Source organism: Pinus tabuliformis, chromosome X (assembly GCF_031772625.1).
Source record: "Pinus tabuliformis cultivar Carrire ecotype Pingquan chromosome X, CPIR1, whole genome shotgun sequence".
NCBI lineage: Eukaryota > Viridiplantae > Streptophyta > Pinopsida > Pinales > Pinaceae > Pinus > Pinus tabuliformis.
Window position 1 is genome coordinate 508595173 of NC_142308.1, and position 144179 is coordinate 508739351.

The following is a 144179-nucleotide window of genomic DNA, read 5'->3' on the forward strand; positions in this document are numbered from 1 at the left end:
TAGAGAGAGAGAAAAAGAAGAAGAACGAGTAGTTGTGTGAATGCCCCATTTCGTGTATGTTCGAGAATCCTTTTATCATACACACTCATACTTATGGTCGTGATGACAAGAAATGATGAGATGGGGTTACACCCATTACTCTTTGTTTTTTTCACTTTGTATTTATGTCCATTCAAATAAAATTGTTATTTAAAGTGTTTAAATTCTCAGTAGCGGCCGTCCACATATTCTTTTTGGGTGGCCAGCAGAATATTTCACTCGGAATATGCTTTGGGGGTGCAGGGACGTCCACGAAAATAAGAGAAACCAAACACAAATTATGGGGAACTTTTGCATATTAGAAATCGGAATCCATTTCTTGGGATCTCGGGAGCACTGAGAGGGACTGCGTCTCAAAAATGTGGTCTCTATTAGAGACCATGGGGAGGTGTCACAATATGGTCATTTCATGTACAACAATGAATCATGAAGTGCTCAACCCATGCGCTAAACCCTTTCATAATCACAATTGTCCCAAAACATATTATTATAATATATTTCATGTTCATTTAATATGAAACATTTGTGGTTGTGATGATAGGAAAAATAAGACTGAAATTACAGTGATAGATTTTTTTCTTTTGATTTTGAATGTGTATTTAAGATGATTAAAATATAAATTTATAATATTATTTAAAGTTTTTGGTTAAGTTGTTTTGATTATATAAAAATATTTTGTAATTTGGATGGGTGACTTACGAGGAGGGGTTGGAAGACAAGCTGTCATTATTACATTGAGAGGCGCTCTACAACCTAGTTTAGGGTGGATGTGAGAGCGTTAGATGTGTGAACGTTAGATGGGTGAGCATGAGCGTTACATGAGTGACTGTTAGATGTGAGAGAATTAGATGGGTGAGTGTTAGATGTGTGAGCGTTAGATGGGCGAGCGTTAGATGTGATATGCTATATGTGTAAGTGTTATATGAGTGAGTGTTAGATGGGTGAGTGTAGTGAAAATAGTAATATTGTAATATTACTATAGCTCATACGTATATGATATTTACCAAATTACCAAGAAAAAAATCCTAGTTTAACTCCACGAAATTTTCGGTAAATTGAAGTTTTGGTAAAAATAACTTCACCATGAAAATGATGGTTCTCCACTCTGAAACACATTAGGGTTTTGGTTAGCGTATGGTTTCTACTCAGCTGAGGTTGACCTTGCACTCACCCTCTAGCTGTAGTGAGGAACTATCACCGTGGCTTGCGGTCTATTACCTTACCTTATCGACGGTCATTCCCCTCGTCCCCGATTTTGTCTGCAGCTTGTCTGAATCAAGCTCAATGTTGTCAACTATTCCGCTAACCCAAATCCTTACCAACCTATTTGGTCTCTTCCTCGTGCAGCGTCAGAAGTTTCAGGCACTAGACCACCTTACACGCCTTCTCCACTGTGGAAAAGACCGTCGTCTGTCAGTGCGGCTCCCGGACCATCCATGTCTTATCAACCGCTTTCAGCCCTCTTTGCAACTTCTCTAGGGCTCGATTTCCCTCCTCTCTCACCTATAACCCTCAATCTCCTGGTTTCCTGCATAGCACCCTCCCCATCCTTCGATCCCCTATCACCTAATGCTAACCTACAACCCTCATCGCCCGCCCAACCCTCTTCATTACGGTTTACACAAGTTGGAAGCTTCCCTCTACAACATTCTAATCCGGACAGCATCCCTAACCCTACTTCCATCTCTGGGCGGTCTATTATCCCCTCTGCCAGTTTCAATATTTCGGTCGTCAACTCTTGGAACAGTTCTCTATCACCGCAAGCGGATTCTCAAGGTATTTGGGATCCCTTCCGGGACCATCCGACGACACCTTGGTCTGACAAGGCAAAAAAGAACAAGTGTGTCAAGGCATCATGCAAGGATCTCTCTCTCAGTTTTGGGGAAGGAGTCACTATGGGTGAAGTGGTGGACACCGCGAACAGGGTTCTGGTGGGTCGGGTTCGGGGCAGAATATATTTAGCAGAGTGCCTATGACTCTGGGCTTTAGAGATATGGGGCAATCTCCTCAAGGAACTTCCAACTATCACTACTATGGCGCGAGGTTTGTTTTCTCTAAGTTTTCATAGGGAAGAACACATCGAATGGATACTCTCCCGTTATTGGCATATCAAAATGGCCCATCTGCTTCTTAAGAGATGGAGCCCTCTCTTCGATCCAGAACGAGAGCAATTGGGTGCAAGATCGATTTGGGTCTGCATACCTGGGCTTCCACTGCATTTCTAGTCGGAGGATATATTTACCTGCATTGGAAATGCCCTAGGTACCTATTTGGATCACGATAATTCCTACTCCTCATCAGGAAATAAATAATTGGCTCACATCATGTTTCACCTCGATACTAGGGAGGGACTAGAAGAGAATATCATGCTGCATTGGAAGCACTTCACCCGTAAACAAATCTTAGACTACGAAGGGGTGCCCTTCAGATGTAGAAGATATCATAAGGTCGAGCATTTGTATAAAGAATGCCCTTTAGTATCTCCAGCGACATCATCTCCTGCTAAAGGCATTGTGCCATTACATCCTGAGGCAGCTCCAATGGGAGAACAAACTCCTCGTGCTACCAATCCGATAGCTATGGATGGGGTTACTACATAGCCAACCAGTTATGTCTCTCTGCGGACTCCATCTTCGCCCATAATGAGATCCCAGACTGTTGCGACAGCTGCTCTCTCCTCGGCTACTCTTTCTCCCCTCTGTACCTCTGTTTCTTTATCATGCACTGCATAACAATTACATGTTGCATTTGCATCCATTGCATTCATGTCCTCTACCCCTCTCACTTGCCCTCTGGACCTTCCTAGCTCTATTTTCTCCATTACCCCTCGCTCGATTACTAGTGTAGCCACCATCTCTTCCCTGGAGCCCTCCACTTCATCTCGTCTTTCTCACCCTTATTATCTCCACTACCAGGTATCTAACCCACCTGAGCCTTTTGGAATTGGCCTCATTCCCTCTCCTAAGGTGACCAAGACCTCTCAGGGGCGTCCATCAATTATTTCAAGGCTATTCTCCTCGTTGGGGCAACTGTGGCCCTGGGCAGACAATCTACCATTGATAGGGTTCTTAGAGCAGAGAACACCCTTCCCCAGGCTCATCCATGAAGTGGTTGTCCTTCAACTGCAGAGGGTTGGCTAGCCCAAAAAAAGCCCTTAAGGGACTCCTAGACTCCGAGCCAACCGATATCATCCTTTTACAAGAAACCCTAGGGAAGGCTAAGCAGGTCATCCAAATTCTACACTTGATGAAGCCTGGGTGGTGTTTTCATGCCCTGGATATCAATGGTCGATTTGGGGGTATTGCTCTTGGGATTAATTCACGCTCTATCAAACTCATCTCAGCCTTGGGGCGTGTAGGGTTTATTGGTATGGATATATACTCCTCAGAGATGGGCAGGAACTTCTGAATCATCAATGTCTATGCAGCCTATCTAAACAAGGTCGATTTTTGGATCCATTTATTGCATCTTTCCTTGATTAATTCCAATAATCTTATCATGGGTGGAGATCTCAACTTCATGATTGGTCATGCAGAATCTTGGGGACATAATTCTCAGCTAGATCCCCTATCTGACTATATGGAACAACTTCTAGAGCTTCATCATATGATTGATGTTCCCATGAACAAAAAGAAACCGACATGGCATAATAGAAGGATTGGCGATGCTGCACTTGGGCGAAGATTGGATCATTATCTCATCAAGGAGGATTTGCTTGGCTCCCTGAAAAATTATCGACAATGGGTTGGCTCTGGGGGTATCTCTGACCACTCCCCCATCTATCTGGAATTAGCTAGCCCCTTTCAAAAACCCAGAGCACCATTCAAATTCAACTCAACTTGGTTGTTGGACCCTGATTATCATAAATTGGTCACTAAATATTGGAGAGCGTACCCACCTTCCCAAGGGCAGACTTTGGCATAAGGTTTTTGTCAAAATCTCATTGAACTTAAAAGTCTCTCCATTCAATGGGAAAGAAACTAAATGTGCTCAGGATTATGTGACACTTTGTTCTATTGAAAACCAACTTGCTAACCTATTGGATGAGCAGGGTCGGGGATTCATCTCTGTTGAAGCTAAATCTACCCTCACCGAGTTTGAGGCACAGAGGTCCAAAATCCTTGAGGAACGAGAGGAGACATGGAGACTTAGAAGCAGAGCCATATGGCTGAAGGTAGGAGATGACAATACTAATTTCTTCCATAACTTTTCCAAAGGGAGAAGGGCTTGTAATACTATATGGAAGATTCCTACAGATCCTGGTCAGTTTGCACATACCTTCCACCAGTTGGCTCATTTGGGTAGCTCACACTTCCAACAACTTTTCAAGGCACCACCTGGGACCTCACTTGCAGAAATTATTCGCATTATTGGGCTCTTCCCTCGGTTTGTTGACCCTGATGCTACTGAAGACCTTACCAAGCTTGTATCTATGGGGGAACTAGAAAGTACACTTAAATGGTTCAAGAAGGATAAAATTCTGGGACCTGATGGATGGTCAGTTGAATTCTATCTTGCCTTTTTTGAGACTTTAAGCATGGACCTACTTAAGGTTGTGGAGGAATGCCGACTTTTGGGTCACATGTATGAGGCAATCAACTCCACTTTCATAACACTTATTCCTAAGGTTGATTCTCCTCAATCATTCAATGATTTCCGTCCCATATCCCTCTGCAATTGTTTATACAAAATTATTGCCAAAATCATTGCCAATCGTATCAAGCCTATCCTCTCAGCCAACATCTCATCTGAACAATTTTCCTTCCTCCACAACTGACAGATTCATGAGGCCATTAGTACTGCTTAGGAAGCACTCCACTCCATTAAATTGAAACATCTTAAAGGATCCATACTTAAAATATACCTTTCCAAGGCTTTTGATCGGGTCAGCTAGCTCTATCTACGAATGCTTCTCACTCATCTAGGTTTCCCTATCACATTCATACAATGGATCATGTGTTGTATCTCCTCTGTCTCTTTCAGTGCTCTTATCAATGGGCCTACCTCCAATTTCGTCCATGCTGAGAGGGGTCTCAGACAAGGATGCCCACTCTCTCCTTTACTCTTTTTGCTTGTTATGGAAGGCCTAAGTAGGATGATCTAGCACGAAAGAAGAGAAGGGTGTCTTCAGGGTCTTAAGATCAATGATCAGTGTACATCATCTCATCTTCTACTTGTAGATGATGTGCTTATCTTCCTCAGTGGTGGCATCTGGGATTTCTCTACTTTCTATGATATCATGCTACTTTTCAATACTGTTACTGGGATGGAAATAAACAAACCTAAGTCTACCATCACTTTCTCAGACTACTCTCCATAGGAAATCCAACTTGCTTATCAGAAGTTTCCTTTTCAAAGACACCAATTGGAAGACAATCTTAAATACTTAGTGTTCCGCATAAAATCCCATGCATACAAAATAAAAGACTGGATTTGGCTAGTGTCTAAGGTGGAAAAAATACTATTTAATTGGAACCACCATTTCTTATCCAGAGCGGGGAGGTTGGTGCTTATCAAATATGTATTGGAAGCCACTTCAGTTTACTGGATATCCTTAGCATGGATTCCTCAAGGTATCCTTTCGAGAATCCAAAAAATATGTTGTAAATTTCTCTGGAATGGGCACAAGGAGGGGAAGTCGTTCGCCTAGGTGCAATGGAGTCGTATTGCATTGCCCAAGAAATGGGGGGGATGGGGTCTCAAAGATATTCCTGCCTTCGCACATGCATTGGCTGCCAAATTAGGATGGCTTCTACTAAAATCCAGAAGCCTATGGAAGGAAGTGATAATAAATAAATATATTCAGCCGCTCCACCTGATGGAATGGATTCGACTCCCTACTTGGCACAATCATGGTATATCAGCAATCTGGAGGGTTGTTCTACAAACTCTACCTACCATCAAGAATGGCCTCACCTGGCGCATCAAAGCTCGTACATCAGTCCGCATAGGATAAGATCCATGGACTAGTTGTGGCAATATGTATCGCCTCCCACTGGACCTCATTGAATTCCTAAATGACAGGGGTATTATCTCGATAGCACAAATTGCGGATCTGGAGAATTCCACTATTTTCATGCAGGCTTGGAAATCAGCTGACACACTTGGTATCCCAGATCAGTGGACTCAAGAATGGAGGGGTTACATTAATGCATTGTCTGAATCACATGTCCGCATAACCAATGATGAAGATGAGCTCATATGGGCACTTGCAGCTCACGGTGTATACTCCCCTAAGGAAGGATACCCCATCATTCATGCTGCACACAAACCACCTGTTCTGGAAGGGTGGTGGAGATCCCTTTGGAAGCTTAAGGCGCCCCCACGAACCCATCTCTTTATGTGGAATGTCATTATGAATAAAACACCTACTGGCATAAACTTGATGAAGAGAGCCCATTTTGGTCCGACCTAGTGCGTCATTTGTCAACAGGCTGAGGAATCGAATGAGCATCTATTCCTGTTTTGCACAACCGTTTGACACATCTGGGATCAAGCTCTCTCCTCCCTGGAAATAACACAACAATGGGATGGGCGTAATATCATGGAGGCTTGGAACAATTGGGGGGTGACTTCCACTAATACAAAGAACCGTAATCTCCCTCTGGTTATATGTTGGAATATTTGGTTAAGCTGGAACCACATCATCTTCAATGACTTACATATTTAGTGGCCTTTAGTTATTGCTTGGATCATCAATAACTATAATGAGCTGCCTGATGATGACAACCCCCCACCTTTCCGCACTATAACACCTGAAGCCATCAACCATAATCAACCTTGGGCCTATTTTGATGGATCTGCACAAGACCAGGGATGTGGGGGGTGGGGGGGGGCATATTATTTCACCTATCAAACAACCATTCTTTCTGTATTCGCATGGGGTTGGGTGCTGGCACAAACAACTTCGCAGAACTCATCTCGCTCAGACACTTATTATATTTTTCCTTGGCACAAGACTGTAGACAACTTCAGATCTTTGGGGACTCCAAAATCATCATAAATTGGTTCAATTGCACATCTGCATGTCATGTGCATTCTCTCAGAAACATTTTGGATGATGCCTTGCAATTAAAATCACATTTTGAACATATTTCTTGTCTCCACATTTACAGGGAGCGCAACCAGATTGCAGATCAACTTTCCAAGGAGGCCATGAACCAACCCAGAGGTCAATGGTTGATACAAGAACAGAGGGAGGCAAAGTTTTTTCAGTATTATCACAGGCCCTACATCGATCAGCTACAGCAGAGGGCCGATAGGCCCTAATTTTACAGTTATTTTTTGAACAGTACATATCAGCTATCCATGCTATATAATATTTTGTATTTTTGTATAAACATTTACAGAACTAGACTGTATACCCTTAGTGGGTAATTATGTACAGACCTATATATTTTGAAGGCTATGGCCACTACATACAGCATATGCCACTAGAATTTACAACATGTAATTTTCCATATTAATAGAAATTTACGATTTTTCCACGCGGAAAAAAAATTCACCATAAATTGAATTTTCAAATGAATAGTTAGGGAGAAATTCAAATGGATATAATGAAATTTTTGGTAAAAATAACTCCATGGTAAATTGAATTTTCAATGAATAGTTGGGGAGAAATTCAAATGGATATAAATAATATTTACCATGGATATTATTAACTTCTAAATAGGCTTTTTTACAATACCATAGGCCAATACCAGAGAGAGGGAGGGAGAGAGGGAGAGGAAGAAAAAAAATCATAATACCATGGGCTAATACTAGGGCCATTTAGGCTTTTGATTATTATGTTATGGATCTAGGCTTTTAATTATTCTGTTACAATACCATGGCCATTGGCTTATCAATACCACATGCCCAAAAACCATAACTTATTTCAAAATCAAAATATTTTACAAATACTTTATTTTAATTTAATTTTATAACATTTTTTAATTAAATCTAAAAGAAAAAAGGTTATAATTACTTTTGAGGTATATCTAAACCCACCATCCTCGCGACTACTAAAAACATTCTCATAGAGATTAAATCGAGGTTTTAATAAATTAAAAATGAGAATGCTTTTATATATAGAAATATGAAATTTATATAACGTAAATAATATTATAAAGAACGAGGAATTTGCATTTTAATCGAAGATCCAAGCAAAGAGAGAAATAAAAGTGACTAAGAATGATAGAGAAATATAGTGCATGATTATTTTTAGTTTTTTTTTTTTTTTTTTGTATTTTCTTTGACATGATTGATCCAAAATATAGGTTTAATATTTTACGACCTATTTTTTTCTTTTTTTTTAGATACTTTCTTAAATAAAATACAATGGGATCATATTTAAGGGAGAGAGTGAGTGAGGTGGAGGGGGAATACAGTAGGGGAGAGAGACATAGAGGTGAGAGAGACAGGGAGAGAGGAAGGAAGAGAGAGACGACGAGGGGGAGAGGAGGAGAGAGGGAGGGAGAGAGAGATGGATTTGGAGGGGGAAAGAGAGGGAGGGAAGAACAAATACATTGAGAGATATAGGTGGAGAGAGAGAGAGAGGGAGTGATAAGGGATAGATGAATATGGAATGGGGGAGAGAAAAAGAGAGGATACAAATAGGGAAAGAAGGGGAAGAGAGAGACATGGAGACATAGATATGGGGAGGGAGAGATGGGGAGAGTGAGAAGGAAAGAGAGAGGGAGATAGTAACAGAGTTGGAGGCTGGAGAGAGAGAGTGTGTGTGATGGGGGGAAGAGACAGAGGGAGGTGGGAGCGAAAGGGAGAGAGAGTAAGGAAAAGAGAGGGGAGTTGAGAGAGAGGAGAGAGGGGGGGAGAGAGATGGAGTTGGAAGTGGGAAAGAGAGGGTGGGAAGAACAAAGACATTGAGAGATGGAGGTGGAGAGAGTGAGGGAGTGATAAGGGAGAGATGAAGATTGAATGAGAAAGAGAGGATACATGGGAAGTGAGAGAAAAGGAGAGGATAGAGATTGGGAAAGAAGGGGAAGAGAGATACAGGGAGACATAGATGTGGAGGGAGGGGAGAGGGGAGAGCAAGAAGGAGAGAGAGAGGGAGATAGTGACAGAGTTGGAGGGTGGAGAGAGAGAGTGTGTGTGATGGGGGGTAGAGACAAAGGGAGGTGGGAGAAAATGAAGAAAGAGGAAGGAAGAGAGAGATGACTTGAGAGAGAGGAGAGAGATAGGGGGAGAGAGAGATGGAGTTGGAAGGGGAAGAAAGACATAGAGAGAGAAAGGTGGAGAGGGAGAGGGAGTGAAAAGGGAGAGATAGAGAGACGGTGAGAGAGAGAGAGAGAGAGAGAGAGAGAGAGAGAGTATGTTTTGGGGGTGAGAAGGAGAGACAAGGGGAGATAGACATATAGATGGAGAGAGAGTGTGTGTGTGTGTGTGTATGTTTTGGGGGTGAGAAGGAGAGATAAGAGGAGATAGAGATATAGAATGAGAAATGATTAAATCTTGTGCACTAGATGCATTGATTTCAGTGTAGATGTCGATTTCTAATCCTATTTAATACCTTACACTAGATGCGTTAATTTCAGTGTAGATGTTGATTTCTACTCCTATTTGATTGCTTGCACAAGATGCATTGGTTTCATTGTAGATATTGATTTCTAATTGTATTTGATCTCTTGCACTAGATGCATTGATTTTAGTGTAGATGTCGATTTCTAATTTTATTTAATACCTTACACTGGATGCATTGATTTCAGTGTAGATGTTCATTTCTACTCCTATTTGATTTCTTGCACAAGATGGATTGGTTTCAGTGTAGATATTGATAGATGTATGATTTCAGTGTAGTTTTTTATTTATAATCCTTAATGATCACTTGCACTAGATGCATTGATTTCAGTGTAGATGTCGATCTATAATCCTATTTAATACCTTACAATAGATGCATTGATTCCAGTGTAGATGTTTATCTCTACTCCTATTTGATTGCTTGCACTTGATGCATTGATTTCAGTGTAGATGTTGATTTATACTCTTATTTGATTTCTTACACTAGATGCATTGGTTTTAATGTAGATATTGATTTCTAATCCTATTTTATTGATTGCATTAGATGCATTTATTTTAGTGTAGATGTTGGTTCCTAATCCTATTTGATTGTTTGCACTACATACATTGACTTTAGTGTAGATGTTGATTTCTAATCCTATTTGATTGTTTTCACTAGATGCATTGATTCCAGTGTAGACATTGATTTCTTATTTGATGCAACTAAATGTATGATGTACATTAATTTCAAAGTAATTAGATTAATAGTGTGCATTGATTTCAGTGTAAGAACATCTCTACCCCCTCCATCTATATCTCTATCTCTCATTGTCTCTCCTTCTTTATCTCTCTATCTCACCCCCCAAACATACACACACTCTCTCTTTATCTATCTCTCTCTCTCTCTCCCCATCCCTTTTCCACTCCCCCTCTCTCTTCCCCTTCTCTCTCTCTCTCTAACATTTCTCTCTCCATATCTATATCTCTTCCTCCCTCCCTATCATTGCCTCTCTCTTCTTCTTTATCTCCTCCCCTCCATCTAGATTTGTATTTCAGCCCCAAAACATACACACTCTCTCTTAATGTAAGCACATAAACATTATTCATGACATGAATTGACTTTTGTGTTATAGTAATTCAACCATATATACAATACTTGAATTTTCATCCTAAATAAAATGTTCACTTACCCGAAATGTATTCTTCCTAAAAGTGTAAACTATTTGTAATTGTCTACATTCTTATTATTCCCATTTTCCATCATTCAACATTTCCTAAAATTGTAAACTATTTGTAATTGGCTACATTCTTATTATTCCCATTTTCCATCATTCAACATTTTTAATCACTTTGGATTCAAACGACGTAATAGAAAATAACTAATAGGCATGACAATAAGAACAGTAGAAGAAAATAGTTTCAGAATGATTGCAATGAAGATTTTTTGTAATTGATTATATTCTTATTATTCAATTTTCTATCATTCAACATTGTTACATTGTCACTTTGCACATAAAAATATTATTTCATCATTTTTCGTCATTCAAGTTACTAAATAGTCTCTCTCATCTCAACAAATTGAGGTAACTAAGCAAAGTTAAAATTGAATTGACCAAATTCATCTTAGACATATTTAGCATATTTAAAATGATAAAAATAATTAGATGTTCAACAAATTTTGTATGTCCGCACATGACTGAAACTAACCTAGATCCATCTTAACTTCAGATCTATCAAGCACCGAGAGGGATCAAAACTCTCGAGGCGCAAACCCTTCCTCAAGTTTTGCACTCAAAAAAAGAGGTTTGCACCTCGAGAGATTTGATCCCCTCTCGGTGCTTGATAGATCTGGAGTTAAGATGGATCTATGATGGTTTTATATGGCCAATGGATTAGGGGACATGGAAGCACGCCCATGGGAATGTTTTAATGTTGAGGTTCATCGATAGGAGGGTGGTCATTATGACCTGAGACTTCACGATGACAATGTTAATGGTATTATGTTGTTCAACAATTGATATATGTGAGAATCAATCTCTCCCTCACGTGGAGGCACTAGGAGTTACAATATCTTCCATGGCGCCCAGTCTGAAACAATTCATAAGGGGTTTCATGTGAAGAGGGTGTCGCAGGTTTTGGCGAGTTCGGAGTACACAAAGCTTTTTGTGGTTTTGGGATGGCGAGACGCCCAACCAAACTCGTACATGGTTTTCACTAATAGAAATTTGTCGGCAACGACGACACCTCCACCTTCTGAGGAAGTTGTGTCCATCATTACTACGTTGCAAATTGGTAATGTTGTCCTGCATTCCAAAATTCGCTTAAGTTCTTTGTTTTATTCCCCTGCAGGTTGGTTAGTGCTTGGTTTGATAAAAGGCTTATGTTACCAACGTTTCTTCTCTCTTTCCTCATCCAGGCCTCTGCTAATGATCTTTCTCATCTTGTTTCCCTCTGGTTCCTGCTCTCCTTCCTGGCTTCCCTTTGTCTCTCCATTTTTGGGCCTCCCATCTCTCTATATTTGTCGCTTATCCCTTCTCCCATCGACGTTATTTTAATTTATGCCTAAGATTCCTCAAGCACTCTTCATAAGCCTCCTTTCTTGCATCACTTGGTCATTGGTATCTTGGGGCTTGCCTCTTTTCCTCCCCCTCCTTCTGATTTGATTCTATGGGATCTCTTTTTGGAAGGGACCTACAAAAATTACGTCTTTTTACTAGCTCTCAAACAATGTGGCACCTACTTGTTTCACTAGACTTAGTCTATTTGGACCTTTGCTTGGGTTTTTATGTTGCTTTGATTTCTCTAGCATGCCTCGTTAAAGCGTGAGTTCAAAGGGGTGTTGCCTATTACCAAGAGTGGGCCCAGAAGAGAAATACTTACATGCACCATCGCCTAGAGGATTTTTCATCACGCTATTGTGAACTCACGCCAATACATATTCAGGAAGAACTAACATGTGCTGGGGGGGAAGCTTCATCTCAGAGACATCCCCTCTCAAACATAGAGGTTTTCACTAAATGGGCATATTGGATACAAGACACTAGACAAATGAGAAGTCGCTTTAACCAATATATGAAAATTTTCGATCTCTACTAGTAGATGAAGTTTCTACTCGACAACACACTTTTGGACTGACACAAGCATCGAGGAAACATTCTCCACTCCCTTGAGCATCTTCATCGACATTTGAGGGATCTTGATCGAAGGATGGAGAGAATTGAACAACATCTTGGCATTCTGCCCTTGGCGGGAAAAACATCTGAAGACAATAAAGAGCCTATCTAGGTTGCAATCTTAGATTCATATCACTCTTCCTAGTTCTCTATACGTGTATGTGTCATGCTTACTATGATGCAGACATTTTTCTACATGTTGTTTTGGTTACTTTCTCAATTTTGTTTTGTTTACTATGGCCTCTCCTAATACTCAATTGGCTCTCTAATTTTATAGAGAATAAATTTTTGGATCTACTCAAATCTCCCTAGTTACAAATTGACTTAAATGTTTAAGATTTTCTTATTTTTAAAAATATTAAAATTTTCGCCCTAAAAAAATATAATAACATTTTATATTTATAAATTAATTTATTTCAATAAACATAACTATTTAATTTATTTTTAAAATGATATTGACTTTAATTTATTTTTAAAATGATATTGACTTTCACGGCTTTAAAGGTGGTGTTGAGATATAATTGGAGACATTCAAGGTACAATTTATCATAACAAATGCTATCTCATGTCATGGAGAAGTTTGGAGAATGAACTTTTAATTTCTCTCACTATCTTTAAAGTTTACTTTGTTTTTTTATTTTTATTTTGGGTAGAATTAGTTTAATTATTGCACTTTGACTTGATAAAACTCTAATGGTTATATTTCTATATTGATGTATTATGTTTAATTTGGTCTATTGAGATTAAATCATAATGGATAGTTAAATAATTCTAGTTAGTCGAGTGGATTAATAAAATAGTATGCTTTGTATAAATGATAATCGGAATATGGAATTTTCGAACGGAGCTGGAGCGCTGGAGCGATGGAGTCCCCCGCCGTTGGAAACCCTGAGCCCTGAGCGTTTGGCAGGCCCGCTGCCGGGCCGCAGCCTCTGCTGCGTGCCTCTCCATCCGTTGTCCGCCTCCCCAGCATCCTGGGCCTTCTGTCCGGCCCCATTCAGCTCGCGCTGCCCCTGCGGGCAGCCTTCCGCCTCCACCTTTTAGCTGGGCCTCCTGCTCATCCCTCCTTCCTTCCGTCTTCAGGGGAGCTGCTCTGGCACGATGGGCTCTCCCGGTTCTGGACAGGCTGACATGGAGAAAGCTTTTGCAACACTCATTCCAGAGAACAATTCTGAAAGGATCCGACCTACCGCCACAAAATTTATTAAGAAGCTTGACGAAATCCCGGAAATCCCACTCCCCCCAACCCTTCCAAGGAGATCCGCTGTTGCCTTGGCAGAACGTGGGCTGGTTGGACAGTTCACGGGGTTATGGCCCTCCCCCAGAACGGTTCAGCGCTGGGTGGAAAGAAACTGGAACGCCATGGTCCAGGGGAAAATAGCGATAAGGTTTTGTGGAAGAGGCTTTTTCACCTTCCTCTTCGAATCAGTGGAGGATCGAAATTTAATCTTTAGGAATGGACCATATTTCATGGACACCAGAGGTCTGTACCTCAATCGCTGGACCCCGGACTTCGACCCAGAAATGGATGTCCCCAACGCAGTCCCGGTATGGGTTCGCCTTCCGCATCTGCCGCTACACTGCTGGGCAGACGAATCAGTCAGAGCAATCGGAAACGCAATAGGAAAGTATGTGGACAGATCGGAACCAAAAGAAAACATGCATGCATGTGCGAGGATCTGTGTAGAAGTGGACTTGGGTAAAGGGCTACCAGAGGCAGTCAAGCTCAGAGTGGATCAGTGGACGCATATCCAGCAGGTGGACTACGAGCAACTCCCCTTTAAATGCAAGGTATGTCATGAATATGGTCATTTCGCAAATAGGTGCTCTAAAGCTAGATCAGAAACTAATGCCAACCCGGAATCCCAAGAGGAAGCATGGGAAGTGGTCAGGAAAAAAAAGAAATCAAACCCTCCCCCGGAACCAGAGGCACCCCATTCTGATACCCCTCCCCCCTCCTCTGTCCCCGCAAGCATAGACCAATCCATCCCCTCATCCTCCAATCCCTTTGAAACCCTAGCCCCAGAGGAACCCTCATCTCCCCCTCCATCCCCCAAGTGCATCAGAACCCCCCCCTCCTCCCCCCCTCAGGCCTCCCCTCCTCATACAGTGGAAAGGATCTTAACAAGAAACAAAACAAAGGAAAACATTGCAGCCACGGATCCTCCAAGGAAAGTTGGAAGAAAATCGAACAAGGAAATAAGAGATGAGAATGCAGCAAAAGAGATGACCACAGGAACTCAACAACCAATAGACACATACTTGGACAAGAATAGGGGAAGTGGCGAGAAGATGAAGGAGAAAAGTGGGAACCACAATAAAACAGGTAAATGATGATTTTGGTCTCTTGGAACTGTAGGGGGATGGGCTCCTCCCTTAAGACAAACGCAGTCCGAGACCTAATCAATTCAGAACAACCAGACTTCCTCCTACTCCAGGAGACCAAAATCAGCGACCAAGAATTTCAACACAGCATTTTAAAAAGCAGAAGGTATGAAGGAATAGCCACGAGCGCCTCAGGAGCTTCAGGAGGCATAGGAGTTTTATGGAAAAAAAACAAGTGGACTCTCATCAGTAACAATCAAAACAGATGGTGGATTAGAATTGACATGCAAAGTTCAGACCAGAAGGAGGAATTCACAATCTACAATGTGTATGCACCTCCCCACTTCAGAGACAAAGCCGCATGTTGGGATTCTCTGAAAGCAGACATCGAGACCTCACAAGGGGAGAAAATCTTTCTTGGAGGAGACTTGAATCTAATCAGGAACGCAGAGGAAAAACTAGGAGGGAAGTATTTCACTGATCCATTCAGAGACAAATTGGAGGAAATCATCCAAGCTCACAAACTCATAGATATCCCTCCACAAAATGGGCGATACACGTGGTCAAACAAAAGGACGGGAAGGAGTAATATCAAAGAGAGACTTGACAGAATTCTTGTTCAGGAGAGTGCAGCAATCAATTTTCAAAGGATCCACAGTTCAATCATACAGGGATACATTTCAGACCATAAGCCTGTGGCACTGCACTTAGAGAAAGAGGAGGACCTGGGGCCGCTTCCATTCAAATATAACAAGGTATGGGATGCCAACGAGGATTTTAAAACCCTGGTGAAAGAAACATGGAGGACAGAGATAATAGGATCTCCACATTTTGTTTGGGAATCAAAGATTAAACAACTAAGGATGGCCATAAAAAAATGGGCGAGAAACTACGCAAATGAGGAAAGGAGGGCAAAAAACGAGCTGCAAAGAAATTTGGAGAAATGGAACCAGGAAAAGGAGACAGTCCAAGAAACGGAGGAGGACCAAAGAATAGAAGGTGAGCTACACAAAGCTTTATACAACCAGCATCGAAATGAAGAGGAAGAGTTAAGGCAAAAGTCCAGATGCCTCTGGCTCAACTCGGGGGACAAAAACACATCGTTCTTTCATAACTGTCTCAAGGTACGAAGAGCTGGAAATAATATAGGCAAGATAACCTTCAACGAGAAAGAGATATCAGACAGAGAGGAAATTAAGGACGCTGCCTCAAATCATTTTCAATCGCTGCTCTCAGAAGACCCGCAGTATGAAGACAATCCAGATTTCATCAACATCATCGAAAAGAAGGTTACAGAAGCTCAGAACAGCGATTTGGACAAAGAAATATCCATAGAAGAGGTGGAATGGTCCATCAACAGCATGCCCCTTGACAAAGCTCCAGGGCCGGACGGTTTCACGGTAAGTTTCTATAAAACTCATTGGGAAATCATCAAAAAAGATTTTCTCAGAATGGTGAGAAACTTCCACCGGAAAAACAAATTGGGCAGCAGCGTTAAATCCTCTTTTCTAGCTCTCATCCCAAAAGAGCCAAGCCCTCAATCCTTTGATAGGTTCAGACCTATCTCTTTATGCAATGTCTCTTATAAAATAATCTCAAAGATTCTGGCAAACAGGCTGAAACAAATCCTACCCTCAATTATCTCGGACAACCAAGGTGGGTTCCTCCCCAAGAGACACATAACTGATAATGTAATTCTGATACAAGAGGCAATACATAGCAGTATAGCTAGAAAGGAGAAAGGCATGATAATAAAGCTGGACATGGCCAGCGCTTTTGACAGGGTAAACCACTCCTTTTTGGAGAATGTGCTTACAAAATTCGGGGTTTCAAGGCTCTTCATCAATAAGGTCATGGAATGTGTCTCTCAGAATTGGACAGCCCCGCTAATCAATGGGAGGCCTTGCAGGGCCTTCAAAAGCACTAGAGGATTGCGGCAAGGCTGCCCTCTCTCCCCCTTCCTCTACATTATCATGGCGGAAACCTTAAGTCTACATCTGGAAAACAAAAGAAGACTGAAGGAAATAACTGGAGTGGACATAATAAGAGGAGCTAAAGGGATCAACCATTCCCTATTTGCAGATGACACGCTGCTAATAGGTGGAGCCTCTAGTCTTATGGCAAGGAGATTCAAGGCCATCCTGGACCTCTTCCTTCAAGCCTCGGGGGGTAAATTAAACAACAACAAATGCAAGATTTATACATGGAACGTCCCAAGATATATAACTCAAAGAATCTCTTTGATTTTAGAAATCCCAGCCCAATCAAGCTGGTCACACTTCATGTACTTAGGACTTCCGCTTGCAAGAGAGTCAATCAAAAGCGAAGTATGGGTCAAACTAGTAGAGAAGATGAGAGGGAAGCTTCAAGGTTGGGGGATGCACTGGCTCAATCTGGCTGGTAGAACTATCCTAATCAAATCCATCCTTTCTGCCCTCCCTATCTACCAATTCGCCATAATGCTTGCCCCTTCAAGCATACACAAACATATGGAGTTGATTCTCAGAAGCTTCCTTTGGAAGGGAGGAAAGCAAGAAACGAAAAAATTCAGCCTTGTGAAATGGGAAAAGGTCATCCTCCCCATAGAAAAAGGAGGCTTGGGAATTAGAGTCCCTAGACTTGCAAACTTGGCAATGGGATTCAAGTTAATATGGAGAATTTTAACCGAGAAGGGCACCTGGTGGGCAGAGGTTCTCAAAAAGAAATACCTGAGTGGGAGCAATAGCAATATACTCTCAGACACAATCATAGAAAGGCAGTGCACCCCGGTCTGGAAGCTGATCAAGAAAACTCTGCCTCTCCTCAAGTCTCACATCTCCAAAGTCCCAGGCAACGGGAAACAAACCAGCATATGGAGGGATAGAATAATGGGCCAGGAAGCCAAGGAAAAGCTCCTCCACCTGAGGCCGCTGCAACAGTGGATGCTGGACACAAATCATATAAACCTCTTTGACATCTCAAATTGGGACCATGACAGATGGAAAGGATGGAATATTAGGCACCTACCGGATGGTCTAAAGGAACTTTGGAATAACCTCAAACTCTCATTGGCAGGGGCAGCTCCCTCAAGCAGAGGAAAAGAGGACAGCTACATATGGGATCCTAATGGAGGCAATTATTCGGTCAAGGAAGGGTATAAAGCGCTCCAAAACCAAGCAGTGTTAAACAATTGGCAATATCACAAGAAAGCCTGGAAAATCGAGAGCCTACCGAAGATCAAATTCTTCAATTGGACCTTGCTTCATGGCAAGCTCCTCACAGCAGAAAACCTGAGAAAAAAGGGGATCCAGGGGCCTTCAATCTGCTTTATGTGCAAGAAAGAGGAAGAAAGTCTTAACCATTTATTCATAGAGTGCCCAATTGCCTCATCCTGCTGGAAACTCATTACCAGTCCTCTTGAGATTGGGGATCTACCAAATCAAGTCCCTCTCCTTCAGAAAGGCTGGGGAAGACTCTTCCCTTTCGCAAACAAAAACATGTCCCTCGCCAAGAGACTCTGGTCCAGCATACCTTCCAACCTCTGCTGGCAGTTATGGCTAGCCAGAAACTCAAGCATTTTCAAAGATAAAAAGCCTAGTGTCCAAAGTATCTTGGCCAAAACTATTGCGCTTATAACTGAAACCATTGAAGCAAATGGGATCCAACATGCAGATCCGGACTACACAGTTGAGCAGGTGAAGGAATGGGTACAAAGATTCAATTACAGGATAATTCCAAAATGCAAGCTAATCAAAGGATCTGGACAGAAGGAATGGAAGATCAGAGGGTCAAAAGAGGAAGTAAACAATTGGATTCAAAGGCAAAAGATGCACACGCTCCACTTTGATGGGGCTTCTAAAAACAACCCAGGCATAGCTGGAGCAGGGGGAGTAATAAGGGACCCCCAAGGGAGAACGATGGCCACTTATGAATGGAGTTTGGGGAATTTGTCAAACAACAAAGCAGAGGCATATAGCCTCCTTCTGGGGGTCTCCATAGCATGGAAGATGGGCATTCACGACCTTCTCGCGTTGGGGGACTCAGCTATCCTTATAGCAGCCATGAACACAGGAAACAACTTCAAACAATGCGCACTGAACAGAATAAAGGACAGAATTTTGGAACAAGTCAGGGGTATGAGCAAGGTGACATATAAACACGTCCTCAGAATACACAACACGACGGCAGATGAGTTGGCCAACAAGGCCATAAGAAGACCCACGGGCCAGGTGAGGGAGAATGAGAAAACCTATGAGTACGATATTCCTTAGTCACCTCTTGATCCTCATGTTTCTGACTATGGGTCACCTCAGGCATCCAACTCGTGATAATAGATCAGGGCATCAGCGATCTTCTGCTTTCAAAATCTCTCTTGACTGCCACAACTGGGGAATCAGGACGGGGAATCGGCCTCAGGATCCGAGCAGGGAAGCAATCAAAAGGGGCTCTTCACGACATACACCAGGAATTGATAGAAGAAGTGATCGCACCCATGCCTGCGTCAGATTTCAAGGACTGAGACATATCACCTCAAATCCTTTCTTGACAGACAAGATCAGATCCATTACTCTCAAGCACGAGTGGGAGAAAGCCCGCTTCAGCCTTTTTAATCTCAGCAAGCACACCAAGGTTCTCACAATTCATCACAATCTCAGAGAGAGACAGAGAGCACTTTTGAATCGGTGGAAGGGCCAAGGAGGTCTCCTTCACTGCAGCGAGGCCAGCACTGAGGATCAAAGAAACTCTGAGACCCCCTCAGCGGACAACAATCGACGGAATTTCTCAGCACACTGTGGCAGCCGGTATCATCTGTGGCACTTCACTTCGAGCGGAGACACAACCGGCCTCTCTCAGCGCAGGGTAAACACTCCTCCTCTTATCTGTGGTTTTTATAAAACTAACTATTGGGCTTGTGTTCCAAGCAGTGTTCGCAACCAGCAACAGGGCCCTTATCTACACTCTGCTCTAGCCAATCAGTCCAGCCACATAAACGGCAAGCCGCCCAAATCATCAGCTTTCGACAAAGCAGACATCGCTTCTTGTAAGATGGCTGACCAGAATAACCAACAAGCCAACCAGCAGCAACCAAGGAACCCAATGGACAACATCTTCAATAATAGAGACTGTCATATGTGCAAGGCTCACGTAGTTATGATAAACGCCCTGAAGAAACAGGTGAATGAACTAACGGAGGACTTTCATGCGGACAGAAACTCCAAACGAAAGAAGTTGGAGAAGAGGAAAAAAGACATTGAAGACCTCAAGGACCGCTGCATTCACATGGAAGCAGTAATAGATCATCTCCGCACCTTAACAGAAAGTCAGCAAGGAGAAGCTTCAACAAGAGTGAGCAGGAGGGAACCCCTCCCTGATGACTCGGTCACCCAACACTCCCCTTAACGCTCATGCAGTGCAACTATAGCTGGATAGGAGGATCCTTTGTAAGGCAATATAGCCGTTTATGTTCAGTTTTAAGTATAGCTAAGAGGAGTCTAGAGAACTATGGGTCTGCGAACCCAATTTTGAATATCAACTCTCGGAACTCCCCCCTTATTGTAATAGAGATTTGAATTACAAGTTTTATAATATACAAGTAGACGATGTTGTTAAAAAAAAAAAAAAAAAAAATGATAATCGCATTGCGTTAGTTTGCATGGGGTAGCTCAAGTGACGATGGTTGTGGAATGAAGTCTCACCGAATCGGAGATCTTGGGTTCGATTCTTGTGCTACCCTCCCCCGTAGTGGGGTGAATAATGGACATGTAAAACTCAAAAAACGGAGAGTCCTACCAAGCTTAAAAAAAAGATAATTGTATTGCGTTAAAAAAATTCTCTAATAATTTTTAAAATCTTATCGTTTTCATGTTAAATAAAGATAGGAAAAGTTTTGTGAAATGCCTTTCTTTTTAATTATGGATGAAAATTTAATATAAATTTCAAGTTGTAAAAAATGTTTTAAAATAATTTCAAGAAAAATACATATTTAAAGAAGAAAAAAAAGTAAATAAGTAAGTAAGTTTGTTTATTCAAAGTTATAAAAAATTATGATGAAAATAGGAAATACCCCCTTCAATCTTATATTTTAAATTTTGAATATAGGTGGTATATAATTCTTAGTGATATTTTTATGTTTTATTGTTTTAAATACATTATAAATCCTAAAAAATTATAGAGTATTTAATTTATATTAAATTAATAATTTAAATTTCTCATTTTAATAATTTTTAACTAAATTTTAAATCAAATTAATAAAAAAATTCCTCTTTAAAAAATATTATTATATAATTGCTCCTTTAGTATCAGAGACTTATGGTTGTGATGATAATAAAAGATGAGATAAAATTATAGCCACTAATTTTGTTTTTTTAATTTGTTTTATTTAAAAATAAAATATAATTAAATTATAAATTTAATTTCAATATGTGATATTAAACGGAATTAAATAATATTTAAATATTTTATACGTTAAAATATGAGTGAGTGCATGTAAAGTTACTTTAAATTCAACCATCTATATTTTAAAATGCAAAATATTTAATACTTTTTTTTGGGGAAGGATATCCCTGTTGAAGAAGCAATATATTACATGGTATACAATCTCTATACAACTGAATATATTACATTGTATACAATCTCTGTACAACTGATCCGTACAATCTGTTGCGTCACACTTGACAGCAACCCAGCATGAGACATATACATATTTACAAAAGTGTGATAGACACATAAGCTGTGGAGCAGCGAAGCGAAATAGGTACGATATGCTGCGGAGCAGCTCATCATGCAGCCAGGGTTGAACCCGGGTGGGGAGGTTATAAGCCGGCCATCCCAACCACTTAGGGTATACGACCAAGTGCATAAATAATGCTTACCATTACCATTACAATGTATTTAAATTTAATATTTGAATATAAATAATTAAATTGTATTTGAATAATAATTTGATTTATTAAATTAAATTAAATATTAATTTTATTAAATATTATTAAAATAATTTCAATACTCATCATGTATTTGAATATAAATAATTGAATTGTATTTGAATAATAATTTATTTTATTAAACTAGATTAAATTTCAATTTTATTAAATATTACTCAAATAATTTCAATAGGATGATCACGATTCAGAAAGAATCCTACCGTTTAATCTTGAATCTTGTAACTCTGGTAAAGCCGCCTAACACAGATAAAATGGTAAAATATCTTGCCATAAAATTCTATCGTTCTTTAGGTTTTTTTTATTGTACTTAAGCCATACCTTCCACACATACAACAATTCAACACACTATCGTATTTAAAAAATTTAAATGCACGGAATAATAATTTAAAAGGTGATTTTATATGTTCAACAGTTTTAAATTCTATAATTTTTAACCTTATAATAACATATTTAATAATATAAATTCACTGAATAATAATTTAAACAGTGACTCTATATGTTCAATATTTTGAAAACTTATTATTTAAAAAAGAATTTAATAGTGTATACTAACCCTATAATATTATTTTATTGGAGGGTCTAAAGATGCATGTTCAAGTCGAGTTAATTGGACCGCGCGCGCCAGAGATGGAGCTCCGCCCCCGCCTCTGAAACCCTGATCGTTCCCGCTTGTGCCTTGGCAGCCCTGCTGCCGGGCTTGCAGGCCCTTTCGGGCCCTCCCTGCTGCGCTCTTTGCCCCCCTTCCTTGATCTAGGGGCGGCCCTCTGTCGCTGCTCGCCCTCCTGGGCCTCCTGCCCTCCCCCTCTTGCCTTCGATGGATTCTCACGCTCCCATTCAGCCCGACCTTGAGAAAGCCTTTGCCTCTCTCGTCCCTGGAAATAACTCGGAGAGGATCCGACCTTCTGCCTCCAAATTTATCAAAAAACTTGATGAAATTCCAGAAATTCCTCTTCCCCTTTCTCTTCCAAGGAGATCGGCTGTAGCATTAGCTGAGCGAGGATTGGTTGGCCAGTTCACGGGGCTATGGCCCTCCCCTCGAACTGTCCAACGTTGGGTAGAAAGAAATTGGAATGCCATGGTCCAAGGAAAAATTGCCATAAGGTTCTGTGGAAGAGGATATTATGCATTCCTTTTTGAAACAGTGGATGATCGCAACCTAATTTTCAGAAACGGACCATACTTTATGGACTCAAGAGGCCTTTATCTCAATCGCTGGACCCCGGACTTCGATCCTGAAATGGATGTACCCAATGCAGTTCCCGTTTGGGTACGCCTTCCGCATTTGCCGCTTCACTGCTGGGCTGATGAAACTGTTCGAGCAATTGGAAATGTTATAGGTAAATACGTGGACAGATCAGAACCAAAGGAAAACATGTATGCATGCGCAAGGATCTGTGTGGAGGTAGACTTGGGCAAAGGCCTTCCAGAGGCAGTAAAACTCAGAGTGGACCAGTGGACGCATATTCAACAGGTGGACTATGAACAGCTCCCCTTCAAATGTAAGGTATGTCATGAGTATGGTCATTTTGCAAATAGGTGCCCTAAGTCCAAACCAGAAGTCAATAACAATCTGTCTGAATCTCATGAGGAAGAGTGGGAATTAGTAAGAAAAAAGAAGAAGTCAAACCCTCCTCCTGAGCCTGAGGCACCTCATGCCGGATCCCCTCTCTCTTCCCCTGTTTTCCCCTCGTCCTCCAATCCCTTTGGATCTCTTGCTTCAGAGGATCCCCCTTCTCCCCCTCCTTCCCCCAAAGATCCCAGAATCTCTCCCTCTTCCCCCCTCCGAACTTCCCCTCCTCACTCAGTGGATAGGAGCTTATTCAAAAATAAATCGAAAGTATCCGATGATGGCCCCCAATCTGATCAACCAGTTCTGACCCGCATTGAGCCCCCTTTGATCTCTTCGACCCCAGCTCAGCCAGTTCTCGGTTCTCAGCCCATAAGAACCACCAGAAGTTCCTCCAAAGACCTTGGTGCACCCGGTGACAACCACAAGAAACCTGGACCAGGCAGAAAATCAGCCAAGCAACATCGGGAAGAAAGCTCGCAAAAGGACATAGCTCTAGGGATACAGACCCCTATGGATTCATTCATAACAGGTTCTCAAGAGAAAGATATAGTAGCCAAAGAATTCGAGAGGCGAGCACCTCATCGACCGAACGCCTTATGATGAAGCTTTTATCTTGGAATAGTAGGGGTTTGGGGCACCCCTCCAAAACAGCGGCCCTAAGAGACCTTCTTCATTCAGAAAGGCCTGAAATTGTTCTAATTCAGGAAACCAAGCAAAACCAGAATGATATGCAGTTAATCATAGATACACAAAAATCCTTCATAGGGATAAGTAGCAGTTCCAGAGGAGCCTCTGGAGGAATCACTACAATGTGGAATAAGCAGCAGTGGAATTGTGTTTCCTCCGTCATCAACTCAAATTGGATCAGGACCAATCTAGTCAATAAGGAAGAAAGCTGTGATATTATCATTTACAATGTATATATCCCCAATCATTTTAGGGAAAAGGATCAATGCTGGAAGGAATTGAAGCAGGAAATAGACAAGGAGCAGAATACAAATCTTATCATGGCGGGAGACCTCAATCTAATTCTCCACGCGAATGAGAAAAGGGGGGGAGTCTTCACCCCCGACCCTTTCAGAAGACAGTTAGAAACCATCATGGCTGAATGCGAATTGCTGGACATCATCCCAAAGAATAGAAAATACACCTGGAACAATAGGCGTATGGGGCCAGGTAACATTATGGAAAGGCTGGACAGAATCTTGGTTAATGTTTCTCTCCTTTCCTATTTTGCTGCAGGACACACCAAAATTCTAAGCGCTACAGCTTCAGATCATTTCCCCATCCTTCTATCGATGGACTCCCACGCCAATTTGGGACCAATCCCTTTCAGATACAATCCACTGTGGAGGAACAGCCCTGAAGCTGAGTCTATTATAGAAGAAACTTGGAAGAAGCACGTTGAAGGCTCCCCAAACTACATTTGGGAAACTAAAATTCGAAACACAAGGAAAGCTCTCAAGGATTGGGCAAAAGCTAGCTACAAGGAACCAGAAAAAATAAAGGAAAAATTACAGCAGAGATTGGAAGACATTCATAAGCAAATAGAAGAGCATGGATTCACTAATCAACTCAAAAGCAAGGAATGGGAACTGCAGGGACAGCTAACTCAAATTAAAAGGGCGGAAGAAACCAAATGGAGGCTCAAGTCGCGAGAAATATGGTTAAAGGAAGGTGATAAAAATACGGCATATTTCCATAAGCAGGCCACTGTCAAAAAATCAAGAAACATTGTAACTACTATCACAGATAGTCAAGGCAGCAGGCATGAAGATCAGGAATCTATTAAAAGGGCAGCATTCCAACATTACAAAAGTCTTCTCACTGAACACCAAGGCGACAGGGACTATACGGCCTTTCTCCAACACCTTCCAGGAAAAATCTCTGCTGAGGAGAATGAGAGGATGAACAGAGAAATAACTGAGGAAGAGATAAGAAATGCTATCTGGACTCTTCAACCAGATAAATCTCCAGGTCCAGATGGGTTCTCTATAAATTTTTACAGAGACCATTGGCATTTGATTAAAAAAGATCTTGTAAAGATGATAAAAGGAATCCAAAGAAAAAAGAAAATGGGGGGGTTCACAAATTCAACATATCTTGCTCTCATTCCCAAGGAATCCAGGCCTACTTCCTTCTCCAGGTTTAGACCAATCCCCTTGTGCAACACTTCTTATAAGATCTTTGCTAAAATCATAGCTGCTAGACTCCAACCCTTGCTTCCTTCTATCATATCTGAAAATCAGGGCGGCTTCATGACCAACCGACAAATTCACGACTCCATCTCCTTGGTTCAAGAAGCTATCCATTCTAGTACCTCTAGACAAGAGAAAGGCTTCGTCCTCAAGCTCGATTTAGCCAACGCATTCGATCGAGTAAGACATTCCTTCTTGTACGCTGTCATGAGAAAAATGGGCTTTAACTCTGACTTCATAAGCACCATTGCTGCATGCATCTCTGGTCCATGGATCTCGCCTCTCATTAATGGCCGCCCCTGTGAAGCTTTTCAATCTTCAAGAGGACTAAGGCAAGGATGTCCACTATCACCCTATCTTTTCATCTTGATGGCGGAATCCTTCAGCAGCAATCTTGACCACAACCGAAGAGTCGGCCTCATCTCTGGCATCAAGTATGGGAATGGAGTTAAAAATATCAATCATTCACAATTCGCTGATGATACCTTGCTAATTGGCGGGGCTTCCACCACAATAGCAAGGCGCTTCAAATCTCTCCTTGATCAATTCATGGAGTGCTCTGGGGGAGAAGTCAACTTTCAGAAAAGTTGCATCTATGGCTGGAACATCTCTAATCAAACAACTCACAATATTGCCAACATTTTTGGAGTTGCCTACAAAGAAAATTGGGACCACTTCACATATCTGGGGATGCCGGTTACCTTGGGCGCCCTCAAAGCCTCCACCTGGAATGAAATAATCGACAAAGTCAAAAGAAAGATGCAGCAATGGGGGACTCAATGGCTCAATCCAGCGGGCAGACTAATCTTGCTTAAATCAGGTATTTCCTCCTTACCTTTGTACCGTTTCACTCTTTACCAAGCTCCAGTTTCGTTCCACAACAAGTTAGAAATTGCTCTTCGTAATTTTTTATGGCAAGGAGGGAAAAAAGAAAGAAATAGATACAATTTGGTCAACTGGAAAAGTGTAATTCAATCTCCAGATAGAGGTGGATTGGGAATCAGAATGCCCAAACTGCTAAATCTCGCCTTTGGGATTAAAATGGCTTGGAGACTTATCAGTGAACCAAAAGCCTGGTGGAAACAGGTCCTTGAATGCAAATACCTATCAGATCACAGACAAAGACTTCTTGAATCTGATATCCCAACAAGAGACTCCACTAAAATCTGGCAACTCTGCAAAAAAGCAATCCCCACTCTTATTCAAAACACTTCAAAGATTCCGGGGGATGGGAGCAGCATTAACTATGCCACTGACAGAATTATGGGCCTTCAACCCTTAATTTCTGTTGAAGAAGCCATTCCCATCATTCTTTACCTGCACAGTAAAGGCATTCAGAAGTTGGATCAAATCTCAAAATGGGACGCAGAGAGCGGTGCTTGGCTTAGCTGGGAATTCCCGGTTATTCCCCCACACTTGGACTCTAGCTATCAAGTCCTCCTTAAGAATCTTCAAAATAGAGCTCCTATTAAAAAAGGAACTCTAGATGGACTCAGATGGGACCCCTCGGGCTCAGGGTACACCATCAAATCTGGCTACCAATTCATCTGCAACAACAATTATCAAGCACCGGTTTGGAACCAGTGGCGAATAATCTGGAAGTCAGAGGCCATCCCAAAGGTCAAATTTTTCATTTGGCTGCTGCTTAAAGGGAAAATTCTCACTTCGGAAAATTTGCGAAAGAGAGGGATATATGGTCCATCAATCTGTCCTAACTGCTGCTCCGAGGAGGAAACCATCCATCATCTTTTTCTTGACTGTGCCTTTGCGAAGAATTGCTGGATCTTTATGGCCAACCTTGGCAATATAACATGGCATCCTCAGCAAAACATTGCTGAGACAATCCAAGATTGGAAAAGAACCTGCCCCTGGAAAGATAAGCGGAGCAAGATGGTCAAAAGAACCTGGGACATCATCCCCCACAACCTTCTTTGGAAAATCTGGCTTACTAGAAACAAAAAAAAATTTCAAAATCAAGAAGGCAATGTTAGAAAAACTTGTAACAGTGCTCATCTTCTGGCACAGGAGACGATGGCTGTTAAATATTCAGGCATCATTAAAGCTACTGACTATACAACTGAAGAGAGAATCATGATCAGGCACATCTTAGGTAGCACAGGCCAACATCAGAGTACTCTGAGAAGTGGAATGAAACCTCAGCACAGGACCAAAGAATGGGAAATAAGGCTTTCTTCTCAGGATTTCAAGAGATGGATTCTGAGCAAAAACTGTCCAACTTTATTCTTTGATGGAGCCTCCAAGTCCAACCCAGGACCAGCAGGAGCAGGAGGAGTTATTTTAGATGAAAAAGGAGAAGAGATATGCAGCTATGAATGGAGTTTAGGAGTAAAAACAAATAATAATGCCGAGGCTCTTGCTCTGTTTCAAGGACTGCTGCAGTTAAAAAATAGGGGAATCAAAATTGCAACTGTTTTAGGAGACTCCTCCATAATCATCGGCTATATGAACCATCACAGGACCTCCTCAAACTGTAGTCTCCAACAGCACCTCCATCGCATCACCCTCCTCATCGATTATTTTGAAACAATTCGATTCTACCATATTCTTCGAATACACAATGGAAAAGCGGATACTCATGCTAATAAAGCAGTTGGGAACCAGGAAGGAACTCTAAGGCACAGTCAACATACTACCTTCCAGCCCCTGCCATGAACCAGGCCAACTCTGACAATGCCCAAGCGCGCAATCCTAGCAAGCGTGTGAGGGGTATGGTGAATCCCGTCTCTGGAAACAGCTCGAAAAGCTCCATCAATCAACCTCAGAAAATGCCCGGCAGACCAGTGGATATCCCAAGCAAATCTCATATCTACAGGGAAGGACTGAGGAAGGACTTCACCGCCACAGTCAATCGTCCTAGAAATCTCGAAAAATATTTAATTGCTGCAGAGGATCGGGTTGCGGATACGAATCCAGGGCGCTGCAGTCGAACTTATCCTATATATTTGAGCATAGGAACTCATATCTCTCAGCATTGTGACCAAGAGCAGCTCTGTGAAAGCCAAGGAAGCGCCCAGGATCAGCCTCGACAGAGAACTCTCGCTCTGGTATCGGGTCTCTTTTTTCTGTTTAACATTTCTCTAATAAATCTGTTGATCTCTTACAGGATAAAACCTAAAGGGAAGCTCAGAGCTTCAGTTGCCCTCTCTCATAATCTTCTTCTTCCCCCACAGCTTCTGTGCTGGCCGTCGTCCTGCTGTCCGCCATCCGGCTCCCTCTCCTTGCATCTTTCTGACTCATTCCCCCTCCTTTCAATCTCTTATTCCCTTGTCCTGTGCGCCTTCTCTCTCTTTTATCCTTTGAAGTTGAGATCTGGGATCTCGAACCTCCTCTGCCTGCTCTTACCCCCTCACTGCTCTTTCTTAATCCCCTTCAGACCCGCCATTAATCTCAGATTTATTTCTCGGCCCCCTCCCTCTTGTAGCCTGAAGAAGTCATTGGACTATTCTTGTGATCCCGCCTCTTTTAGAATCCATCCCTTTTCTGTGATGGCTCGTGCGGAGCAATGTTTCCATTGCCGAGACCTTCAAGCAGAATTCGACGAAGTCAGAGCTCAACAGCGAATTCTGGAAGATCAAGTGCGAAACATGGAAGCTAGGCATGCTGAGCAGATGCGATGTCTGGAAGGAAAATTTGAGGAGCAGTTCAGAAACATCCATGCTAAATACCGCACAGAAATGGGTTTATTTCTCCACAGGGTTCATTCGCTTCAGGAGCAGTTCAACGGGCTCAACAATAGATGCATTCATGCAGAGGAATCCTTGGCAATTTTAAGGGAAATTTTGGAAACCAAACAGAAAGAGAAATCAACTTCTTCAAGCGCAAAGCCAATGGAAGCAGATCAGCACCCAGAAGACTCTACTGCGAGAAATATCAGTCATATTTCCATTGAATAATTATGTATTGCAAATGCAAACTTTTGAATCATCAGTTCGTCCGGGTCTATAGTAGTTCTAGTCCTTTAGTAGTCAGAATTTTCAGGAAGCAGCTCAGGGATAGGAACCTCAAGCACTATCCTTGGATTTGTAATGCTTTTGAAGCAAACTATGTACGGCTTTATGCCCTATCACTCTTTTCAATCAATATATAGCAACCGACTTTTAAAAAAAAAAAAAAAGATGCATGTTCAAGTCAACTTCAACAATAGTATTATTCATTGTACGTGGTTTAAAGTTACAATTTTTCATTCTATAAATTTATTTTCAAATCGAAGAAATTCTTAATTCAAACTCCTTAGTTATGATGGAAAAGGATAGAACTAACCATGCATGAAAGCATATAAATCGGTGGGAGACTGTCAAACTCTACTTCTCCATACAATACCGCATTAAAAGTAAATTCATTGCATGTTGCAATCCAACGAAAATAATTTAACCAAAAAAAGTAAATTCATTGCATGTTGCAATCCAACGAAAATAATTTAACCAAAAAAACACCTAGTGTCTGCAACCCTTGCATATATGGAATGGAAACAATGGCTTCCCTCCCGCACGGATGGTATTTAAATAAAGAAAGTATCGTCAGCACAACCTATATTGGAAGGACGACATTCCCACAACTGGTTTGTTACATTGGTTAGGTATGCTAAGTCCAAATCATCCATTGAACCTTCATGGGTGACATAGAAAAGAAAAAATCATAACCTATTAACATTTTAGATTTGCATTTGTACACATGTATCAAGGTGATCTCCCTTTACCCAATCAAATAGACTTGTGAATGCATGTCCATAAAGTGCAGAAATGGACAATCACGTGGCCAAAGAAAATAAAACGTGTCTTCATTCCTCCAATGAAGACAACCACGTGGTGTAGTGTATCACCTTGGCAATGTTAGTTTTGTGACACTTAGAGAGGGTGATTTTGATGTAATGATATAAGATTATGCATGATATACTTATGTACATGATTATATGTTATAGACCTAGTTTGGGTCACATAGTTGCTATGTGTTTATGATAATATCTATGGTTGTGTGTATAAAAACTGATTTTGGTTAAGAGCATATTATTGATGTTTTCTCTTTTGGTATCCTAGTTTGGCATATGTGTATGACATGGATGGTGATCCAATATTGAGACATAGATCCATGAATGATCATGGTTATGTGGAACGTATGGTTAATTATGATTAATGGAAGATATATGATTTGTATGATTATATATGCATAATCTTGTATTAAGTAGGATGTGGCAGGGGACTTTGTTATTTGTAAATCAAGATGCTCAAATTATAAATGACTGTAGAAGTCATGATATATGATTTGTATGATTAGATATGCTTAATCTTGTATTGAGAAAGATGTGGCAAGGGACATGGTTAATTGCAAACAAGGATGCTCAAATTATAAATGACTGTGGAAGTCATGATACATGCTTTTTATGATTATATATGCTTAATCTTGTATTGAGTAGGATGTGACAGGGGACATGGTTATTTGCAAACAAGGATGCTCAAATTATAAATGGCTGCAAAAATCATTTCTCGAAAACCAAAATGTCTATGTAAGTCATGCACAATCTTTGTAAAATGTGAATAAGTTAATTATGAAATTCATTTGATTCCGTTGATCTATGAGATTGTGATATGTGTAGGTCTTGGAACAAGGCCTTACCAATGAACTATCAATGGGCATGAGCTCACAATCAGTACCTTAAGGTGAAGTGTGGAGTTTCAAAGTAGAGTAGATGATAAGCCATGGAAATTAGGGTGCGAAGTTGTAAATCCATGAAATATAAAGACGTAGAGTCTTGGAACTATAATAAAAGGATTGGGACACAAAGTCATAAATATTTAAAAGATCAAGGTGTGGAATCTTGGATCCTTGGAGTAGATTAAGGCACGAAGTCCTCAATATACTAAGGCATGAAGATGTATGCAATAGGGATGTGGAATCCCTATTCTCCGGAAGAAAAATACCACTCATGGGCAGCTCAAGGATGAATTTCCTTAATAAAATCTCATTTCTAACAATTCTGGAGTGACTTTCTAAAAATAGAAAGTCATGTCTAGCATCTCAAGTATAACTTTCCAAAAATAGTAAGTCACCTTCAATCAATGGGTAATCAAGTATAGTTGAAGGAAAATCACTTAACTTATCATTACTCAATCCTAATAGTTCAATCTCGACTTAATCCTCAATATTATTATTATTATCTTTTATGAGACTATGATATTATTATTAAAAGGGAATTACAAGTCACCTTCATCTCCTCAATCACTTCACACCTCTCTCCTTGATGACTCTCATGGATCTATGTAAATCTCTCTCTCTTTTAATAATACATTACACTCTCTTTTATGCACTCATCAAAGAATGGCATATTCCTCTTACACTCATTAAAGACATGTCATAAAAGATTCCTCTTACGTTCTCTTTAATGCATATGTTACACTCTCCTTAACTAAGGCATGTACACATCTCCTTAACGGCATGAGTTACACTCCTCTAAATGGAATACAAGGCATGCATATTGCTTCATCTTTATGACAAGAATTTTTTTCTCCTCGTATATATGTGTCTCGTGTATTCTTACTTGGGGAGGTGCATTGTGATACTAAGAGTTGGAGAATATATATATATATATATATATGAGAGGGAGAGACTTGGAGAGTATCCAATTGCTTTCGAAATGAATTTGACATTCCTAAACTAAATTACTAAATAGCTCTACCTGGTGGAGTTGACCATGAGTGGTATTGGAAGGAAGTGAAATTTATTTTCCTTATCTGGCCTTGGATATCTCTCTACTACTACATTTCGGCATTGTTTGTGAGCTCTTATAGCTTGAGGGTTATAGGGGGAGAAGTTCTCCTTGGACATGGTTGGGTGGAAAACCGAATGATTCACAATAATTTGGTAAGGATATTGGAGTTGGAGAATACTATCATCTTTGGAGTTGTATATATACACTGTCACGTATATTCATAAACATTCTTGAATTTTTAGTTCATTATTATAGAAATTTCAATTTATGAGAATTTGTTATTTGTGAATGTTTATGTTATGAGATAACCAATAATGAATGGCAACTATAGCTGAGAATGTGCATGCAGAGGAATTAAAACAAGAATGTGTTGCCAAAGTTTTCAAGTTCAATTTATAATGAATCTTTGTCCATAGCAGGTCATATCTATTATCCAAATTCAATATTCTATGTTTGATAGCATGGTTTTTTCTTACTGTGAATTGGGTTGTTAGCTGAAACTTAGTTGTATATAAAATGTTGCACACAAAATGTTTGAAGAAATTCTGCAATAATTGTAGTTCATTTTATATAAGTTTTTTTTGGTACAGTGTTGTTGCAAACTAATTGACAGAAAGTCTTACATGCTGAAGCATTCAGGCTGCCATGAGTTTGATGAAAATATAATATTAGCATAAATTTGAGTTTTATTTATCCATGTACAACTATAGATGAAGTTTGCATTCTTAGTGTTTGACAAAAAATTTAAATGAGATAGTAGGAATTTATTTTTTTGTTGTTTTAAAGAATCACATCCTTGGGAGTTTTGGATGTGATTTAGCCCAACATCAGGGGTATCCATGCCTTAAGGACCTGTAACCCCCCATTTGATTCTAAAAAAAAAAATTCCTGAACCCAAATCACAAATCTGGTTGATTTTGCAGATTACTGCTGCAAACTTTGTGTGTTTGTTGTTGAGTTTTCGGTGAAGGATTAAGATGGTTTAGTTTTTGTTTTAATATGCCAATATTTTAAGTTTTAAATTATGAATTTTATGACTTAAATAGGTTGAGAAAAAATCTTATATTCATGTTGCTAATGGTTTCAAAATTGTCTTAAGAGATGATGGTCGCCAAGTGTTTGACAAAATGCCTCAATGGCTAAATATTGTATGCTTGCAAACTGTTTGTCAAAAGGCCTCAATGGTTGTAGCTTTTATGCACATAAATTATTAGAGTAAATGTCTCATTGACTATAGATTTTATGTACCAAAAACTTATGAATAGATTATTTAATAGATGCAACTTCCTATGTCTGCCAGTGTTTTTTGTATAAATGTGAAAATAAATTTAATAAGTTGTTGAAGTGTGAATAAAGAATAGGACAATTGTTATTTTTATTATCTTAAGATATCATGAAAAAAATAGGTTGTTGTTGGAAACGATTTTATAGTAACCAATTTTGTAGGATTTAAACACTGGTGCAAGTGAGCATAATAAGTTTTCCAAGTTGCATGTATTCATAGGTGTAGTCTTATACTTGAGTAGTTGTAGAAAACAACTAATTGTGCCTAATTTTGGCAAGTCCATTGTTATACTTGGCAATTTTTGAGGAATAATATGTTTCTGAATTTGTAACAGTAACCACTTTTGTTGTAACATTCACTATACAAGTCTCATGATTGAAGCAATGCCATTAATTGCTTTTCTTTAATACTTGGGAATGAAGATTTTTAGATGATGAATTTGGAAACATTGTTGGGTCAATATCTTTTGTGATTCCATTTTTCTATTGCATAAACATATCATTTAATTTTTTGATAAAGAGAGACATATTTCTTATTCAGTTACCTTATTAAAGGTAAATTAATAATCATGCCCTTATATTTGATTTTTGTAATAGAAGCATGATATTTTAGGTTCTTGTGACATAATTTGTGGTTATGATGTAAAGAGTTAATAAGTGGAATCTATTTAGCATAATCTAGGGCGATTAAATAAGTTGATTAAGCTTAATTCTCACACATACATTATGATGGAATTTATTTCCAGTCTTACGTAGAACTCACGTATAAGTATGAAAAGAGCACATGCTATGTTCTTTTAAACATGAGGAGAAATGTGTTTTGGAATTGGTTTTAAGGGAAAGTTATCCCTGACTTCTTATGTTATATTCTTATATTGAAATAGATGAAAGAATATGATCTTCATGATAACCAAGTTAGTCATATTATGATTATTTAAAAAAAAATTGAGTGATAGTGATCAAAGTAACCTTTACTTCTCTACACTCTTAATGGTTGGTAAGGTGGGACCTTACACTTGGTAAGACGAAGACTCTTTCGACGAAGACAACCACATCGTGAGAGACTTCAAAATCACAACAGAAATAGGTGCTTCAAAATTTGTTCATCCTCTGGAAAATATTGAAGAAGAGTTTCCTATGTGCAAACAAGCTATTATATGTCTTAATCCTTCTTATACCATTTAAACCTATCAAGTTTACTTTCACATGAGAGGGAGTGAACCAAATATCTTCTCTCCATACCGAACCATAACTTATACTTTTTGTGCGAGAAAAATCTCTCTATGCGAGCAAAATCATTTCCGATTCTAGACTCCTCCCACTGCTCAAATTATTCCGGTGATGGTGACCCAGTGATCATGTTCCTCAAAAGCGAGTAAAAAACAAGGCAACTCAAACAAGGGTCAATTACAGCTCTAGCAACTTCAAAGGAATTGGTTGTGGGGGAAAGCAATTGAAAACTTCGAGGTTTCTAAAAATCGAACACATGAAGGGGTTATTTATTAAGGGAAATTAAAAAGCAGTTCAAAATCTCGAGTTGGAGCAAATCAAACTCTTGAAGAGGTTACTTGTTTAGGGAAAATGAAAGCAGTTCAAAATCCCCGATCATCATCTTGGGTCACTTCCACTCTTTCTTCAAGTTTTCCTATCCTGCGCCCTTCCATGGAAGTCGTGGATGATAAATGCTTCATATCTCAGGTAGGTGGACACGATGGGGTTGGGTAGGGAAGAAATTAAAACTCCAGGTATTCAAAAATATTTGTCTTTGCTTTTATTTTTTGGTTCGCCTCTCCTGCGCCCTTCCATAGAAGCCATGGGATGATAAACACTTTGTATCTCATGTAGGGGCGGACATGACAAGGTTGGGCTAGGAAGAAATTAAAACTTCAGGTATTCAACAATCTTTGTCTCTACTTTTATTTTTTGGTGTGTGACAAATATTTGAGATAGAAGATATTGTTGCAATATTACTATAACCCTCAACTTTGCCCAAAATGAAACACATGCGAATTTGTTTCTTTGCTTCTTATACTGCCTTTCTGGATAGTTCAATCTCTGGCTAGAAAGAGCCAACTCACTCATAACATGGCTCCCTAAAGCCTTATATCTATTATGTGTATTATTAGGAGAGATAATTAGATATCACACACATTACACTATTGAAGGACGTGTATTATTAGGAGAGATAATTAGATATCACACACATTGTGACTATTGAAGGATGACAATCTTTCTTAAGTGTAGAAGCATTTCACAGCGAAGAGAGCTACGCAAATTCTTGACAGACACTGAGACCATCCAACCAAGCGACTTCTCTTTCGTTGATTTATATTATGCTTATCGTTTTACAATTCTTATTTAATATCTATCATTTTACAATTCTTGGAAGAATTTGATAAATAAATACTTAAGCTCTTCTCATCTAACATGCCTTTATTGCACAAGAGTAGGGCTTGTGTTAATTTTGCCTAAAATTTTCCTTTTATTATCCAGATAATGAAATATCATACATACACTGAAATATCTTTCTAAGATGCAAGGTGACAAATTTGTCAAACCAGGCCAAATTTAATAATAAGAAATATATATTTTTTTATAAAATCTACTTATAGGTGAAATAATGTTCCTATGCATGAAATAATCCTTACCTGGGTGAACTGGATGGCCGCAAACATGAACAAGCTCCATAAAACTTTTTAGACACTGCCATCAACAAAAATGATTCCATCAACAAATATGTTATCTAGAAAAAAAGCATAGTTTGTGCAGAAGAACAAAAGCACTAAGCACTCAGAGCAAGAGCAAAGACACTCATATATAAATGAAGCACTGGTGCCATCAACATAAATGGTATCTGGAAAGTACAAGAGCGCATTGCTACCTAGAAAAAACAAAAGGCCACGGACAAAGCAAAACGCCAGAACTCCAACACATAAGTTTGCATGTGGTTGTACGTGTACATTTGCATATGATTGTACTACATGGAAGCTCATGCGAAAATGGGTTATATACCATGGCCTATATATTTTGTGTCTTAACAATTAATGTTCACAACCATTACTTGATTACGGAAAAACAAATTGATAGCATGCTCTTTTAACCCAAGTTTTTTTTTTACAGTATGTGTCTCTCCACCTCTAGACGAGGCCAAATAAGATCTCAAATCTTTTCATTGGCTAATAAAAAATAGTGTGAATATTTAAGAAAGTGAAAAAAATACACTAAAACAAATTTTAAGTTTGAGAAAAAACTTTGAATTTAATTATATATTTTTGTATACTAATTAAAATTTTAAAGCATATCGATTACATAGTTTCTACCGCGCCTTATAACAAAAACTAAAAAAATATTTTATTTATAAATAAAAAATTAGGTGCGAGGAAATCCAAATATTTTTAGACGCTCCACAATCAAAGTCTCCTCGGACATTCCACTGGTCATGTCATATAACGTCGTAGCTATGTGTCAATAGTTTCCACGAAGGAGGTGGCCAAAGAATAGATATATTTGAGGGGCATCTAAGAAATCTGTGTACACGTGGACGATTCAGATCTTCATTTTTAATTAAGAAGTCATCGTAAACGTTTTGGGTCAGCGAGATTTAGATGGGCTTAAATGTGGACAAATTTTTAAATATTAATTTTGAAAATAATAAAATGTATTATATTTTAATTAAAGATAATTGAGTTCGCTCATATTTTAATTAAAGATAATTGAGCTAAGTCAATGCTTGATTTATTCTATAGTTTAGTGTGAAGGTGATGTATAAGTATGTTATTTTCTTTTAAAATAAAAATAAAATATTTTCTAAATAAATCGGCTATAATTAAAAAAATGTTATGCATATTTAATCAGTGGTCTATAGAGCCTAACATAATTTCATGTAAAATAATTAGAAATACAAAAAAAATTATGTGAATAATATGTTTAAACCATAATCACCAAGTTCGAATTTGAATTATTATAAAAGTAATCAAAAAAATTTAATTCTAAAAAAAATTTAGAGAGTGCACATTTTAAAAGGCTTTCCTCTTTGTAAGAGCAATACCTTTCACTCATTTTTTTCTGAATTTATTTTGAATAAAAAACCACACTTACCATTTCCCTTCAAAACTTCTATTCCTTTCAAATCTTAAATCTAAGAAACTATTCTAATTTAAAAACTTATTTATCTAAAAGCCTTAGTAATAAATACATGCATATCTAGAAAATATATAAAAACCAAGAAAATCAATCACTCTTTTTTAAATTAGCAACATATTACAAATTAGCACACTGACACAAATTCTTCAAACTATCACAGATTTTTAGGGTTTTTAGTCTTTTCAAAGTGAAAGTGAAATTGGAAATTGGCGAACTTTCTCATTCCACGGTTATTTTCTATTTTCTAAAATGAAATTGGAAAATGGTTAACTTTCCCATTCCATGGTTATTTTCTATTTTCTAAAATGAAATTAGAAAATGGTAAACTTTTTGATTCCATTATGATTTTCTGTTTTTTTCTTTTGCATCGACTCCATCCCATTATTATCTATTTGTGTAGAAACTTTAATGAAGAAGTTTCGTATTTTTTGGCATCATTTAGGTAAATTTGGTAAATATGTTTTAAATCTTATACTTTCCAAAAATATTTTAACACGTGATATCAGCGATATATCTATATATATATATATATAAGAAAATATTTTAATGTTGTATGGAATAATGGTTATGAATAAAATATTTTAATATAAATTAATATTTACGTATACTTACAAATATATTAATAACAAAAAAAACCAGTTTAATGTGATTAATTTGATACACATAATATGTAATCTCTATAACATTCAAAAATATAATTTAAATAATAAAAATTTACAAATTTTTTTTTTTCTCTGTAAGACTAGGCTAATATATATTACAAAAAATCAAAAGTTACAGCAAAATTACACCAGGGCCGTGGCCCTGCATCTCCAGCGAGATTTTTCTCCATGAAAGACCCTTCAGAGTAGCATCATTACAAAATTGAGGCATCTGAATCGACATAGCCAGCGTTTGAATCGACACAATAAACATGTAAACCGCCACAATGGACATGTGAACCGACACGATGGACTGACAAACCGACACGATGGACACATAGACTGACACGGTGGACATATAATCCGACATGGATGACACATAGACAGACCGACAGAGAGAGCAGTAAATCGACAAAGAGCTTGAAAGACAAACAAAGAGTTGCTTTCCTGGCAGCGGAAGACAGAGTGACGGAGGTGCTAGTCCTCATCGGTTGTATGGGGCTCATCCTTCGCCGGTCCTTTGAGCTTCTGCGAGACCTCCATATCCTTCGCCGGTCCTTTGAGCTTCTGTGAGACCTCCATATCCGAGCGCAGTGACCGCTGAACCGGCTCACTAGGGCCAGCTTCCTCAGCTTGAGTTGCTTGGGGAGAGTCAGCTTTGGTTGGCCTCCGCATATCGACCGCGGGAACCTGCATATCAACCATTGGCACGCCCAGGTAGTCCAGAGGCCCTCTGTGATTGTTACAGTGTTCCACCATGACGGAGACGATAAGAGTGTTGTTCTCAAGCGTGCAGGGGATTCGGTAACGAACAGCCGGGTGCTCCAAATGACCACATTCTGGAATTTCTCCCCACCCACGCACAGTGCCGCGTCCAACAAGTCAAAAAATTTACAAATTTTTACATTTTTTATTTAAAAAATATAATCCCTTTAAACTCATATTAATTCTGTAGTTAAAATAAATCTACGCTAACTATTATTATTCCAATTGATTATTATTCCAATTGATTATTATTCCATTTGAGTAGCAAATTAATTGTGTATTTAATTTGGATTCCCTCTGTGAGCTTTTTTGGAAAATAATTTGTTTAAACTCAAGTGTGAGCTTTGTGGCAACGAATCCTGATTGCATTATTCTGCAAATGTGTGTTACAAACGTGATGCTAATGTCGATGGAGTTAATTTCTGGGTGGCAAGGCATGTTAGGATGGTTTTATCCGGCATATGCTATCAATATATTGAAATAAAATGTTTTTAGGCCAACCCAGATACTAGTCACTCTTTTTCGTGGGCTACTGCAAGTCACCAATAGATCGGAATGTGATAGTCTGTGGTCAATTTAAATTGTACATCCCTTTTTTTCCAAATTGATTATTATATTATTTTTTATAATTCACAAAAACTTGAGTTTTTCTGGAGTGATGTTTATATTAAAAGATAATAAAATTATACCTTATGTCGATTCACCTCTTCACTCATAGAAGCAATAATCAAGGCATAGGATTTATTGTCTGAAACTCCCAAATGTCTTTTTCTTTATCTGATGCGGGATTCACATGTGCATTATCATTATTTCTTTCACAAATACTTTTAAATTAGTTATCAGATTAAATTTGAATTAAAAATTAGTTATCATATTATATATTGATTAAACATACTTAGATTTTATTAGCATATTTTGATATGAGTAAGGTTTCATTATCTTAAATATATATTGGCTTTATTGGCTTGTTATATTTGGTTTGATTCTCATAGATATCATAGTTACATTTGAAGAGCTACTTGATCATTTCATTGCATCATTGAATTTGTATTTCTGTATAGCTATAGATTTAAGTGTCATTTCTGATTTTTTATTATTATATTCCAGTTGTTGTTTGAAAATTAGCCTAATTGATCAAAGTAATCAAGGAAGTGGGAGTGTCATTCACCAATTTTCTAAGAGAAGAAGGCCCCAACCTCTTGAAGACGTTGTCTTTTTACCTTAAACCTTTCAAACACCATAGTTCCTCGATTTCATTTAATGCTCTTCTAGAATAGAATGATGATTCAAGTACATGCTAGTTAAAGAGATGAGTAGAAGACTATGAGTGACCACTCATCTTCACTCTCATAGATGGGGAAGGTTGTAGTGCATTCTCATCCCTATAACTAGTATTGGCTCTATATTGACTAAGTTGAGTAAAAGACTACCAGAGTGTCCACTTGCCTCCACCAGCAAGGAAGGCCCTAGTTAGCTATACGGGAACATGTTAAAGAAAAGAAAGTGGTCATTGAGCACGTTAGCACTAAGTTGATGATCGTTGATCCTTTGACTAAGGGCATGCCACTGTTTAAATTCAAGGATCATGTAATGAATATGGGACTTGGTTCCATTATGTAGTTTCTCATTGTATGGACAATGTTATTTTAATGAAATTCTTAATTATTGTGATGTTTTTCTCATATTTATGTGCACCTTAATTTGATTTGAGAAAATTCATCTGTGTAGGACCAAAAATAAACATAGGGTTTATTCATTAAGAAATTTTTGCCACATAAATTTTAGTAGGAATAAATACATAGTAATACATGGAAGATAATACTCGTCATTAGAGGACTTATCGCCATGATTCATGTATCTATTACTTAATACAGATTATCAATGGGTTTTAAGATGAGACATTAAGATTGGAAGTATGGACCAAGTGGGAGAATGTTAGCTCCCGTAACTACCGCGAGTCGGCTCCCTTAACGACTTCGATGATTAGGAAACCATCTGCCGCCCATTCCAAAAATTCTGGAAAACAACTGCAGTAATTTCCTTAATTTACGGAAACTATCTTCAATTAATTAATTTCTTGTTGGGAGCTCCTGGAGTGGTCCATTACTCCCTCTGCAGTTCTCTACCATGATCTGTGGAACACTTGACACATAGCCATCAAAAGCTTGATGGAAGCTTGGCTATAAATTCTTCTGTTTGGTCCCCAAGCTCACTATCTCAATCCCCTTCAGTTTTACACCATCAAGTTGAGAGAGCAGAGCTTGGAAGTGCCTTCAGATTTTTAGAATTCCGTTCTCTTCCGTTCTCTCGTTTTCATGCTGCCATGAGCCTATAAATTACAAGTTATTTTCAGGGATCCCGCTGGTGCTTGTACGTTTACGGTGACGGGTTCGTCTGTTACAGAGGGCCCATTAACGACAAGAACTTATTGGTGTTTGAGTCTTCCCGCAACATTCGATTACGTGCATTTTTTTTTGTATAGAGCAATTGCCTTCGACCGAAAAATTGGCGCCTGCAAACTCATCTGCTGGTGGAGGCTCCCAAAATCTAGAATTATTACTGGTATTTACAATATCAAAGCCTGGAATCAGAGTGTGAGCAAAAGTAACATCAATGGCTGGAGGTAAGTTTTCTTAGGCATAAAAGTTTATTCCGCATTAAAGTTCAGATTTAACATTGTTAAAATTTTCGATTGTTATAGAATAATCGTTATTATGCTCTCAACATCATTTGGGATATATTTATTTGTTTGGTAGGGAATGGAATATCTAGATTTTGGATGATTCTCTGAACCAATAGTAGAACAACTGAAAGCGTTGATGAGCTATCACAATAAATTTTCTTATGAATCCCTCACGTCCACCTTCACTGACTATCCCAGAAATCTAAAGCTTCCAGCGACAGTTTCGCGTTTGGGAGCAAGGCCATCCGGAGGAAATTTGGGCTATGAACGACCTGCCAAACAATCTAAGGCAAATAACTCAGAGGATTCCTCCTTTCAATGCCAATAAACATTCTCTAGCAAGCTTTCCATGCCTCAGTTTCGCGTTTGGGAGCAAGGCCATCCGAAGGAAATTTGGGCTGTCAACGACCTGCCAAACAATCTAAGGCAAATAACTCAGAGGATTCCTCCTTTCAGTGCCAATAAACATTCTCTAGAAAGCTTTCCATGCCTCCTATTCGTCTTCCGAATTCTCAGAAAACACCACAACATATCCAACTGGAGAATTACTTCAAAGACTTCTTCAAGCCCAAGGCACACCAGACATACCCTGACGGCACCATGGATGCACACAGAAATTCCTGCTTTTGGAGCGCATGACCAAAGCTAACCAGTCAGCCTTCATAATCCAATTTATTAAAGGAATGGTTGAACATATCATTTTGTCTCGTTCTAATAAAAATTGGGCGAGTTTACTTTTTTGTTTATATATTGAAAATGTATTTAATTTTGTTTTTAAATCTCATAATAATTGTGTTATCAAATTTTATGAAAAAATAAAAACATATAAAATTAATGTGGGTCAAACCATTGGGGCAAGTGGTTTTGGTTTTGGTGTTGGTAGATTTACAATTTTAATGTGCAAAATTAGCATAATTTAAATGTTTTCCGAATTTTCAAAATTCTCAAATCACTTGTATATTGAAAATGCGTTCAATTTTTGAATTACGTTGGATTATCGGTGAAGGAGAGGAGCGAGCGTGGGAGACACACAGCGGCCAGAGTAACCAGTGCGAGCAGAGTTAGATTCGAATGGAGAATGGCAGGGGGGGAGCCCGGCTCCCTCCTACAAAGAAGCAGTGGCCAGCAGAAGTAAATCACCTGCTGGAACTAGTAAAGACGACATGAACTTCAGAAACAGGGTCAATGAAAAGGAAACAGATGGGACCAGAACAAAAGAAGACAACAGCACAAAGGACAAAGAGGAAGAAGACAAAAGTCTGGGTTCAAGAGACAGAAAACAGAAAGGACCCTGCAAACCAAAAGCAGAAATCACTCCTCGAGTAATATTAAATGATCCTGCTCTGCAGGAGCACAGGGAACATATGGGAACCTATGCCATTATCTGTAAATTCATGGGACTATGGCCCACTGAAAAGGCTTTACAGACGTGGATCAAGTATCATTGGAAGCCCAAAGGAAGCATTGACCTACATCTAGGGTCAAAAGGATTCTTCACAGTAGTGTTCTCCAATATCGAAGATAAAGACAAAATATTCGAGGGAGGACCTTATTTTTTTGCTGCAGCAGGTCTCTACATGAGACCTTGGAGAATGAACTTTGTCCCAGAGAGGGAGACTTTCTCTTCAGTTCCTGTGTGGGTAAGGCTCTACTCTCTACCTCTTGACTATTGGAAAACTGAATCGTTGGCTGCCATTGGTAATAAACTAGGATGCTATGTTAAAGCTTCTGAAGCCACAAGAAGAGGAAAATATACCTCCTTTGCTAGGATATGTGTGGAAATGGATCTATCAGGAGCACTTCCGGACGAAGTCATCTTGGAAGTTTTTGATGAGGAGTGGGTGCAGACGGTAGACTACAAACATATCCCCTTCAGATGCCGAAGGTGTCATGAACATGGGCATTTATTAAGAGACTGCCCTCTCAGCAAAGAAGATAACAAAGATAAACTGAATGCAATGAAGGACACTGAAAGCTTCCAGAAAGTGGCTAGCAGAGGAAGGGGGGGAAAAGGGACCAAAGCAACATCATACTGAGGGGCAAAAGGGTAGTCAGAATAAGTTTCAAGTGCTAGAAGAGCCTGAAGAAATCACAAGAGAGATTCAATATCAGGAGGAAAATGCTAAAGAAAAGGGAAAAAAAGAGGACACAAATCATTCTTCAGACATTGACTCTCAAAAAGAAGCCATGAGAAGTGAAACAAAAATGGAAATGGACCAGGAAATGACCCAAAGCGAAACAGATCTGGAAGAACACGAACTACAAGATATCCTTGACAAGGAAAACTTGGATCTGGAAGGATTCCTGATGCAAGGAACCAAAGAAGGAATAGATTCTCTGCCTCAAGAAGAATGCAACAGAATACATCAGCTGCTCTTATGGAAGACTCAGGAATGAGGACAGGAGAAAGGTACAAACATCCACAAACAGGAGCACAGAGGAGTGAAAACAATGAAAGTAAATCCAGGATTAGCCACCAGAAATCCAGGTAAGAAGAGAGGCAGAAAAAAGAAAAATGAACTCCTGATGGAGTGTGGAAAGCTAATGATAGATTCGGGTAAGATGAAAGATCTAACCAGTTACTCCTTTACAAATCTTTAATTATGAAGTTCATTTCATGGAATATCATAGGTCTAGGTAGTAAAAGAAAATAGAGAATGCTAAGTAATAGAATGAAACTAGCAATGTCAGACATAATCTTCATTCAAGAAACAAAATGCTCCATTCAGAAAATAAAAAAAATCCATAACAAATGGCTCAGCAAATTTGAGTTTCTAGAAGTCAAAGCAGAGAACACAGCGGGAGGCATTCTCACTCTTTGGAACCCCCAAAAAGTCAGCATTGTAGATGCGGAGGCGACAAGAAATTACTTATCAGCTATCATTCAACCAATGGGGATGTCTGAGACCTTCCTGGTTACGAATGTCTATGGTCCTCAGAGAATTGATGAGAAGCTTAGATTTCTGAACTCCCTGGCAGATCTCAGAAGCAGACATGAAGAAATCCCTTGGGTCATTGGTGGAGACTTTAACATGATTAAATCTCTTTCGGAAAAAAAAAGAGGCACCAGAATCCTCAGTAGAGATTCAGTAGGATTCCATTCTTTCACAGAAGACATGAAAATGGTTGACTCTGAAATGCATAACGGTCTTTTTACTTGGAACAACAAAAGAGGCGGCAATGCTCAGGTTGCCTCCAAGTTAGACAGATTTTTGATCTCCAAGAAGCTGATGCTCACAAATACAAAAATATCTTCAAGTGTTCTTCCATTTGGAGGCTCTGATCACTGGCTGATTCAATTAGAAATCAAGGGAATTGATGCTCCCAGAAACAGACCCTTCAGATTTGAGAATATCTGGGTCTCCCATCCAGATTTCATCAACAACATTGAAAAATGGTGGTCCGAAGATCTTCAGGTTCAGGGCTCCAAAATGTTCCTCTTCCATAAAAGACTAAAGCACATAAAAATCAAACTCAAAGAATGGAACAAGAAGGATTTTGGCAACATTTTTGTAAACAAAAAATCAGTAGAGATCAAACTACAGGAACTAAACCAAGCAATGATCACAGATGGTTTTGATAAAAACAAAAGTGAGCAAGCTGAAAAACTCAACCTTGATTGGGAGAATTTATGCAAACAGGAGGAAATCTTTTGGAGACAAAAGTCAAGAGTCCAATGGCTCAAAGAAGGTGAACGAAACACCAGTTTTTTCCACCGTTCCACCATAGCCAATAGAACACACAATAGAATCTCCTCAATTTTGAATGAAGATGGGGAGCTTCAAACCTCTCACAAGAATATTGAAGGGGTGATGGTTCAATATTTCAGAGGCATCACAAATGAAAATAATCCAGACAGAGACCAATACATCAAGGAAATTACAAAGAATATTCCCAGGATGGTGTCTAGAGAAGATAACTTTAATCTGAACAAACCAGTAACCGAAGCAGAGGTCAGTATGGTTATTAAAGATATGCAGAATGGAAAAGCTCCAGGTCTAGATGGTTTCAATGTTGAATTTTTCAAAGCCTACTGGAATGTTGTCAAACATGACATTTTGGAGGTGGTTGAGGACTCCAGAAGAAGTAAATCCATTCTGAAAGCCCTCAACAACTCCTTCATCTCCCTGATCCCCAAACAGGACTCAGCCCTGACTCCTGACAAGTTCAGGCCTATTGCTTTATGCAATGTTGTTTACAAAATTATTTCCAAGATCTTGGCCAACAGACTCAAACCTCTTCTTCCTTCTTTGATATCTGGGGAACAGTCTGGTTATGTTGAAGGAAGGCAAATCCTAGATAATATTATTCAGGCCCATGAGGTTGTTCATTCTCTCACTAGTAAAAGGCAGGCCGGTATGATCATGCAATTAGACATTGCAAAAGCGTATGACAAGGTGAACTGGACTTACATCAAAAAGGTCCTTTCTGCTTTTGGGTTTGATCATGACTGGATCAGATGGGTTATGGCTTTGGTTACTTCACCCAGCTTTTCAATTTTGGTGAATGGCTTGCCCTCAGAGATCTTCACGCCTTCCAGAGGCCTCAGGCAGGGAGACCCTCTCTCTCCCTTTCTTTTTATCCTCATGATGGAAGGATTGGGCCGAACCATTAAAAAGGCTAAAGTCTTGGGAAAGATCAAGGGCCTACATTTAACGGAGAATGGCCAAGCCTTGAATCATCAGCAATTTGTGGATGACACCATGCTGCAGGTATCCCCACAGTCAAGGAAGCTACAACGTACAAAAAAATATTAAATGACTTTGCCTCGGCTTCAGGTATGGAAGTCAATCTCTCCAAATAAAAAAAAAAATTCTTCAACACTAACATTGCTATTCAAAGGAACATCTCCAGAATTCTGGGCTTCCAAAGGGAGGTCCTCCCCTCTAAATATTTGGGAATCCCCCTAACGGATAAACCAATGCACAAAAGTATCTGGGAACCAGTGCTCAACAAGATGCAAGACAAGATCAAAAGATGGACTTACAGAGCGTTGAACCTTGCGGGCAGATTGATTTTAACAAAGGTAGTTCTTCAATCTATCCCTGTTTTCTTTTTATCAGCCCTACCAGCTCCCAAAGGAGTCTTACAACAATTCAGGAACCTTCAGAGAGACTTTCTCTGGGGCAAGGAGGAAACCAGAAAGAAATGGGCCCTTGTTTCTTGGGATAAAATCTGCAAACCCAAAAGTCATGGAGGCCTAGGCCTAGACGATCAGGAGATTCTAAGTAGTGTTTTAGGAGCCAAACTCTGGTGGACATGGGTTAAGGAAATAGGGGCGTAATGGGCTAAAACCTGGAAAGAGAAATATGCTAACTCCTGACCAACGAGTGATCTCATCAGAATGTCAAGGAACATAAAAGGCTCTCACATCTAGAATAAAGCCTGGTACAAAACAACAGCTTCTGGGAAATCAGAGCAGGAGATCAGGCTCTCTTCTGGGAAGATAAATGGCAACAAGAACCTATGTTGATAAGGGAGGACTTTATGGGAATCAAGTAAGAAACTGATTTCCAAGGACTAATTAAAGTTTGGGACTTCTGGAATCTTCCTCAGGACACTGAGAAATGGAGAAGCTGGAGGATTATAGAATGCAGAGCGGACGGACCCTTAAAAGCAAAATCATAAGAAATCATGAACATTTTAGAACAAAGGAAGATCTTGGTTACAGATGGGCAGGATCAGTTAAGATGGGGCCAAAACAAAGAAGGAATCTTCAACATTAAGGAAGCTAACATAATTTCTCTTAACCTAGATCCCTGTGTTTTGGCTAAGTCCTGGCAAAAAATGTGGAGCCACCAGGGATGGATGAAGATCAAGCTGTTTATGTGGTTAGTTCATCATTCAGAAGACGGGGGTGATGGGGCCTTCTAGATGCCAATTATGTGAGGCTCAAGAGGAGACTATGGAGCATATTCTCAATAACTGCACCTATACCTCCTGGTTGTGGGACTCTTTCAATAGCATTTTTCAACAGACAGACAGAGACAAAGGCAGCATTATCAACACCCTGAACAAGTGGAGAAAAAACTTTTCAAAGTATGAGATCCTTACTTTAGCCTGGACCTTTACACCAAGCTTCATTATCTGGAATGAATAATGTAAAATTTGAAAGGGGAACTGATACTGTTACACGTTTTGTAGAGATAGCAAAAAAGTGACCCAATTTTGAAAATGGGTGATGCAGAACACATATGTCTTTTTTAGAGCATAGTTTTTGGCACTTTAAATTTTTTTATGTACATTATATTTTAGAATGGTAATGATTTTCATACTTTTTAAAAAGTGGTATTTCTGCATCAGGCCATTTTTCTAAAAGACCTATTTTTTGACTTTAAATTTCTTAATGTATGAAATGTAAATAATTATTTTCTAAATTTAATAATTTTTGAAGTGGTCTTCTTCATATTTTCTTGTTTGTATTTTTTTTTTTTAGTAGTGAGGTTTTTATTGTTTTGCATATTTAAAGAAGAAGGTTGATATTTTGAATTTTCGATATTCTCCATATTTATACATCGTTAATTAATATTTCAATCCAAATGAAATAATTGTCTGTAAAAAACAATAATTTTTAACAATTGACAAAAAAAAAACCATTTTTAACATAAATATAACTAAAATACTACACGTTTTGATAATTTTTTGTAATTTTTTTTGCTAGAGATGACATGTCAAAATCACAATTTTTATAGGAAAATTTTAATTAAAAATGGTTAAATAATAGTTTTTTTTTTAATGAATTTCATGTCAAAAAATAATAATAATCGCTGTTTTTTTCAAAAAATAATGATTGACGTAAAAATGAATGCGAAAATTACATAATACAAATATTGAACACATAACAACCTTAATTGAGTGCTTATTCTTCTCATAAAATGTCAAAGTCAAAACATTACAAGTATAACTAATTAATAGTTTCAAAAAATGAGCTTCATTTCCAAGCATAACTTAAATTTAATCAACAATGTCACGTAATCCAAACTCTTCATCCTCTGGAGTTTCATAATTGTCTTCTTTCACAATATTTTCTGCTTCATTTTTCTCATTTTCCTCTAATGGATCTTTGATGTCCGCGAATCTCCCAATGTATGCCTTTCCAATCATTCCATGTAATGGTGGTTGGGGTTCCTTTGCTTTTTTTGCCACATGTGATTCACTAAAGTCCCCTTTCTTCAACCCAATTTCTTTCATTGCATCTGGAAGAAATTGAAGAGCATTAGTTCTTTGCTAAATAAAATTGCACTGTATTGGATCTTTTTCAATAGCAATGCAATTGTTCCTTTTTGAAGGCAACATGTTAGTGTTGTACCTAATTATCAAGCACAAAAGAAATAATGAAGTAAATTAGTACAATGACATATAAATTAATAAATAACATATTGAAATTCAATTCCATATAATAAAACTTACCTAAGCCAGAAAATAAATCCAAAACCCAATCTCCTTCATTTGACTGCCGCAAAGACATGGCTAAATCGAGCTCCTAAATAACATTGGGTTACATTGTTTAAGTGCTCAAACGGCTCGATCGAGCGCTTAAAAAGGGCTCAATCGAGCAATCATTTTTTCCACCCAAACGTGCCATCTCTTGCCAAAAAGTGTAACCCAGCTCCATGCTTTCACCCTTATAGATTATGAATTTCTAACAATCTATATCCTAATTATTATTATTATCCAATTTTAAGGTCATAGCCAAGCCAGACACCAAATTGGTGTATGAGACCCCCTTGTTTGTGGGACAAGAGACCCACCTCCACGCAACGATTTGATTATTATGTCTACGAAGGCATACCTACTCTAACCCCTTCTGGTTTTTGAACCTGTGACCTCTTAGGAGGAAACACATGCTCTTAACCATTAGGCCTATTCATGCTCTAAGAAAGTGGATTTGATTAGCTAAAGATAGTAATCTAGAAATATTTGGCTACTCACAGTTGATTATAAATTGGACAAGAGGCAGCAAAAAATGTCATAGTATTGGACTCCAACCTCTGGTGTATGACATAAACTACTTAAATTTGTCTTCTCATCTTTCTCTATTCCTCACAACTACAAGGAACACAACTCCATTGTGGACACCCTCTCTAAAGAGGGTTTTTCGTTGCCTCGCAAGGCATGGATGATTACTAAGTATCATGAAGGTGAGGCTTAAGTGTTCTACCATCGACCTTTTGTAGCAGAGGACATCTCAGACTGAAAGCACAACACAACACTATATGGGGTTTTTTTTGCTTTTTAGTTTTCAAATTTTCAACTACAGAACAATGAAAATGAGTTGTCTACACAAGCCCAGATTTATATTTTGTATTTATATCACATGCGTACACTTTGAGGACTTCTGTTCAACACCCTACATAATTGATCTTCGCAGTTTATGGCATGTAAATAGACCTGTAAATATCAACAGTATTAGCAACTTTTTGATATCATGTGAATACATGCTTGACATGTATCAACAAAATTTTATTTTATTTTCTATCAATAATAAAATATACTTTTTTTATAAGAAAAAACTAGAGATTCAACTTTTCACATCTTTTAATTTATATGAAAGTTTTTTTTAGCAATTATTTTTTATTGTAACTACATAATTTATTTTTAACCTTTTTGATATCATGTGAATACATGCTTGACATGTATCAGCAAAATGTAATTTTATTTTCTATCAATAATAAAATATACTTTTTTTATGAGAAAAAACTAGAGATTCAACTTTTCACATCTTTTAATTTATATGAAAGTTTTTTTTAGCAAATTTTTTTTTATTGTAACTACATAATTTATTTTTAATCGAGGTATAGAATACATAGATAATAGGATTACAAAAAACATTAAGACAATGACTACCTTTATTGGTCTCTTTATAAATTTTTGTAATGATATGGACATTTTAAATCAATAAACATTACTAATACTAAAGTACATGATAAATATACTTTTATCCTTCTTTAAAAAACATATTGCCTTTATATATACAGATTAATTTTTATTTTTTTTATCCACTCCCTATAGATTTAAGTTATTAATTTTAGTGTTATATATTATTGTTAAATTTACATAATAAAAGAACTTTCAATTTTCTTATAAAGCAATTCAAATATTTCTTCAATTAACAATTAACAAACTTTTGCCACCCAAACCCGTATTGGGTATTCCCAAATGAACCATGCCACCCACCATATAGAATCCAATATAAAGCGTTTGATTTGCAAAAAGTAATTTTGGTGGGCTAAAGCGTTGCGGCTCAACCAACTCCTTTTTATGCATTGTTTGTTGAAATGTAAACGCTGAATTAATTGCACAAGGATATAAAGGATATAAGCCCTAGCGATTATTCATTTAAAATGTCCATTCTTCACGTGTGGGCTGGCTTGCCTCCAAAAAATAATTTTGTATGAATATCAGAGTCATCAGCCCAATTCTGAGGATCTAGCGATTCTCAGAATTGTCTTTAAAATGTCCATTCTTCACGTGTGAGCTCGCTTGCCTCCCAAAGATAATTTTTTATGAATATCAGAGTCATCGGCCCGATTATGAGAATCGGGCGATGGCTCTGATGTTTCAAAATTCAACGATGTGAAAGGACAAACTTGTCTGGCGCACTAAAACTTTGATGCTAAATGTCAATCAATCATGCAAAAGCGTGTCTCATTTTCCACGGTGCCGTGACTTTGAAAATCTCAATTCCTGAGAATGCAAAAATACCAACCAGCGGATCTCAATGCCCGCGAAAATATTAATACAGAATCTTGAATTGCGCTTACCGAATAGAATGGAATTATTCTGCTGTTGCAGATATCATTGCTTGATGACCCGTTTACTATGTACATAAACATATTAGAAACCTGGTCAAGTCAAAACTTGCTTAGTCGGCGTTGCAAAAATAATGGGTATGTACAAAAAAAGCCCCTATGTTCAAAAAAAAGCTGACAAGCTATAGGCGCCAGCTTTCAGCTGCTTGTTTAGACTTCATGCAGATTGGCTGCACAGTCGGCTGAACTAGTTCCATATGTACATTTGCATCACCTTCAAGAAATATACTTTTACATATAGACATAAGAGACTTATTATAACGAAAATTGCGCCATCGTATGTACTGCTGCAACCAGTGTTTACCATTACTTTGAGCTTCAGTCCAATTGCGAAGTGGGGGAAACAACTGCAGTGCATGACAAAGCCGGTCATGATGTCCAATATTAGGAGTAGTATTGTAGCCAATGGTACATTGAGGAGAGATTCATCTTAGTTGTGAATACAGGAGAGACTTCGGACTTCGCTTGCCACAAATGGACTACCGCTTCGTGCACAGGACGACAAGTAATGTGGAAATTGAAAATAATAGTATCGCATACAGTAATGTGGAAATACATTGCCGAATTTTGAAACATCAGAGCCATATTTGGCAATGTGAAAGGACAAACTTGTCTGGCGCACTAAAACTTGGATGCTAAATGTCAATCAATCATGGAAAAGCGTGTCTCATTGTCCACGGTGCCGTGACTTTGAGAATCTCAATTCCTGAGAATGCAAAAATACCAACCAGCTAATCTCAATGCCCGCGAAAATATTAATACAGAATCTCGAATTGCACTTACCGAATAGAATGGAATTATTCTGCTGTGGGGCGCAGCCGCCCAACTTACGCCACCCCCTCGCCTGCCCACCCGGGGTGGCGCAGGGTGCCTGCCCGCCCACGGCAGCCTGCCGATTCTCAGAATCAACTAAGCTTCCCATAGGATTGAAAGTTGGTAAAGATGTGAATATGCATGTCATCTGGAGTGATACCTTACGCAGCATTGGGAGGAGGAGGTGTTCAATTTTCAGGTGGACTCTACAAGAGTTAAAATATAAATCGAAAGATGATATTGTGAAACAAACTCAAATTTACTGAAATGACCAAATTAGACTCACATACCAATTAACTTATGAAGGTCATGAAAATTTATACTGAGTATGGAGTGAGTATTCCATGTAGTTCATCCATCTTCAAGTTTTCGATATTTTTCATTTCTTCAATAGTTGAAACCTTTAGATTGAATCACTCCCCTCGCGGGTTGCCTCCCACCCCACGCCGCCCCGATGGCCCGCCCGGGGTGGCTAGCCGATTCTCAGAATCGGCCAGCCACCTCGGGCGAGCGGCGGGTAGGGTGCGTGGCGGGTAGGGTGATGAGGGTGTGAGGGGGTGGGCAGGTAGGGCGAGTAGGGTGGAGAGCGCGTGAGGGGGTGCGTGGGGAGGGCATGAGGGGGTGGGCGAGTAGGGTGGGTAGGGTGAGGGCCAGGTATGGTGGGGAGGGCATGAGGGGGTGGACGGGTAGGATGAGGTCCGGGTAGGGTAGGTAGGGTAGAGGGCCAGGTAGGGCGTGTAGGGTGGGGAGGGCGTGAGGCGGTGGGCGGGTAGGGCGGATAGGGTGAGGGCCGGGTAGGAAGAGGGTCGGGTAGGGTGTGTAGGATGGAGAAGGCGTGAGGGGGTGGGCAGGTAGGGTGAGGGCCGGGTAGGGCGAGGGGTGGGCAGGTAGGGCGGGTAGTGTGAGGGTCGGGTAGGGGTGTGGGGGCGTGAGGGGGTGGGTGCCGAGCATTCGGGGAGGGTGGGGAAGCGTGGCGAAGGGGCGTGAGGGGGAGGGGGCGCATGGGGTGAGGGGTGCGGGGTGAGAGGGGGGGAAGGGGCAGGTAGGGTAGGGGAGTGTGGGGAGGGGGCGAATAGGATGGGGAGTGGGGGGAGGTCGCAGGTGGCCGACCGATTACGGGTGGGGAGAGTTACCCTAAAAAAAAATTGATCCTAAAAAAAAATCATCGTTCCAGTATCATCACTTTTTCATTTTCAAGGTGTATTTTGCACGAAAATTTCGTTTTCACTGCCATTTTTAAAACATGTTCAAAATTGTCCCTGAAAAAAAAAACCATCGTTCCAGTATACACACTTTTCGTTTTTAGCACTGTTTTTGATGTTTTTTTGGCTTTTTTTTGCCAGAGTTCCCGTTTTGAGTTTATAGTTTCCATTTCAAAGTTTACATTGTTAAAGCTTGGAAAGAAAGGAATAAAAGATTTTTCAAGGATGAAAAAACGACTCCTCTTTGCCTTATGGATTTGATCTTAAAGCAGATAAAGGAGACCGTTTCCACCACAGTGCACAGTTATCCCTCGAATCCTCCCACGGCACTTGAATTGAGAACTCTCAAGCAGCTAGGAATGCATGAGATCATCCTCAATGGTCTGAGCAAAAAAGAAAAAATGTTGGAAAAGGAAAAGGAGTTCTGGCATCCTCCACCAAAAGGTTATCTGAAATGCAACATTGATGGGGCTTCAAAAAGCAACCCGGGGATAGCAGGTTATGGAGGTGTGTTAAGAGATGAAGACGGAAAAATAATTTTTACTTTCCACTGTCATTTAGGCCAAGCCACCAACAACATGGCTGAATTAATGGCTTTGGAACAATGTCTAGAGCTTCTTAAACTCAATCACAGTTCAAATGTTCTCATCGAAGCAGACTCCGAGATTTCTATAAATGCAGTCAAGAAAATCAGCTATGGAACAGCGCCTGAAAGAGTCTCAAAACAATGGAGACTTATACAAGTGTACCAGAGAATCCAAAAACATCTCCAGAGTCTAAGAATGGTTAGCTTCAATCATGTTCGGAGGAAGGCCAACAAACTTGCAGATCTACTGGCCAACCAAGGTGTGATAAATCCTGAATGCAAAATCGAAATGAAATGGCAGGAGATGCCTCCAAGTAGGCTAAAAGCCCTCTGCGACGCTCAAGCCGCAGAGGACAAAGAAATTTTCGATTGTTGGGCACGAGAGGCAGGTCATGATTAAAGCTCTTTATGCCTGTTCTTTCTCATTTCGGCGGTCGGATCCTTGTCATAGGGCTTTCTCTGCATGGGGATATCTTACTGAGAGGTATGGAAACTTATCTCCTTCATTCCTGGAATGGCGACACAGAGTTTTAGTTGTAGTTGAATGGTGACACAGGGTTTCATTTGCAGTTACAGAATGGTTCGGTAGCGAGCTTTATTGCCAGTTTTAGCAGGATGAAAGGCTGGTCTGCTCCCACGGCGATTTTTCCCTGCTTCTTTTCTTCTGATTCGGAAAACCAGGCAAGAAGTGGTTTTCTTTTGATCGCAAGGCTCAAGAATGGTAAGTGGTTTTGGCCCGTTGAGAGCGATTCCACTCAGCTCTCACCACGTGGCAGGGGTCATGCTCTTCATACCGCCTTTGATCGCGCCTTAAAGTCCTTGCATCTTGGCTCTCCGATATCTCTCAGCGTCATCCTTTTTTGCAGGGGCATTCGACGGTCAGATCTCGTCGGGCTTGTTTGTGGGATCGTGCGTCTGTTCACTCTTTGCGAGTTAATCACGGGAGGTACCGCGAACTTTGACCTTGGGTCTTCTTTGTGGGGTCGCGTGTCGGTTCACTCTTTGCAAGTTAATCACGGGATGTATTGCGGATTTTGACCTTGGGTCTTCTTGTTTTCAGGGGGATGATTTGATCGTTAGCTTGTCCTTTAGTTGGTTTGGTGGGTCTCATCCTTGTTAGTTCGATCTCGTTGGTTTCGTAGGCCTTAAGTTTTTCAGGCCTTTTGTACTTATTGTAACTATACTATCTCATATAAAATGTGTTATCAAATTTCACTAAAAAACAAAAACATATAAAATCACTCTAAATCAAACTATTAACATATAAAATTACTGTGCAAAATTAACATGATTTAAATGTTTTCAAATTTTTCAAAATTCTAGAATCACTTGTATATTAAAAATGCATTTAATTTTGTTTTTAAATCTCATATAAATTATGTTATTAAATTCCACCAAAAAAACAAAAACATATAAAATTACTTTGGGTCAAACCATTGTAGCAAAACTGCGTTTTAACAACGTATGTCATAGTTTGAAAGCTCCACTTTATTTCTACAATCTAAAATGTATTTACCTATTTTTACTTTTAAACCTTTTTTAAATATTATAGTATAATATATGTTTATTTATTCAATTGGGTTTGAAAGCTCCACTTTATTTCTACAATCTAAAATGTATTTACTTATTTTTACTTTTAAAACTTTTTTAAATATTATAGTATAATATATGTTTATTTATTCAATTGGGTTTGAAAGCTCCACTTTATTTCTACAATCTAAAATGTATTTACCTATTTTTACTTTTAAACCTTTTTTAAATATTATAGTATAATATATGTTTATTTATTCAATATGTCACAGTTTGAAAGCCCCACTTTATTTCAACAATCCTAAAATATATTTACCTATTTTTACTTTTAAACTTTTTTTAAGTATTATAGTATAATATATGTTTATTTATTCAATAAACATAACTTTGTTCCTTATCCACATATACTATAATATATATCTATTTATTAAATAAACATAAATATTTTACCTAATAGCATAAGCTTAGACCACTTTATTTCTACAATTCTAAAATATATTTACCTATTTTTACTTTTAAACCTTTTTAAAGTATTATAGTATAATATATGTTTATTTATTCAATAAACATAATTTTTTCTCGTATCCTTTATGCAATTTTTCCAAATTATAATCTCTCAAATAAACTCTAAATTTGTTTCTCTATTTAGGATATATCCTAAATATTTTACCTAACAGCATAAGCTTAGATTTATTATCTGTGCACATAAAAAAACCTTAAATTATTTAGTTTCTATATTCAACATATAACCTAAATATTTTACCTAATAGCATGAGTTTAGATCTAAATCTTGAATTATCTACTTACATTAATCTTGAATTATTTAGTTTCTATAATCAAGATATAGCCTAAATATTTTACCTAATAGCATAAGTTAAATATTTTACCTATACCATATATCCTAAATATTTTACCTACCTAATAGCATATATCCTAAATATTTTACCTAATAGCATAAGCTTAGATTTATTATCTGTGCACATAAAAAATCTTGAATTATTTAATTACATAAATCTAAATCTTGAATTATTTAGTTTCTATATTCAAGATATAGCCTAAATATTTTACCTAATAGCATAAGTTTAGATTTATTATCTTTGCACTTAAAAAAATTGAATTATTTAGTTACATAAACCTTGAATTATTTAGTTACATAGTCGATTTTTTTTAATATATGGACTATCTTGAATTATTTAGTTACATAAATCTTGAATTATTTAGTTACATAGCCATCGCCTAAATATTTTACCTAATAGCATATCAAAAATCTTGAATTATTTACTTACATAGTTGATTTTTTTTAATATATGGATGGCTAATAATTATTGATAATTACATTAAAATTATGGAATCCCTATTCCAAAATAGACACATGCCTCTATGTTGTTGTTTGTGGCTAATAATTATTGATAATTACATTAAAATTATGGAATCCCTATTCCAAAATAGACACGTCTCTATGTTGTTTTGTATTGATTAACCTCAATGTCAAAAACTCTCATAAGAAATTTGTTATGTGTTTAAGGCATTTCTTTCTGAGAAGAACTCCCATATGTGCCATTGTGTATTGTCTTGATGTGTTAGACAATTTAAAAAAAAATTGTTATTGGATCTCCCATATGTGTCATTGTGTATTCTCTTGATGTGTTAGACGATTAAAAAAAATTGTTATTGGATCATCATAAATGATTACATTAAACGCTGCGTTAGAAGTTCATTAGAGTAATGACCCATGTTGCTCTGAATCCCAAGAGACGGTAAAAAGGTGGGAAGGGATGCTTCCCCTGGTTTTTTTAGGCATTGTGGAGTCTCCCCATCATAATCTCCTTCATAGCTATGGCTTGCCTGGGGAGGACTCTCTTCTTATTCTTTTAGTTGCAATTTTTCCCAGCCCCTTGTTTCATTATAGTAATGACCCATGCTACTCTGAATCCCGAGGGATGGTAAAAAGGTGGGAAGGGATGCTTCCCTTGGTTTCTTTAGGCGTTGTGGAGTCTCCCCATCATAACCCCCTTCGTAGCTATGGCTTGCCTGGGGAGGACTCTCTTCCTATTCTTTTGGTTCCATTTTGCCTAGTCCCTTGTTTTCTAATGGCGGTGATGTAGGCGTTGTTATTGCACTCATCTCCTATTCAGTTTCCCATTCTTCTGTGTTGTATAGATTCGAGGGGTTGGTAGCTCCATATTTTGTGGTGAATTATAATTGTAACTTGGTTGTTCGACCTCATGGTTATGAAACTCTTTGTTTTGAAGAAATCAATGTGATGAAGCTCATTAAGAAGGTTGTTGGTTCCAAATATTTGAGAGGATTGGGAATGTCGGCGCCGCTTATTATTAGGTTTCCTGATGTGCTGAAGCACATACTCTTTCCACCAATTAAATCAATCTAGCCATGAAATTTCCTTTCTAGGGTTTTATTTTTTTCTCAAATCCTAAACCTATGGTGACTTTAGAAAGTAAATAGAAGTGTCTCTCTCCTGGCAACAAAAAAGAAATGCTTTATTGGATCCAAAACATTAAATAACCATGACCACCTGATTGAGTAGCATAATTGAGAGCACAGACTAGACTTTCATAAGTGCACTGAATAAAGCTTGCATAACGAAGCAATTTCCAACACTATTGAACCTTGCACTTAGGAGGAAGAATGAATTAATACTCTAGATGGAGTGGTACAACTTAGAGGACCCTCCCTCTCATCCTTATGCACTGGGTTGTTAACTTAAATAATCAATTCCCAACCTAATTGCATCTTATATAATAATTTCCCGTCCCCTCTCCCCATGGCAGTCGAGCAAGATCCCATATCAAAAATTCGATTAATATTTGCAGCATAAGTAAGTAGATAAGGTCAAGTGATTGATTTTTATTTATAGCAATTTGAGATGGGTGGTCCAAAGGAAATAACCCACATAATATACAAGAGTAGGTGCAGTTGAAGAGCAATATCGACTCGTGGCTTTCCGAGATGGCCCCTCAAATTCATATCATCAGTTTTAGTAGTTTACCCTTAAAATTAGTCAGAACCCCAACCTCAAAAGGATTCTATAGATTTGGAATTCATAACATGTGTTTCAAATATCTTTAGGTGCATCAATGCACCCTGCCTAATATGAGTCATTGTAGCCAATCAACTCCAAATTGAACTATTAATGGGCGGACTAGCAGATTGAACGTGGTCAGAGTAGAACATCTCCTTCTTCTCCCTCCTTCGATATTGAATTTGGTTTATTCACTGGTATGTTTCTTTTGATATTGTATCAATTTACAAGTTGGACATTTTGTTTCCCTTTTATATTATTTCTTAGAGAAACAACATGAATTTTCGAATCACCTTTTTTGATCAATTTTCTATTTTCTTTTACATCTATGTTTCTTAATATGTGCCAACAAAGTTGTGGACCAACTCCAGACAACTAAAACCTCTCTGGATATATATATATTTTTTACTGATGCTTTTCCAGTCTCAGGGGGATGTGCTTAGGGTTGTATAATGTTCTTGTCCACTAAGATTGGATGAGGAGAGAGGTTGGAGTAGAGAAACTTATATGTTGAAGTTTACCCATCACCATGAAGCTCAAGTATTTGATGTTTGAAGGAGAGAGGATGCAAGTAGTCTAGGAGGCTTGCGATCTTTGGTGTTGATGCCTGCAACGACACAAATATTCAACCTACTTCTTTGGAACACGAGGAAAGGCTTTTCCAGTCTCAGGGGGATGTGCTTAGGGTTGTATAATGTTCTTGTCCACTAAGATTGGATGAGGGGAGAGGTTGGAGTAGAGAAACTTGTATGTTGAAGTTTACCCATCACCATGAAACTCAAGTGTTTGATGTCTGAAGGAGAGAGGATGCAAGTAGTCTAGGAGGCTTGGGATCTTTGGTGTTGAGGCCCACAACGACACAAATATTCAACCTACTTCTTTGGAACATGAGGAAAGCTCACAGGGTTTCAATAAGCTTAATATTTTGGAGAACTATATGACAACATAGATAATTGTGGTTGAATATCTACATACAATGTGTCTTTGCCATGTTAGAGGTAAAAGAATAAGTTCCATTATGGACCATGATCAAAAGGGAAAAGATCGTGAAATGACTCCGTAAAGTACTTAAATACTTGTTAGAAACTTGAGAATGAGGATTTCCCTATCTGCAAGTTATAAAATCAGTTACTTCACTAATCAAATGCCATTATTGTTTGCTCATAAATCAACCCAAATTTTGTGGTGAATTATAATGGGACTTGTTAGAAACTTGAGAATGAGGATTTCTCTATCTACAAGTTATAAAACCGGTGACTTCACTAATCAAATGCCATTATTGTTTTCTCATAAATCAACCCAAATTTTGTGGTGAATTATAATGGGAACGTGGTTGTTTGACCTCACGGTTATGAAACTCTTCCTTTTGAAGAAATCAATGTGATGAAGCTCATCAAGAAGTTTGTTGGTTCCAAATATTTGGGAGGGTTGGGAATGTGGTTGTTTGACCTCATGGTTATGAAACTCATCCTTTTGAAGAAATCAATGTGATGAAGCTCATCAAGAAGGTTGTTGGTTCCAAATATTTGGGAGGGTTGGGAATGTTGGCGCCACTTATTATTAAGTTTCCTGATGCGCTGAATCACAAACTCTTTCTTCCAATTCAATCAATCTAGCCATGAAATTCCTTTTCTAGGGTTTTACTTATTTCTCAAATCCTAAACTTATGGCTGAAATAAGTGCAAAAGAATGGTGGGCTTTAGAAGGTAAATGGTCAAGTGTATCTCTCCTAGCAAGAAAGAATAAATTCTCTATCGGTTCCAAAACATTAAATAACCATGGCCACCTAATTGAGTAGCATAATTTATAGCACGAATTAGAATTTCATAAGTGCGCCAGATAAAGCTTGCATAACTAAGCAATTTCCAACACTCGAATGAACCCTGAGCTTAGGAGAAGAATGGATTAATACTTGGTATGGAGTGGTAAAACTCACTGGACCCTCCCTCTCATCCTTATGCACTGAGTTGTTAACATAAATAATGAGTCCCCAACCTAATCGCATCTTATATAATAATTTCCCATCCCCTCTCCCCATGGCAGTCGAGTGAGATCCCATATCAAAAATTTGATTAATCTTCGGGGCAGAAGTAAGCATAGAATGTCAAGTGATTGATTTTATTTATAGCCAGTTGAGACAGGTGGTCAAAAGGAAAGAACCCACATACTATACAAGAGTGGGTACAGTTGAAGAGCAAGATTGACATGTGGTTTTCCGAGATGGCCCCTCAGATTTATATCATTAGTTTTAGCATTTTTCCCTTAATCCATTGAACTTTGTTGGCCCAGGGAATTAGTCATCACCCCAATCTCAAAAGGATTCTACAGAATTGGAATTCATAACATGTGTTTCACATATCTTTAGTTGTATAAAATTGTCTAAAGTGGACTTCCTTTCATCAATGCACCCCGCCCAATATGAGTCACTGGAGCCAATCAACTCCAGATTGAACCATTAATGGGCGCACTGGCAGATTGAATGTGGTTAGAGTAGAACATCTCCTCCTTCTCCCTCCTTCGGTATCGAAGTTGGTTTATTCACTGGTATATTTCTTTTGATATTGTATCAATTTACAAGTTGGATATTTTGTTTCCCTTTTGTCTTATTTCTTAAAGAATTAACATGAATTTTTGAATCACCTTTTGTGATGAATTTTCTATTTTCTTTTGCATCTATGTTTCTTAGTATGTGCCAATAGAGTTGTGGACCAACTCCAGACAACTAAACCCCTCTGGATGTCTCTTTCTTTTTAGTGGTGCTTTTCAAGTCTCAAGGGATGTCCCTAGGGTTGTATAATGTTCTTGTCCACTAAGATTGGATGAGGAGAGAGGTTGGAGTAGAGAAACTTGTATGTTGAAGTTTACCCATCACCATGAAGCTCAAGTATTTTATGTTTGAAGGATAGAGGATGCAAGTAGTCTAGGAGGGTTGGGAGCTTTGGTGCTAAGGCCTGCAATGACACAAATCTTCAACCTACTACTTTGGAACATGAGGAAAGCTCACCAGGTTTCAATAAGATTAACATTTTGGAGAACTATATGACAACATAGAGAATTGTGGTTGAATATCTACTTGCAATGTGTCTCGACAACGTTAGAGGTAAAAGAATAAGTTCCATTATGGCCCATGATCAAAAGGGAAAAGATCGTGAACTGACTTCTTAAAGTACTTAAATACTTGTTAGAAACTTGAGAATGATGATTTCCCTATCTACAAGTTAGAAAACCTGTTACTTTACTAATCAAATGCCATTATTGTTTGCTCATAAATCAACCCAAATAATATTCTTCCCTGATTCCAACAAAGATGCAATATTAAATAATATTAACACCAAGGAAAGAATGGGAAGTGTTGTCCAACCACATCAAAAAAATACTTTGTTTACACCACACATCATTCCCCTTCAACCAATATCCTTATGCACAGAAAATGCTTTATGTACAACACATCTCCACAAATGCTATAAACAATATTGCATATCCATAGTTTCAAAATTCCTTCCCCAACTGCATTCCCTAGCATAACTCCCATTCACGAAATAAAACATAGCCAAACCCAATATTGTGGATATGAACATTTTACAACAATTAAGTGCATACAAATATCCATGGGGCCGAGACTGATACATGACTACCAAGCATTAGATTATATAAGTCTGATGACAAATGATGTGGCCTGGCCTTTATTTTGTCTAACATATTTTTATAGGACTATTGAATTTCCCTAGGATGGAAGAGTGGCTTTGTAGTCTCAGGGGGATGTCCCTAGGGTTTGTATGTTGTTCTCAAACAAGTCAATTCCATCTATCACAAGAAACATGGATAATGAAAAAATGCAGCCCAATAGCTAAGGGGAGTGTAGCACAATACATTAACTTATCATGTTTTCCAAGGTAATGTTAAAAGATAAGACACCCTAGTCCAACAAGTTATGTGGCTAATGCTTGTAGGTTGTTTGGTTTCAAATCCATATACATATTTCTATGCATATACAAACTCCATATGATGAAGGTTCAAATACGATGTAAATTTCCTAGATTTATAAACTCAAATATGCCACTGCAATCCTAAATAACTCATGATAGGTTATACAATGTAATTTAAACAATTGTTAATAGGAGGTTAGAAATAAGTAGGTCTAGCAAAACCAAATTTCCATTCTTTCTGTCCACTAAGATTGGATGAGGGGAGAGGTTGGAGTAGAGAAACTTGTATGATGAAGTTCACACATAACCATGAAGCTCAAGTATTTGATGTTTGAAGGAAAGAGGATGCAAGTAGTCTGGGAGCCTTAGGATCTTTGGTGTTGAAGCTTGCAATGAAAAAAAACTTCAACCTACTGCATTGGAACATGAGGAAAGCTCACAGGGTTTCAATAAGCTTAACATTTTGGAGAACTATATGACAACATAGAAAATTGTGGTTGAATATCTACATACAATGTTTGTGGGGCACGTTAGAGGTAAAAGAACAAGTTCCATTGTGGTTGATGATCAAAAGGGAAAATATCGTGAACTGACTGCTTAAAGTACTTAAATACTTGTTAGAAACTTGAGAATGAGTATTTACCTATCTACAAATTAGAAAACCTGTTACTGCACTAATCAAATGCCATTATTGTTTGATCAGAAATCAACCCAAATAAGGTTCTTCCTTCATTCCACTAGAGATGGAATATTCAATAATATTAACACCAAGGAAACAATGGGAAGTGTTGTCCAACCACATCAAGAAAACACTTTGTTTACATCGCACATCATTCCCCTTCAGCCAATATCCATATGCACATAAAATTCTTTATGTGCAATACATCTTTAGGAACCAAAATTTTTTAGAATATATTTTTTTCATTCAGGTACTAAATTCTGCTACTTCGGTATTGTCAGGACTCTGAAGACTTACTTTCCTCTACATGGAATGGGCTCTCTTTTCATTAAATGAAAGATATACATTCTCTGCCATCTTCTAAGCCCGATAGAATAGCCCCTCATAGTGGTTTCACTACTAGGGTTGTAGGGGATTGCATGGCTCCCACTTACGCAATGCCTTCAAAGATTGAATTATTTTTGTAGCCTACCGAGAAGATTGGTATGGATGTGCTTCAATGGCTTAGGATATTTATCTCATTATGTACTTTGATGCAGACGCTAAGAGTTTTGAAGGCCATGGAGAGCCAAGAGATTGATTAACATTGATTTGTATTCCAATGGAAATGTAATATTTGATTTACGTTAGAGGGTAATCTCATGGATTTAGGAGTCATGGACAAAGTTATATGTAAACTTTCATGCCAAAAGAAATTATGCTTGCAGGTTGATAACCTTGCTCCAAGAACTTAGGTCATAATGAGATTAGATTACTAGGAACTATGAAATATTGGTACTATAACATACCTCATAATTCAGGTAGGAAACTACCTTATTGTGTACTTTGATGCAAAAGCCAATAGGTTTGAAGGTCATGTAGAGCCAAGAGATTGATTTGGATTGATTTTTTGTCATGATAATTGCACCATTCTACAACAAACTACAAACTGAAACATGGTCATTTTTAGAGAGAAAATTTTCCGAAGACATCACATCAAATAATTTATTGGAGCCAACGTTTCAAACCCTCCACTGTGGTTTACCTTAGCTATTGACCTTTTCTTTTTAAGTGTTGATTTGTTAATAAAAAAATTTGAGGATGCTCCGTTTTGTGTAATTTGTTGGATAAATTCAACACAGAGATAGGTGTTGAGAATATTATTCAAGACACAACTACTAAGGTGTTGATTATGTGGCACTTAACAAATTGATAATGAAGAGACAAACCATATTTTTTTTTATATGTTCCATTGATTTAATATTGGAGACGTTGAGGAAATGAGGAGAATATGAGCATCACCAAATCCAATTATGATCATGCCCTGACAATGAAATCATAAAGAATAGAAGTTGTTGTGTTGTACCATCACCCTACCCTCACCAATCCATTCTCAATTTTCAATTAGAGTGGAGGAAAATGTTTGTTTTTATACAATGGTATGCTAATATCTTTAACAAAAAAACTAGGGGACAGGTTGTTGTAAAGTTAAACTCATTTATTACCTATCCTTATTAAGTAACTTATTTTGCAAAGGAAACAAGTCCAAACTAGGCAACATCTAGATCACATAACATATCACATTTTTTTCATCTATGTTATTATTCCATATGCTATAACCTTACCGCGTTTCCTTTACAACATGTGATACAATTTCTAATTAAACTCTCTAAAATAAAATAAAATAAAACCCTTCAAATTTAATAAGTCGTAACTATAAGAGTCACTACTTTTAATTTAACATAATAAATCTTACTACTTCAAACCCTGGTTAAGTGTGCTCAAATATCTTTAAAAAACCATTATCCTTCCTGCTGACAGTCTCTTCACGGATGAGTTCGTTTGTTGGGAAATCACTAAGCCCATCAGACACGTCATCAGAGAGAATGAAGAAATCCTAAAACTCATCCGTCTACGTGTACTGGGATCCTTTATATATACCAATTATATATTCTTTAAAATTATAAAAAAATTATAATTTTAAAATAAATTATAACTCGATGCGTGTTGTTGAATGTTTTATAATTATGCAAAGAAATGAGTTATATTATTTTTTAATTGCATTATCATTTTGTTTTAATTATTTTACTTGAAATTGATGGGTTAGATTTATACATTTTTATTATTAAGAATATATATATATATATATATATATATATTAAAAATAAGTATTTGGTAATTAAAAATTTTAATTTTAATTATTTTTATGTGTAGGTAATTTTTGTATTTTTTTTAGTTTATTTTTATCAAAATTTAATAGAAATTTTTAACAATCATAAGATTAAATTGTTTAATTTACAAAATTTGAGAGTTGTAAGGTTTGTTGAGGGTGTTGAATCCATTTATGTATTCAAAAGTGCATTTTAAATAACAACGAATCACAATCTTGATAGTATAGTTGAATTCTGAGCTAAAAACCACTTAGTTTATTAGTTAGATTGCGTGATTCTTTTATATCCAATTTCTAATAAAACTAACATCGTTATAGTGCTGCCACAGATATTAAATGACAAGGAAATGCAAATAGACATCAATCCATAGTAAGCATCAAAATACTTCATGATCCATCTCACCTTTGTTAAAATAAAATAAAAATCATAAAACCTAATTAAATTATAACATTTTTTAAAATTATAATGATTATTATTGATTATAAAAATTATTTATATATAACTTAAACACACACATATTTAAAAAAATATGGAACAAAATTCTTAAACATGGAAATCCACCCCACTTTACCATGGAGATTTTTAAGGAGTGGTCTACAGAGAGGCAGATGAATTGCCCGAATGACCAAAAGTGGCCGAAATCTGAGCAAAAATAAATTCAAAAAACCTTATAGATGCAATGTTTGAATCATGTTTTTAGTGGTGGAAATGGATTCAGCACCATCAAAAACCTCTAAGGCACCTAAAATTATGAAGTTTGACAGCTTTTACTTGGATTTACAAAAATCCCTGCCAGATTTTTTCAAAATATGGCCGGAATTTCTATAACTTTCAGGGCAAAAAAGCATAATGGTTAGACTACGACGATTTTTAATTTGTAAGTAGGTTTTGTTACAATAATATGGGCAATACTATGACTTATCAATACCACATGTCCAAAAAAAACTTGTTTATATGATTTTTAATTAATAAGTTTAATTAAAAGGGGAAAAAGACATAAGTACTTTGGAGATAAATTCCAACATTTAATTAGTGTATACTATTAAGAATGTTCCACGGAAATTAAATCCCTATTATCCACTTAATAATTGTTGATAGTTAAATTAAAATTGTGGAAGCCTTATTCAAAAATAAACACTATCAATGTAATTAAATGTTTGATAAGCATCAAAACACTTATCTCATAATACATGTTACATTGCTATAGTTAAAAAAAAAAAAAACAAAAAAACAAAAAATAAAGTAAAATATAACTTTGTTTTAAATTATTATTATATTATTATCAACTAGCATATATCCATCTTAACTCCAGATCACACTTATATCTCATGATACATGTTACATTGCTATAGTTAAAAAAAAAAAAAAAAACAAAACAAAACAAAAAACAAAAAACAAAAAACAAAAAACAAAAAACAAAAACAAAACATTAAAATAAAGTAAAATATAACTTTGTTTTAAATTGTTATTATATTATTATCAACTAGCATATATCCATCTTAACTCCATATCTATCAAGGGTTGAGAGCGATCAAATCTCTTGAGATTTAAATATATTTGAGAGTGAAAAGAGATTGGATCTATGTTGGTTTGATTTTCTCCTTTAAATAGGCTATATTCCATATGAATACCATGTTTTCTCAAAAACCTAGAGCTCAAAAGCCACCAGTAACTTGACAGAGTCAAGTTTACGTTTACCTTATTATTTCAGTGTTTTAGTTTAAAGTTATTTTTTATTTAACTTAGAGTTATCTTTAATTTTCTTTATTTTATTTTTGACCAAGTAAATATCTTTAAGGTAGGGTTTTTATTACTATTATTATTAATAATAAATATACTTATTAATCTTATTATTTTATTTTATTTTATTTGACCAAGTAAAATGTTTACTTAACATAACGTGAGCTTAAGAGATAAGATGCATTTTATTTTTATTTTTATTGTTATGTAATTTGATGGAGTTAAAATGTTTACCTGACATAACACAACATAACATCACATAACATAACATAACCTTACAACATCTCTTCCATACATAACATAACCTACAACATCTCTTCCATACTAGGCTAGAGAGCTTGACACAATTATAAAAATTATTATATGAGTTAAACAAATATACATTAAAAAAACACGGAACAAGATTCTTAATTACCTCCATTTTATGATGGAGATTCTTAAATGGGTTTTTTAACAATACCACAGAACAATATGACAACTTATTAATACCACATGCCCAAAAAATCATAACTTATGTTTATATAACACATGTTCATATATTCTATTTTATTAATTAATTAAGATAATTAAAAAAATAGAAAGGATATAACTACTTTGAAGATAGTCTCAACTAATATTTTACTAGCATAATCATATAAATTAAATGGTTGGTAAACAGGAATAGACATTACTCCATATGCACATCAAAACACTTATCTCATTATACATCTCATTTTGTCCAAATTTAAAAAAATCATAAAACTTATTGCCCAGATTAATTAATGTATGAGTTAAACATATATACATCTTAAAAAACATGTAATAATATTCTTAACAATGGAGATTCAATGTCACTTTACCATGAAAATCCTTAGCTTGTAAATAGTTCTTGTTTACAATACCATGGGCCAATACCATGTGCAGAACACTTCTTGTCGTTATGCACATTCCAGGGATCATGATTGGCCTAAAATCTAATTTATGTAATCAAGATGGATGATGTAGGTGTAAGGACAGTGTTTGAGAAAGATATCCGCAAGATGGTTCAAGGAGCACTTGTAATGATGAGGGGAGTTTAGATTGGAACTATGTACAAGCTTCTCGATAATATTGTTATTGATGGGTGCAACAATTCTATCATTCCTAAAAGTGGAGCAAAAAATCTTGTAATCTCTGGCGAAAACACTATGTTGGGGCATCAAAGACTGGGACATATTAGAGAAAAGGGCCTTCAAATACTACATGGTAATGGTATGGTATAAGGTACTTTCTCTCTGGATTTTAATTTTTGTGAACATTGTGTATATGGGAAGTAGAATTGGGTGAGTTTTCCCTCTGGTGCTACGACGGCAGGAGGAATATTAGAGCTTGTGCACAGTGATGTGTTTGGACCTGTGTTGGTTCTATTACTGGGTAAATCTGTGTACTATCTCTCATTTATAGATGACTTCTTGAAGAATACACAGATATATTTCCTCAAAAAGAAATCTGAAGTCTGTCATAGGTTTAAAAAATTTAAGACTCTGGTAGAAAATTATATTGAGATGAAGATCAAGGTATTGAGGACAGATAATGGTGGAGAGTTCTGCAAGAAGGAATTTGGAGAGTTTTGTAAGAAGTGATATATAGCATGGTAAAAGAATACTCTATACACAACTCAAAAAAGTGGAGTTGTAGAAAGAATAAACATGACATTGATGGAAAAGGAAAGGAGCATGCTCAGTGGTGCTAGATTAGGGAAAGAATTTTGGGCAAAGGTAGTGGATACTATATGTTACCTATTTAATAGATCACATTCATCAGCATTGGAGAATAATACTCCACATGAGGTATGGACTAGTAAGAAACACTCTCTCTCATATCTCAAGGTATTTGGTTATGATGCATATGTACATGTTCCAAAGGAGAAAAGAATAAAGTTGGATAGTAAATTTGAAAGGTGCATCTTTATTGGGTATAAATATGGTTTAAATGGTTACAAGCTGTGGAACCTAGAAATAAGGAAGGTTGTGTATAGTCAAGATGTGGTATTTAGAGAAGTGAAGGATGTCAAAATAGGAAGTCCTACCAAGGGAAAAGTAACCGGAGAAAAGACAGTTTGATCTGAAGAATGGAGATTCAAACTCATATATGAACATGAATCAAAAGAAGAAGAACCACACACTATGGTTTTGAGGAGATCAATTCAGGAAAGAAGGCAACTAGAGAGGTATAGTCCATCTAATTTATGTTCAAAATTTTATTTATTTGTTACTAATTATGATCCTAGAACTGTCAGAGAGGTAGTGGATTCAAAGGATGGAAAACTCTAGAATAAGGCCATGGTTGAAGAAATGGCAGCTTTGAATTAAAAACGAGGCTTGGGATCTAGTAGAGTTGTCAGTTGGAAGAAAACCAATTGGTAGAAAATGGGTGTTTAAGAAGAAGATGAATGCAAAAGGCAAAGTGGAGAAATGCAAAGCTCAGTTAGTATTGAAAGGTTGTTCCCATATGTCAGGAATTTATTTTGGTGATAGTTTTTCTCTTGTTGCTAAATTAGCTTCTATTAGATTGCTTGTATTTGTTGTTGTTTCTCTTGATTTTGAGGTAAAACAGATGGATGCGAAGACAACTTTCCTACATGGAGATCTAGAAGAAGAGATCTACATGAAACAGTTGGAAGGATTTGCAATGAAGGGTAAGAAAATAACTAGTGTGCAAGTTAAAGAAGTCTTTGTATGGGTTAAATCAATCACCAAGAACGTGGTATCAAAAATTTGATACATATATACAGGGACTTGACTTCATAAGGAGAAATGAAGACTACTGTGTGTTTTATAAATTACTTGTTGATCATGTTTTTTATTTGGTCTTGTATGTGGATGATATGATGTTGATCAGAATAGATATAGAAATTATCCATGATGTGAAGACCCAATTGTCCTTTAAATTTGACATGATGGATCTTGGTATTGTAGCCTTTACTTTGGCCATGGAAATTAAATGAGATCGTGTGAAGAGGAAACTCTGGTTAAACTAGAGGAAGTATGTTGAGACAATATTGCATAGGTTTAATATGCAGGATAATAAATTGGTGAAGGTTCTTATTCCTATAGGTGTAAATTTATCTTCAGAATAATGTCCCAAGACATGGGAAGACGAAGAGGACATGTCATATGTTCCATATGCATGTGCAGTTGGTAGTTTGATGTATGAAATGGTCTATACAAAGATAATACATTACAGGTGCAGTGGGAGTATTATGCAGGTTTAGGTCAAACCTAAGTAAGGAGCAATGAATAGCAGTAAAGCAGGTTTTCAGGTATCTGCATGGCACTGCCACACTAGTGATAGAGTGTTGGATATACATGGCTTTTTTGATGTGGACTAGGCTGGAAATCTGGACCAGAGAAGATCTAAAAGTGGGTATGTGTTTAACCTATTTGGAGGAGCAATTAGTTGGATGCGTAAGAGGCAGTATGTATTGGCACTTTCAACTATAGAGGTTGAATACATGGTATCCACTCATGCAAGCAAGGAAGTGGATTGGTTGTAGAGATTGTGTTTAGGTATGGGGTTGGTACAACAAGATGTAAGGATATATTGCGACAGCCAGAGTGAAATTTTTTTGGCAAAGAACCATGATTATCACTCGAAGACAAAGCATATTGATGTTCAGTATCACTTTGTGAGGGATATGGTTGAGGACAAAAAGTTGTTGTTGGTAAAGGTGGACACTTTGAAGAATGTTGCAGATGCATTGAAAAATTTTGTGAGCACTGAGAATTTTTCTTGGTGTAGAGAAACAATGGGCATTATGGCCTTGGACAAATGATTGCATACTCCCGAAATCCCGTGTGTTCAAAGAGAAACAACTAGTAGGAGAATGTTGGGTATGTGTTATATTATTTGCACAACTAGCCATAGGCATTGCTACGTTGTGTTGGATGAGGTTCGGGGCAATGCCTCAATATTTTTTTTTGTAGAACCAAGGATAGGGGGAATAGCCAAGGATGGTGGGCAGGCCCACCCATGGTTTTGTGCATGGTTGTTGAGCATAGTTTTGGGCATGATGGTTTTTACCATGGTATTTTTTAAATATGGTCAAGAGAACTACGGTTACGTTCTATTCCAAGGTTAATGGATTGGGGGTTTATGAATGCTTCAATATGTATATAATGTATTGTAATATTGAAAGGAACATAATGAAAAATCAGTATGATTTTCTTGGTTTTGGGTTCTAGGAGAAAAATATCTATGTATATTTTCTTACCATTGTATATTTTTTTATTTTAATAATTCATTTGCAGGTAATTTCTGTACAGGGTTAAAACTTTCACTAAAATCCTTCGTAATTATAATTATCTCAAAAAATAATAATATTATATCTTACACGTTCATTTAATATGTAAGAATAGTTGTGACGACATAAGAGGACCGATAAGGTTATGACACCTCATGGACTTTCGAGTATGTAGCATGAATGTGTTTCCAACCAATAATATACCTACAAAATCCATACTTAACTTGGACTGCACCTCTATTTACTTTATTAAACATTGAAACTTTTAATTTAAATATTACACTTAATTAAAGTTTCTAATGCCAACATACACCATACACAAGAATACAAAATATGCAAGTGAGTGACCCAACTTGGCCTAACACTAGATTCATATATCTCATATAATGTTTAAAAAATTTAGGCTCAAACCAACCATTAAATCAACATAGACACACAACCCCTTTGCAAAGATATAACATAACCCCACTTTGTTTAAAATACAAATGTTTCCTATGTCCCTTGGCCTACCTCGATAGAGTGTGCATCCATAGATATACAATATGTTGCCGTCACAATCACACAAGTCCCTTTGCCAACCCATGACATCTCCTCGAATTTGTTAGGTCCCTATAATACTAGTGTATCCCACTTATTGTTATTGTTAATGTAGCCTCCATATTGTTATTGTTGTGCCCATGTAGCCCAAATATTGTTATTGTTGTGCCCCATAGAAGCTCACTATTGTTATTGTTGTGCCCTTACATTTTTATTGTTATGTAGGATTTGATTATATCATGACCCCTTACACTCATATATATACAAAGGAGGTCTCATCATTTGTATCATCCAAGAATTGTTAATTTATGTAATGTAAAGGAGGTTTTCCACTCGAAGAGGATACTTTTTAAGTCATTGATCTATCTTTTTGTGAGCTGGTTGCATAACATTTGGTATGAGAGCTTCAGATTCTAGGGTTTCGCTGCTTCAAATAGGACATCTTGGAATTTTTGCTATAACGTTTTTTCTACGAAGCTTCAATATAAGTAGAAATTGCGACCATGTGGAGACGAAATCTTAGTGAACGTTTTTCCAGAATTTTAGATCTTGGTTCTCTATATTTTCTACAATGGTCCAAAGAAGTTAGGGTTTTTTCATGCTCCAGAATTTAGTCTCAAACAAGTGGCGTAGGGAAAATCATCATAAATTTCATTTCAGGCATAAGAATTGAATTATGTTTAAGTGGCTGAAAGTAAACATACTGCAGTTTTTCATGTAGAAATTTCAGGGCCTAAGGTTGAAACGGTGACATGTGGCATCCCATACAACTTCGCTCTACTAAACTAGTCCATAATTAGGGCATCGTGGGAGATTTGGCATAACTCTATATTGAAGAATCCAATATTTGGTCTGACTTGTGGTATTGGAAATAAGATTTATAGGGCTAAAATAGGACCAAATTTCAGACCTTGGAGATCCAAAATTATAGAGTTACAACTATTTCAAGTTCAAGCTCCTAAAAAGAAAGAAAAAGGTGTGGTTTTTTTGTTTTTTTTTTTTGCATAACTTTTGTTTGAAAAATTAGTTTGAATTGATTCAAAGGGAATATTGAAGCATAAATATCAATATTTGGTTCTAAAATTCCTCCTAAACAAAATAATTCTACACTCTTTAATCCCTCAGAAAGATCTACTATGACATATGAAGAAGAAGAATTGCAACATGACATATCAAAGTTACGAGACCAACTGCAACACATTTCACTCTCACAAAGAGCAACCAAAGATGACATGGATGGCTTAAAAGGGGACACAGATGTTATAAAATGAAACATGGATGGCTTAAAAGGGGACATGGATGGTATAAAAGGCAACATGGATTTTTTTAAAGTAGACATGGATGTGATGATTATCAAGTTGGAAGCATTGACAAAGTTGTTTCAAGAAAGGCTTCCTAGTGGTGACAAGGTAATCCATTAAAATCATGATGAGGAGAAAATGAATATGAATTATGATTTTAGCAACTCCAATGTGCGGTTTAAGAACCACCACATTCCAAATATAGATATGAGGAAGTTTGATGGCAAGGATCTGGCAACATGGATACTACAAATGGAGAAATATTTTGGTCTACATGATGTGAAACCCTCACAAAAGGTACGTATTGCATCTTTATATTTAGAACCCAATAATGTTGTATGGTATAGATCGATTTGTTCTCGTAAAACACTTGTCACCTGGTCAATTTTTACGAAAGAAATTATAGAACATTACGAAGATACAAAGAGCAACAACTTCTTTAGCCAATTGATAAATCTCAAACAAAATGGTTCAATGGCAAAGCACATTGAAGACTTCCAAAAATTGAATATTCGAGTAACCAATATTTCAAAGGAGCATCAGAGTGATGTCTTAATAGGGACTTTAAAATATAACATCCAACATTTGGTTCACCTTTGGGAACCTGTCATTCATTGGAAAAGACATTCAGGGTGGAAATAAAAGTTGAAAGCAAAATTATGGCAACAAGGAAGTCATCCACTCACAACTATAAAGATGGAAGCATTGCTTCTCCTAGTCTTCCACAACTTATAAGGTTGACACCACAACAATTGGAGGAAAAAAGAGCAGAAGGGATTTGTTACAGTTGTGATAGAAAATACACTAGAGGTCATAAGTGTGCTCAAAAGAAATTATTCTCCATAGATTGTGAATAGGAGGAAGAAAAGGAACAAGAAACATAAAAAGAGGGGGATATACACTAAGAACCAACCCCAGAGAAAGAAGAAATGAATCCAACCATATCTTGTAATACATTGGAAGGAATTACCACTCATCAAACTCTCAAGATAGAAGGATATATCAAGAAGAAAAATGTAATAGTATTGAGTGATTCAGGTAGTACCCATAATTTTATTCATTGTAAGATAGCCAAGGAATTGAATTTATTCCTATATCCAGTACCAGAGTGTCAAGTGATGGTTGCAAATGGAGGAACTATAAATTTATTTAGAAAGTGCCATAATATCAAGCTAACCATGGGGTAATTTTTATTGAATAGTCTAATGCTTTCCATTGTAATGGGTGGTGCAGATGTTATATTAGGAGTCCAATGGTTACAATTTTTTGCATCGATAGCTTTCAATTTTCAAGAAATTTTATTGAATTTTTTTGGGAAGGAAAGGAAGTTGAATTAAGGGGTATTGCAAGGAAACTAGGAAAGATAACTAGCTCTAATGGCATGATAAATCTTCTGAAGAAATAACAACGGGGCATAATTGCAAAATTATGCTCACTAGAGGTTCAAGCATCGAAATCATATATTTCTCCATATCTCCAAAAAGCCTTGGAAAATCATTCCAATTTGTTTGAGACTCCCAAAGGCCTCCCACCTATTCGTGATCATGATCATGATCATGCTATTCATTTGATTCTGGGAAGTGTTCCTCCAAACATCGGGCCTTACAGATATCCTTATGCCCAAAAGAGTGAAATTGAATGTATGGTTGCAGAAATGCGAGAGGCTGGTATAATTCAAGCTAGTCAAAGTTCTTTCTCTTCTCCAGTAGTATTGGTGCACAAGAAGGATGGATCATGGTGAATGTGTCCGGATTATAGGGAGCTCAACAAGGTCACTATTAAAGATAAATTTCCCATTCCTGTCATTGATGAATTGTTGGATGAATTACATGGAAAAATTTACTTCACCAAGTTGGATCTTCGTTCAGGATATCATCAAATTAGAATGAATATTGAAGACATTCCGAAAACAACATTCAGAAATCATGAGGGTCATTATGAATTTTTGGTCATGTCTTTTGGCCTTACTAATGCACCTTCCACATTTCAAGGTTTGATTAATTCCATTTTCAAACCCTTCTTTAGAAAATTTGTGTTAGTATTTTTTGATGATATACTAATCTACAACAAGTCTTGGAAGGATCATGTTCAACATGTTGATAAGGTGCTCAAACTATTGGATGAGAAACAATTATATGCAAAAACCTCCGAATGTTTCTTTGGAGTATAGGAGGTGGAATATTTGGGTCATATTGTATCTCATGAGGGTGTTAGGGTAGATGCTAGAAAAATTAAAGCCATTAAGGAATGGAAAATCCCCACAACTATAAAGCATCTTCGAGGTTTTCTCGGGTTGACAGGGTATTATCGCAAGTTTTTAAAGAATTATGGGAGAATAGCGGCACCTCTAACATCATTACTAAAGAAAGATGCATTGTTTTGGACTCTAAAAGCAACGAAGGCATTTAAACATCTTAAAGAGGCAATGTGCCAAGCATTGGTCTTAGCTATGCTAGACTTCACAATTTTTTTTATTGTGGAATGTGATGCCTAAGGAAATGGATTGATATTGTTTTAATGCAAGAAGGAAGACCCACTTCTTTTGAAAGTCGTCCAATCAAAGAAAAATATTTACACAAACCTATTTATGAGAAGGAAATGTTAGCAATACTACATGCACTAAAGCAATGGTTACCTTACCTAATGTGTTAAGGTCTAGTTGTAGTTCACCATGACAACGGCGAGGAGCCATGTGTTTTCCAACAACTCATCGACATGATACAAGTAGAAGCACCCTTGTCAACAATGGTTCAGTGAACAAGTTTATTCAAAACCTTTACTTGGATCAAGAAAGCTAATTGAGCTGGTAATTGTGGTGTATATCCCGCATGGTTGAAAACCACAAGATTAGAATCCGTTGGATCAATTCCACCAATTGCTGACAATAAAGCCTGCTTTTGGGAGGGATAGTTTTGAAGCACTGGTGGGCTCCAGTATTGTAGCAATAATGCTACAACTCCTGGAGCTTCCTTCTTTAGTTTTATCAACCCGGTAGTTCGTAACAAACTTGGAAGCGACAGTGTTGTATGCACAAGTACTAGCTCTTGCCGCAGCTGTCACTTGGTCAGCTGGCACAAGTCCGCTAGGGGCTCAAGCCAACTTCTATGAGCTCTTAGAAGAAGCTTTTTAACTGATGGACGAAAGCTAACTCAAAGGAAGCTAATCTATTTGCAGAAAGGAACTGAAAGCCAACAAGAAACGCAAACCCTAGCAAACCCTAATTCTACCAGCTAGTCTTACTGATGCAGAGATGGGAATGCAAACTACTGAAAGAGATGCCATTACTTCTATGAAGGTAAAATGCATGTACCTAGACTACCTCTATCTGAAGAAAACATTTTTTTGTATTTTTGTTTCAGTTATTAGAATTATCATGCAAGTGCTTTTAACTAGCTTTTTACTGTGCATAGGTGGATCAAGGACGAGAAGGGATTGGAAAAGGTTGGGAAGGTTCAAAGAGGGTCTAAGGGGTTCCTAACACCCTTCTAGAGAGTTTCAAAAAGTTTGGCTGCCAAAAACCGAGTTTATGAGCTTCTACAGGAAGTCTGCAGGGGTTCTACAGGATGTTTCATAATTTCTACAGGATGTTCAGTAATTCCTACAGGATGTTCTACGATTGGATTTTGGATGATGGGTGAGTGGAAAAGGCTGCATGGATGGATAGGGAGATAGGAGAGGGGTTTGTAATGACTTAGTGACAGGGAGATGAGGTGTTGAGAGGATGTGGAAAACTAGTTTGTCTTAAAGAGGGTAGAGGGAGTGGAAGGCCGAGAAGAGAGGTAGGATGTCATGGGCAGTAGAGTAATTGAGAGACAAGGGGTCTAATTTGGAGATGAGCAGTTGGCCTGGGCGAATCTTAGAGGGACGAGAGAGGGATGGAGTTGCACTGCACAATGTAAACTAAACCAAATCATCCACGTCCTGCACATAACCAAAATATTACTAACCTATTCTAACTGTTTAATGAAACCAATGAACAACAACGTTATTTCTAAAGAGAATCATGCATGGTACTGAAGCAAAGAAACATTCCAAGAGGTCTGAGCGCATGGATAACTTCTACAAATGGAAATATTGCACCAAAGATTGCATGAGTACGCAAACTAATGTTTTTTGGTGGGTAGCACTGTCTGCAATTCCAGCCCCTAGAGAGAGGTGAAAATGAGAGTGCAGGCAACCCTTTTCTGGAACTTTTATCAATTCTAATCTCTTTACTCTATTCTAACATCTGGAGCAACTCTATCTTCTAACAATAACCTACTTAACCATACCACGAAATCTAACTCAACAAACTGCGTTTCAAATGCATGTAAAGAGAACCATAATGCTGAAAGAAAAAATAACAATACAGAAGAAGGAGGCCTTAGGCTCTCAGGTTCGGCCCAACCCCGAGAGCTATGGCTCCTTTTAAAAACTCGGAACTGAGATCAAATCTGACTGCTTCCCATTAAAAAATAATAATCATAAGTCAAAAAGTATGCCAATGATGGCTACAAAAGAGCAAAACCAAGCTAGCAGCTCGTAGTGCAGAATGTGCAACAATGTTTCAAAAAGTCCTTTTCGAAGGCTAAAGCCTTATCATTTATACATCATGAGGCCCCAAGTTGGCCTCCTAAATCAGTGGGACTTGGCTGACCAAACTAGGAGTGAACAACTGCTTCCTCAAAATCTGTTTGGCTGCCTTCTAGATCCGGTTGTGGTGGCTGTTGGAGCTCGGAGTTGGGGGTGAAGATCCCGAGGAAGGCCATTTAATGCTGTGGACAACCCTCCTACGAATCCTCAACCCCATCTTGGCTGTCTCCTGGCCCTTATCTGCTCGGTTTTGTTCCAATCATGTGTCTAAAAACCTGAAATGAGCACGTGTTAGCCACCTAGGAATAGTGACTACCCTTATTCGTACAAATGACATAAACATACTAAAAAATGATGCATAAGTTATGAAAATGAAGGATTGAGCAAAGGTAGTTAGGCCAAATGAGCCCAAAATGTTACCAAATTTGGGCCTCATCAAGCACCTCAAGCATCGACATAGCAAAAGGTGACTGAGCCAAATCTTCTACTATGTTGTAGTTTTGTGCTGCTCGAGCTCGAGGGTTGAATGTTGACTTATGTACAACTCCTTTAGGCAGTTTTATTGTTAACTCTGGTGCAATAGGTGGTGGAATATGATCAGACGAAGTCGAAGTCGAAGGATTTGGTTGATATGAAGCTTGGTTATTCGATGACAACGATGGATTACCATAATATTTACTTCATGTTGACACCAAAACATCAATTTAAGGTTTAGAGGCGGATAACATAAGCATTTGGGAAGTGGAAGCATGATATGTAGCAACGAAATGAGTCTTCAGATTCGGAAAAGGATCTATCAATACTGCGAATGCACTAGAAGTCTTAAGAAGTTTTGAGACTTCAGAGTGGTGAGGATAGTCTCACGTAAAATGATCTTCATTACAGATCAAGCATGGATAACGAGGTTTCCTAGTCGGAGAAGAGGAATCATATGATTTCCCTTGAGGGGGAGGGTTTGTTTCTTTTTAGCTTTCCCCTTCTTCTTGCTTCCTGGTTGTTATTCATTCTTGCCTTTGTCAGATGACACGAAATTTATTTCGGAAGCAGGAGTGTTATCAGATGTAGTAGAAGTTTGATTGGAAATAGAAAGTGTTTGACCAGATGATCTACCTATTGGTTATGTGCTTGAAGAACCAATCAGGGGGTGGAGGAACATTAAAAGCGGTTCTGGGTGCATTTGGAATTTTGTCATAGAGCGTGCCAGACTGAGTATAGATCAAGTCTAAGTATTGGGCACAAGCAATTACTTTCTCTTCAGTGACAACTCCTCCTTTAGCCACATCCTCGATGATAGATGGCAACAAGGATTTTATAAACCACTCAGCTAAAAGTTGATCAAGAACATAAGTTTTGACCATTCGACGACAATGACGCCACTCATGAATATGATCAGAGATGTGAGTAGCAGTAGTATGTTTAAAGTTGGTCAATAGTTCCGTTCCAGTTTCATATCGTATGGGTAACTGGAAGTGGGTTAAAAACGTGGTAGTTAAGGATGTAAAGTTATCAAAAGAAGCTCGTGGTAACTCAATGTACCACTTTGCAGCCGGACCAGTAAGTGTTCACTAGAAAAGATGTAGTCTAACTGAATCATCATTCAGGGAGTTTGATGAACACCATAAATGAAAAGTCATGACATGGTTGGATGGGTCTTCTCCAGGGTTTCCATTGAATTTTGGAATATCGGAAGGCAATTTATGAGGAATCACCGACCACCAAGGTGCATAAAGAATTGGATCATTGGTAAGCCAATTTAGATCCGGTAATTCAAGTGTTGCAACAAAAGGAAACTTTCTATTGAGGTCAGGTTGAGCATAACCAGGGTAAGAAGGAATCGCATGGGCAATAGGCCTTTGCATGCCAACATAGGGTATTTGTTGCTGGTAACCTTGATAGGGGTAAGTTTGTTGAGCAAATCTGGTATAAGGTGGTTGTTGAGCGCCAGGATAAATTTGTTGTTTTCCAACAGCATAGGCTTCTTGAGCAAGACTTGGGTAAACTTGTTGTTGAGCAAACCTAGCATAGGCTTGTTGACCAAATCTAGGATAAGTTTGGTATTTCTAGAATTGCTATTGTTGATACTATGGTTGCTATGGTTGTCGATTTAACGGTTGTTGCCCACCAATGTAAGCTTGACTAGGTTGTGAATACACTAAACCAGTGTAAGTCTAAGTCATTCCAATAAAAGGTAAACTGGCCTGAGGTTGTTGGACTCCAGGCACAAACGGTTGTTGTAAAACTACCTGAGAAGGCTGAATCTGTAAACCTGAAACTTGGGGGTCTGAGGTTGAAGGACCAGCTTGCAAAGGTTGAGATACAACTAACTAAGCTTGCGACTACGGTAAAGTTGTAACAACAGGTGTAGTAGGTATGGATGAGACAGATTTCATAGGTTGTGATGGATACACAAGCCTTGGTTGAACAGGCATTGTTGGCTGCCACTAACAAACAGTCATTCCAGGCTGACCTAAAGACGATGACATATTGCCATATGGTTGCCCCCCAGAAAATGGAGGATAAGGAGATTGTGCATATCGTTCTCCATATGGGGGTAGTCCAGTGTAAAGCGAATACATTGGACAGTAACTAGATGAACCAGCTTGATATTGACTTGATGGGTCAAGCTGTTCAGTATCCGTTAATGAAGAACCAGATAAAATCCTTGTAGAGGACATAGGTGAAGACTAAGGACTAGAAACAACACCTAAGTGGGTTCCAGATAAATATTGGTAACCCGGTGGGACAGACAGAACCACATACGTGACTCAGGTGTCGTGGTAAACATTGAAGAGGTAGCGACAGAGGATTCTGCCGCAACTGTAACAAATAGTACAGTCTGGGATGTTGACTCTACCATAGTCAAATGTCCTAATAACTTTCCTAACGAATCAACGGGTGTATGAAAGTAATCAGGATCAAAAGGAGCAGTAAAATGAGGAGTATGAGGATAAAGATAAAGTCCAGGTCAAAATCGAACTGGAGTTCTGAGTGTTTCTTCCTCAGTTTCCTCTTCAATCAAAATCAAACCAGGTGGAAGGATTTCATTGTCAAGTCCGTAATAGATTTCCCGTATTTTCTCCTAAGGTAAAGGGGAAGTCTCGACAGTTACGGATGTATGAGGATGAACCAGTCGATCATCTTCTGGTATGGTAACAACTTCTGATTGCCCAGCTTCAAGATCTAAGTGTTCTGGTAAAAGAACAACAAGTTCATGTTGGGCTTCTTGAACAACTTCTGGTTCAGAAGTAACTTCTGATTGAACAGTGATAGGTTCAGGATCAACTTCTGGTTGAACAAATTTAGGTTCAGAAGTAATTTCTTGTTGAACAACTTTGGGTTGAGAATCAACTTCTTGTTGGACAACTTGGGTTATCATTTCACTAGGTTCACTTCTAGTGTCCTTAGATAATTGTGGACATTCCACTTTAGTAACAGATGTACCAGTAATTGTAGGAGTAACTGGGGTCACAGTACTTACTGGTATAGGTAATTCTGATAATTCATATGAAGAACCAGAAGTTTGTGATGTACTGGATGCAGTCAAATGAGATCGCTTTCGCCGGCCAGGTGTAGCTTTAGGGGGTAAAGGTGGTTTACTCGCTGTCCTCCGCAAACGACGGGATAAGCGTTGATGTTCCTCCATGATTGCTTCTACAAAAGGAAATAAACAAAAAGAGGGTAATCTAGGCAAAAGGATTACCAAGTAACTGTGAACTACAATATACTGCCTCAGTAAACCAAGGACTTAACATATGTGCATGAAATTTCCCCCAGTGTTGTGTTCGGTGTATCACAGTGTACAAGGCGGCTGACTCGGTTACCTAAGGATGGATAGAAACCTAATGTAGTCCTCGCATATATACTCGAAAGTACATGCAAGCCCAATCCATGTTAGCGTTGTCTAATGCGAAACCGCACAGTGAGAGCATTCCTTTATACTTTTTGTACTATAATACCACCCTATATACCTGAAGGTATGTGGACGAGCTACGATATACTTACGTACGTGGAATGAGGTATCACACTCAGAATGTATCGCAGACAATTAACAACAACTTCTATGTTTTACGACGCCGGAACACGTCTCTAGCCTAGAACCTCTAAATGTTATTCGTTAGGTGATAATGCTCCATTAGGTTAATTGAGATAACTTTTAAGTTGATCTTGATTAAGAGTTTGTCTTTCAGGTTCACTGCGTGATGTCTTTGAAATTCCTAGAATGCAACTATGATGAGAAACATTCTTTCATTTGATTTTGAACAATGAAAACCTTAACTACAAGGGATAGAGCAATCAAAATGTTTAATCAAAGAGCAAAGATCACATCTAATGCAATTTCCCTAAACTATTCCTATAAGCACACACAAACCTCTAATTGCATAATGCAAGTTTTTCTTTTCAATTCCCTTAATGTTGAGATGAACAAAAGGAAACTAATGCACATACAATCAATCAATATTTTTGCAAGAAATGAAGACTTTACTGCAGTTCCTTTTCGAAAGAAATGAAGACTTTACAACACTTTCTTTCTAGCAAACATTAATTGACTATAAGCTAACTTTGACAATGAATTGATAATTATAAATAAATCATTTAAGAAACACTAAACAATCAAGGCCAAAGTAGGGCTAGGAAGAGAAATACAAGTTGATTTTAGAACCACAAGCATCATTGATCTTTCAGCAAACAACAAGAGAAGCAACTTTGGAAAAATCAAACCAAAGGTGGGTTTTTTAGCCTAAAAGGAATCAGCACAAGCTAGAGAGGGAGACAGTGCACTGCAATGCACTATCTCTAAGGTAGGGGCTACTCTATAGCACATTGTGTCAGAACAAACACTGCGCTGGTGCTAGAGAGTCAATTCAAGGGACATTCAAGCACAATTTTTGACTAAAAACACTTCAAGAAGATTGAAATAAGATCAATAAAGCTAAGAAAAGTCTACTAGGGTGTAATATGATGAGGGTAAGCCACCAAGAATGACATTCGTTCCCCAGTATGGTCGCTAATTTGTTACATGGAATTTGCATCTACGGATAAACACATCTTCCCTAGGTGGGTGACTACACCTAGAACAACAGAATGAAAGTAGTTTAACCTTTTCTTATAGAAGATATATGAGATAGAGGAACTTACTTGTTGCCTTTTGCTTCCTAAATCTCTTTTTAATCACTCTTGTCGCTCCCACTTGAACTAAATCCACTCAAAAGGTACCTGCATCAAGAGAAACAGAAACAAGAAACGATCAAAGCATACATGAACTATTAACTATAAAACAATGGAATCGAATACATTGAAACACATAATGATCATAGATATGAACAATCATATGAGAAAAAGAATAAGCTTTTTATTAATGTAGAAGGAATAGTATCACCCAATGCAATTTGATCCTGTGCCACTCCTGGTTGAAGGGAAAGTACCCCTAGAGTCCTTTGGGCTAAGACTCTACCAGACTGAAAATTGCTTATACAAAGAAACACACACACACAGCCATCTTTTTTACTTTTAAGCAAATTCTAATGTTTAGGGTACATACCTAAGGTCCTACGTTCGAGAAGACCGTTAGGGTGCAAACCCTTCTTGGAGTTCCCTTCTTCTTTCTTTGACCTGCAAGACAAACAAATCAAAGAACACAACAGTACATGTATAGAAGTTTATATATAAATCATCTTTATGCTATAAAGTTAGTTATAAAAAATCTTTAAGTAACCACTTTCATAAGAATTCAACACAAGAATCTCATAAGCATAAAGAAAGATTATTCGGGAACAAAGACGTGTTTCTTTATATATAAAGGCAAATAAAGTACATATATCGGAAAGATATCACCTGAACACCTTCAGCAGGCTCCAAGCAAGCTTCCTCCCGGATTCGTTCCAGCCTCCAGCCTCCAACAAGAGCTCCTTCCAAGTCTTACTCAATGATGATGTCAAGGATGAATGATCACCAATACACATGGAAACAAGGGTTTCCTATGCAAAATGGGGGAAGTGCAGAATGCACCAAGGACTTCAGACCTGGTCTAAGGGAAAAATCTCAGCATAATAATCTTGCTCTCCTCTCTCTCTCTCCTTGGCCTTCCCTTTGATGTCTTTTTATACCCTCTCCAAAGTAGTTTTTTTAGTTAGGAGTTGGTTGGGAACAGTTGGGCCACGGGCACTAACAGGTGATCCAGCAGGTAAACCCGCGATCACCGCCCGAAAAAGAGGAAATTATATTTTTTTAAGTGTTTTAATAGATACACGCGGGTTGGGTATGACATATCCGCGTGTACACGCGTTTAACACAGGGCAAAGTCGCGTATAGGGAATAAAACACTGTTTTTTTAATTTTTGGACCAGGTCTGGAAGGAGGGGTTGCCCTAGGCCATAAGTGCAGCATCACAAACCATAAGAGTGAGATTTGGAGCTATAACAGATGCCCCCTAATGTATGAGATCAGAAGGGGAACATGATGGCCGAAATACATTAAGTAAGTACAAGGAAAGGAACTCTGCCGAAAAACCGAGGAGGACTTCACCAGAATTCAGCCTGCCAAGCCACCGAAAGGAGATCAGAAAGAAACACTGTCTGAGGCGGGCATACCCATGCTCAGGAAAAGTAAAGCATGTCCGCATATCAAGTACAAGCGGATCCACTAAGTATACAAGTATAAATGACTGTAAAATACATAATGGATCATCTGATCATAATGAGTAAGTACATGTCTGAATATCACATATAAAACTGTCAATGATGCTGAAAGATGCAACGGATCACTGAAATCAACGACTGATCCCATAAGGTACCAACTGAACATGATGGAATAGGATGGTACTACACTGCAAACTCAGGTGCCAGCATATAGAATGTCGCCATGACTGACTGCAACATATAAGGTGGAGTGGTATCAACTAGCAGCAACAGGAGCAACTGTCAAGTGAACCAATGAATGCTGATACAACCTGAGGTCTTCACCGACCGCCGTGGTACATTTCTACACCATGGGAATAAATGATCTGAAGTCGACCATGTGAGAAATCGTTTGATTACCGGTCATTGATGTATACCGTTAACAAACGCGAGACTACTCACCGATAATGATAATGAGCGTCAAGGTACCCAGTACAATCTAACAAGTGTGAATAGATGAGCTGAAGTCGAACACCTGTAAGAATCTATCAATCAGGAGACAATGATGGTTTCCCACTGTCGATAGCGAGGAATCTGCCACTAATGACTGCAAACCCCAAGGTACTGCCAAATGGACTCTAGATCTTTGCCCCAGAGCAATGAGTCGGAGTCGATAGGGAAAGATCCGCTAGAAGGAAGGCATTAAGGCATCCTCCATCAATCTAGCGCGAGTGTAACCCGTAGGCCAATAATGTGGAAGGAATCGGACGAAAAAGATGTAGTAACCCAACCGAAGTACGTTTCCGGCGTACACAAGATGTGGCTAGCGCACGGCAGAAACCCTCTGAACCAACCAATAATGAAAGCTGACACAGAGGCGAGGTATCCACCAATAGGGTCAAATGGAAACCAAGGTACTGCACGAATCCCAATGTGTGATAATGTATGCTGATGTCGAACACAAGGGAAACCACTCAGTCAAAGACCCATGATACTGATCGATGCTGAGCACAAGGTGACCTATCAATAATGAAAATAGGGCCAGGGTGCGGTCTCTAGGTCTGCCCTCAGAGCAATGTGTCGTCGTCGATAAGGACAAGACCCGCCAGCAAGAAGTCAATGGGGACCTTCTCAAACCGGCACGAGTGAAGGACCAATATAACTGATGTGATGATAGACATGACACTGACAACCAGGGATGGCCGACTGAAAAATGAGTCAAGAGACACCGCAGAAAGGCCGACTCAGGCTAACTTCCCTTGAACAAAAGCACGACTCAATGTGACTATGTGACAGCATATAATGAATCTGTATAAGTTCGTCATGCAGGAGGCACGAACGAACCCTCCATATGATTGGAAGAGATAACCAATCGGGGGAGGACTGACTCGATAACAAGGTTATGGCTTACCTAAGTCAAACTAAATCCCACCCATGCGGAGGAGACTTTGTTTTGAGTGCTTTGTTCAAGGGCGACACGACTGACTCTAGCTGCCAACAATAAATGGAAATAATGTCCCTGTTCCCGCTCTTTTTGGAATATTTAATTTTTTTGTCTTTTTCTGATAAGCCGGAAAAAGAATAAAAGAATGCTATGGTACAGTGGAAAGAACGAGTGTCGGTGAAACAGATGATCTAGTTCCTGGGAAAGGAACGTTCCTATGCTCAATGCAGGGAGGTGAAAAACTGGTCAGTGACACTCAGAGGTATGTCCCTTCCACGGATCTGGGTATGTCAAGTTGCAGAGGTCAAGGGTATGCAAGGTTGATTTTTGCAGACGTCATGGTCAAAAGTGGGCTTAAACACGAGTCTAAGTGAAGCCGGCTATAGGCCAAAAGGTGCAAATGGTCAACATGCAATGCAGAAGTACAACTCAACACACATAGGAGCCTCTAGGGTATAAGGCCAGAACGAGGCGAGGAAGCAAAGAGGAATGAGTCTTCAACGCACAAGTCATGGCGGGACTACAGAGGACTCCCGAGCCTAGTGACAAAAAATCAGCATGAGTGCCAAGTGACAATCAGGTACTAACTAGGGCACCCATGATAAGGTAGGCTCTACCACACAAGTCATGATACTTCTAAGCAATGAGAAGGTTCCGCATCATAACTTGGTGGGGTCGATCCTAAGGCCAAAATGGAAAAGGAAACTGATAAATGCACAATGCAGGCGGAAAAACCTAACCTATATGCCAAGTTCGAGAACCAATACCTGTCAGAACGGACCAACCATAAACTTCCAGAGGAGAAATCTTCCAAGTTCTGTAAACATAAATAGGAACACTAGACACGAAGTTAATACATCCCACATATAAACTTCATATAAAATCTTTGTGTTATAAGATACAAAACTTGAAGATGCGTACCTCATATATACAATATGGTACAGGGAACCACGCAGCCTTGCGGCTTACGCATAATAGTTCTGCTGAACAAACCCCTTGCAGGGCTCAGGCCAAGGGCTCCTTTGGTAGTCATAACTCATGGCTTCAAAGAGTTCCTCCTGTGAAGGCAAAACAAGTTCTAAGAAATCATGAGAACTACAAGGATCAAAAGAGGGAATTAAAGGGTCCCATGTCCTTATAGGAAGAATCTCTCGGTCAACTGCCGGGACCAAGTCCCAAGAAGGAAAATAATAAGTCAAAGGATCCTTCTTAGAAGCGATTGAACATTGAGGACTCAATGCCACATAATTCACCTGTGGCGGGGTAGAGTCTACTTGAACACTTGGAACAAACCAAGGGGCATTCTGCAGTAAAGTCGAATTAGGGTGGTGATTGTCAGATGCAAGCTGATCAACAGTGACAATATTCCCATTATGAGGAAAGCACATTACTCGAAAGAGTGAAGACACCACAGCATTCATAGCATAGACATAATCACGCCCAAGTAGCATATTAAAGTCTAAAGGGCTATCAACCACCATCATATCGATTAAGACAGTCTTCCCACCTAAAGTGATAGGCACTTGAGGAAGAACACCCATAGATTCACCAGGCCTTCTATCATAGGCTAACAACTGACTCTGAGTTGTCAACAACTTTGGGGAACCCAAAGCTTTCCAAGTCAAAGAGGATATAATACTTGTAGAGGATCCTTCATCCACCATACATCGATAGACATTTGTGGAATTAACTCTGACCTTTATTTGAAAAGGTACAGCGGAAGGAAGACGAGGCTCAACAAGACTATCCCAATCAAAGGAAACACTCTTAGAACTTGGAGGGGGAACATTCGAAGAAACCGGAATGCCCCCTATACTAGAAGACTCTGTACTAGAGATCAAACAGACTCTTTTGTTAGGCACTTCACCCCCCAAAAGAGGAGTGTAATCGGCCAGCGATTGCACTGGCTTTACCACATTTTCAACTGATGGTTGATGGGATTGATGAGAAACCATATCAAGTGTAGGAGTAGAAGTACTTTCAGACTCGGACCATATCCTTTGAACCTCTGGAATACCAGGGCATAAATGAGTAAGATGGTCTCCCTTGCATATCTTACAAGGGAACTTAGGTTTAAAACTTCTACGTCCAGGTTTCTTATCAACCTCCATTCCACCAACATAACTAGCAGTGGTTTGCGGAGAGTCCTGAACATGACTTGCAGAGGTTGGTGACTCATTGCTAGTATGACTCGCAGTGACTAGACTCGTGCCCCCAGCATGACTCGCAGCGGCTGAAGACTCATCTCCAACATGACTCGCAGAGGTTGAAGATGAAGTGCTAGTATGACTTGCAGTGACTAGACTTGTGCCCCCAGCATGACTTGCAGCGGCTGAAGACTCATCTCCAACATGACTTGCAGAGGTTGAAGATGAAGGGATAGAATTATTCTTCTTCTTTGACTTCCTTTTTCTCCTCTTTTTAGATCTCTTATTACAAGAAGGAGAAGAAGAAGGAATCCCAGATTTCTCTTTGAAAGAAGATGAACAATTAGCACCCATATGATGCCCCTGAAATAAAGCATTCATCTGAGAAGCTTCAAGAGCATTCGGAATATTCAGAGTGGACCACAGCCAAATGGGTAGTCCAACATTCAACCCAGGAATATTCAAAGTGGCCATCAAGGGAGTACCAACGTTTCCAAAGAAAGGAAAAGCACAAGGATCCCCTTTTGGAAGGGTACCTTGGTTGGTTTCCACAGGAATATTAGCCATATCTAACTGATCCAAAGACCCTTTCCCTTGCGGGAACATAGAAATAACTCTTCAAAGAATATGGATAAGCAATCAAAACCTTTGCCCTTGAGGAGGCAACTCCACAACTTCCGAAAGAACGACCAAAAGCCTTTCAAGATCGGTAGAGCGGTAAGCCAGTCACTCAGACCACAAAGTCCAAATGTGACTAGACAAAAATACCTAAAGCCAACTATATACAAGGAGCAAAGAGCACTCACTATAAAGTCCCTAAAGATACAGCCAGTCAAACAACTTTCAAGTATTTCCACTCCGGGTGATGAGGACCGGACACCAAAATACAAGAAAGCGGAGTCAGGGGCCTTCCGAAGATAGTCTGGGATAATGATGGCCCAGTCCTATCAGCGAAGGTAACAGAGGAAGTTACGCTGACCTCCTAACAACAGCCTGCGCCGGTGCAAGCCCCCAAGCTTCGCAAGGGTGCCCTCCGGAAGTACTGTCGAGAGTGATACAACGTCGACCTCAGGTGCCACGGGATTCCCCTCCGCAGCCACCTATGCAGATCCCTAGGAGAGGCAACTATGGGTACCAACTCGTCGCAGAAGCCAGGCGGAACAGTCGTGAGGTAAGTTCGGACAAGTAGGAGAGGGGGTATCTCTCTTCCCTGTCTTCATAGACCCTCGTGCTTAACTCCCAGATCCGGAGCTTTCCTGGTCTTCCTAACGCTATTGGATTTACTCTCTTTAATCAGACTCTTATGTTTGACGTTTTATGTGGCCTTGGAGAGTTAACTCTCCACTCGCCTATTCCAAGGCCCTAAAATCCTAAACTTGTTGGTGTAATAACTAAAACAAAAAGTTCTAGTGGATTTTAATTAAGCGCTTGATTTTATTAGGCTGTTTTTTAAGTCACAGGGTTATGGAGATGAAACTTGTGGTGTTTTTATGACGCAAAAGAAGTTAATAAAAACTTAACTATATGCACATGCACTTTTTCGTTCGATGAAAAGTAATCTCTAGAGGGTTCAGAGGAACTTCAAATTAAACAAAATTTTTGCTTTCTTTTCAAACTCCACCCTCACAAAAGCTAACAAAGCTATGTATGCATAAAAAGGGATGAAAATCTTAGCCTAATGCAAGAACTAAATGTGGACGCAAGATTCAAAGACTACTCTAAAAACAAAAAAGGAAAGTTGCTGCTTTACCAAATTTTGTCTTGCCACTAAAATGCTTAGATAGAAGATGATTTGTTACTAATCATTTCGTCCAAACAATAAAAACAAGTTTTAAGATAAAAAACAAAGCACTTTCACTTCGCAAAAAAGGAAATCAGATGAGAAGCAAGTTTAAGAAAGCGAAACTCAAAAACTTTCAAAAGATTTTCTTTCAATCAAACCAAAAAGTCTTTTTCAAAGGAAAATTCTCAACAATACTGACACTAATGATTGATAAACAAGCCACCAAACACTTTCGTGAATTGACACCTTTCAAATGATGAAAACTCAACAAAAATAAAATGTGTTCGAAAACGCTTTTGACAATCAAAAGCAGCAATGAAAGTCCAAAATATCAAAAGACAAGTTTCAAGAAAAATGGCAACAAACAAATTTCCCGAAACGAAGGAGCAAATGGTCATAAAAATGATTTCGTTAAGCAAACACAAATGTCATGAAAACAAAATGGACACAAAGATTGAAGACAATCTTCCCACTCTGCCGAAACAGAGCAATCAAGATTCTTAAACAGAAATCTTGTGTGTCAAAAATCAATGACGCTTGCAATCAACGAAAAACAAGACTAGCACTCCTTATAACTAGAGAGAGTTCGAAACAAGATACCCCCTGTTAAACAGAGAACTGTCACTGGAAATTGACTGTTTTAAACTGACCCAAACCACCAGACAGACATTCAGCAAAAGAAAAATTATAAATCTTGAAAGTTATGTGATATACGCGCCTGCAATTATTTGCAGAATGCGTGTATACGCGACTGTAACTAAGGAAACCTGCGTATACGCGGGTTTACTTAGTGCAACTTGCGTATATACGCCTCTGTAATCCAGAAAAAGTGCGTATATGAAGTGTTTCAAGAAAAATAAAAAACACAAACTGAAAAACTGGAAAAGCTTGGAGTTCAAGAAAATATCAGACAGTCAGAACCAACAAACAGAGGGACTGAGCCTTGATTGGCTTGAGGACTACCCAAACTAGGAACAACAAGAGTGTTGTCCCCAGCGGAGTCGCCAATTCTGGTTGAAGGGAAAGTACCCCTAGAGTCCTTTGGGCTAAGACTCTACCAGACTGAAAATTGCTTATACAAAGAAACACACACACACAGCCATCTTTTTTACTTTTAAGCAAATTCTAATGTTTAGGGTACATACCTAAGGTCCTACGTTCGAGAAGACCGTTAGGGTGCAAACCCTTCTTGGAGTTCCCTTCTTCTTTCTTTGACCTGCAAGACAAACAAATCAAAGAACACAACAGTACATGTATAGAAGTTTATATATAAATCATCTTTATGCTATAAAGTTAGTTATAAAAAATCTTTAAGTAACCACTTTCATAAGAATTCAACACAAGAATCTCATAAGCATAAAGAAAGATTATTCGGGAACAAAGACGTGTTTCTTTATATATAAAGGCAAATAAAGTACATATATCGGAAAGATATCACCTGAACACCTTCAGCAGGCTCCAAGCAAGCTTCCTCCCGGATTCGTTCCAGCCTCCAGCCTCCAACAAGAGCTCCTTCCAAGTCTTACTCAATGATGATGTCAAGGATGAATGATCACCAATACACATGGAAACAAGGGTTTCCTATGCAAAATGGGGGAAGTGCAGAATGCACCAAGGACTTCAGACCTGGTCTAAGGGAAAAATCTCAGCATAATAATCTTGCTCTCCTCTCTCTCTCTCCTTGGCCTTCCCTTTGATGTCTTTTTATACCCTCTCCAAAGTAGTTTTTTTAGTTAGGAGTTGGTTGGGAACAGTTGGGCCATGGGCACTAACAGGTGATCCAGCAGGTAAACCCGCGATCACCGCCCGAAAAAGAGGAAATTATATTTTTTTAAGTGTTTTAATAGATACACGCGGGTTGGGTATGACATATCCGCGTGTACACGCGTTTAACACAGGGCAAAGTCGCGTATAGGGAATAAAACACTGTTTTTTTAATTTTTGGACCAGGTCTGGAAGGAGGGGTTGCCCTAGGCCATAAGTGCAGCATCACAAACCATAAGAGTGAGATTTGGAGCTATAACAACTCCTCCAGCTTCATTTCAACCCTCGCCACATCAAAAGATCAACACTCCAGCAACATAACATTGCTTAACATAAACTCAGTCCTCAAACCAACAAAATTTCCTTACAAACTTCATATTCTAGCCCCTTGATCACTATGATGAGTGCTTAATTTATAGGAAATGGAAGTGGTTTTGTCACAAATGAGGGTATTGAATGGTTGTCCAATCTTGGAGTTAGTTTCCATGGAGTAAGGGATGAGAGGATAGGAGGTTAATGGATCCTTAGCCTATCCAATTTCGAGCTCATAGGAGGAGATAAGAGATGGGAACCTTCTAGAGTCATCTAGAATGAAGGAATATTCCCAGAACCCTACAAATTTTTCTCAATCGCGCCCAACACAGACTACAAAGGGCCTAGGTGCATTGCAGTGCAGGCCACAGTTTGACCAGATAATTGATGACTGTGCCGGATGTGAAATATTCTCATTTATGGATGGCTTTTCTGACTATAATCAGATCAATATCCACCCAGAAGACCAATATAAAATTTCTTTTATTTTTCCCTGGGACACATTCGCATATAGGAAACTCCCTTTTGGTTTGAAGAACATTGGGGAAACTTTTTAGAGGGTAATGAATTATTCCTTCCATGACATCAAGCACATTGTTCAACCCTATCTAGATGATTTACCTACTCATTCACGGAAACGGGATGATCACCCGTAACATCTGACAACTATATTTTTACAGTTCCGACACTACAAAAGTCGATTCAATCCACACAAATGTGTGTTTTGTGTTGGTTCTGGTCATTTTCTTGGTTTCATAGTGTCTAAAGAAGGAATTCGACTTGACCCTTTGAAGGTTAAGGAAATTCTTGATCTGCCTCCACCTTCCAATTTACTGCAGTTACAGAGACTCCAAGGGAAGGCTAACTTTCTAAGGAGGTTCATTCCCAACTACGTTGAAATGGCTAAATGTTTTACTCATCTTTTGAAAAGTGGGATACCCTTCCATTGGGATCAGGTTACACAAGCTTCCTTTGATTCTCTTAAAGATACCCTGATTCGAGCATCATTAATGTATGCCCCTAATTATCAAAACGACTATTTCCTGTATCTCGTCGCTGCAGATACAACCATTGCTATGGTTTTAGTCCAAGAAGAAGATGGGACTAAACATCCGATATATTATTACACACTTTATCGTCGTGGTATCAATACGATTTTTCAAAGGTGCCTCACTCATGAGGAAGCCGAGAAAGTTTTGAATGATTGTCATTCTGGTGCTTGTAGTGGACATTTATTTGGTTATGCTACCACACAGAAGATTCTTCGTGCTGGTTACTTCTGGCCAAGTATATTCAATGATTGCATTATTGTTGTCAGAAGTTGTCATGCATGCCAGATTTTTTACCGCAAAACACGATTACCACCTGCACCATTGCATCCTATCATCGTTGTTGGACCATTTGCAAAATGGGGCATCAATTTTATGACATGTAACCCTACCTCGGCCGAGGGGCATGGGTATATAATTGTCGTTGTGGATTATTTTACGAAATCGGCTGAGGCCATGCCTACATTAAACAACAGCGGTGAGACGACTTCTCTTTTTTTCTTCAACCATGTGGTTGCACGGTTTTGTGTACCACAAGCTATAGTTACAGATCATGGGTTGCATTTTCGCAACCATATGATGATCGAATTGACTGCCACGTTAGGACTTTCACATGATAGTTCTACTCCCTCTTATCCTTAAGCTAATGGACAAGTTGATGCCATCAACAAAATCCTTAAGCGAATGCTCCAATGTATGATAGGAGTTCATAAAATAAACTGGCATTTAATCCTATACTCGGCTTTGTGCGCTTACCGAACCTCGGTGAGAAATGCAACTGGATTCACACCCTTTCAATTGGTGTATTGTCTGGAGGAAATCTTGCCTATACAATGTGAAATTTTGTCATTAAAACTCAAGGTTGACCTGTTACCCGACACTTCTGAAGAACAAGCACGTTTATTAGAGCTCATCCATCTAGATGAAACTCGTCGTGAAGCCGCATTGGCCAACGAAGCACATAAGAAGCAGATTAAGGCGCAATATGACCGAAATGTCAAGTCTCACATTTTCTTAGAAGGAGACCTGGTCTTTCTTTATGATCAGGAAGTTGATAAACTAGGAGCAAGGAAATTTGAACCATTATGGATGGGCCCCTATATTTTCAAGCGTGTTTTGGCAAAAGGTTCTTATGAGTTAGTTGATTATGATGGAATTCCATTGTCGCAGCCCCGTAACGGGTTGTATTTGAAATGTTACTATGCCTGATTTTGTGTAGTAATAAGCATTGTATATATGCTTTGTTTGCATGTGTGTGTGTTAGTGTGACTTTTAGAGTTTTTATGTGGTTAAGTAATCTGCTTTGCATTTGTTGCAGATGTCAGAATCTTTAGAACCATTTGTTGGTTATACCGATGGTGCTAGTCGTAGTACGTAGAACCTATCTTCTGTAGCATGGGCCATATTCGCTCCAAGTGGCGAGTTAGTGAGTTTTTAAGGGATTTGTATCGGTCGTTCTACGAAAAATATTGTTGAGTATAGCGTGTTGATCGAACTCCTCTCTGATGCCATTTTGCTTGGCATTTTCCGAATCATCATTAGGCTGGAATCACAACTTGTCATACTATAATTAAAAATTGTTTATACCATCTGAAATTCAACAATTTATTGTATGTTCCTTAGATTTTGTCTCTTGGAAAGACATTTTGATTACATGCAATATCAACATATTTCCAGGAACTTTAACACATTAACTGATTCATTAGCGAACTATGTGTTAAACAGACATTTGCGACACATGTAAAAGTAAATTTTTCAATTCACATCAATAGTTGAATAGGATTGCACATAACCATATATAAAAACACTGAAAGAAAAAATAGATAGATGTTTTAAATTTTTTTACAAAATTTGTGTCCAAGACATGTTGATCATCTGACCTCGAAACTCAAAATGCATAAAGAAAAACATCCTAAGTAGACCTAATGATGCTCATGATAATAGGTCACAGCCTGAGCTATCATGCGCAATAGCCTCATCCAATGGCTAGGAACACCAATAGTGTGGTGCTACAGCCTCATTAGTAACTCCTCGATCTGGATATCTGAAATACCGAGGGTTAACCCCTCTATGTGATCCTACAACTCTGTCATTGTCTCGGTCAAATCCAAATCCTGGAGAACTGCTCTACCGACATTTCTCCGTGTTGGTTCACCCACCTCTTGTTGATGACCCATAGGTTGAACAATACCAACATCTGCATGCATGAGTACATTTTTAGTTTAGTCTTGGAAACATTAAAAACATAAAAACATGTAGAAACTTAAAAATCAAAAACACTTGGTCAAAACAATTTACCTATAGCACCCCATTGGGCACCCATTAGTAACCTCAAATCTGGATCTCCACAAAAGTCCATCCCCGCATACGAATGCTCATTGATGACAAGGTGTTGTTGACTGAGCCAACAAAAGAATGTAGGAGGAAATGATATTGATGATTAGCTAGCATGTCGAGCAATCAACTCAACCCATCTCTGTATTCATGGATCTCTAGGACCAGTCAAACTCAGTGCTACACACTGAGGTTCCATCAATGGAATTCTCTCTAAGGTAAAGGCAATCAAGATCGAACCATAGATAAAATTCTTTGTCTTACTGCTCTTTACCTTGTTCAGCAACTCTTTCATCAAAGAGAGAACTGCCTCACACTAGTTTAATGTGGTTGACTCAAGGCACTCAAGTGCAAACTGCATATATGATCTGTTCGACAGATGAAGTGTCGCACTACCTGCCAACTTTGTGATAGTTAAAAGGATTGTTCGCAAAGGAAAATCACGAACATCCCTGATGTTGATCTTCCCATCCTTGCTAGGCTATGTACCTAGCCTACAGAACTGTCGAATGTAGTCCCTCATTGATTCACCCCCATGGGCAGAACCTGAAAGAGTTATAGGAGCACCATATCTTGACAACCCTGTAAGGAAGTAAGCATCATCGACCAAAATAGGAAGCACTTTTCCTCCTATGTGAAAATCTTGATCCGTTGGATCCCATGAATGAACTAGGAACTGCAATAGTTCTAGTTATTGCCTCATCCAAGAAAACCTAAAGTATTTGAACAACTCACAGTCTCTAAGGGCCTCAACTGTACCTGGATCATTAAGGGAAACCATATCCTATTCTTCATGCTTTCTTTCTCGCCAAGTAATAGTCATTCTAATCTGATCAAAGCCTGCAATCAAACCATAAGCTTAGTTAGGATCCATTTCATGCAAAAAGTTGAAGGATTTTTGGGTAAAACAGGAGAAACAAATTCATCAAATGCACCCAGCGCAGCCAAGGCTTAGAGACAGTGCGCTGCAGAGCAGGTACCCTTTTGTTTGGGTGCACTGCAGCGCAATTTTCGATGTGATAGGCTGTGTTGATCCCAGGGCGAAGTATATTTACCCTAGGGACCCCAAAAACCTAAAAAACCTGCCTGAAATTGTAAAAGAATGCACTTAAAGGGAAGAGAAAAGGTAGATCTCCTACCTGGTCCTGACAGCACAACAAATGATCCACATAATCTCTCACAATCAGCTGTTGAAGTTCGAGGTAAAAAACTGGTTCAGAGCACAAAACTGAATGGTAAATATCAAATGGTGAAAATGACTTGGTAAATTCTTGTTTTATGGTTATTTCATGTCATTTAATGAATAAACTATAGTTTTTTACCCATTTTTACCAATGAAACAGGTATGTTTAATCCATTTGGTGTTGCTTTGAACATATTTATAGCTAATACAGTGAATTTGACGTGCACGATCGTGAATTGTATTTTGACCACAGAGCATACTTTTATCTCTTTTTCGAGCTCTGTTAAACATCAAAAAAGGAACCCCCCTGGAGTCCTCTTTAAGCTCTTTTCAGACTCTCGAAATATGAAAATATTATCGAGCGCTTGTCCTTTTCAGCTCGTTAACGGATTGGAAACGACATCTACTCAGTATAAGTTTAACCCTTTTCTAAAATAAGATAGATTATTTACGAAAAAGGAATACGTTGATTGAACATGGTCAATAGGTTCTCTCTTGTATTATTTTACGCTTTTTCAGACTTGAGAGACAAACTTACAAAAAAGAACTTGTGGAGTTTTCTTTTTGTCCCTTTTCAAACTCTCTAAACATGAAAAGGACCAAGTTCTCATTGTCGTTAAACTCATTAAAACATCAAATAGTGACAAACTTGTCCATCATGACAAGACCGAGTTTCACCTTTGCTAGACTCGTTAAAACATCACATAGCGATGGATTCACCCGAAGGGTGGAATTATACTACAAGCATATGTTATCCTCCTCAATCTTGTTAAAAAATAAAGAGGTACTGGTCAGCAATGACTAGGGAAAATGGGAAAATGGATAAATCACTTTATGGTATCAAGTCACTCTTAAACATGACACATTCACTTCATCTATGTGACTATTTGGGTTGCATTATCTGCTTGATGGTTATCATACCTATGGGTCTATCACACCATCCATCACTTTGGTTTTGGGTCAATGTCGCCAATTCATTCAGTGTCATGAACATGTTCAAGAGAAGTCACTCAGTAAAACTTCATCCTTTGCAATACTCATAAACCTTCATTTTCATGACCACCATTCGTGAACCTTGTGTTGTCAGTCAATTCCATCTCCAAAATCATTACACTCGTTTCGTGTCATTGATGTGGGATACATCAAGGCCCTCCTACGATGAGTCGCTTCTTGTCAACATCAGCACATTATCCAAGAAGTTGACTTAGAAACACCCTTTCAGTACCTTGGGGCTTGCATACATCAATGGCAAGTTTCTCAATTCTGGTGACAGGTTGACATCACTGGCCTTCGATCGAAAGAATTTGTATGGTGTTTGACATCAAAAGTTTTATTGACACCATGCAAAATGTACTACAGTACCTTGAGAATCATTATCATTATCAGTGATCTCTCTCGCGTCTGTTAACAGCTTACATCATTGGCTGGTAATCAGATGATGTCTTGCCGTGTTTGACTTCAGATCACATATTCACATGGTTAGAATCATACTTGAGTGGACAATTGGATGAGATAGAAGACCCCGGATCTAGTTTCATCCATCTGGGCTGCAATTTCAGGAGAGTACTAAATCATCTGTACGATGGCTTTACACTGATGGTCATCCCATCATGGGTCTATATCTATAGATGACTATCTATGTACATGTAATGAAAAGTTTATATGCTGAGTATGAGTATGCCTTCTCTCAGTGATTCGTGAAAATTCCAAAATATCATGATGTTATGTATTGTAATCGATGCAAGTCACTGTCCTCTTCAGTTCCTCTCCGCCACATCGTAAAGCATATCTTTCGACATTACCATTTTTCGACTTCATGCTTTATGGGGGCAACTGTTACAGGTCTATTTGGGCACATCACTCTCAACATTCATATCAGTACTTTTAGGGCTCATCAAACCCTAATTCAGTTGTTACATGCCCTAGGGAAGTCAACTCATTGAATACCTCCTTCTATGAAAGTTTCATGGCCTGAAACCCCCCTGAAAAGCCTCCTTGGGATACCAACATAGCCTATGCCTTGAGACAGTGCGTTGCAGAGCAAGCAGGCCCACTGTGGCCTGCACTGCAGTGCACTTAGGCCCTCTTTAGCCTGCACTAGGTGAGATTGAGCGAAATTTGCATAGGGTTCTAGGAATATTCCTTCATTCTAGATGACTCTAGAAGGTTCCCATCTCTTATCTCCTCCTATGAGCTCGAAATTGGATAGGCTAAGGATCCATTAACCTCCTATCCTCTCATCCCTTGCTCCATGGAAACTAACTCCAAGATTGGAAATCCATTCAATACCCTCATTTATGACAAAACCACCTCCATTTCCTATAAATTGAGCACTCATCATAGTGATCAAGGGGCTAGAATCTGAAGTTTGTAAGGAAATTCTGTTGGTTTGAGGATTGAGTTTATGTTAAGAAATGTTATGTTGCTGGAGTGTTGAGCTTTTGATGTGGCAAGGGTTGAACTGAAGTTGGAGGAGTGGCACAGGATCAAACTGTATTGGGTGATACTCTTCCTTCTACATTAATAAAGAGCTTATTCCTTTTCTCATATGATTTTTCATATATGTGATCATTATGTGTTTCAATGTATTCAATTCCATTGTTTTATAGTTGATAGTTCATGTATGCTTTGATCGTTTCTTGTTTCTGTTTCTCTTGATGCAGGTACCTTTTGAGCGAATTTAGTTCAAGTGGGAGCGACGAGAGCGATTCAAAAGAGATTTAGGAAGCGAAAGGCAACAAGTAAGTTCCTCTATCTCATATATCTTCTATAAGAAAAGGTTAAAATACTTTCATTTTGTTGTTCTAGGTGTAGTCACCCACCTAGGGAAGATGTGTGTATTCGTAAATGAAAATTCCATGTAACATAATGGGAAGACACTTCAAGGTAAAAAAAGATCATGATAGTCTTAAATACTTTTTGGAACAAATATTATCTTCAGAAGAGCAGCAAAAATGGGTGACAAAGATGTTGGGTTATGACTTTGAAATCATCTACAAAAAAGGGAAGCAAAATGTTGTTGCAGATGCACTCTCAAGAAACGATGAGGATGTGGAAGTGTTGCTTTGTTCCATTTCTATTATCCAACCTAAGTGGATAACCGAAGAAAGGGATGAATGGAAGAATGATGAAGAGTTGTGGTCACTCATTCAAAAGTTGCAGCAAGATCCCAGTACATATGATACATTTAGCTGGAAAAATGATTCATTATGGTACAAAGATCGCTTATATCTTTGTAAGAATTCCCAACTCAAACAAAAGATTCTTTTGGAATTGCACACCTCTCCCTTAAGAGGGCACTTGAGATTTTTAAAAACTTACCATAGGGTCAAGAAAGATTTTTTTTGGGATGGCCTTAAATATGATATTCAGAAGTTTGTGGCATAATGTTTGGTTTGTCAACAAAATAAAGTTGAGACAATTAAGACCCCATGTTTGTTACAATCTTTAGCCATTCCAAGTCAGTGTTGGGAGGAGGTCCCAATGGATTTTATCATAGGTTTACCCAAGTCTGAGTGAAAGAATGTCATCATGGTGGTAGTTGATAGACTTACCAGGTATGCACGATTTTGTGCATTATCTCATCCTTTTAAATCGAGTACAGTTGCTACTGCATTTATGGAAACAATTCAAAAGCTTCATGGAAACCCAAAGATTATAGTGAGTGATAGAGATCCCATTTTCACTGGAATATTTTGGATGGAATTATTTTCTTGTCTTGGTACTCAATTAGCTCATAGATCATCTTATCATCCTCAATATGATGGGCAAACTGAGATAGTGAAGAAATGTTTGGAATGATATATTCGTTGCTTTGTATCGAATAAACAAACACAATGGGTCAAGTGGTTACCTCTACCTGAATGGTGGTATAACACTTCCTTCCATACTACAGCAAAAATGACCCCATTTATGGCACTTTATGGATATCATCCACCATCCATCACATCATCTTTAAGATAAAATTCTAAGGTTCAAGTAGTGGAAGATCACATCAAGCATCAACAACAAGTTCTCCAACTCTTAAAGGATAACCTCACTATGGCACAAAATCAAATGAAACAATAGGCAGATCAACATCGTAGTGAAAGAAGTTTTGATGTAGGTGACTGGGTATTTTTACAGCTACAACCATACAAACAAATGTCTCTCAAACAAGCTAAGAAGGATAATAAATTATCACCCAAGTACTACGGTCCTTACAAGGTGTTGCAAAATATTGGTACTATGGCATACAAATTGGATTTCCTAAATATTCCTAAGTACACCTAGTTTTCCATGTTTCATGCTTAAAGAAGGTTATTAGTGACAAGCTTTCAGTTCAAACAGTGTTGCCAAAACTTGACGAAGAAGGAAAAATCATATTTGAGCCTGAAGCAGTCACGGAAACAAGAACCTGACAACTACATAATTAATCAATTTTAGAGTATCTCATTAAGTGGAAGAACTTACCCGTTGAAGATTCCACATGAGAGGATGATAATTTTATACAAAAGCATCCATAACTACTCAAGCTTTTGGGACAATACTTTTTTGAAGGAGAGGGGCATGTTAGGTCCCCATAATACTAGTGTAGCCCCCTTATTGTTATTGTTAGTGTAGCCCACATATTTTTATTGTTGTGACCATGTAGCCCCCACATTGTTATTGTTGTGCCCCATAGAAGCCCACTATTGTTATTGTTGTGCCCTTACATGCATATATATACAAAGGAGGTCTTGTCATTTGTATCATCCAATAATTGTTCATTTATGTAATGTAAAGGAGGTTTCCCCCTCAAAGAGGATACTTTTTAAGTCTTTGATCTATATTTTGGTGAGCTGGTTGCATAACAAACTCGCATTGCATGTCTACAATCCAAGTGTCTCCTATGTCAAGCTTGGCTTGTGCCTTGTGCCCACGCCTTGTCTCATATCCAACCTATGTCATGCTTAAACACTTTTGTGCTCTCTTTTGTGGTTCAATTGTCTTGTTATGTGCTTTCTACTCTCCTCCTGATTGCAATATGTGTTTGTGTGTCTATGTGTGAGAACTTACCCTATCAGCGAAGGGTCATGTCTCTCTATATGCCTTGGGATAACCTTTTGGTTCCTTGTGCACACATGATAGGAACCCCAGATTTTATGCACATGTGAAAAACTTACCATGCATGCCAACTTGCCCAATTATTATACCATTCGTTGAATTGATTCACACTCTCCCATTCCCATGCATCTAACAAGATCATCATGTGTTCACTCGCCCACTAACCGACCAAGCTATCTCTCATGTTGGACCCACTATGCACTCTACTCACTAATGGTGTAAAAATGCACACATGTGCCGTGAAAATGCACCCATCCATACCACAATGGTCATGCCATGACATGGTGTCCCAATTAAGTAATATTGCACGCTTAGGTGGGGAAACCCCAAATTTGTGCTAAGATGACTAAACTGATGCCATTCAACATGCAGTATCGAGCCAACCAATAGGCCAATGTCCATGTTCACTTGAGTGTGATTGTCTAACTAAAGCTCTATGGGCTAAGGGTCTTACATCCTCCTCCACTTCAAATTGTTCTCATCAACAATCGTATAATTAGCAACTCGATCGACCAAGTTACCAATCAAAATCTCATATGATGTTGATTGAATTGTTGGCTCATGATTTATTATTTTTCTTCTACTCTGAACTACCCTTAAATGTCTTTGTGTGTTAGATCCTCCTATGCCTCTAGCGGGTCAGGTAGTTAATTTGATTGTTTTGTTGAAGCATACAAGAACTCACTTACTCATGAAAGTGCACTTGTTTCAATCTCAATGGATCCTCCGCGCAACTCCTCAATCACCAAATCTCAACTCATATATGGTACCTCCAAGGCAACCAAGAAGGACTTACTATCCTCCACGAAACTTAGTCATGCCGTTATGACTCATTGTGAAGGTGAAGTGTGACTATTGCATTCAGTAAGGTCGACACATAATTTTATGTCACACACATTAGCAACGATATGTGGAATCTGATTCTTCCTTCAACCTCCTCCAATAATTGTTTCAACTCTCGATCATATGGCCACTCACTACCTCCTATTAATTTTTCTTAGGGAAATATTGTTCTTTGCTTTGATAATTGCATTTCTTTATTCACACATTAAATTCACCCCATAACATCATAACATTATTTAGATTTACATCATTATTCAACAACATATGCAATTATGTAGAATGAACAATACCATCATCATCAATGCAACAGAACATAAAGGAACAACAAAAGAAAAGCATTCACACATAGAGACACCAGGATTTGTTAGAGACCAGGGGAAAACCCACTATGGGGAAAACCCTTTCAAATTATTCTTATTATTAGATTTTCATTAAATGATTCAACAAAAGAGAGTACAATGATCCAGATCTTCAACTGTGCGATTATCTAACAAAAATCAACTAAACAATATCCATGACATGAACCCATCCATGCTCATACTCAAAAACCTCGATTCAGAAGCCTATAATAAACTGAAACTGTCTTTTGTTAACTACTGAACACTGCTGTCAATGAGCAAAAACTTCAGTCAACAGAAAATACAACTTTAGGTCCCAGTTGTAAGGAAGAAGTGGGCATGTGAGTGATTAGGAGCTTTCATTCACTCCCTTGATCCTACAAGCTAGAGACCAGTTGAATTTTTCCTTTGGAAAGCCTACGACTGAGAAACAAAACCCTAGAAAAATATGTGTGAGCTTCAAACCTTGCAGTTTTTGCTTCAAGTGAACCCATTTCTCCGCGAACCTGCCTCAGACCTGTGTGATCCAAAAACAAGAAAGAGAATAGAATAATGATCCATGATGATGTCCAAATGAGGTAGAGGTCACTTGTATTTATAGCCTTCCAAGGGTGTCCAATTTGCTTTAGGGTTGACCTAATCAAATATGCACATGTGGGCTCATAATTCAAAAATACACTTTCCCTTGTCCAAATTTGATGATCTTTAGGTTAATTTTGGTCCTCTCGAAAAGAGGAATTCAATGCAATCATAATCTCCATCAAATGAGCTTTCCAAAGTGGAATTTCGCCCTAGTTGCCAATTTTAACACCTCCAAGTGTCTCTACAATTGGTCTAATCTCCTCCCTAGCACACTTGAACCATGGTTGTGATGTCCTATGGTCGCACCCCTATGTCATGGGTGGGTTATCCATTGGCTTGTGAAATGATCTAAAATCCTCATCTTCTCATCCTCTATAGTTATTAGCACTAGAACGTCCCCTAAAACCCTATCTATCAATGTCATCATGACATTGGAGTGATGTAACAAGACATCTTCTATCCTACTAACCTTCTCTTCTAACCCATGAATCCTCTCATGTGTCGAAACAACATATTTGAACATCTTCTCCTCTTGCCCTGAGTTACCTCCATCTAACTGCTAGTCATATCCATCAATCATGCACATATAAGTATTTCTCCTACTCTCAATCCTATGTTCCTTGATTTGCATTACCACTAGGGTGGGACTTAAAAATATGGCCAAACTATGCAATTGTGGCATTGATACATCCATAATTTCTCTTAACAACTCCTACCACAAAACCACATCATAATCATCCAATGGGATGATGAGACTCATCCTCCCATGCCGATCTCCAAGTATAATTGGAATATCTATAATTGTGCCAACCACATTCTATTCTCTCAAATTAATAGCCATGAAAGATGTTTTTATTGGCTCAATTTTCATCCTAAGTTGTTTAGCAACATCATTACTAAGGAAATTATGAGTCAGCCCACCATCAACTAGTGTTATAAGCTATGTCCCAATTATATATGCACAAGCGTAACTCTATTTGGGTTTCCCCTGGGTCTTGTGGTGATGCAGATGAACCTTCATGATTGCACCCAGAACCTGCTCCAAATCCATAAGCTTATGATTTAAAGTATAGTTCTTCGTATAATTCTCCTTCATGTAGATCCAATATAATATCAACTTCTTCTCCTTTGCAAAATCTATGTGCTTGGCTTCTCCATCTTTAGACACCTTCACTTTCCCTTTGTCCTTCTTTTTCTTCCCCTTTCATTGTGATTGTCTTTACTATTCTTGGACCTAACCTTGCCCTCACCTCTGAAGTCCAACAACTTATTTGCAACAGTGATAATCACTACAAGAGTTTGCACATTTTTCTATCACAACTTTATTTGCGTCGAAGATTGCAGACCATTCATGAAGTGGAATAATCTATCTTCCTTTAAAATCTCCTTGATCTTAAGAATGAGCCTAGAAAACTCCTTGATGTACATCCATGTCTTTCCTATGTTCTTTAGAGACAACAAGTGGTTATGAATAATCCACACCTTTCTATCAGGCCCAAACTATACATGCAAGGAAATGTTCAATTTTTCCCACATGCCAACCCTATCCATAATGAAAGATACTACCAAATCCACCACTCAACTTCTCTGTCATAGCTTGGTGGTTTTTATTAGAAACATAGTGGTAACTTTCACCATGGCCTCATTTCAAATCTCATTCATTCGACCTAGATATTTCTCCATATCCTAATAGAAATTCCCAAGTACTTTAGCACTATGCGTCCATCATATGCATTCAGTTATTTGATCTCGATCCTCATTGACACATTGGCCACACATTACCCAGTCACCTTCTTTAGTAATGTGATTGTATAATCTTTGATCATACAATCTCTAGAGAATGGATGTCAACTTCTCTTCCACGACCTTCAACCTGAATGCCAAATTCTCATCCTTATACTACATGATCACATGAACAACATATTCAACTTCCTTCACAACAAGATTAAACATTTGTATAATTCATTGCATCTCCATCTATGTGCCCTTTGTCCTATCATTGTGATCACGTGGGGGAGTTCATCAATTGATCAACCAACTTCTTGATTTTAGCCACATGATCCTTTATTTCGGTAGTTTTGTAGTCCCTCTTTGTATCAATGCCTCCTTCTTGTGATTTGGCCATGGATGCTCACCATACTATAAACTTGTCCATACAAACCAATCCTTCCAAGAATTTGTGACCATCTTGAATATATTGTCACACCACAACTTCAGCTATCACCAAAATTCATCTATTACAACTACTTGTCAAGTTTGTGCAACACTGTGATTTGATACTACTTGTCAAGTTTGTTCAAAACTGTGATTTGATACTACTTGTCATGTTTGTGACAATGCGTCATTATCTTCAACTTGCTATGATACCACTTGCCATGAATATGGAAATGGTGAAGACTGTATCATAGACTAATCTCGGTTCTAACTCACGTACCACTCTACATGCTGCAATTGGTGCTCTAATACCACCTGGCATGATTCTAGGAGGACCTACATAATTATGGTGCCTTGTGGACCTCTAGATGTGCGACACCAACATTTTTCCAATTGAAAATATGGTGACACCTATTTTACTTAAAACTCAGGTTAGCCTCTCTTTAATTCATTAAATAGTTGATTCTTTACTTTAGATATTACACTTAACCAACATTTCCAATGCCAAAATACACCATAGATAAGAATACACAATATGAAAGCAGGAGACCCAATTTGGCCTAAAACTCCATTTGTATATCACATATAATGTTTATGAGGGTTCAACTCAAACAAACCATTACATCAACACAGGTGCACCACCCATTTGCAAAGATATTGCATACCCCAAACCAATTTACAATACAAATGTTCCATAATTCCCTTAGCCCCAATGCCTCTCTAGTTTCCCCAACTCAGTAATGTGTGTGGCCACATATATACAATGGTTTGTGTTTGCAATCGTGCAACTTCCTTTTCCAACCTACAACCTCTTGTACACCTATAGTGCATGTTCGTAACTCAAGTGTCTCCTACGCCAAGCCTGTTTTGTGCCTTATGTGCATGCCTCGTCTCGTCTTTGACCTGTGGTGATCCGAACTTAAACAAGAATGCCACAAATTACACATATAACCATAAATACATAAATGCAACAAAAATAACACTTCATTTCCTTAATATTAGAATACTGAAATATGCTTACAAATAGAATGGAAATAAAATAGCTTGGGCGATGGTAGCTTATCTCTGAGAAGAGATGTGGTGGCTACATGCCTCTGAACTGTGTTACAATGAGGCTCAAAAAATCATGATATATAAAAACAGATTGAATATAAAAATTAGTAGACAAAATGTCATTCAAAGCTAGAAGATAAAGAGAAATCATTTACATTATGCAATTTTTTGTTTAATATTTTTATTGATTTTGAAAAATAACAAGTATTATGTTATATTTTAGTTAGAAGAAATATAATGATAAATTCCAACCATTTATACTTATTTTATTTTGATGTTATGCTCTCAATATTTCCAAAATTTCCTTCTAGGTGGTAGGTTTCTACTTGTGAAAGAAAAGGTAAGGATACTCAAAATTGCATTCTAGTTATTAGGACTCACCTTAGAGAAAGAAAGGCGATGATACACAAACTTTATATCATTTTGCGATCTTCTAACTTAGACTATATATTCTAGGGTTTTCTAGTTTTGTTAGGGTTTGTTTTTTAACATATTTGACTTTGTATTATTTTATCCCTATCCCCTCTTTTATTTTGGCTGGTATTCAGGTATATTTCTAAAGAGTATAAAATCTATCATCAAAATCAATCCATTCAAATATGTTATTGGAATCGATCCATGTAAAGCGTTGATTATAAATTCTATTAACAAATACATCCATTTAAAATTACAACTGGGAAGTTGGATCCCTAGGTAATCATATTTAAATTGAGATTTTAATGACCTTCTTTTAAGAAAAGCCTAGGATAAAATGTATCCTAATAGGAGCTAGTATAAAAATAGGAGCTAAGTATAAACACAGACTATGAAACTGAAGCTAGTAAACCAAGTATAACATATTAGACATATATTAAAATTAGAAGAGACTAAACATACATTAAATCAAGAGTATATTTTTTTTTGGAAGGAAACAATTATGGTTTAAATTAATTATTAATAAAAAGGTTGGAATCCATTATAGATTCTTCACTATTGCTATTGATTGATTCTTGCTGGGAGAATCCGGGCAGGTAAGCTGGTTTGTTGGCTCGTTGGTGGTAACCTCACTTGTCTGTTGGTAAGTACTTCCCTCTCTAATCAGTTGGGAACGATGGGGGACATCTCTTCTCTCATCTGGAAAACATCTCTTCTTTCATCTGTTGGCAACTTGGAATGGGTGAGTTTGGGGAATGGGTGCTTGCTAAGTATCACCTCCCCCTGCTCCCTCCATCCAACCAACAACATAATAAAATTTCATTCGCATGGACAAAAAACTTTGTTGAACTAATTCTCTCACGTCTGGTGGAAACTTGGGAACTCAAGCAGCTCATATGGTAAGAACTTGGCTTAATCTCTTCTGGTGGTGGTGGTGGGTAAAAGGCCTTCTCTTTCTTTCAGGTATCTGGTGATGGGGACCTTCTCTCATGGTCTGGCGTACTGCTCTCGTCGTCTGTTGGGAACATGGAATGCGTGGAATATTTAGGGTGATGGGTGCTATTACAACTTAACACTAGGACTACATAATGCACTTCCCACACAGAAAAGGCTACACATTCACTAGCTTTCTCTTAGTTGGAGGTTGCATTGTATCATAAGTTTGATTCTGAGTTGGCGGGTTTGAGAAGTATTATTGTTACCCTTGAAGAAGAAATTCTTATACTCTTTCTTCCTCTTTTCTTGCCCTTATCTCTTTTTATCCATCCATCTCTTATGGAAATCATGTTGGCCTCTTCACTAGTCTTAACTCACATTGTTTCCTCTAATTTATTTGGCTCCATGACTTGAATCTCATTTTTGATTAGAATCTACAATTCATTGAGAAAACAATTGACTTAAATTGTCCATCCTTGATAAATGAGACATACTTTAGAAGCTTCATGAACTTACATTCATATTCACTTACTGTCATGGTTCCCTTCTTTAGGTCATGAAACTCATTGACTTTTTTCATATAATAAGAATAAAATCAATATCTTTTATCAAGGTACCTTTCAAATTGTTTCTAGGTTACTTTTCTTTGTTTATGCTTCTTCCCTTGTCGATTATGTTCCCACGACAATGAGGTATTCCCAACCAATTATATATTTCCAATCTTTCCTTTTGGCTTCTTGTTAACCAAGCTTCAACTTCTTGCCTCATTCTCATCTTTGCATCAAAAGTTAGCAATTTTTTTTATTTCATATTCATTGAAGATTATTAGTGGGTATTTCTACCTTTTTATCAAATTATGATAACTCTATGATGACTCTTAAGGAAGTGGAATCAGAGGGTGACTTCCTTGATCCATGAGTTCTCTCATTGGAATCTATGCTTCCATTGTATATTATTTTCCCTTCAATTGTTTATTTATTTATGCAAATTTCCACAACAACTAATTATTTACCTAATTTTTCTCCTCTTAGGCTTGCTCTATATGCACAACAAGGTTTCTTACTATCTTAGCAAGATCAATTGGCATCTCTTCTAATGACCATTTGAATGCATCTCCGCTTCTTTGATGTGGATTTCATGCACATTAAAGTTCTGCGTAAGAAGGAAGGCATTGTAAGGACTTTTTGGAGTGACTTATCGGGTTAAAACTAACAGTTTTCTAGGGAGGAGGTTTACTTCGTGAGTTCAAAATAATATTGATAAGGATCAATTTTTTCCCTTACATTTCAAAGGGGGAGCCTTCCCATGACTTATGTAATGAAGAATCATACACAACCACAATTCTTCACACAACTTCCAATTAGTCTAAAATGACTCAAAATTCCACACTTGAAAGACTCCTTGATCGCTCCTTCTTGAGAGATATTCAACAACTACCTATATGCCCCCCTACTTAGACACCTCTATACTAGTGCTTCTCCAAAAGCGGAGAATTGAACTTATTTTCCCCCATTTTTGAGATGGATAAACCCTTAACAAATTTATCACTTTCTTTCTTCACTAACTTGAGTGAGAGACTTCTTCTTTAGTCAAAGTGACTCCTTCACTAGGCGATGGCTCACATCCCAAAGGGAGTTAGACATAAGTCCAGTTTATTCAATGTAAATTGACCGGGATAACCCCAAGCGAACAGTGGGAAAAGAACCAAACACAATGTCATGTTAACTACTTTGACATTACCAGGTACAATGCTAAGTTCACCAATTCTCAATTACCAATTCTAGCTGCCTTTACCTTAGCCAAACAAGGTAGACAAAGCCATAAGAGTCATAAAGCCAGACAAGGCAACTAGTTACTACCTCACCTAGCCAGTGTGATTTCCCTTCTAAATTATCCAGACCAACCATTAGTTCACCGTGACATCAATGACCATTTTGATTTGATTGAACTTTGTTTAGTCAATTTAGTGTTATCTAAATTGCTAGTATTTATTGTCAACCCGGGGCTCGTAAGCTGATGAAGTGAGGGTGTACTATATGTACTTAAGTAACCTCTTAGAGTTTTTCTTATCGTTGGGGGTGTTGTTGTGGTTAATTATGTTCCTAAGATGGAGTGAGAATTTATAAACAAGTGAGTGATGGTGTGTGTGTAGAGTGAATCCTAAATGAGTGAAAGTGTGTGTTGAGTGATCTTTAACTATTTGCTTGAAAGGAAATGCTTGAAAAGAATAAGTGAACTGAAATGACTTGAAATAAACTTGAAAGCAAATGACCACTACCAATGGCACTAGACACCGTTCAAGTTGCTGCTAATAAAAGAAAAGAGAGTCACTTTTAAAACCCAAGAATAAAGATTATCTCTCTCTAACTCGATGCTTCAAAGCACATGTACTGTGTAAAGCACGGATAGAAAGTAGCTTATGTGGAATTAGAAAAGTGAGAAAAATATGCTTGAAAGACTAATGATAATGATTTGCTATTTCTAATTCTCTACTTCAGCCATATGTACTATGCAAAGTATGATTAGAAAGTAGTGAGAAAATAGTCTAATAAGCACTTAAAATCAAAACTTCTACTTTAAAGACTAGTGGTGATGATTTGCTCTTTCTAACTCGATGCTTCAAAGCACATGTACTGTGTAAAGCACGGATAGAAAGTAGTGAAAGAACAGTCCAAAAAGCACTCAAACTAGCTGCAAATTAGTGATATTCTGATCTTAAAAGATAATAGTTTATGATGAAGATCATTCATGTATGTTAACAGCTCTTTGAGAAATAAGATTAAAAATCAACTATAAAGACAAAGGCAGCACTTGAATTGTCAACTTCAAATACCATTAGCTTGTAAAGCAAATACACACATATAAAAATAAATCCCGGGCTAAAAGAAACCTGCAAAGAAATAACACTGATCAGCTTGAAAGAAAGGAAAACAAGTAAATGAAACTATACATGCTTAAGGAAATAAATAAGAAAATAACGAAATACTGCACATAAAATACTTTACAAAGGCTGAGATGAGCAGGGGCCCTCTGTTCATTCAGCCACAAGAAAACTCAGAGATCTGGAAACTTCAAAACGGTGCTATGTTTATTCCTCCATTTGCAAAAAGTATACAAAACAGAGTGCTGGAATAGCACTAGAAAACAGAGTTCACAAAGCTCTTAAATTCAACACAAGTTCAGAAAATTACAACTAATAAAAAGTTCCTTGAGCGTACGCAGACGCAGCAATTTATAGGAGTTTCTAAGATAGCCTACTCGTACAGCTAATTAACAGAAAAACAATAAACAGTCATGCGTATTTATGGTCCCTTGACACATCACGGTTGCGTGGACGAGTTTAGTGGTTCTGTCGTCATGGATAATAAATCCCATGTTGGATTGCGTCCCCTGCCACCTGTAGAACATGGACAAATCACCATTTAAGATGACGTGACCAAGCAGCTCTCAATCACCGTTTAAACAGCCTTGAGTTGACCGTAACTTAACCAGCTTTGACCATGGGTGAAGATGACGTGGATGGCTGGAACAATGGGACAGGAACCTCGAGCACGTTGATACCTGAGTGCCCATGTGGCTCATCTAGCAAACCGACACGTGGATCATTGTGTTTAACAAAAAGGCTGCAGGATCTTCAGATAGCTGCGGGATCATCAGATAGCTGCGGGATTCCTGCAAGTAAGTCAAAATCTAAACAAATAGTCATCCATTAGCAAAACTTGCTTGATCATGCTTATTGACACCTAATGTAATGATCTGAGAGGTTTTATGGTGAAAATGAGGCAAAAGTGAAGGAAAGATAAGGAAGAACTGAGGAAAATGGTAGACAAGTAGGTGTAGAATAGAGGCTCTACATACCCCCACTCCGAGGGTATTGCATGTCCTCATGCAATGAAAACACAATTCAGTCCATCTGCTGGGATGCCTCAGCTAGGACATCCAATCTCCTTCTCTTCCTTTGTGTAGAAACATTAACCTTTGGCCTCTTGAACATGCATCTGAATTTCAAATTGATTAAGGCTCTGTTCAGCCTTCTACATCTCTTCTTGAGTCTGCTGTGTTTCTTCTGCCACATGCTCATGTGAAGAAAGGTGTTATCTTGGATTGCTTTGGCAATTTCAGCTTGCTGCTTCATTTCTTCATTTCTCTGTTTAATGTGACGGTTTAGCACTTCAAGTTCATAGATTTCTTGTTTAAGTAAATCTATTTGCTGCTCATGAGGTATGACATTACTTGGGCCAGCAGTGTTTTGCTCCAATGTTTCAAAATAGTTGTACACCTCTTGTTGAATTGGGTCAACAATTGGTGACTTCCTTGGACTATATTCATGCTCAATTTCAGTTTCAAACTCCGGCTGAAATGGACTGTCTTCTCTTGGAGGAGTAGCTGCCTCACGTGATGGACTATCCTCAAGGTCTGCTTTTATAGCACCCTTCTCAGGTGTGCTAAGATCAACGAAGAGTGTCCTTGTGGCTTTCCTTTTATTCTGCAATCTACTACTCCTTCTTACAGTGGCAGCACTCTGTGTTTCTTTTTGTGCCTTTTCCCTTGGTTTTTGAACTTTTACTTTCTCAGAGAGGGTAGTTTTCTCATGGAGTTTAGCTACCCTTTGTGCTAAGGGCTGGTTATCTCTTTCTTCATCACTAGAATGCTCTGGGGTCTGATCAGTTTCTTGGATTATAGATTTTCCCTTGTCTTGTTTTTGTTTCTTTTTGTCTTCTCTTCTCTTTTTGGTAGCTTCCTTGGCAAGTTCAGCGAGGGTTTCTGAGATGACCTCTTGAGCACTGTCTTCAGTGGGTTCAATCTCAGGTTCAGGATGATGGACTTCTATTTCCTCTACAGTTTGTCCTTGAACAGTCTCCTCTAAGATATCAGTCTCAGAGATACTTTCTTTTCTCTTCCTTCTGCTTTTTCTAGGTATAGAAGATTCTCCAGGTTCTGCAAAATGATTCCTTACAAGGAATTTCTCCCATGTGTCTTGTTTTTCTTTTAACTGTTCTTCTATCAATAACTTTACAAGACCATGGTGACAGAGGTAAGCTTCTATGTTTCGTGGATTTCGTTGAGCCATGGAACACATTTTCCTAAGGCTTTGGAATAGAAAGTAAGGAAGATTTATATCATGTTCTCCTTGAAATTGCAGCATAATTTTACCATGATAAACGTACAACACTCCAAATCTCCCTTCACATGTGAAAATTTTTTGCACTAACAACAATAGAATTTTCCATTCTTCTTTAACATGGGAGATTGGAATTCCTTTGGTGAAAACACTTGTGTCCATACCTGGGTTTTTAAAAATCCGCTTCCATTGTTGATCCTGGACTGCCCGGTTTTTGAACCAACGTTCACCGGTTTGTGGAAGAGAGGTAGCCCTTGCTATGCTTCCTTCGCTGACTGTAAATGTTAAATCACCCACTTCTTCTTGACTGTCTTTGTCCTTAAATGATCTTGCAAAGGCTTTTGTTACTTCTTTGTGGTAGCCCTTAAACTTCCTGATGCACTGTAGCCAATTAGCTTTTTGTAATGCTTCCTCAACCTGAGGGTATGCCTCCAAGAATTTCGAACCTTCTGGTTCAGCCCTTAAAAGCTTTCCCATCGACTCCTCAGCTCTATTTAAAACACGAATTTGATGGTGACCTTACACAGTAACCCCGTCACTTTACACAGTAACTCCTCGGTTCCTGTTCAGACTTTGTGGAACAGAGGGTATACAGTGCATCAACAGCCTCAGACACCGAGAATTCACGGCTTGAATTAGAGTTAAGCGGAGGATAACAGCGTGGACAAAGTGAAACGGTGACTAACAGTCGTAATACGACTGTATCACAGGTTTACTGGCTATACGGCAGAGGGAAAACAGAGGATGGTTTATGGAGGTAATCGTAGTGAGTGAAACGGAATAAGGGAGATGATAGCGAGGAATGGAGTGTTATGAGCACAGAGGGTTTCGAAATGATGAATGGAACGGCTATATTCTTCGATTTCGGCTGTGAATTGACACACGGCTGCGGGACGAAAACTGAGAGACGTAATACGGTAGGTTACGTCATTAGGGTACAAGACCTTAATGACAGAAACAACCATATGTGATTTCAAAAATCATGGTTATTATGAGCTGGTAGACGTGGAGGATTTGTAGATTTGTGGTCGCATGGGAAAAGAAAATGGGTAATCATTACGATTAGTGGCCAACAAAACATAACCCAGAAAATTCCGCATAATGAAATAACCATAGGTTTAAAGTTTCAAACATACCTCGGATCCGCATTTGATTTGGCTTCTGATGATTTGCTACTAACCTTTTGTTAACTTTATTGCTAGCACATGATCTTTCCTCCTTGTCTTTGATGATTTTGAACTGTAAATATTTTCTTCAGACAAACTGTGTTTCTTGTGCAGGTGCAGAAGGCTGCAGGAAGGCTAAACGGCTGCAGAATTGTCAAATAGCTGCAGGAACTGTAATGAAGTCTTCCAGCTGCATAAAATACTTTAGTTTCCTAAAAAAAACTTTATTAATGAAGTGAAATGGAATGAAGGAATGAATGAATGAGTGAGTGGAAAACAGTGAGGTGAAGTGAGGATGGTAAGATGGAAGGAAATGGTGAAATGAAATAAATGAAATGAAAATGAAAGAGAGAGATTTTTTTTTTTTTTGGAAAACATGAGGTGTCAGGTGACCCTGATTTTCACCTTATGTTTTCTGCATGAGACTGCCAATCAGAGATTGGTTTTCAGGCTCATACATTTATTCATTTTTTCCTTTTTTTTTTCTTTTTTTTTTTCTTTTTTTTTTCTTTTTTTTTTCTTTTTTCTTTTCTTTTTTTTTTTTATTGAAATTGAAAGAAACAGAGATTAGGCTGATGGAGGAGAAGAATTCTTCTCCACCAGCCTCATTTCAGAATCGCCTTGGAATAACTTAACAAACTCCTCTTTTGAGAGTGGCTTGTGGTAGACTTTTAACCGGTGGCCATTCACAATAAAGGGAGTTTGAAGTTCATCAATAGTCTTCACTCTAACTGCTCCATTATTAAAGACTTCATCAATCTCATATGGCCCAAGCCAATGAGTTTGAAATTTTCCTTTGAAGTCCTTAAATTTTGAATCAAACAAGAGTGTCCAATCACCCTTTTGAAACTTCTTTTCTTTGATATGTCGATCATGCCATTTGCTTCTTTGGTGCTGAACTAGATCGGTTCTTAGAATTGCATCTTGTCTCATTTCATCTAGTTCATTTAACTGGTCCATTCTGTGCTTCTGGGCTTCTGATAAGCTCATCCCCAATTGAACTGCTGTCTTGAAGGTCTTGATTTGGAACTCAATGGGGAACAGGACTTCCTTCCCATAAACAAGTTCATAGGGAGAATGTCCTGTAGTGTTCCTCCATGTAGTTCTATAGGCCCATAAGGCTTCAGGAAGCCTTTCTGCCCAATCTCTTCTATGAAGATGAACAGTCTTTGTGATGATGCTTTCAAGAACTTTATTTGTAGATTCTACTTGACCATTCGCTTGCGGATGGTATGGAGTTGATGTTCTATGCTTAATCTTATATTCCTCCATCAGCTTTTCCACCATCCTTGATGTAAATTGGCTTCCCTGATCTGTTACAATTTCTCTTGGGACACCAAAACGAGTGAAAATATCCTTGAAAAGAAATTGAACAACTGAATTTTCAGTAGCAGAAGTTAATGCTATAGCTTCTACCCACTTGGTAACATAATCAGTACAAACCAGTATATATCTATTTTTCTTGGATGGCGGATTAATTGGTCCAACAAAATCTAGAGCCCATTTCTCGAAAGGTTCGATGCATACCTGTGGCTGTAGTGGCATTTCATTCGAAAGAGTTGGTCTCCCAGTTCTTTGACAACTGTCACACCTTTTAACATATTGCTTTGCATCCTTAAAGAGAGAAGGCCAATAATATCCTGATGAAAGGATTTTATAGGCAGTCCTCTTATCAGAAAAATGTCCGCCACAAGGTTCGTCATGACATGCCTTAAGGATGTCAGGCATCTCATCCTCCCGTACACATCTTCTGATCATCAAATCTGGCCCTGTTCTGAACAATTCATTAGAAATCCAAGAATAAAGTGAACTATCCTGAATGATTTTCCTTTTCTCATTAGGAAATAAATGTAAAGGTAATTTTCCAGTAACTAAATAATTAGCAATATCAGCATACCAAGGGGTTTTGGTAGTTACTGCAAACAAATACTCATCTGGAAATTTATCCTCTACCGGAGAGTCCTCATTAGTGTTTTGGATTCTAGACAAGAAGTCAGCTACTGTGTTCTGTTTACCTGGTCGATCTAACACAGTTATGTTGAATTCTTGTAAAAGCAAAATCCATCTTGTAACTCTACCATTAGTGACTGGTTTGTTCATGAGGTATCTAATGGCAGAGTGATCAGTGTGGACAAAGGTTTCATAGCCGGTTATATAGTGTCTAAACTTGTTTATAGCATGAACAACGGCTAGAAACTCCTTTTCAGTAACAGTATAATTTAACTCAGTAGGAGTCAAATTCTTACTCGTGTAATAAATGGCATAAGGGATCAAATCCTTTTGTCCCAAAACAGCTCCTAAAGCTGTATCTGAAGCATCAGTAGAAATGTGGAAAGGGAGTTTCCAATTTGGACCCCTTAAAATGGGTTCTTCAGATATTCTAGTCTTTAAAGCTTCAAAGGCAGATTGACATTCAGGATCCCACTTAAATTCACAATCTTTAGTAAGTAATTTGAAAAGAGGGGATGCTATCTTAGTGAAGTTTTCAATGAATCTCCTGTAATAACCAGTAAACCCAAGAAAACTTCTAACATCTCTTTGACAATTTGGAACAGGTAACTTAGAGATGACTTCTACTTTAGATCTATCAACTTTGATTCCATCTCCTGAAATATGATGTCCCAAAACAATCCCTTCAGTAAACATCATAAAACACTTTTCATGACTTAAAGAAAGATTTGTTTCCTTACATCTTACCAGTACTTTTTCCAAATTTGCCAAAGCTTCTTCAAATGTATTACCATAGACTGTGAAATCGTCCATGTATACCTCTACACAATCATGAATCAGATCTGAGAAGATTCCTAGTACAGCCCTTTGAAATGTAGCAGGTGCATTGCACAAACCAAAAGGGAGTACTCGATAGGCAAAAGTCCCCCAAGGACAAGTAAAGGTGGTTTTGTCTTGATCTTCAGGTGCTACCTGAATCTAATTGTAACCACTAAAACCATCCAAGAATGAGAAATACTTTTTACCTGCTAAAGTGTCTAATACCTGATCAATAAAAGGTAGAGGAAAATGATCCTTTAAGGTTGCCTTGTTCAATTCTCGATAATCAATGCAAACTCTCCATTTACCATTCTTTTTGGGCACTATAACCAAGGGAGAAACCCATTGGCTATCTGAAATGGGGTAAATGAAGTTTACCTTGAGCAATTTCTGAAGTTCTTCTTTCACAATTTCCCTAAGATTTGGATTCATCCGTCTTTGTGGCTGCCTAATAGGTCTGCTGTTTTCTTCAATATAAATATGATGAATACAAGTCTTAGGGTCGATTCCTTTCATGTCAGTATATTCCCATGCAAAGGCAGTGGAATGTTTTTGCAACAGTTTAGTTAATTCTTCTTGTTGTAGTCTTTCCAAGTTTTTATTAATGTTTAATGTTTTTCCTGGAAAGATTTCAACTGTAGAACTACCAAACTCTTCCATTGAGAAGAGAGACATCTGTCTAGAGGAGAGATATTCAATATCTGCATCTAACTGGAACTGTGAAGAGTCATATTCTAAGGGTACCTCAAAATTTTCTAATGTATTTAGAATTTGACTGTCCTCACTGATTTCAGAGATGGTTAGAACAGGTTGAAGAGTATCCTCATCATCAATCCACTCATCTTCTCCTATTTCTGTTATTGCCTTTGCGGGAGGATACAAGTTGAATTTCTTGGTAGAATTACCATCTGATATATACATGTCTCCCGACCTACAACTTATGAAAGCATCAGCTGTGGCCAACCAAGGTCTTCCTAGAATAAGAGGATGTCCTCCTAGATTGTTCTTGGGAGTTAAAATCATAAAATCAACTGGATATTCCCAAGAGTCTAGTGAGACTGGAATGTCTTCCAATACACCATCAGGTTTAATGATTGATCTATCTGCAAGTTGCAACAAAGTAGGTGTAAAGAGAAGGTTAGGAAGTTTTAACTGATCCATGGTCTGTCTACTCATAATGTTGATAGCGGCTCCTAAGTCAATCAAGGTATTTGGGATTTCAACCCCATTAATATGAGTTTTAACAATAGGGCTACCGGGATCTACATATTTTTGCATGGTAATTTTACCCATCATAATGTCTGCAATTTTTCCAACTAGATGTATCCTTTTGGTGTCTCTGGTTCTTTTTATTGTTTTTTTCAAACTCATCTCCTTTATTGTCTTTGCTAGAATGGGAATCTCCTTAATGGCTGTTAACAAGGGAATCTTGATACAGACATTTTTCAATTCATCTAGAAAGCTATAGTCAGGCAACCAAATCTGCTTCTCCACTCCTTTATCAATTTGCAATCTTTCAGGAAAAGGAGGAATAGCTGAAGATGTGGGTTGCTCTACTAAGGGAGTTGATTCTTTTTCTTTTTCTTTAATGCTTGGGTTTTGAAGGGATACTTCAGAACCCTTATTGGCTTTGAGAGATTCTTCCTCAGAAATGCTTGGTTGTTGAGCACTTGTAGAAGGTTGGTCTAAGATTCTACCTGATCTGAGTTGGACCTCATTGAGAGGGACAACCATATAGGTAGGGAATGGTTGACCTTCCATAAGTGGTTGACCTTCCATCACATAAGCACTTTGAGGATTCCTATTATTGGGGTTTGGTTGAGGTTGAGAGGGAAGTTGATTTGGCCTCTGTTGAGATTGTAACAAGAGTTGGAAATTTTGATTTTGTGGAAGAGGTTGTTGTTGTTGAGGGAATGGTAATGACAATTGTTGACCTTGATTTGGAAGTTGGGGAGCTTGCTGATTCTGAAATGATTGAGGATATTGATAGAATTGGGCAAATCTCCCATAAGGATTTTGCATTTGCATGCTTTGCAACCATGCTTGGAAAGGATTTTGTGGTTGTGACCAAGGTTGTTGCCAAGGATTCCAATTTGGTGGGGGCTGAAAATTCATAGAGTTATTAAACCCTTGATTTTGCTGCCCTTGCCAAGGTCTTCTTGCAACAAAACAAAGGGATTCAAGCGTACTTGGATCTTCTTGAAAGACTGCTTTGAGGCCAGGGATTGAAGGACATTCCTTGGTCTCATGGGTTTCTGAGCAAATTACACAGGTTTCCACAACTTGTGCTTCCAAGGGACATTCCCTTAAAGCATGCTTCTTTCTACACTTTGGGCAAAAGATGGTCATAGCCTCGGCTTCTGCTTTTTGTTTATTCTGAATCTTAAGGGTATCAATTTGTTCACTAAGACTCCCTAAGATGTCAGTTTTAAATTCATCTAGCATATTACCGATTTCAGCCCTACTCACTGATCCTGTTGCAGATTTATTTGCCCTAAGGAGAGAAGGATCTCTAGGCCCTTTTTGAGTTTTTGATTTGCCCCTTGAGAGATGGATACAAAGTTTTGCTATATCATTGAGAGAAAGTTGAGAAATATCCCCTTTCCCCATCATGTTTAAGATATCTATCCATTCATCCTTAATGGCTTTTAATAAGAGGGCTTTTAAGGTCTCTTCATCCAAGGTACTCATTTTTGCTCTTTTTAAATTATATTGAAATCTCTCAAGTAAATCTTCTAGGCTCTCATCTTCTTTTTGCATCATTTTAAAAACCTCATCCTTATGATTAGTAGGCATACAATAGTCCAAATACCTATCCAAAAAGGTTTGTTTCATTTCATCCCAGGTCCTAATGGACTGAGTAAGTAACCCCATGAACCATTTCAAAGCTTGATCTTTTAATGTTGATGGGAACAGTTTGAGTTTCTGAGTATCATCCAGATAGTCATAAGTTCGACACACAACTTCAAATTCAAACAAGAATGTTTCAGGGTCCTCAGTTCTTAATCCATGAAAATTTGGGAGGACGGATGGTGATATGTTTTTCATGGTGGCTCGGGAGTCCTCATCAACAATGGGAAACCCAAATGTGTTATCCCCATCTCTATTTCCTCCAATGGGACCTCTACCTCCTCCATTGTTATTGTTATTTCCTCCTCCTCCTCTACCTCTACCTCTACCGCCTCCTTCTTCCTCTGCCATGATGATTCTCCTAGGGATTTCAAAATCTTCTGGTTCTTCTACAAAGGGTGAATGAGAAGAGATTTCTCCTTCCTCTTCAGGTGAGTTTATTTCCTCAATTACAATTGGTTTTCTGGTAGGAGAAAGAGAAGAGTCTCTTCCTAGTTCAAACTCAATAGAAGGTATAGGAGAGTCAACTCTTGGCTCTTGAATTTCAGGACTAGGAGTTTCGGTTGGAGATAAGGGAGGTGTCTCTTGTCTATCTCTTGAAGCAGATGGACTTGTAAAAATTGAACTTCGAGCTCTAGCTAAAAACCTTCCCCTAGAATCTCTAGCTCTATGCATGTCATTTTTATTTTATCTTCAAGTTAAGTTAAATAGTTCTTTTTCTGATCTTCCAGTTCACTCTAGGTGCAAGAAGAGAGCATACTCAAGAAACTATTAAATCAATAACTTTCTCCTTTCTGATCCTCCAGATCACTTCAAAGTGCAAGAGGAGAGCATACTTAGATAGGTTATTAACTTCTTTTCTTGAAGTTTTTTTTTTATATATTTTTTTTTTCTTCTAAGAAGATGGCTACTTAATTTCACTTCCCCGGCAACGGCGCCAAAATGTTTAGTCAATTTAGTGTTATCTAAATTGCTAGTATTTATTGTCAACCCGGGGCTCGTAAGCTGATGAAGTGAGGGTGTACTATATGTACTTAAGTAACCTCTTAGAGTTTTTCTTATCGTTGGGGGTGTTGTTGTGGTTAATTATGTTCCTAAGATGGAGTGAGAATTTATAAACAAGTGAGTGATGGTGTGTGTGTAGAGTGAATCCTAAATGAGTGAAAGTGTGTGTTGAGTGATCTTTAACTATTTGCTTGAAAGGAAATGCTTGAAAAGAATAAGTGAACTGAAATGACTTGAAATAAACTTGAAAGCAAATGACCACTACCAATGGCACTAGACACCGTTCAAGTTGCTGCTAATAAAAGAAAAGAGAGTCACTTTTAAAACCCAAGAATAAAGATTATCTCTCTCTAACTCGATGCTTCAAAGCACATGTACTGTGTAAAGCACGGATAGAAAGTAGCTTATGTGGAATTAGAAAAGTGAGAAAAATATGCTTGAAAGACTAATGATAATGATTTGCTATTTCTAATTCTCTACTTCAGCCATATGTACTATGCAAAGTATGATTAGAAAGTAGTGAGAAAATAGTCTAATAAGCACTTAAAATCAAAACTTCTACTTTAAAGACTAGTGGTGATGATTTGCTCTTTCTAACTCGATGCTTCAAAGCACATGTACTGTGTAAAGCACGGATAGAAAGTAGTGAAAGAACAGTCCAAAAAGCACTCAAACTAGCTGCAAATTAGTGATATTCTGATCTTAAAAGATAATAGTTTATGATGAAGATCATTCATGTATGTTAACAGCTCTTTGAGAAATAAGATTAAAAATCAACTATAAAGACAAAGGCAGCACTTGAATTGTCAACTTCAAATACCATTAGCTTGTAAAGCAAATACACACATATAAAAATAAATCCCGGGCTAAAAGAAACCTGCAAAGAAATAACACTGATCAGCTTGAAAGAAAGGAAAACAAGTAAATGAAACTATACATGCTTAAGGAAATAAATAAGAAAATAACGAAATACTGCACATAAAATACTTTACAAAGGCTGAGATGAGCAGGGGCCCTCTGTTCATTCAGCCACAAGAAAACTCAGAGATCTGGAAACTTCAAAACAGTGCTATGTCTATTCCTCCATTTGCAAAAAGTATACAAAACAGAGTGCTGGAATAGCACTAGAAAACAGAGTTCACAAAGCTCTTAAATTCAACACAAGTTCAGAAAATTACAACTAATAAAAAGTTCCTTGAGCGTACGCAGACGCAGCAATTTATAGGAGTTTCTAAGATAGCCTACTCGTACAGCTAATTAACAGAAAAACAATAAACAGTCATGCGTATTTATGGTCCCTTGACACATCACGGCTGCGTGGACGAGTTTAGTGGTTCTGTCGTCATGGATAATAAATCCCATGTTGGATTGCGTCCCCTGCCACCTGTAGAACATGGACAAATCACCATTTAAGATGACGTGACCAAGCAGCTCTCAATCACCGTTTAAACAGCCTTGAGTTGACCGTAACTTAACCAGCTTTGACCATGGGTGAAGATGACGTGGATGGCTGGAACAATGGGACAGGAACCTCGAGCACGTTGATACCTGAGTGCCCATGTGGCTCATCTAGCAAACCGACACGTGGATCATTGTGTTTAACAAAAAGGCTGCAGGATCTTCAGATAGCTGCGGGATCATCAGATAGCTGCGGGATTCCTGCAAGTAAGTCAAAATCTAAACAAATAGTCATCCATTAGCAAAACTTGCTTGATCATGCTTATTGACACCTAATGTAATGATTTGAGAGGTTTTATGGTGAAAATGAGGCAAAAGTGAAGGAAAGATAAGGAAGAACTGAGGAAAATGGTAGACAAGTAGGTGTAGAATAGAGGCTCTACAAACTTCACTTTCTATTGATGCGTGAATCCAACCCTTATGGGGCATTCATAAACAAGAAGGGAGGCATGAAAACTTCAAGGGTATCCTTTGGAGATGAAACCATTAATGTTCTCTTGCTTGTATTTGTGTTTCTAAGGCAGTCTTGTTGTTAATGAAGCGCCAGTGTAGCATACAAAACTTGTCTTGTCTTTCTGGCTATGGAAATTGTGTGTTGCGGAGTGGCGCCAGACCATCTCTTTGATATATGCAATTATGCATTCAATGTTATCCGACCAAAGGGAGGTAAATATGTGGGCAGGAAGCCCTTTGATTATAATAGTAATTATGTCGGTGGATAAGCATATTTATGAAGGAGCATGCTCATTCATCATTTAGTCATTCTTTATATATGTAATTATTCTTTAGCATTCTCATTCTTTATATATGTAATTACGCTTTAGCATTCTCATTCTTTATATATGTAATTATGCTTTAGCATTATTTAGTTCTGTAAGGAAAGTGGCGCAAGCGTTATGGTCATAGGAGGTTGTGGAACGACGTACATTGGCTTTGCCTGTAAGGTGCAGTTTATAGGTAACATAATAGTCTCATTGATAAGCAATTACATCAATCCTACGCATTGAGATGTTGTTTTCCCATTGCAAGCACATTAGACTTCAAGAAAATATATCCTTTAAAACATGAAATATGTATTATCTTGAATTTTAGGTGCAACAAAAGGTGGCAAGTGGAACAGTAGAGTGTAAAAAACTTGAAATCCTATGAACACGTGAATAACACCTGCAATCATGCAAGAAACTAAATATAGTATCGAATAACAGTGTAGGGTGCTTTATTCAATATTGAATTTGAACATTTAACATTTTCCATCAAGGAAGGGAACTTTGCAGTACCCATTACCTCCAACCTCTGTACTCCCAAACCGTTACTGATTCCCATATTTTCTTCTTTATTAGTCCCTGCCTCCAGCATAGTAGGGACTATTGCGATCGATCTGGCGTTGACCAGCTATTAAATCACTTTGACCGATTAATATATTTGGTACATTTCAGGTTTAAACCAATGTTTTAAATAAAATGTTCTGCTCAACAGATTTTTATCCAATGTTTTTGTTTGGACCTCTTATTGTCGGCTTGACTGTACACTTTTCTTAAAACTTAGGATAAACAGTTTGGGGCTCGACTGTATATTTTTCTTAAAACTTAGGATAAACAATTTGGCGTTGTTTGGAGCTCAGCGTAAATGCGGTCCACACCTTAAGCCACCGCAAAATTTATTCCACAGATTAAGCCACCGCAAAATCTATCCCATGCAGTCAACAACTTCGTGGCAAGCTGCATGTCGTAACCTCCCTGGTGTTGGACACAACACTGCCTTTCTGTGCCCAAATTACATACGGATAGCCTCTCTGTTCTTTCTGATAACCTCTTTGCTTATGAGATTTCTGCATTTCTGATAGCCTCTTTGCTTATGAGATTTTTGTGTATGAATAGAAGCTCAAGTTCAGACTGTAACTATTCTTACTGTAGCCTTTCTGCAAGCTCAACTTAATTATTCCCAAGAGAAAAATTGCAGAGTTCGACACAACAGTTTTCAAAGATATGCTTAGAAACCCTAAAGATGGGTCAGTTCTTATCTACCCTATGAACCACAATAAGTAAGCACGCTTACCTCCATTTTGTTATCTTATTTATTTGGCAATAGCAATTCATTCCATTTATATTTCTCAATACTTTAACATTTTTCAGGTGGGATAGCAGAATGTCAGCGGTGACTCCTAATGAGGACGTATTTTATTTGGTAGCTTTCCTGCGCTCTGCCATACCAGCGACTACTGAGCGCTTAGACTATTTGATAGATCAAAACCAAAAGATACTGAACTTCTGTCAACGAGCAGGTCTCGGTGCCAAACAATATCTCCCCCATCACACGACCGAGCAAGATTGGAAAACGCACTTTGGGGAAAAGTGGATCATGTTTGTTCAAAGAAAGACTACATATGACCCAAACGCCATCCTAGCCCCTGGGCAGAGAATATTTTCCAAGTGCAGAGCCTTTTCTCTGGCATAATCCTTGTATGTTTCTATTCAATGAATTCAAAATCAGAGCTTACAATAATGTCAGACAAGCATTATCTTAATATCAAAGTAAGATACATCATTCAAAGTTGTCTTTCATTCGAAATTATACAACATTATGTGCCATTTCAAACAAAGTTGTTTGAAATTTCAAGTTTCAAAGACATAGTTGTCTGCAATTCCAAATTTTCAAGTCTTGTGGAACTTGTGCACTACACAAAAAATCATGTAGCTACACCATGCATAGTAAGTTAGCTTTTACTCTGCTTTAACCAAAACATTGCAAAAATGCAGTTAATAGATCATCTAAACTTTTCTGTCAAGCTTGTATATTGTATGCTTAACTAGTTGGATCTTCTAAATGGGGACAAAACAACAAGTAAGTTATAAACCAAATCAGTTTTTAGATTTATAATGCAAGAATCAAGTACCTATTTGAACTCTTTCCTCTTTCATTGTTTTTTAATAATAAAGACATCTTCATTCTGGATCATACATGTAATATATCTTAATTCATGATCACACATGTAATATATCTTAGATAGACATTGGTAGCAATTTAGGATCTGACCTACAACACATTGATAGCAATTTAGGGTCTGATTTGCAATCGTTTTCTGCAACTGCAACTTAAGCTTCTAACTCTGGTGATGTTGGATATCTAACATATATGATATAAACATTGATAGGAATTTATGGTATGACTTACTTACATCCATGTCGTGTACAACTCCACATTGACCCTCTAGGGAATGTCATACCCCCTGAGCTTGCAGTCCTCTGTGACTGAATGGGACAAGACGAAGTGACCCATAGGGTGTCCTTGCAGGGTCTCCTTCAGCACAATGTTCAAGTATGGAATGCTGTCAATTTCATTGTCCTCCACTTTTGTGTCACCCACGACATTGCATATCTCTTGGTAGAGGGTTTTTTGAATATCTTGGTGCATCACAATGCGAAGAATTTCCCATTCCAGTGTAGTAATTGTTGTGTCGATTCCGGCGGTCAGGCGCTGAGAGCACAGGGTCACTAATTCTTCATTAGTGGACTTCCCTCACCCTTCCAGCAGCTCCAACTTCAACAATGAGTTGATATATGCATTGGCGCCATAAAGGAACCCGAGTTGAGTATGAAGCCCATGTTTCAGAATCACGCGAAGGGCATTGATGAGAGGGAGAATGTTTTCCATCTGGATCCGTTGCAACTCAAGAGTCAAGAATTTTTCCCTATAACATGAGTAAATTTAATCATGAGCTTTGACTTGCCTTGTCTCGTTGCCTTATTACTTGCCTTAAAGCGGGGGATTGGTGCACCTCATCTGAACAATTCTAAGTCCGGCGTGCATGCACACTAAAACCATCTATGCTAACAGGTCTCAGGTCCTTAAATAGGATTGAAATTTATCTGCCTTAGCCCCCTCATCCAAAGATGGGGAAAAAGATAGGAAATGCTGGCCTGTTCCAACCTGTTGTTGATGGTAACGAGAAAACCATGGTTGTCCCTTTGTGTGCAGGTGTTCTGGAGAGTTGAAGTACGAAATACTGAGCGAAAGAGAAGGCCAAGGAAATAAGCCTGACATGAGCTAAGGTGGTTTTGGATGAGATCTCTTATTTAGCTCGTCCAATCTGTTCTTCTTCGCGAAATCAAGGTCGGGCTTAAGCACACTGATACGTATTGTAGGAAATAAGACAGCAAGTGGAATTTCACTTGTAAGAAGAGGGGACGGGTTGGGAACTCAGCAGTAAAATGAATCTGAAATCATGCAAAGAGAAGAATTTTCTTAATTAGCGCAGCTCTGCAATGTTCTTAGGTTTGTGCCTCACTGTGCCTCCCCCCAATTCTAGTCATTTCTCTAGTTCGTGCCTTACTACAGCTCCCCCGATTCTAATCATTTCTCAAGAGTAACGAAGTAACCGAAGTTCAAGTGACTTGGCGAACATGCATGGAGGATGATAGGTCAATGTGGGCAAGTGGCTAACAAACATAGCCACTCTGTCAGCGTGTTTCTGCATGCCGACACAATGCATTAAATGTAAGTGTTTTAAAAATCGCAATGCACAATTCTCTAGTTTGCAACATTCAATGGATATATTTGCGTTATGCTCTACTTAGAACTAGGTAATGTATTTCTTAATATATTTTAATGATTTTTCGTTTGTCAAATCCAAATATCACTGACCGAAAATCAAACATGTAATGCATCTAATGTTTAATTTGTGATATTTTATTCTTACTATAGTTCAATTATGTCTTTATATTTCAATTATATTAACATTTACTTCGTTATATTTATTTTCGAACATAGTTTGTAAACTTTTGATTTTTTAAAAATGATCGACAGAGAACACAAAAGAACACTGTAAAAGAGATAGTGCTAGCAGATTGTACCAGAGTGGAAGAATCTGCAGCAATAAAGACGACAACCTTCAGGAATTTCGAGGAGTTATACAATGAAGGAGCTGAGACCGATCACAATGTTGTCCAAGATACGTTATTCAACATCACTGCACTCCTATCAAATGAGGAAAACAAAACACGGAGTTGTGCAAAAGAATAGAGGAAGAGGAAGTGATCAATGTGATTTGGAGTTTCTTTCTAGACCAAGAATCGGGTCTCGATGGATTTACAATCCATTTCTACAGGGCAGGTTGGCAAATAATGAAAAATGATCTCCTTCATATGCTGGCTCACACAGAAAAAGTGTCAAATAGGAGGTTGTACCGACTCATCCTTTTTGGTCCTCATCCCAAAGGAAGTGCATCGCCACAAAATCCGAGCAATTTTCAGCTACCTTAAGAAAGTCGAAATAGGCGTTGACTACAGGGATACTAGCGGTGGTTTCTGATACTGGCTGTAGGAACAGGGTTCGTACTGATGCTCACTGATGCAGGAATTATGCGTTGTCCTCAACATAGTTTCTAGAAATTGCCTTAATTTTTCTTGACAGAATTTTAGTGAGCCTTGAGAATTTTCTTTGGCTGCAAATCACACTACTGATATTTGGAGGTCATTCGCTTATTCTTAACGACTCGAGCAAGTATAAATGATTATAGCCCTACTAGTGCTACCACGTCTCTTTTCATCAATTCCAAAGTTGTAATTAGTTTATTATTTGATTTCAGGCCCGCAGGGACTACTACCGCTTGCGGATCTTGTTTTATATAATATTCAAGTAGGCAACATGGAATCCAAATCTGAGGCTAAATTTAAAATCGATGAGAATGGGTGGGTTATTCTAATCAATGATTTCTCGTTGGGAACCATTTCTTGTTGTTGTAGGAACCATTGCTACTCTTCCTATCCAAATCCATAACTTTCTGACAGCGAAACCTCTGAAGAGAAGAGCGTCATGTTGTGTGAGTTGATCATGTTCTAGGATAGCAACGCTGAATATATTTGGCATAGAATAACCCTAGCGCTAACCAAGTTAGCTCACAAGCTTTTCAAAGGATGGGTGAGATCATTCAAGAATGAATGGTAACTGATTAATACTGATTTTCAAACAATCTGATGGCAAAAACTATTTATATCGGCTAACATCAAAATTAATAACTCACAACTGTACAAGTGGTATGAGAGGGGAGTTTTTCTCAGAGAAAAACACCTTACGATTTAATAAATACAATATACATTATAACATTGGTTTTTCATTACAAACCATGAAATCTATGCCTCAACATAAATGATGAATATTGGAAAATATTAAAAAATTAATCAGCTGCATTACAAGCCATGAAATCCAAGCCTCAACATAAATGATGAAGATTCGAAAGTATTAAAAAATTAATTAGTGGCACAAGTAGTGCACATGTCCAATTTTTAGCGAAATCATTGATTTTCGCATTGTGCCAAGTTTTAATGCTTCCCCATTAAAAAAAAATATTTTCCTATTAATTAAAAAAAGAGTACAATAACAAATTATTCGCGTTTACAGCAGATAACCAGATTTCATCACGATGATACTAAACACTGTCATTGTAAGATTTTCATCCAGTTTCCTAACTGAATACCAAAAAAAATAGTAAGCATATTCAGAATGTCAAAACTATCATTACGAATCTAATTTAACTGAATACAAAAAGAACTTAAACAATGAGCGTATTTAGAATGTCAAACTATAATAGGAACATGATTTATCTGTGATTTTACATAATAATAAAAAAACAGAATGTAAGGCTATAATTTATTGTATGTTGATTATTGTTGTGTTCCTTGCATCTTTTCAAGATGCAACAACGAAGTAAAAAAGCATTAGAGCCAGATAAGCCAACCATGATAGTTGGGCATTCAAAAGGCTGATTTTTCCTTGACAAAGAACACATTTTCATAGTCTATACTCCAAATAGATATGCCCCATAGCCACTGAGAGTGCCTTCTTGGAGAGATGATCAACCTATTGGTTCCAACCACTATATATGTACTGAAAATTGAGAAGTTGGAATCTATGCTTAAGATGGATAATGTGCTCCATCCAGTACTGCAAATTGAGAACCTAAATTCCTTTTCTCCCATTAAGCCACTCAATGACACACATGGAGTCACTGAAAACCTTCAGTGACATAATGTTAAATGCAGTAGCAACATGCAATAGAGCCCAACAAGCACGAAGTTATGCCTTTGTATTTATTCATTGTCCAACATTGAGCCATATTTTGAAAGTAACATTCCCCAAAAGTAGGAGAAGTTCACCCCCTCCACAAAGGCCTGCCTTTGAGGCTCCATCAAAAAAGGCCACTGTTAGAGAGAGGGTCCAAAGGAAATCGAAAGGGGTGAGTCTTCTTGAGATGAGAGGACCTCGAGTAGTCCATAAAAAAACCAATGATCTGGGGAAAAATGCTGGAAAGGATGATGGACCGACCCTCAAAAATGGTTTGATTACGGACCTTCCAAATACCCCTTGCAACAAACATAGGGAGGGTTTGGAAGAGGCCCATTTTATTGTCCCACTACTGCAATCACACCTCCAGTGAGGAGAGGGGACCAGACTCCTGGATACTGAACAGTGCCAACAAAGCATCCCAAAGAGATCTCAAATAGGAACACTGAAAAACGAGTCACTGTTTTTGCACTATTTTTACATAAACAACAAATATTGGGCCCATAAAAACCCCTTTTAAGTAGGTTGTCCCAAGTTAAGATACAATTATACAATGAAAACCAAAAGAAGCAGCGAAGCTTGGGTGGAATGGGCCATTTCCAAAGTAAACAAGTTGACCACTTGACCTGAGGCTGCAGAAAAGAGGAAGAGATAGAGTGGTAGGCTAACTTCACAATGATCTGGCCAGTACTAGTGTTCCCAAACCATAGTATGGAATGTTGCTCTCTATGGAAAAAAAGACCAATTGATATCAAATAAATAATGAAAGAGACCCATTGTGTCGCCAGAGAGCCTTGCAACCCCAAGTCAAAATATCCTTTCCACCCACCGAGAGGAGGGACCTATAAAGGAGACAATGAAACTTGACAAAGTCAAGATATACCTTGAGCATGGAGTTGAGCAATAAGTTCAGGGAATAAGTGACCATGGGACGGTCCACCAATAAACGACACCTTTCCAAGAGAGACTTGTTGTCAGTTTCCAACTTTCCACACAAGCCCATAATGCAACCAAGGATGAGCCTCTACCAAACCTCTCCAAATATTTGAACTTCCTATATATTTTCTTTGATAAAAGATATAAATCCACTCTCGGAAGGGTTTGTTCTAGAGATACTTGTTTGTGAGGGTGTAACTCCAAATACCAAAGCCAGATATAACTCTCCACAAACTTCTAAGTTATTTCATCGAAATGGAATCTGTAAAGTCTTTTATAGAAACTTCAATTTATTAAATATGTATTTATGCTTTGTTAATTTTATTTTTATTAAAAAAAGTATTGAAAAAAAAATATCCTATTAAATTTTTTTTTTTTAAGTTAAATTTATTTTCATATTTTATTATTTATTTTAAATCACTTCATAAAACTTCTCTCTTTTTTATCTCTTTTCATTATAATAAATTAGAAATTTAAACCAAATTTCAATTAAGTGGGAAATAAATTAATCATTTACCAGAACATTATTCATACTAGCTTATGTTAAACCAAAAACTTAAAATATCTTTTAATACAACATTTTATTGGTTAACCTTGTTATGGATTGTAGTTGTGAAAAGTATGGTTATGATTTCCAAATATACAACATTTTATTGATTTATGTATTGTAGTTGTGAAAATTATTATTATTATTATTGATTGATAATCTTAAAAATAAAAAATAAAATAAAAAATATTTTAATCTTATATTTAATTATAGTTGGTAATTAAAACTAATTAAATTTATATATTTCAAAATATTTTTATTTTTAATTATAGTTGGTAATTAAAACTAATTAAATTTATATATTTCAAAATATTGTAAATTAATAAACCAGAAATGGTTTTTCACATTAAACATCTCCATGTTATTTGGATTTTACCTTAGTGATCGTGATGTGTCCACAAGAAGTGGCCACATGATCTTGATGGAAAGAAGAATGTTTTTTCACATTAAACATCTACATGTTATTTGGATTTTATCTTAGTGACAGTGATGTGTCAACACGTGGCCACATGATCTTAAAGATCTACATGTTATTTGGACTTTATCTTGGTGACAATGATGTGTCAATAACATGTTGCCACATAATTTTGATGGAAAGAATCTTAATCAAAATTAATTGATAAATTATTTGTTATTAAGTAAGTTGTTTATTAAACATAGTAAAAAAATTGCAAAAATTTCTCGAAATTATAAAAAATAATTAGAAAACATAAAAATAAATATATTTTAAAATTCCAACCCTACATGTGATAATCACGTGACAACCTCATCAAAACAAAACAAAACATGTTTGAATTTTTAGGCGGCGAGAATATGCGAATATGGAAATTCCACGGACGGAAAATAAGGGATTTTCGAATCAAATTGGAATTAGAATTGAAATTGATTTGTGGAGGGAGTGGGTATCAAAAATGTGGTCTCCATTGGACAGAGGATGGGCAGCTGTGAGCATACGCTCAATCTGTTTAAGTCTCAATCGCATGGTCTTCCGCCCATGTGCGATAATGACTTTGTCAAAATAATGTTATTATTATATGGTGCAGTCTCTTTTAATATGAAGGGACTTGTGGTTGTAATGATAATACAAGTTATAGTGGATGGGATAACAACCACTAGGTTTTTTGGGATAATAACCAAGTCGGTAATCAATATTAAATAATCTTGTGGCTATGGTATTTTATCCATTAATAAATCTTTAATTTAATAAATTAAATAACGGGGACTAGGCGTTCCAGATATTTTTAGACTCCAGTGGCACAATGTCCAACGTGTCACATCACACAACGTTGTTAGTGATCCACAGCCGATATTTTCGAGGACCGTCGCTTGCGAAGAAACCCATGTGTACACGTGGAGAGTCGAAAAATCTTCTCATTTTTTAATGAGCAAGTCATCATAAACCTTTTTTCTAAGAGACCCACATATTTCATCCCATCCACGTAAACTTTCAAGATAGGTGGAGTGTCAGTTGAAATGGAGGGTGGAATGTCTATTCAGAACTTGAACACAATCCTCATACCACATTATAAATATCCATAAATAACATTATTATAAAAAATTCATATATATTGTTTTCAATATTCTTAAAAATAACTATAACTTTTAAATCACACTAATTCGTTTTAGTATTATTTAAATTACTATTATTTTAAAAAACCACATCATTGGTTATTATTCATTTAAAAAGATAAAATTTTAAAATATAATTTCTTATTTAAAAAAAATAAATATTATCACAAAAAAATAAATAGAAAGAGAAGATAATAAATAGAAAGAGAAGATAATATTGGCCGGGGAAAAGTGACAATGATAAGAGAAAAAATAAAAATGAGGATCCTTATCCATTTTTGAGGAAGCCATTTAATGGATTTGAGAGTGGACTGCAATTTAATCGACAAGAAAGAGGCTTCCTTCAAGTGATGGTCCAATGGACAAGATCTTTCAACAAGAGAAATAAGAGGAGGTCGATCTTTACCATTGGGTTATGTTTGTATTTTAATTTCATTTCATTTAATGTTGCACGATACCTTGTCGAGCTCTAGTTGAATGAGCTCCAATAAAGGCTTTAGGAATCACTCCTCATCACAGCATTGACCTATTCATGCTTGTGATTCCTCTTATATCGAGTCTCCTCCAATAAGTGAAAGTTCGTGAAGAGAAAGGAGGCATAACTGAGGTGACAGTGGGCTATTGCTCCATTGTTGCCCCTTGACCTAGTAGTTTCTCTGTAGGATCCCCTCCTAGGACCCTTCCTAGTTTGAGTGGTAACAAGGACCATGATGATTGAATAGGATCTATGATTTTATCCACCTCTTTTGTTGCTGCCTAGTTGTTCATAAAGAATGCCTATGCATGTGGCCCTCTAGTTTGAATAAAAGTAGATGTCATCCATGAAGTTGTGACGCACTTTGTTTTGCTTACATCAGTACAACAACACTAGGGGCTCTTCCAACTTCCAATTACTGTAGGATTACCTCACTCAATTATCCTCTGCATGCTTGGAATTTTTCAATTCCTATTACCAGTAAAATGAAAATATCTTATTGCAACTGAAATAAAAATGTCCATTATCTTCTGCATGCTTGGAATTTGTCTATTCCTATTCCCAGTAAAATGACCTATTACCAATAAAATGACCTATTACTAGTAAAATGAAAAACTAGGAAGTAATTTACCAGTTTACCAAGGTTATGAAGTTTAACATGGTATCAAAGCTTGCACTTTAAGAGGGATGCCAATCAAGTTTGCAACAGATCTAGGCAGATTTGAAAGCTAACAGTATGTAGTTGTAAACTTTTTGTGGGTTTTTAAAGGACTGTTGACAAAGTTAATCCTCTCTGTGGATAGAGACGATACCTCTAGCCCAATGAGTGGGTCTAGCAAATAAAGGGACAATCAACTAGACATCTTCCTAGATTATGATTGAAAACTAGAACAAGAGAGAAGGCCTGCCGCTCTGATGCTAATCCGATTTCCTTTGTTGAGATCCTCGAATCGCTTGTGTCATGGCCTTTTTCCTGCTTCTTTGAGTGCTTATGTGCATTCACAAACGACCAAGAGACAACAAAGCATACCAAAACCAATAGCAAATCCAATAATAATCTATTTAGCTGATCAAGGAATGCCAAACCAATACATACATGAACATATATATTTTGGGAAGATGAACCAACAATTGTATAATTATTTAAAGAATAAAAGGGAAGCTTACAACCATAGCCTTGATGTTGAAAGGCTCTCCTTGAGTGGTAATCCGAGTCCAAGCCAAGAAACTCTCCAAACACTCCTCCAAGTCTAATGAATAGCCTCTAAGCACAAGCTCAGCATAGGGGTTCAAATGGACATAGATCAACCATTTGGGAATGGTAGAGGGGGAATTTTTAGGTTGGGAGAGGGAGTTAGACCTCCTCCAAAGATAGGATTAGACCCACATCTTAAGGAGGTAACTCATAGGGATGAGACCAAGAGGTCAAATTAGGAGGATTCGACCTCATCTTTGCGAAACTGCCTCTAGCTCGCTGCTCTAGAAGCTTCTAGATCACGAAGCTTCTCATCCTCTTTGGGAATACTTCCTTTTTAAGACCATCGTGAGTATGAGAGAGAATAGAGTGATGCCATCACTGGCTTAACAAGGTGCAACAGGCGATCATCGTGGTTTTGAGTTTCATAAGAGTGATGATTCTCATTTTAGGGTTTCAAGAGCCATTTATTCACGGAAAGCTCCAGGGATTTTCCAAGCAAAGTTAAAGGAGGGATTTGAGCTGTATACATTGATGAGTATACTATATAATGATAATGTTTTTGGCACTTCAGGGTATGTCACAGGGAAGTGCAAGAGACGTGACAAAATACTGTGTAACAAGGACCAAACAAGATCCATAACATTTTACAACATATTTATTCAATTTGCACCGAGATCATAGAAGAGTTATACATTAGCTGCAAAATTCTTGTTGGTACTTGAAGGAATAAGCACACGATAATTTTTGTTCAAATGTAGAAATGGAAGTAGCAAGTCTTAGGTTTGAAGACAGGTTAGATGGGGCTTCAAACTTCTTGCCCAAGAAGACAAGGATCACATTGACATTGAAAGAAAATGACCTTTAGGAAATTGTGGATAAGTTAATTCCTTCATCGACAAACCCAATGTAGTTAGCATCTCATGAAACGGACGTTAGGTCTTAGTGGGTTATTATTGATGTAGTGAAGGATTATTTGATCTCTCACTTGACAAAGGGATCCAATTCCGCACGAGGACAAAATATACTAGCTATGTCATTCGTAATTTTGTTGAAATTGAGATGGAGGAGCACCCTATCTACTCTAAAATATGGGGGAAGTTTTACATCCTCTTTGAGTCTCAGAACTATCTATTTATCTTTTCCCAATACTTGATTGGTGATGCTTAGCCTTGTCTATGAGGGAGGATTTCAGGCTTCATTGTTCTAGTTTGAGACCACCCCTTTGGTTAGGCATCACCATAGTGTCTATCTTTTTTCCTTTTATTCAAGGAAGAGGTCTGCCATATTTTTTCCCACACATGGAAAGATTTCTAGGAGACAGAGTTGGGTAACTAGTTGCCTTGGAGAACCATCTTGGAGAACTATCAAATGTACTTAAAGTTTCTTGATAGCAAACAAACAAGCCTTCACAAACATTTTTTACATTTTTTAAAATGAATTTGGATACTTAGAGATCCATTGTACGATCCCCTTACAAGTCATTGAAAAATAAAATCAATCAAACTTGATGGCTTAAAACTTAAAAGATGACAAAGCATTTATAAATATCACTCTTTGTTAAGAACTACAACGCTTGGATGTTTGGTTAAAGATTGGCTCAATCATACTTGTTTTACATCAAATTCCTGTTGATTTCCACACATAGGCTTTGATCTGAATTGTTGCTATAAACTTCTTCTATGGCAATCAGTGATTAAGAGAATTCATTGAGTACTAGCAAGGAATAAAAGGCTTATTTTTTATATCTGAATTTTCTTAGCAATGAATATAAAGCATTATATTGTTGTTTCTTGTGGTAGATTTCACATAAATTTGTCTAAAGATGACTTCACCATTGTGTATTTCTACATGAACATTTAACTGTCTGCTAAGATAAGATTTTGAGATTTTTTGCTAGAGCTATGAAAAAGGAAATTTTTTTTTTTCAGTTTAGCAATCCTATCGACGTCTCTTTGCACCTTTTGGGGCAACTGCCCCAAAAGGTGAAAGGATACACCGATAGGTTTAAATTGAAGAAGTTTTACTTTAGTTTCCATAATCAAGAAAATGACAATTGATATATTAAATTTAGGTTTTTTTAGTGTCCTTTTTTAATGTTTATAAGATTATATTTTTGGTTTCAAAATTTAAATAAATGTTAATCTTGTTCAACTATAATTTATTTATACTAACATTTCTCCTCTCAATATTAGGATATAGCATATTAATCACAACATGCAACATAGCAGTTAAGATTTTATCTTTTACCAATGTTTATTTACAACATCAAGTTGTCAAAACATCTTATAAAGTTACTTGTGGCTTGTACATATAAAAAACAATTCAATAACTACATATGGCAATCTCAGCCTACATTCACCATTGTATCCAAATATGGATAAATCCTATTATTTTTTAGGCTCCATCAAAGATAAGACTCATATATACCTTTATTTAAACTCATCCTCATCTATTTAAGAAGTTCAAGGACCTTGTCAACAACCACACACAAATAAAGAAAATACAATGCAAATGATGAACCTATAAAATAAATGTGTCGGCTAAAATCTTAAGACACACGATAGGTCGTGCATTCATGTCGATCTATAATAATGGATCACAATTTGAATAATAGAATACTAGAAAAACCCTTTGTCTATATCTTCGACAATAACCCTAGATTCAGAGATTTGGTGTTGGTCTAGAAAGTCCATAACCCTTGATTTCAATATAGTATTCAATTTTATGAAAACATTAACATAAAATTATACATATATTTATAAGTAATTTTGGAAAAAATCCAACTAGAAATTCAGTGAAACATAATGAGAATAACAACAAATGGAGTTAGCCCACGGGTCTTTGGATTGACGATGAATGGGTGCATTGTTAAGGCACTCCTTGCAATAAGTCACTGGTTCAAACCCCCGTGGGTGCTTACCTACCAAAAAAAAAACAACAACAACAAATGGAGTCTACAACTCATAATTTATCATTAAAATATTAAAATCTCATTTACATAATGTTTTTCCACACTTTTTGTTTACTCCTTTTCAACAAAAATAAAATCTCCTTGTCCTTCTACACACATAAACCATAAATAAGAGTTTTATTTATACAACCCAATAGAAAATTGATATCCTAGAGATATGATCAAAACTTCCAATCATTAGGGAAAATCCAAGCTATCCATATTTTATCTAACTATATACTTACAAATAAACCAATTACATATTAATTGGGGAGACAAATCCCTTTCTTCATAATTAATATTGATATCCTTTTAGAAGTTCACAAATTAAACACAATCCCAACTACAAGAACTCACTCCCTTTGGTAAATTTTAAGACCTTTGTGAAATCACCGACATATTTGACGAGATGTTCCTGAATCAATTCTTCTTCTCTCAAATTGTCAATGGTATTGCTTCAATTAGATTTTAGATTTTCTTGTAGGTTGATTAGATGAATTTTACACAATAATCTACACAAGGGAATTTCTCATTGTTTCCACTATGGATGTCCTTATGTTTTGTGTAATCATGTGGTCATTGATAAATATAAGTAGAGGTTGTTTTTAGGATGGTAGAACAATATTGGTTTGTCATTAGGGCCTTGAATCATTCCCCTTTAAGCAATATTTTTTCCAAATTTTCTTTAGATCAAACATCATCCAACACCACTAGAGTTGGCTTGGCTTAGCAACAATTATTGTCAATGTATATATGCATCCTCTACATTCTAAAATTTAAGGTTCTCCCTTCAAAAACTAGTGTCCCACATAATCTATACATTTACCTTCAATTCTACCATTGTAAAATAACAATGAAAATGATATTGTTTTGAAAATGTAGATTTTTACTATAGATTCAACATCTCATGTGATATACTAAAACATAAGACAAGAATATACTCTACTTTCAACAAATGAAATCAATAATGATCAATGAAAACAATAATCAGCAAGAGGAAGAATATCAATCACACCAAACACAATATTTCTCTGGGGAAAGCAACTGCTAAAAACCCCAACTATTTATATTGCATTAACCAGAAGATCTGAGAAGAAAATACAATGCTTGTTCGTCCTAAACAATTCCTGCACTACAATCTAAATCTCTGCTTCCTAGGCTGACTCTGGCCAACACTTAGCCAATTTACTAGCCTTCCAAACCCCTACTTCCTTGCACTCTTGGTTAAAGAATTTGGATGAATACAATATGCTATGCTCAACCTGCACAAGTATTTTCTATCCTCTGCCTAACTGAATTCCTTTGGCCAATACTTAGCCAAATTCCTATCCTTCCAAGCTCATACTTCCTTGCATAATCCCTAACGGAATTAGCCTCTATTTAATATGGAAATTCCCTCTCCATAACTGTGCAATCCAAACATATGTCCTCAACTGATTGCATGTGCCATCTATACGACTCAAAAAATTATACAAATGATACATTGTCCCTAAACTCTAATATCAATTAGGTCTTCCTCTAAAATGACATGCATGATTTATTTATGAGTGAATCTTCAGTTAACTAGTGTGGTACTGGTGATGCATTGGTGCACTACTCCACTACTAGACCTTTACTAGTTCCTCCAACAGTTAGAACTAATTTAACTGACTATAACTCAGTTAGACTGAGTTATCTAAATACAACTCCAAAGAACTCAACCTGGGCCCTTAAAATTTAGGGATCAGTCTACATGACTATATATACTTCCAACTCGAATTTCCTAAGTCAATTAAGTAAATTTCCTAAGTAAATTTAACTTAATTAACTATTACAAGCTGTTATGAGAACATAATTTCAATTTAATTCACAATTTAATTCAATGACAAATTATATTGGAAATTCTAGATGTTATTTTTAACATTTCTTGTTGCCATTTTCAAAACTCCCTCTCAACAAGAAAGGAATTCAACTCTATCCTAATCCAGTACCTTTGGAATGTTCTGCATGAAACACTTGTCACTGTTGTTGTTGCTATTACAACATCTGCAACCAAAAAACATCCAAACTGAATCAATATGATGCATCTGTCACCAAAGTCTCTGACTGCTACTAGCTTTGCCTCTATCGAATGAAAACACTACGCTTTTGTTGAATCTGCCTCTGTGTCATCTTCATTGTTGTCAACTCTTCTCTGTGCTCCCCAATAGTTGACTGCTGCTAGCCTCTGCCTCTATGACTGTTATCTGACTGCATTAACTTCCACTGATCCATCTTGTTACTATGTACTCTGGGCTCCCGTAGCAAGGAAATTATCCAGGAGACAAAACCTCTTAATGGATCCTGCCCAAATTCGTGCACTCTTAGGACTAATACTTCACATTGCCCCACCTCTCACCTAGAGGTATGGCGGCATGTGCTCCCTCTGCCCACTTGGCTCAGAATTTCTGCTTACTAGAGGTCTCTACTTGACTGTACGCCTTAACTCGGTCTCCTCTCTTCTGAGAGAAAAATACCTTACGGTTTAATAAATACCATGCACATTATAACATTGGTTTTTCATTACAAACCATGAAATCTATGCCTCAACATAAATGATGAATATTGGAAAGTATTAAAAAATTAATCAGCTGCATTACAAGCCATGAAATCCAAGCCTCAACATAAATGATGAAGATTTGAAAGTATTAAAAAATTAATCAGTGGCACAAGTAGTGCACATGTGTAATTTTTAGTGAAATCATTGATTTTCGCATTGTGCCAAGTTTTAATGCTTCCCCATTTAAAAAAATATTTTCCTATTAATTAAAAAAAGAGTACAATAACAAATTATTCGCGTTTACAGCAGATAACCAGATTTCATCACGATGATACTAAACACTGTCATTGTAAGATTTTCATCCACTTTCCTAACTGAATACCAAAAAAAATAGTAAGCATATTCAGAATGTCAAAACTATAATAGGAACATGATTTATCTGTGATTTTACATAATAATAAAAAAACAGAATGTAAGGTTATAATTTATTGTATGTTGATTATTGTTGTGTTCCTTGCATCTCAATGAAGTAAAAAAGCATTAGGGCCCAGATAAGCCAACTATGATAGTTGGGCATTCGAAAGGCTGATTTTTCCATGACAAAGAACATGTTTTCCTAGTCTATATTCTAGATAGATATGCCCCATAGCCACTAAGAGTGCCTTCTTGGAGAGATGATTAACCTATTGGTTCCAACCATTATATATGTGCTGAAAATTGAGAAGTTGGAATCTATGCTTAAGATGGATAATGTGCTCTAACCAGTACTGCAAATTGAGAACCTAAATTCCTTTTCTCCCATTAAGCCACTCAATGACACACATGGAGTCATTGAAAACCTGCAGTGACATAATGTTAAACGCAGTGGCAACATGCAATAGAGCCCAACAAGCACAAAGTTATGCCTTTGTATTTATTCCTTGTCCAACATTGAGCCATATTCTGAAAGTAACATTCCCCAAAAGTAGGAGAAGTTCCCCCCCTCCACAAAGGCCTGCCTTTGAGGCTCCATCAAAAAAGGCCACAATGTTAGAGAGAGGGTCCAAAGGAAATCGAAAGGGGTGAGTCTTCTTGAGATGAGAGGACCTTGAGTAGTCCATTAAAAAGCCAATGATCTGGGCCAAAATGCTGGAAAGGATGATGGACTGACCCTCAAAAATGGTTTGATTACGGACCTTCCAAATACCCCTTGCAACAAACATAGGGAGGGTTTGGAAGAGGCCTATTTTATTGTCCCACCACTACAATCACACCTCCAGGGAGGAGAGGGGACCAGACTCCTGGATACTGAACAGTGCCAACAAAGCATCCCAAAGAGATCTTGAATAGGAACACTGAAAAACGAGTCACTGTTTTTGCACTATTTTTACATAAACAACAAATATTGGGCCCATAAAAACCCCTTTTAGGTAGGTTGTCTGAAGTTAAGATACAATTTTACAATGAAAGCCAAAAGAAGTAGTGAAGCTTGGGTGGAATGGGCCATTTCCAAAGTAAACAAGTTGACCACTTGACCCGAGGCTGCAGAAAAGAGGAAGAGATAGAGTGGTAGGCTAACTTCATAATGATCTGGCCAGTGCTAGTGTTCCCAAACCACACTATGGAATGTTGCTCTCTATTGTGAAAAAGACCAATTGATATCAAATAATTAATGAAAGAGACCCATTGTGTTGCCAGAGAGCCTTGCAACCCCAAGTCCAAATATCGTTTCCACCCACCGAGAGGAGGGACCTATAAAGGAGACAATGAAACTTGACAAAGTCAAGATATACCTTGAGCATGGAGTTGAGCAATAAGTTCAGGGAATAAGTGACCATGGGATGGTCCACCAATAAACGACACCTTTCCAAGAGAGACTTATTGTCAGTTTCCAACTTTCCACACAAGCCCACAATGCAACCAAGGATGAGCCTCTACCAAACCTCTCCAAATATTTGAACTTCCTATATATTTTCTTTGATAAAAGGTATAAATCCACTCTCGAAAGGGTTTGTTCTAGAGATACTTGTTTGTGATGATGTAACTCCAAATGCTAAAGCTAGATATAACCCTCCACAAACTTCAAGTTATTTCATTCAAATGGAATCTGTAAAGTCTTTCATAAAAACTTCAATTTATTAAATATGTATTTATGCTTTGTTAATTTTATTTTTATTAAAAATAATATTGAAAAAATATCATATTAAATTAATTTTTAAAGCTAAATTTATTTTCATACTTTCATATTTATTTTAAATCACTTCATAAAACTTCTTTTTTTTATCTTTTTTCATTATAATAAATTAGAAATTTAAATCAAATTTCAATTAAGTAGGAAATAAATTAATCATTTCCCAGAACACTATTCATACTAGCTTATGTTAAACCAAAAACTTTTTATCTTTTGATACAACATTTTATTGATTTATGTATTGTAGTTATGAAAATTATTATTATTATTATTATTAATTAAAAAAAATTAATCTTGTATTTAATTATAATTGGCAATTAAAACTAATTAAATTAAATTTATATATTTCAAAATATTGTAAATTAATAACCAGAAATGTTTTCACATTAAACATCTACATGTTATTTGGATTTTACCTTAGTGATCGTGATGTGTCAACAAGAAGTGGCCACATTAAACATCTACATGTTATTTGGATTTTATCTTAGTGACAGTGATGTGTCAACACGTGGCCACATGATTTTAAAGATCTACATGTTATTTGGACTTTATCTGGGTGACAATGATGTGTCAATAACACGTTGCCACATAATTTTGATGGAAAGAATCTTAATCAAAATTAATTGACAAATTATTTGTTATTAAGTAATTTGTTTATTAAACATAGTAAAAAAAATTGCAAAATTTCTCGAAATTATAAAAAGTAATTAGAAAACATAAAAATAAATCTATTTTAAAATTCAACCCTACATGTGATAATCACGTGACAACCTCGGCCAAAAAAAACCAAACATGTTTGAATTTTTAGGCGGCGACAATATGTGAATATGGAAATTCCACGGACGGAAAATAAGGGATTTTCAAATCAAATTGAAATTGATTTGTTGAGGGAGTGGGTATCAAAAATGTGGTCTCCATTGGACAGAGGATGGGCAGCTGTCAGGATACGTCTCAATCGCATGGTCTTCCGCCCATGTGCGAAATCCCTTTATGATAATAACTTTGTCAGAATAATGTTATTATTATATGGTGCAGTCTCTTTTAATATGAATGGACTTGTGGTTGTAATGATAATACAAGTTATAGATGGATGGGATAATAACCACTAGGCTTTTTTTGTTTTTAATTTGTATTATTTCAGGAAAGAAATGTATTTGGATTATAAATTTAATTTAATTTTAATAATTAAATATTTTGTATAATAATTTATTTGGTGTATAGTAAATAGTGATAAGGTATTTTATTAAGACATTTGTGGTGTAAAAGTCATTTATTTAAAATTTTGTGGGTAAAAATCTAGCTATGCTAAGAGCTAGTGTGACCCAAGCACTATGTTATTCCTTAGTAATTTTGATGGCTTAAATGTCTCCGAGTATCAAGTTTCACATAAACTAACAAATAAACAAAAAATACTTTACATAATAAAATATGAATTGACTTATATATTAAAATATAATGTATAAACACAATATAATTAAATAATTTATTTTATTATTTAAAATATATATTTGTCAATACATAAATAGATTAAACATCTTTAAAAAAATTAATACAATTAAATTTTCCAAATTAAATAAATGAATATTATGTTTCTTAAAATCTCTATCTAATTTTAATAAAATTGAATTAAAAAAATATACAAACAATTTTTTCAATTAATTAAACTATGCTAACTTAATATATTAAAAAATATTTTAAAATTAATTTTTAATATTTCAAAATGCAACACATTTAATACTACTCCATACTCGTGATTAAAATATATTCCAATATAAATAATTAAATTATTTTTAAATAAATTTTATTTTATTTAATCAAGATGGATTAATACAATATGGCCACAAAATTTTTGAACTTTTAATCTAACACTAAAATAAATATGGTAAAATATCTAATCAGTAAATACTAAAAATCATCCGTCTACGTGTACTCCGACCCTTTATATCCATAACTGCCTTCCCATTTTATATGATAAATGATTTCTAAGTCAGTAATCAATATTAAATAATCTTGTGGCTATGGTATTTTATCCATTAATAAATCTTTAATTTAATAAATTAAATAACGGGGACTAGGCGTTCCAGATATTTTTAGAGACTCCAGTGGCACAATGTCCAACGTGTCACATCACACAACGTTGTGAGTGATCCACAGCCGATATTTTCGAGGACCGTCGCTTGTGAAGAAACCCAAGTGTACACGTGGAGAGTCGAAAAATCTTCTCATTTTTAATGAGCAAGTCA